The 143,372-nt window shown below is 40.9% G+C and overlaps 7 protein-coding genes and 1 long non-coding RNA gene across 17 annotated transcripts; 6 read left to right on the forward strand and 2 right to left on the reverse strand.

The window, feature by feature from the left end:
• Nucleotides 1–8,260: 8,260 nt before the first annotated feature.
• LOC129176551 (uncharacterized) lies at nucleotides 8,261–12,560 on the forward strand. The gene is made up of 3 exons (XR_008569472.1): nucleotides 8,261–8,467; nucleotides 11,068–11,164; nucleotides 12,346–12,560. It is a non-coding gene; the product is annotated as an uncharacterized LOC129176551 (long non-coding RNA).
• Nucleotides 11,058–57,135, reverse strand: aldh18a1 (aldehyde dehydrogenase 18 family, member A1). Of its 8 annotated transcripts, XM_054766678.1 has the most exons (20): nucleotides 57,107–57,135; nucleotides 56,812–56,946; nucleotides 56,598–56,706; nucleotides 55,405–55,556; nucleotides 51,368–51,517; nucleotides 51,182–51,286; nucleotides 50,962–51,120; nucleotides 46,622–46,712; nucleotides 46,169–46,293; nucleotides 42,259–42,403; nucleotides 42,108–42,181; nucleotides 41,886–41,985; nucleotides 41,586–41,806; nucleotides 40,208–40,345; nucleotides 39,240–39,435; nucleotides 39,062–39,183; nucleotides 38,790–38,976; nucleotides 37,143–37,238; nucleotides 36,849–37,064; nucleotides 11,058–11,515 (listed from the first exon to the last, which is right to left on the reverse strand). In XM_054766678.1, the coding sequence occupies exons 3-20, from the start codon at nucleotides 56,677–56,679 to the stop codon at nucleotides 11,496–11,498; spliced, it is 2,379 nt and encodes a 792-aa protein (XP_054622653.1). In that variant the 5' UTR covers nucleotides 56,680–56,706; nucleotides 56,812–56,946; nucleotides 57,107–57,135; the 3' UTR covers nucleotides 11,058–11,495. The 8 variants fall into 8 exon arrangements, with proteins under 8 accessions (XP_054622653.1, XP_054622652.1, XP_054622648.1 ...); XM_054766677.1 differs by lacking the exon at nucleotides 57,107–57,135 and having other exon boundaries at nucleotides 56,598–56,709; nucleotides 56,812–57,086; XM_054766673.1 differs by lacking the exons at nucleotides 56,812–56,946; nucleotides 57,107–57,135 and having other exon boundaries at nucleotides 50,968–51,120; nucleotides 56,598–56,798.
• crygmxl2 (crystallin, gamma MX, like 2) lies at nucleotides 25,782–27,858 on the forward strand. Its single transcript, XM_054766682.1, has 3 exons — nucleotides 25,782–25,936; nucleotides 26,820–27,062; nucleotides 27,543–27,858. The coding sequence occupies exons 1-3, from the start codon at nucleotides 25,928–25,930 to the stop codon at nucleotides 27,816–27,818; spliced, it is 528 nt and encodes a 175-aa protein (XP_054622657.1). The 5' UTR covers nucleotides 25,782–25,927; the 3' UTR covers nucleotides 27,819–27,858.
• crygmx (crystallin, gamma MX) lies at nucleotides 28,026–29,788 on the forward strand. The gene is made up of 3 exons (XM_054766681.1): nucleotides 28,026–28,150; nucleotides 28,926–29,168; nucleotides 29,281–29,788. Exons 1-3 carry the CDS (start codon nucleotides 28,142–28,144, stop codon nucleotides 29,554–29,556), a joined length of 528 nt encoding a protein of 175 aa, XP_054622656.1. The 5' UTR covers nucleotides 28,026–28,141; the 3' UTR covers nucleotides 29,557–29,788.
• Nucleotides 57,136–63,624: 6,489 nt separating the features above from the next.
• On the forward strand, nucleotides 63,625–65,735 carry LOC129177738 (phenylethanolamine N-methyltransferase). Its single transcript, XM_054769156.1, has 4 exons — nucleotides 63,625–63,796; nucleotides 64,662–64,872; nucleotides 64,951–65,410; nucleotides 65,486–65,735. Exons 1-3 carry the CDS (start codon nucleotides 63,625–63,627, stop codon nucleotides 65,387–65,389), a joined length of 822 nt encoding a protein of 273 aa, XP_054625131.1. The 3' UTR covers nucleotides 65,390–65,410; nucleotides 65,486–65,735.
• A 760-nt stretch (nucleotides 65,736–66,495) lies between these two features.
• LOC129177686 (protein phosphatase 1 regulatory subunit 1B-like) lies at nucleotides 66,496–76,590 on the reverse strand. Its single transcript, XM_054769061.1, has 5 exons — nucleotides 76,300–76,590; nucleotides 68,861–68,944; nucleotides 68,694–68,763; nucleotides 66,954–67,052; nucleotides 66,496–66,889 (listed from the first exon to the last, which is right to left on the reverse strand). Exons 1-5 carry the CDS (start codon nucleotides 76,432–76,434, stop codon nucleotides 66,786–66,788), a joined length of 492 nt encoding a protein of 163 aa, XP_054625036.1. The 5' UTR covers nucleotides 76,435–76,590; the 3' UTR covers nucleotides 66,496–66,785.
• Nucleotides 76,591–76,669: 79 nt separating this feature from the next.
• On the forward strand, nucleotides 76,670–86,410 carry LOC129177685 (neurogenic differentiation factor 2-like). 2 transcript variants are annotated; one of them, XM_054769059.1, is made up of 3 exons: nucleotides 76,670–76,794; nucleotides 82,900–83,269; nucleotides 84,959–86,410. In XM_054769059.1, exon 3 carries the CDS (start codon nucleotides 84,973–84,975, stop codon nucleotides 86,002–86,004), a length of 1,032 nt encoding a protein of 343 aa, XP_054625034.1. In that variant the 5' UTR covers nucleotides 76,670–76,794; nucleotides 82,900–83,269; nucleotides 84,959–84,972; the 3' UTR covers nucleotides 86,005–86,410. The 2 variants fall into 2 exon arrangements, with proteins under 2 accessions (XP_054625034.1, XP_054625035.1); XM_054769060.1 differs by lacking the exon at nucleotides 76,670–76,794 and having other exon boundaries at nucleotides 82,876–83,269.
• A 35,871-nt stretch (nucleotides 86,411–122,281) lies between these two features.
• med1 (mediator complex subunit 1) lies at nucleotides 122,282–142,569 on the forward strand. Of its 2 annotated transcripts, XM_054768257.1 has the most exons (16): nucleotides 122,282–122,439; nucleotides 123,192–123,298; nucleotides 124,396–124,474; nucleotides 125,171–125,225; nucleotides 125,781–125,913; nucleotides 125,980–126,008; nucleotides 129,742–129,813; nucleotides 129,890–129,964; nucleotides 130,042–130,205; nucleotides 130,282–130,393; nucleotides 131,056–131,180; nucleotides 131,307–131,434; nucleotides 131,560–131,761; nucleotides 131,851–131,946; nucleotides 132,029–132,134; nucleotides 137,333–142,569. In XM_054768257.1, exons 1-16 carry the CDS (start codon nucleotides 122,322–122,324, stop codon nucleotides 141,177–141,179), a joined length of 5,448 nt encoding a protein of 1,815 aa, XP_054624232.1. In that variant the 5' UTR covers nucleotides 122,282–122,321; the 3' UTR covers nucleotides 141,180–142,569. The 2 variants fall into 2 exon arrangements, with proteins under 2 accessions (XP_054624232.1, XP_054624233.1); XM_054768258.1 differs by lacking the exons at nucleotides 122,282–122,439; nucleotides 123,192–123,298; nucleotides 124,396–124,474 and having other exon boundaries at nucleotides 125,781–125,899.
• The last annotated feature ends 803 nt before the right edge of the window (nucleotides 142,570–143,372 follow it).

Raw genomic sequence — 143,372 nt, forward strand, 5'->3', positions numbered from 1 at the left:
ATGCTTTGTTGCTATGTGCCACATTTCTCCATCTCACGGAAAACATCAAGGGCGGCGGAACATTTGGCAGGTCACAGTTAGACTCGAGAAGAAAAGGAAATTAAACAGTTGTTTGTTTGTTTTTTTCCTCTCTCAGCTAATTTATGGGTTATTTGCGCATATTTGCGTGTGAGCGTGTGTGTGTGCGTGTGCGCGCTAGCCGTTCTCCGCAGCGCTTGTCTATTTGTTGTGTTCTCAGCTTTCTTGCCTCGCCAACTCTGCGGCTCTCAATTAGCGCCCGAGCCTCAGGGATCTAATTAACCGTTTCAATTAATTAATACATTTCCTAAAAATCCCAGTGCAAGCTATTCTGACATTTGCAAGCCACTCATAAGCTGCAATGATTAGTTTGTTAGCTTATCCCTTAGGTATAGAGCTGATGCAGGGGACAAAGCTGGACGGACCCCCGTGACCTTTTATCGAGTGTCCAATCAATAACGTAGCGAAGGTCTGCCTCTTTGAGCTTCTGAAGGCTGGTGGCAAAGCAAGATGGGAAGGAACCACACAGCAGGGGCCAGAAAGTGACCTCATGTCATTCACTCATGATTCTTTGAGTTAAGACGGGGATTGGAGTTGTCAGCACATTTGCTGATGAGGAAAAAGACCATAGCAGTGTCTTATCATTGCTATCATGTTTAACGTATGGTAAATTCCCGACGGGCCAGGTGGGCTTGTTTTAATTTGTCGCATTATCGCCAAACACTGACATTAACAGGGTGTACTTGTCAGCGGCAATGACGGCTCTGACTGCATCTTCGTGTTCATTAAACGCTCTCCAAAAAGCCTTCAAGCCCGCTCCATTAGCAGACGCCTCCGCAACAATAGACAATTTTTTTGACCATCAAATGCTCTCTAAAGCGCAAGAAGTGGACTTGAAAGACGAGCGCGTCTTGAAGTTTCCTTTGTGGTTTACTGTAAATTCCAACGAGGAGTCGGTCACTAAGTACGTTTCACTGCAGGGTACAGTCTTCCCTCGTTTAACGCGGTTAATTATTTTGAGACCCGACGGCGATAAGTGAATTTCTGTGAAAACCTTTTTATGACTTTCCAAAAATGTTTTTTTTTTACCATTATTAGAGCCCTGTAGACATGAAATAACACCACTGAAGTCACCTTTACACCACATTGTGCAACTCTTATACGCAGGCTAACAGATCACTGCAGGGACACGAGACGGCAGTCGCTTTGAGCATAGCATGCTATCAAACTAATTACTTAGCCTCCAATTTATTTATTTATAAATTTATAAATTAAGAAATGGTTTCAAATGGAGTGGGGAAGCATGACAAAGTAAGAATCCAAAAATCTACCACTTCCATATGGAATGGGAGAACTTTTTTCATTTTTCACTTTTTTTTTTTTTTTTTTTACTTTTTTTCACTCTTATCTTGTTGGACATGCCATGGCAGACATGCAGTGTTATGGTAACGTAATGTAAGGTAATGTCTCATCAATGTAACATTACTCTTGCTTAGTGACCACAATACTACATATGACTTGTCTTTCAATATTGTTTGACTAATAATTGGCCATAGTCAACCATGAGACAGTGATCATTTATTAAGTAATTCATTTTTGAAAAAACGCGATAGGGTGAGGGCGCAATGTTCAAACCAGAAAGTGGCAAGGGATGACTGTACTTGCGTTGCCTGCCTCTTAGTAGTTTCTGGTTGACCTGTTACACCAAAAAAAAAAAAAAAACAATCCGGACTTAACACCTGAATATAAGCTGCACCAACCAAATTTAAAGAGAAAAAAAATTGTACATATAAAGTAGTATAAAGTAGTATAAAGTATAAAGTTTACACAGAAAAACACACTATAAACCTTGCAATCCTTCTGCCACTCAATGTTCCCAGTGTCACTTGTCAAGACATTTTTTTCAGTTTAGCAGCTGCCGCAGTCCAAGCAGAAGCTGTAGTAATTCTACAGTCAATCAAACTTAGTTAAGATTTCTCAGATTAAAATGTCCACTTCAGAAATTCAGTACTTCCTGACTCAGCACTCTAAGCATCATGGGGACTGTAGTTCCTTTAGCCATAAATTAGCCGCATCATTGTTTAAGCCGCAGGGCTCAAAGTGCGTGAAAAAAGTAGCGGCGTATAGTCCGGAATTTACGGTTGTGTAAACGACTACCAGTGTTACACCTCTATGCAGTTTGTCTGTTGATACTTTACATTCATTATATGTTATTCTTGAAGTTTTATTGTTCCAAATTATACTGTGAGAAACCAAATTGTACCCCTTTGCAATTGTCACTGCAACAAAGTCTGACTGAGATTGCACTTCAGACTTGGCTTGGCTGACCCACGGCGCCTGGTTACAGCTGCCTAACATGGCCACAAGGGCAGAGCGAGACAAATTAGAGTCTGATGTTTTTTTTGTGCATAGAACACAGGTCTCAGTTTTATTTGGGTCATGTTCAAATCTGGTGTGTTCATGGCAGCACTTGATATCTCAACATGAACCAAAAATGGTGTCTCTCCCTTCAATTTTCATCGTTGGATTGTTTTTCTTTTTGATTCAGTATCGTTATTTTAGCTGACCTCTGTAGTGGAACCTCCTTGTTTTTTTGACTAATTGTTATGATAGATACAGTATACAGCATCATAAATAATTGAAAGATTACGCGTTCAATTAGGCCATGCTTTTCTAATCGCATATCTTCCAGTCGTCTTTACGCGTCCAAGTTTCTGCCAGACTAACCCAATAGTTTCTTCAGTTTGGTTTGCATTTGTTTGTTATATGCAAATTTGTGACAGATACTGAAATGACTGATCTATGCCATACAATTTTTTATATACCAAAAGGGCAGGACTAAGCACTACAGTCTGTTAATTGGTTGGACTTCTTGGTCTGCACTTGTCAAACATGGCCACAAGGGCGGAGCTGGACATACTGCAGTCTGATAACATTTGGAAAACAGCAAGAGAAAATTACAATGACAGGTCTTTTTTCTTCTTCTCCATGCTGCTCTTCTTTGATAAATGCATTGGTAGGCTACGATGAACAGTGATCAGCTCACGCCGGAAACAAACTAGCTCAAGTTTTACAATTCCAAACTGAACTGTAGCACTCGGGCCTCTCTGCGAGCTGCAAACTGTCACTCCGCATTAGCCGCTGCAACAAAGTCGGGCCAAGATCCCGCTTCTCTCACCGTGCCTTCAGGACTTCTTGGCTGACCCGTGCTGCCTGCAGCTGTCAAACATGGCTGCCCAGTGTGGCCTCACTCGTGAGAAGAAAGCAGCCTCCACAGAGGAGGAAATGTATTCTGGCAATCAAATAAAGCGAGCAGTGAGACATCAGCCGCCAAAGAGCCCGCCGAAGTCACATTAAACGCAGTGGTTGCTCATCACAGGCGGCACCGGAGTGCATCGATTTGTGGAAAAGAGACGAGGATGAGTCAAGAAGAGGGATCTGAAAGCGGGCCGACTCACAGAAAAACCACCACGGAGCGATCTCGTTTGTTCCCTGGCAACTTGGACCGAGACCTCGGTGACTCTGTGGCGCCCTCTAACAGCCCTCGCGGGATGGGGCTTTGATGCAAAGACAAGGAGGGTTGTTGTGCATCTTAATCTTCCATAAGGTGATCTTTGGATGGGGTGTTCATACAAGAAGAAGAAAAGACGAAGGTTTGCGTATTTGCAAGAGTGCTGGGAGCTAGAGTTCACTATGGGGGCGTAAGTGTGTCAAGAAGAGCCCCTCCTTCCACCACCACCCATCCGCAAGCCCGGGGCCTTTTTCCACAACACTAAAAAGCATAAACAGTCAATACCGAATGCAACTCGCAGAAGGAGCAAGAGAGGGATTTAGAAAAATAAAAAAAGAAACAAAAGTGTTACACAACACACGGCGAGATCACACAATTGGAGGCTGGGCTGTAGGAAGTGGAGCATCTCCTCTGCGTAGATGCTTCATTGGGGGTGTGAGTATGAAGGGGCAAGGTGGAAGGAGGGATGAGCATACCTGCCGCAAAGGCAGCGAGGTCAGATTAGGAAAAAAAAAAAAAAAAAGATGGAGATGTTAGGCCTAAACCAGCGCAGAAAAGTGCATATGGCGCTCAGGCTGCTGCCGCAAACACATGCTCGCCATGCTAATGAGCGCCAGCCCCGTCTCGCGTTTAAAAGGAGACTTTTAAGACTTCCGTTTCGAGATGTGAGGACTTGTTTATCCGTATTGTTCTCGTGAGTGTCTCTCCTCCGTCTCTCAAGTTCTTTCAAACGATATCTCTCTCGCAAACACTCGACACCTGGCTGGCTGGCTGACTTCAAGAGCGCCAACTCATTGGAGAAGTCTGCGCGCCGCTGTCTCCTTTTTAATCAGGCATTCAGCACCCGCCTCACATGTTCAAGCGTTCAGGGGGAGTCACTGCTCTAAAAGTGCGCGAAGAAGCCGGGTAGAGGAACAGGTGCAGGACGGTCGACGTTCTGTTTTTGTTTGTGTGCGATTAAAAGAGGTAGCTTGAGAACGCTACGGGAATTGGCTGCACCTCTACTCGTGGCGTTACGGTAGCTAGCTAAAATTCACATTTAGAGTCCACATGAAAGCAAATAGACGGGCTGTCGAACACATGCCAAAGCAACAGGAAGCGCTGTCACAAGTAACTGTTAGGTCACAGGTGTCAAACTCAAGGCCTGGGGGCCAGATTTGGCCCGCAATCTCGTTTTATGTAGGCCGCAAAAGCCTACAAATCATACACGTCAAAAAGATGTATTCTTTTTTTTCGTATTCTTTTTTTATATATATTTAAATATTCTTATTTATTTTTACTTTAAATAAATATTTATATTACACTAAATAAAAAATAATTTTTTTAAATCAAAAGGATGCTTTCTTGCTAAAAGTATTTGTTCTGTCAATTTACTGCATGCAATTTGAGTTTCTTCTTTTTTGTTGTCAAACCCCATTTAAATTGAATTATAAAAGAGTGTAAGGTTTTTCAATGTAAGTTTGTTGGTAAAACAATACAAAATGAAAATGGTAATAATCAAATGTGTAATAATATCATGAGGTGATTATACATTTATTTTGTTTCACAAGCGGAAAAGTGAAATATACCGGACGTACAAAAATGTATTTCCTATTAGAGTGGAGGCAAAAAAAATACATTTTTAAGACAATATCAATTACTCGAGTTTTTTTGCCATTCTTTGGTGATCCTGGATTGTAACCCCCGCCAAAAGCGGGGACCTACTGTACCAAAAATGGACAAAACGCAAAAAAAAAAGAAATGTATACATACAAAATAGAAATATACAAAAACATTTTCGTATGTAGTTTTCAGAGAAAATTGTTCAACAACATGGGTGGTGATATGCTGCCCCCTGTTGGTTGGGAGGGTGGTACAGTATATGCAGCACAGACTTCCAGACGGTACCTGTAAAGCTACAAAATGTGCCTTATTACGCGGGTATTCTTTTAGCACAATTAGTTTTCGGATACATTCAGTGAAATAATGACATGAAAAACAAACTATTTGAGAATTATTCCATCTGTGTTCCGTCACATTCTGTTTTTTCCTCCTTGAGAAAATGTTCTCCTGGCTGGTGCCCAAACAAAAGTTCCTTCCTCTGTCAGTACAGTTTCCCTTCCAGAGCAAGACTCCCATCTTTTAAACATTGGTAGGAAGGGAACAATATCTGTGAAAGTGTGAAATTTGACTCCCACCCAGTGGAATAGCGGCCCTCTTCCTTGTGTTGTCAAACAGAATGACTAAACACGCTCATTCACGCGCTCCCACGACAGCGGGACTTTATTAATTTATAACGTTATCGGTGCACGCACACCGCGTGATTGACAATGTGATAAATTTTATTTGAATACGGCTGACATGAATTATGTAACCAGTGGTGGCTTTGTTTCCTCCCTCCAGCTTGTGGATAACATGATGTAGAGTAGAAGACATTGAGAAGCTTTAACGCGGCAGAGAGCGATAATGCCCCACTGACAACTAAACACAGAGATACACTTCAGCGTTGCAGGGAGGCGGACACGCGATACAAAAGATACAAGATACAAAAATCGGGTCACCGCAAAAACTTTTGTCCACGACACTGTCATTTAAAATGCCATTTAAAAAATGACTGGGCTGTCAAAAGATTACAAATTTTAATAGGATTAATTATAGTTTTCAAATGAGTTAACCATAATTCATCACCATTGGCAGCTACTGTATGTCTGAAATATGACTAATTTTACTGTATTTTATTTAAAGAAACATAAATGACAGGACAGGATTATATGTACCGTGGTGTGAAAAAGTGTTTGCCCCTTTCTGATTCTTCATTTGTTTGCATGTTTGTCACACTTCAATGTTTCAGATCATCAAACAAATGTAAATATTAGTCAATGACAACACAACTGAACACAAAATGCAGTTTTTAAATGAAACTTTTTATTATGAAGGAAGAAAATATATCCAAACCTACATGGCCCTGTGTGAAAAAGTGATTGCCCCCTAAACCTATTAACTGGTTGGGCCACCCTTAGCAGCAACAACTGCAATCAAGTGTTTGTGATAACTTGCAATGAGTCTCTTACAGCGCTGTGGAGGAATTTTGGCCCACTTATCTTTGCAGAATTGTTGTAATTCAGCCACATTGGAGGGTTTTCCAGCATGAACCACCTTTTTAAGGTCATGCCACAGCATCTCAATAGGATTCAGGTCAGGACTTTGACTAGGCCACTCCAAAGTCTTCATTTTGTTTTTCTTCATCCATTCAGAGGTGGACTTGCTGGTGTGTTTTGGATCATTGTCCTGCTGCAGAACCCAAGTTGGTTTCAGTTTGAGGTCACAAACAGATGGCTGACATTCTCCTTCACGATTTTTTGGTAGACAGCAGAATTCATGCTTCCATTTATCACAGCAAGTCTTCCAGGTCCTGAAGCAGCAAAACAGCCCCAGACCTTCACACTACCACCACCATATTTTACTGTTGATATGATGTTCTTTTTCTTTTACACCAGATATAATGGAACACCTTCCATAAAGTTCAACTTTTGTCTCGTTAGACCAAAATATATTTTCCCAAAGGTCTTGGGGATCATCAAGATGTTTTCTGGGAAAATTGTGATGAGCCTTAATGTTGTTTTTGTTTAGCAGGTCATGCAGGTCATTTTTGCCCAGTGTCTTTTTTATGGTGGAGTCATGAACACTGACCTTAACTGACTGAACTTAACTGACCTCTTGGATGAATTGTCGCTGTGCTCTTGGGGTAATTTTGGTTGGCCGGCCACTCCTGGGAAGGTTCACCACTGTTCCATGTGTTCGTCATTTGTGGATAATGGCTCTCACTGTGGTTTGCTGGAATCCCGTGTGAGTCTATGTTATCTTATTTATGTCTAATGTGTCTCTGATTATATCTACTACATTGGGTAATACACAGGTAAATGTGACTACAGGACAGTTATTTAATGTGTTGAGGGCTCGAATAATGTTAAAACACGTATTTAGAAGATTGAAAACAGATTTTGTATGCCATAACTATGAAAATATTCCATTTATTAATATTGAATGCTTCTTCACATACTACGTAATATACTACATAGTAGTACTAGCACTAGTGTACTGCGAAATTCACTTATCGTGGTCGGTGAGGATAAGTGGCATAGATGGATGGATGGGTCTGGAACCAGTTAATCGCTATAAACGAGGGACGACTGTACATATATGGTGATGGAATTGCACTGCTGTTGATGTGTTCAGGTCAGAATAAAGTTAGAAAAGAGCGTCGGACATTGTGACTGTGGGGACGCGACACTGTGCCTCCTTCTGTCGTTATAACAGAGAGGCATGGCTTGTCATGACGCTTGTGTGTTAAAAAAATTATGGCATTAATGAACTAAATTACTGTTAATTCACTATATTTGACAGCCCGATTACAAAGATTGTTTTAAAAAAATCCAGTTAATTTATATATTAATATTAATAACTTTTAAATATATATTATATATGTTTTAATATGCTTTTTTATGTCAAAACCGTAGACAGGAGCAAACTACTACATAGGTCAGCAAAAGCAGCACTGCATTGTTGTATCTGATAGCTGGAGTAAAACAAATGTGCAAAACTGCTCCTACTTCCTGAAGGCAGTTATTTTACGGGAAAAAAAGATGTGAGTGGTCTTTCAACAAAAAAAAAGTCTGTCAAATGTCAAGCGGTTATCAAAGTGCAGACATGTTGTCTTTTCTCGCAGCAAAGGACTAACCTTTCAGTCACACAGTGGAAGTCATCCTTTCATCAGTGCAGCACTTCTTCCTTCCTCTCCGAGCCATGGAAGCGCCTCTTAAACAAAGACAATCCGACAATGACCTCCGCCAAGGCTAAATTGGATCAGCACCTTCTCAGGAACTCACCTCCTGCTGTGGATTGGATTTTGTCCATCCTGAGGATTCAGGCTCAGGAATAAAGAAAAATGCAGGAAAAAAAGTAGGAAACATATTTTGAAACATTTTTAAATAGTGATACAATCCCATGTCTAGCCAGGTAGATAGTAGGCTACATTGCTAGCTAGCTTTGCTCCTGCGCCGCTGGTCACTTTGCAACCTTATTATTCATTTACCGGTATCTATCTCAGTAGCTAGTTTGCCTTCCTATTTTACTATGTTGACTACACCACTGGTTAGTTTGTTAACTTTACTTTTTACTTTTATGCAAATGGCCCCCGGGCTGCACTTTGGACACCTCTGATCTATATCTTCTTATTGAGAGAGATTGTATCCTAGTTTGCTACTTTGCTTGCTAGCTTGCTAAGAGTAGTTTACCATGTTGCTGGTTAGTTTGCTGCCTTGCTATTTAAGCCATCTTGAGCTAGCTATCTTCTGCATGTCTAGCTAGCTGGAGTGCTTCCTTGTTTGCTATGTTGCTCACTGCAACTAAAATATTAACTAAATCGGTTTTGTTTATGGTAACAGTCCTATGTGGCCATAAATAGTATACATTTGTATATATGTATGTACACTGGTAACAAACCAGATAGCATACTTGAGCATCTTTTGGCTAGCATTTGTCAGCGTTGCGCATCATGTTGACATCCATGTAAGGGCCTTTTCGTCCTACTTCTGTAGTCACAGCATGCTCAGTGTATACACGTGTTACACTGTCTTGGAGCGTTGTTCAAGTCCCATCACAACAACACAGTAAAACGGGACAAGTGATGAGACTCGTAACATCGGCCTCAATTTTTGTTTTACAACTTTTGGCGCCTAGATGGTTATTTTTTGGAGTCCTCAGCGCAGGTAGGTTAAAGGTCAGTTTTAAAGGAAAACTGCAATTTTGGGGGGAATTTTGCCAATCATCCACAATCCTTGAGACATAAATACACGTCTTTCTCTTTTCTGTGCATTGTAAAGATAGACAGAACAGATAAAAAGAGGCAAAACCCACTATTAAAACACCTCCAAAAACCTCCAACAAGGTTTTATAGTTTTACTGTATATGTATGAGAGCTGTCAATTGATTAAAATATTTAATCATGATTAATCACATCTTGTACATAGTTAACACACAATTAATCACACTTAATAAATAAGAATGTAGATCTCTTTGTGGTAAACGTTTTGATACGCAACTATGATAGCTGCATCAAATTTTAGGTAAAGGGATATCAATTTTGGAAGGGTAATTATTTTAATAAAAAAAAAACATGCAGTTTTTCTATTTTTAATGCGAGCGGCGTTTTGTCTCACTTTGTTTTAAGGTCCGTGAATGCACCTTCTAACTATGTCCCACGCTGTACAGATAGACCACTACTGTATTTTTACCCTTTTTCTTTCACCTCATATTTGGTCCCAAATTCTGCACCTATGTGGGAATGCATAAAGATAAGTTTTGCTGACCTTATTGAGTGCTAATGTGCACATTTGTTGGGTACACAACCTCTTTGAAAACAAGTCCAGGCTCATACTGGTGAACGGTGGGTCTGTATTCATTTTGTTTCAAAAACAAAAATACAGCAGCTGTGGTGGCAGCTCCAATATGTGGCGTTACCTTTTTCGTAGTGGCATTGTGACGCATTGTGATGCATTGTGGGCGAGTGTGTGGTGAAGCTAGCCGCTAGCCGGCTAGTAGCTAACTGGTGTGGTGCGGCGAGATGTCACTACGCCAGTAACGTAGTTCTTCGGCGTAACAATGTTAATAATAATATTAATAATAATAACAATGTCGCTTTAGCTTGGTTGATATGCAGGTCACATTATGTAAATGGAACGTTTTTGGCGTTTTTTTCACAAGGCTTTATAGGCGGAATAGGTGCGTTCCATTACGTGCATTCTTAGCTACCTCTTTTTATATGTTTTTATAACTTTAGAAAGCACAGAAAAGAGAAAGACGTGTGTTCATGTCTCACATGAGGATTGCAGATGATGGGCGAAAAACATTTTTTTCTTTTTTTCTTTAAGAAAGTGTGTTACACAGAATAGTTGTTGTTTGCTGTTGTTGGCAAGCATATCTGCCTCAAAGTGAGGCTTTGCTTGCTTGCTTGTTGCTCCCGTTGGTGCAAATTAGTCAACATTTAATAATATAATATTTATTTGTATGTTTTATTTTAATAACTTTTAAAAATATTGAATTGTTATATTTATAATACAGACATAAAATACAATATAATTCCCTTTCATCATTATTTCAAATGATTTAATTCTGATTTAATTTTAACACATTATTGTATATTATTATCATTGCCATTCAAGTTGAAGTTACCAAATATGCTTCCGTGTCCTAGAAACCAAATAAAGCAAATACATACACTGAGAGCCATAACAATGGATTTATTATTTGGCATTTTGGCAGCGTGACGACAGGAAAACTGAGCATTCCTGTTCACCTTTAAACATAAATGCCATGTCATTTTGAGGGATTTTAACCGATAAGTACGTCCAGCAGCTGTTCTGCCGAGCTGCCTTTGGTGTCCCGTTGAGGTTCCAAACATAGCGACCTTAACATGAATCTCATTTATGTAGAAAAAGCGATAAAACAGCAGTTTAGCTTTGCTTATTTATGTGTGTTTTCTCTTCTCTGGCTTCCTCTAGCCTTTGTTGCATCTCTTCTCCACCAAGAAGACAGCCTGCCTGCCTGCAGAGCCCGGCATTGCTCTGGGACGGACCTGTCAATCACGTCTGACAACATGTACGTTAAAATTTCAAAGCGGCCTCAAAGGCTGAGCGTGACAGGCGAGCTTTTGAAAGTGGCTGTAGCGCTCGGCGGCGACAGCCAGAGGAGGCTGCGAAAAACAAACTACAAAACACAAAACAGCGTCGCGGGCAGGGAGGAGGAATCCAAAAAGTTTAAAAGCATTAAAAAAAAAAGAGCAAAAGAATGTGGGTCTTGATGATGGGAATTAGATTTCTCCCTTTGGTGTGTCATGGTTTTTTAATTCTGCTCCCACGAGTGGAGACGCTACTGCCGCTGCCGGGCTTCCAGTGGGGGAAGAAGTGGAGCTAATCCTTGGAGGCCTCGCTCACATCATCGCCAGCGCACCTTGAAGACGTAAAACAGGGATGTTAATTACATGCTTGATTCCATCGAGCGTTACCTTTGCAATCCTTCCCAGAAGTAATGCGTCAGTGCTTCTTGGCACTTTTAGAGGAATGCATTAAATGGAAGACGTGTGGCGTCAAATCCCAAAAATTGACAAGTCATTCTTGCTATAGAAGAGTGAGGCTACATTGATGCAACAGTGAAAAAACACTAGTGACTTTTTCGTGGAACCACAGGAAATGTGATCTTTTCCTGAATTGTTTCAACACGTGGTTAGAAAAACGATACAGACTGACACTGTCGATAGCTTACGACAGTTGATGGGAGTTGTACTTACAATGTGAAGGCTAGCATCTGAAGGCATGGACACTGTGCTAAACAAAAAATAGCCTCACATGAAATCCGATACATTTTCAGTATTTCCTACTTCGATCTCCCGTTGAACCAACAAATGGGAATTAGAAGAGCTTGATGTCAGAGTTATTATTAGTTATGTTAATTGACAACAGAGGAGGCTAGTTATTCTTGCTCTAGAAGTTTGAGGCTACGTTGATGCTTCAGTAAAAATCGCTGACTTTTTTCGTGGAACCACATGGAATGTTATCCCTGGGACACGTCAAATATTTTGTAGTCCGAAGCATACGATAGATTTCGACAATTTATTGGAGTTGTACTTGTGCTGGCTTATATTTTGGTTTATATCTTAGTTCCGCGTTTCATGTCTTTATTTTGTCACACTTCCTGTGTTGTTCTGTTCTGTTTTCTGTAGGCTTTACTTTCCTGATTACGGGCACTTGCCACTAATTTCATTTCCCCTTTATTTATTTCAGCCAGTGGCGTCATTCTTTGCTGGAGCACTGCATGTTTGTCAACGTCTCGTGCCCCCTGTGTGGGTTTGTGCTGTATCCTCGGAATAGAGTCCCTTTTTCTGCTCTGCAACCAGCATAATTAAAGACCGGCATCTCTGCATCTTGGGGTCATCACCACACCATACCATGGCAATGTGCAGGTAGATCCAATAAATGTCAGGTACTGTGCATTCCAACCTCAGTCTGAACCATCACATCGGAATTTGAGAGCATAACAACAACTTTTAACAACATTCCTCACATACAGCAGATCATCCAACCAGTGTTTGATTTTTGTTATTTTTGCTTAGGAAACTTGCAGCACAATCCTTTCCTCCAAAGTGTTTCAACATGTGCACCTAAATCTGATAAATGTCGGCTATTTTACAAAGATCAGAATTTTTAAGACTTCAGTCGATCAGTCGATGTTTTTCACGAAGCTTTACCGACAGAAATTTCTGCTTGCAAAATTAAGCTAGCATCACAATCCCGCTACTTTTGGCCACACCTCCTGGCAGACGTCTTTATTTACATTGCAGACACTCCTCGCAAAACACAGACATTTGAAAAAGTAGTACTCGTCGCATCTTACTCATTGCTAGCTCCAAGGTTTCCAACCTCAGCTGGCTTGATTGCATTGAGTTAGTGGCTTTCATGTCACTCGTCTACGAGTGTCGTTAAAAAAAAAGCACACCTTTTTTATTGCTAGCACAAAAACTTCCCGATCTACACCTCATAAGCTGCTGTAAACAAAAATTAAAGGGGCTAAAGTAACTTTTTGCACCTCTTGTTTTTATACCCAAAGCCACTTTTTTCAGTGTCATAAACATTAAGAAATTTGTTGCAGGTAACATATCTACCACACGCTTCTACGTCGTTGTTGCAGCGTGTCAGGGACACAAACTGCTCATACTATAAATAAATAAAGGTGACCTTTTTAAGAAGAAAATCAGATCTGTAAAAAAAACTGCATTAAAAAGGCATTATGACAATTTTCTTCACACAGGGTTAAGTGCTTCACAGTTTCAAATCATAATGGTAAGAAACGAACAATAGAAACACGGCAAATATAACGCTTAAGATAAGGTTTAACAGATTAAAAGTGTAGTTTAAATGCAGCCACAGACCACCGCTATCTTTTTTTTCATTTTTTTTTTAACCAACAACCGTCGTCTCTACGGCCCCGTCCAAAAACACACACACACACACACACACACACACACAGCGGCTTGAAGACGTTCCAAAGCCACAATTTGTGCACTTTATGTTTTGGTTTGAAAGTAGCAGCGTGTCGAGGGACCCGGGTCACGTCAGTCTGCGAGTGTTTTTTTGTTTGTTTTTTAAGTGCTCCCTCGCTAAAACGATAGCACACACACACACACACACACACAGCTCTTACGTGTTACAAATGTTTAGATGCAAGCAAACAAATGCGCATCCAAAGCTGGCTGCTGTATAAAGCAATAAAAAAAGTGTCTGTGGAAGCCGTTGCTTTGGCTTCTAGTGCCCTCTAGTGGATGGAATGATTTGATCGGCTCCTCTTAAAAGGAAGCGAGCAGAATAAACAAAGACAAAACATTTATGATTTTTAGCTTGGAGTGAACTATTTCCAAATAAGGACATCTAAAGAAAAAAGTACAAAACAAAGAAGCCACAAATTCAACAGGCCTATTTTCTTAACGGTTTACTGACTGTTTATTTGATTATTATTATTATTATACTGTATATTATTAATTGTGGTTATTATTTAATTTTTTCTCCCTCTGCTACTAGATATTTATTTTATTTTCTTTTATTTAAAAAACACTGTTTTTAAAGTTTATGAGTGTTTTGAAAGTTGCTAATAAATAAAGTGTTTTAATAATGATAATAAATCACAATAATAATGTTAATAAAGAATAAACACATGTTTACAGCTACATGTAAGTACATTAAATAAACATATTTATTGCAATAATAATATATTATTCTATATAATTTTTTAAAATCTATTATTTCAATCTAAATATAATAATAACAATGGCTGGCGACCAGTCCAGGGTGTACCCCGCCTCTCACCCGAAGTCAGCTGGATAGGCTCCAGCATGCCTACGACCCTAGTGAGGATAAGCGGCATAGAAAATAGATGGATGAATGGATAATAATAATAAAGAGAGCTCCACTTTAAATGTTCAGGAGTAAAATAAACTCACATTTCAAATCAAGCAAATAATACAAAAATATGAATTTACTTACAACATATTTTTCACGTTTCTACAATTTAAAAGAAATAAAAGGTCAAAACAAAGAAAAGTAATATTGTTCATGTCCAGGGTAAAAAGTTGAAATACAGTAAAAACATCATTTATGACCTTGAATTAATTCAATTGTTCTGTTTTTTTTTTCTTCTTCCCCTTTGAGCGAGCGAACAGCTGCTTCCACAGTCAGAAGCTCTTGGTTTCAAACAGGCCATCTCAACTGCTGCACACTCCCATTAGAACGCCTCCTAATGTGATCACTTGAACTAACTTAATGCACCGCTTTTATTTTATATGCAGCCTCTCAAAGGCGCCTGCTGTGCTGCGACGGAGTGCACAATTCACACTTTGCCTTTATTCTTGAAAGAACACTGCAAAGAGGGGTGAAATAAATATAAAATATAATATTGACTGTATATATATACTGTATGGTCCTATTGGGGTGGTATTCATTTAACAATATGTTATTTATTTTGGTTGTAGTTTGCCTATTTTACTACATGCTAGAGACAAAATATTACAAACAGCTCTCACTACTAGGACAGCCTCCAATAATAACCATATTGTTAAATTAATTCTAATTGATATTATCAATCAAAACTTAGCATCATTTATGTTTGTCAGGAATCGCTCAATTTTTGACTGAGCTTTTGTATTGATCTTGTAAGTCTGTAGAAGTGTTTCTCATGTTATGGTCAGTGATGGCATATTTACTTCTTTCAGGAAGAGTTACTTTTTTTTGCTGACCCTATATGGAAAAGAAATAGAAAACACTTACAGCTTCAGTTTACGTTTCCCATGTTGTGCATCATATAAGGCTTATATGATTTACTCTTTTTTTTGATACAAGATAATCATTTATAAGTATCCGAATCATACATTTTCAATTTACTAAGGCTCCTGTAACCTGTTTCCCTGTCTGATTACAAGTTTCAAACAAAAGAGATACACACACAAGATGTATACTGTCCATATCTTTTCCATATGGGTTGGAGCATTATTGTCACTGTTAGATAATCTTGTTAGATTGTGCTCCTCATTTTATGACCAGTGATTGCATATTTTGTGACATTATGAAGAGTTGTTCAATTTTGTATTGATCTTTTTTTATTGGCTCTAATTAGAAGTCTTCCTAATCAATCAAAACTGGATTTTGTTCTCATGGTCAAGAACTGGTACTTTTTCAATGGATGTTTTGCATTGGTTCTGGTTAGATTATTGAAGTGTTCCTCATGTTATGGCCTATTTACTTATTTATCTTTGTGTAGAATAACTCAATTTTTGTATTGGATTGTGCACGTGTTCCTTGAGTTAAGCTCTAAGAGCTTATATTTTCAGATGCAAAGGTCACGGCCTTTCAGCACCAAATGGTTAAGCTGGTTCGTTATCTTCTGCTTATATAATATATTTTCTTGGTAATTCCTATTTAGTACAGAGGCGTGTGTCATTAAGACGGTGTTGGTACCTGCTGGGACGGCAGCACACAGCTCCTCTAAATAAATTGCAAGTGGCCTCTGGCAATAAGAGGAGGCCCGCTTTCATGTCGCCCAGCTGCCAAGCTGCAAAAATGTGCAGGCAGTCAATCAAAGTGGGACAAAGCTTTGCAACAATGGCGCCCACTTTATTATTTATTTTTTAAATTGATGTATTTCGTTATCACAAGGTGTCTACTTGCCGGGGCAGAAGTGGGGGTGGTGGTGTAACATGATCAATAATTGATATGCAGTGCGAAAAAGCGCTGATTTGCCGCCTCTCCTCTGGTGCACTTGTCACTCGCTCTTGTCAGAACACATTTGCTTTGATGACAAATTTGAAGATGCGAACAAGGGCGTCACATGTGATTAGAGATGTGCCGAGCCCTGAAAGGCAAGTGGGGAGGGAGGCCCCCGACTTTGTTTGTTCCGGGGAGCTCTGGAGGACCGAGGGGCCAGGCTCGGAGGTGAGCTCACACTATTGTAAGCAGACAGATGAGAGAGGAGGGAAGTCTTGAACTTTTTTATTTTCTTTTTTTGTCATGTGTCAGTAAACAGCGTGACTTGTTTGAAAGGCACCTGGTTTACAGGGTGGAAAGTTGCTCTTTAAACCTTTCAAGCTTGGGGGCATAGAACACACCGCCGAAATGCGAGAGAACTAGACTAGAAGCGAGCGCTCCCCCTGGTGTGTCTACTGAGAGGCGCACCTGTCCCGCCTTTCAATGACTTCGGGTCACGGTGGAGCAGATAGCGTGTTACTCAAACGACGCTGAACTTCGACAAACTCAACTTTCAAAGAGATATGAAAAAGAGATATGAATATATATGAATATGTATTAAAGTATGATAATGTAAGAAACACAAACTATTATTTGTTTTGTTCACCAGGGAGGGAACCATTTGTGGTAACGCAAATGGGTGTTAACAATGAATTAGCGAAGAATAACATTGAAAATAATTGTAAAAAATTAGAAACTATACAAACAATATCTAATAATGTATTTTTACCATCCAATATTTTTTAGTAATTATTTAACAGTTAATACTAGTATTTATAATCATTTGTCGGTGTTTGAAATAGACTCTTAACTCCTCTAGTAAGGCAGTCCATTGAGGAATATTAAAATATATAATTATTATATATATTATTATACATAAATTGAGTTCCTTACCCGATCCGTTGTATAATTTCATTTCACATACTGAAATGCTGTAAGTTTTTAGCGTTGCTCGCGCGTATACGTGTTTTAAGTTTAGTTTTTCCCTGAGATCATATTTCTCCTACAAGTTGAATGACATTTTTGGGTAGCAGGTTATTGTTTGCTTTATGCATAATTTTAGTTATTTGAAAATTTATTAGATCAGCTAATTTTAGGGTTTGTGATTTGACACAGAAAGTTAGATATGGTAATACCAGAGAGCAGTAGAGAGTATGGAGTGATTTTTGGTCAAGGACAGATTTAGCTTTATTCAATATTGACGTATTTCTCACCACCGTATGTTGTATATTTTTAATGTGAGATGTCCATCTCATATTTTCATCTATTATGATCCCCAGAAATGTATATTCATTCACCCTTTCAAAGTCCACACCGTCAGTTTGTATTTGCGCGTGCGTATCCTTTCTGCTATAACCAAATAGCATTATTTTAGTTTTACTTACTGTATGTTACTGTATGGATAATCTATTTTTATCAAACCATCTTTTTAAGATAGTCATTTACTCTGTGACTTTTTTAGCTCTTCTGTGCTTTCCGCAGAACAAAAAGCAGTAGTGTCGTCTGCAAATGATACTAGCATTAAGTCTTTCGTCACTAGAGGTGTCATTAATATATAAGTTGAACTGTTTTGGTCCCGGTATTGACCCCTGGGGTACTCCGCACATAATATTTAAACTTGCAGATGTGTACTCTCCTAGCTTCACATATTGCTTCCTGTTTGCTAGGTAGCTTTTGACCCAATTCAAAGCTAACCCTCTGATTCCATACCTTTCTAATTTTGTAATTAGGATGTTACTATCAATTGTGTCGAAAGCTTTTGTCAAATTGAGGAAAAGGCTTCTTGAGACGTCATCTGTACTTCTGTGTAGAAGGTGTCGGACGTTTCGCTCCTCATCCGAAGAGCTTCGTCAGCAAACTAATAAGTGCTGGTAGCTTAGGCCTTAAATACAGTAAGAGTGGGCGGAATTGGTGTGCCAACACCCTCCTCCTATTGGTTCGTTACACTAAGCCTGGGCGGAGCAGTGGTATAATCCTATCCTGTTATTCACACCTACGATAAAAGGGAAGTGTCGCTCCCTGAATTGGGTATGAACGACTCTGATACTGGCTTGTTAGCATCTATTGTTCTGGCTCGGCCCTGCCTTCACCTCATTTGCAAGACTAAGAGCTGTGGGTTTTGGTCTCAGTAACCTGCTGAACACAGGGTCCAAATTAAACCTCAAACCACCATTCCGGTTCAATGATGGGTTCTGTTGTTTGACAAAAATAGCTTCCTTTACTCCTCTTTCAAACCATCTGTTTTCTTTGGCCAAAATCTTTACCTCGCTGTCCTGAATTCAGGGAGCGACACTTCCCTTTTATCGTAGGTGTGAATAACAGGATAGGATTATACCACTGCTCCGCCCAGGCTTAGTGTAACGAACCAATAGGAGGAGGGTGTTGGCACACCAATTCCGCCCACTCTTACTGTATTTAAGGCCTAAGCTACCAGCACTTATTAGTTTGCTGACGAAGCTCTTCGGATGAGGAGCGAAACGTCCGACACCTTCTACACAGAAGTACAGATGACGTCTCAAGAAGCCTTTTCCTCGATGGACAACTCCTGTACGACTGAGAGCCTACAGACGCTTTTGTCAAATTCATAAATACTGCATCTGCACACTTTCTGTGGTCTATAGCGTTGGTAATTTCCTCGGTAATTTCTATCAGTGCCATGGAGGTTTGAAATGTTAGCTCTGTATCCGTATTGGCTGTTCACGAGTAATTCATGCTTATTAATAAATTTGTCCAACCTGTTGTTGAATAGCTTTTTGATAATTTTCGCTAATTTGGGAAAATTGTGGTAATAAGGAAACTGACCAGTAGTTTGTAAATCAATCTCGTTGATGACCCTTTTTAATGTTTCTATTTCGATTCCATTACAATATTATATCCATCCATCCATTTTCTATGCCGCCTATCCTCACTAGGGTCGCAGGTATGCCGGAGCCTATCCCAGCTGACTTTGGGCGAGAGGCGGGGTACACCAGACAGCCAATGGCAGGGCACATATAGACAAACAATCATTCACACAATCATACCTATGGACAATTTAGAGCTAAATTGCATATTTTTGGAATGTGGGAGAAAACCGGAGTACCTGGAGAAAACCCACGCACACACGGGGAGAACATGCAAACGCCACACAGAAATGCCCAACAGAGACTCAAACCCAGGTCTTCCAGGCCATTTACAATATATAGATGCAAATGTGTAATGTATAGTAAGTTTTGTTTAGATCTGTCTATTATATATGAGCTATATCACTGGTGCATGAAAATATTTGCTTTTCCTCATTCCAAGAAATCGTTGACACGCTTGACTTGTTGACACAAAAGCAAAGAGAAGCACTATAACACATACAAAGTATGATAATACATGACAAAAAACAGCAACATAACCTTTTATCAGGCACAGAACCATTTTTGGTAATGTCAGTGGGGGGGAATACTATTCAAAATAATTAAAAATAACCCAAAATATTGTGTTTTTTAAATAATTAATATAATGTATAATGGTTTGCACCCTGCGATTGGCTGGCGACCAGTCCAGGGTGTGCCCCGCTTGTCGCCCGAAGTCAGCTGGGATAGGCTCCAGCATACCCCCGCGACCCTAAAGAGGAGAAGCGCCATAGAAAATGGATGGATGGATAATGGTTTGCTTCAATCACGTTATATAAAAAGAGTGGCATAGAGCGCTCAATAATGAATGTAAACACTGCTGAGATGTTTGCATTGTCATACATTTTCACGCTGATTTCATTTCTAAGAGGAGTTTTAATTACACTGCTAATTGTGTGTACATAGTAGGAGATTTACAGCAAACTTCCAAACTAAACTCCAAGGAGTTTTGCACCAAATCTGAGACGAAGAGCAAACGAGTTAGCATAATTGACAGCTGCATCCATTCGCTCGGTCCAAGCGCCTTCCTTCTGCTTCCAACACCATTTCCTCTTTTAATTAAAAAAAAGATGGAGCACATCAGACACATTGCGGCAAATCCGGGGCCTGGCACGGCCTCACAGTGGCGCCCCGCGTCTGGCAGTCCCGATAGAGCGCCGACGCTGGCAGGGACAAGAGAAGCGCAACGCCTGGAGATTTTTCCTGACAAAGAAGGCAGAGGATGATCTCTCCGTTAAAAAAAAAAAGAGGTCCTCATTTTGACTCGGAGGCTTACTTGGCGAGTATTTTTTTCCCGCACTTTTCCGCGCCAGATTAATCCGGTTCTTGGAGTGACAGCTTATTGTTTACACGACAGCGGTGTGGTGGTGGTGGTGGTGAGGCTGCCCTCCTATCTTGCACGACAACATTTTGGGGGTGAGACTTGTTCTATATGCCAGGGTCACAGAATGGGTTGTTTTAGACTAAAAAAAGTCATCTGGAATGTTATTTATGTGTGAATTGTATGTGAATGTTGCCTCCCAGCAAGAAGCCCACGGGTTAAATGCTGGATTTGGAAGTATGCATCCTCTCCCTTTGCTTGCTATGGTATTGGATACTCCAAATGGCCCGTACAAGAGATGAGTAGGGATTGTCATTTGTGTATGTTGACCACATTGGCACCAAGAGGCTTTGGTAGTGTAGTAGTTCTACGTAGTAGTAGACTTTCATGCAGCTAACGTCAATTCTCTTTCAGAATCACCCTGCGACTCATAGTTGAGGGTCTGGAGTCTGCTTAACTAGTGTGACATTATGGTAGCGCCACAATGGCACAGTTCTTACATCATTTCTCAACACAAACGATTCCTTCCATTCATTTTCTAGGCACCCTATCCTCATTAGGGTTATGGGTGAGTTGGAGCTTTTCCCAGCTGACTTCACTTATCGGTTCATTTTTGCATTCCCGTTGTCACATCAGCCCCTTTTATGCTGTGCGATTTATTTGCCTTTTTTCCAGGTCACTATTCCGTATAAACGTCCTGGACAAGGACGTGGTAGTATCAGAAGAATGCTGCAATGATTCAAGGATACAATGTCGTTGTGCAAAAACATAGTAGTAGCGGAGGTATCGCATTTTTGGCTGGGTTCTGTGTGAAAGGCATAGACAGACAAATGCTGGAAATTTTGCCAGCATTTGTGTATAATGCTGTATAAGTCACAATTCTCCATGGACCAACTGACGGGCAGCAGTGTGTCTATAGTACTACTCGACTTCTGACTTGCTTTCGGTACAGTGTGGTCCACTTTTTTGGAAGCCTTCACAACTTTTGACAATGGAAAAGCAAGAAAAGTTGTGTAATGAATTCCTGCGTTTTTTTTCCGGGTCATCATTCCATTCATCTTCTGAGGTAGTATCAGCGGAATGCTGTAATGATTCAGGGACGCGATGTCGCTCTGCAAATACGTGGTAGTTGTGGAGACATCGCAGTGTCGGCTGGGTTCTGTTTGAAAAGCATAGGCAGACAAATGCTGGATCAAATGCTGCCAATTTTGTGGGATCTCTTTCCTGTATAAGTCACGATTCTCCATGAACCAGTTGACGGGCAGCAGTGTGCCTATATATCTACCCAACTTCTGACTTGCTTTTGGTATAGTGCGGTTCACTTTTTTTAGAAGCCTTCACAGCTTTTGACAATGGAAACGCAAGAAAAGCTGTGTAACTGATCCCTGCGCTTTTTCCTGGATCACCGTTCCTTTTAAACATCCTGGAAAAGGAACATGTGGACTACCTTCTGAGGTACCATCAGAAGAATGCTGCAATGATTCAGGGACGCAATGTCGCTGTGTAAAATCACGATAGCAGTGGAGTCATGGCATTTTTGGCTGGGTTCTGTGTGAAAGGCATATGCAGACAAATGGTGGAATATGGCAATTTTGTGGAATCTCCTTCAGGTATGTTATTTTCCATGGATCAGTTGACAGGCAGCAATGTGTCTATAGCTCTGCCCGATTTCCTGACTTCTGACTTGTGGCTCACTTGTTTAGAAGTCTTCACAACACTTGTCAATGGAAACACAAGAACATTTCCGTAACGAATCCCTGTGCTTGACGAGTGGTCTGTCCAAGGTGCACATTGTCCTTTACCTCTTTCTTTGTGATCTCTAATAGTTTTGTCTTGGTCCAGTGGCTGAAGAGCACCATCATAATGTCATTCCCTCCAGGCTTTGGATGTTGGAATCCAATACCGACATCTATAGCTGCATGAGGGGCTGCATGAGCGCTGCCTGCACTGGGGAGCTGCGTTTGGTTGAGTGGAAACATGCATTCCAACATGTACTGTGACATTGTGAAGCACAGCATGATCCCCTCCTGTGGGAAACTGGGCCGTGGGACAATTTTCCGACAACCAAGATGTGAGCACTTCAATTGTTAGTGTCCAGTGTCAGCTGGAACACTTCTAAGTTGAGGTGCATACGCTGCATGCAATTGAACTGGTATTGAAATGAATAGTATACAGTATGTATGGAAAGATAGAGGAATTGTAGATTCTAATTAGCGACAGAAATGTGCTTTTTCCTTAAGAAGCCACACAGATGAAACAGTTGAAAGTTAGCTCACGCTGCCATTGCTATCTGTCTGTCTAAGTTTCTCTTCTCTCGGTGGGGTGCGCATCAATCAGCCATGTCCCCAACTGACAGTCCTTCTTCAGGCTAGTAGTGTCATCATCTCCCATGCGATTACACACATTCGCACAGCGAGATCCTCGGACACAATGGAGCCACCCCACACACACACACACACACACACACACACACACACACACACACACACACACACACACAAAACACCACCATCATCACCACCACCATGTTCCTTTCTCCTTTTTCCTTTCTTCCATCATTCTGAGATGAAGAGTGGAACGCTACGCAGCGGGTAGCCTCTTTTCTTCTCCTCCGAGGAAAGAAGCTTGGCAACGTGTTGTGTGTGATGTTACATTCCCTTCAGGGAGGGGCGGAGGGAAGCGCAACTAAAGATGAACATTGGAGAAGGTACGGGATGAGAGCCAGAAGTCCTGACTAATGAGCTCGGGTTAGCCAGCGTTCCTCAGGGATTTCTGTGGTGGATGATGATGACGGTGGCATTTTTGCACACATCGAACTTGTGTCGGAATGAAGCCTTCAAGATGAAAGAACCCATTATTTGTTTCTCATAGTTTGAGCACTTATTATTAAACTGTGGTATGAGTACCACTGGTGATAAAAATCACATGACAAATTAGACAATGCTGTCTTATAGCCCCACCCCCCGACAACCAAACACTGCAGATAGATTGTAGCCATGTGAGAACCACTGAATGTGTATAAAATAATTGTACAAATACAAATTCGTCAACCAAAGATTTGCCGGAGTTGAATTCAAATACAATTTTACTATGCTAAAATATGATTGGGCCTCCCTGAGATCCAGGTTCGAATCTCTGTTGGAACATCTCTTTGTGGAGTTTGTACTGTATATTCTCCCCATGCTTTCTCTGGTTACTCCGGCTTCCTCATACATAAAAAAACATGCATGTTAGGTTAATGGGAGACTCTAAATTCTTTTCTGGCTCATCTTACAAAAGATCATTGTAGAAATGTAGAAAAATTACATTGCCTCACGTGAAGCTAATTTAGGATACCATATTACTATACATACACACATCACTGGATTTAGAAACCCATGTATTTACATGTATCTACATTCAATGATAATCACAGTACAACACGAAAGACGGCAGGAAGTGGATCCGGATAGCAATAGGGAAAACCAAAGAGCTCTTGTTGTTTTGTTCTTATTGTTACATTTTTTTCTTTTTGTTTCAAAACAAGGCCGCACGGTGGTCTAGTGGTTAGCATGTTGGCCACACAGTCACAGTCTGGAGATCTGGAAGACCTTGTGTGGAGTTTGCATGTTCTCCCCGTGTGTGTGTGGGTTTTCTCCAGGTACTCCGGTTTCCTCCCACATTCCAAAAACATGCATGTTAGGTTAATTGGAGACTCTAAATTGTCCATAGGTATGAATGTGAGTGTGAATGGTTGTTTGTCTATATGTGCCCTGCCATTGGCTGGCCACCAGTCCAGGGTGTACCCCGCCTGTTGCCCAAAGTCAGCAGGGATAGGCTCCAGCATACCCCCGCGACCCTAGTGAGGATAAGCGGCATAGAAAATGCATGGGTTGGTTTTCTCTATCAACTTTTCTTACTTTTGAGCAAGGTTCTTTCATTCACTTCTCGACAAGTAAACAAACCATTTTTTAGCTCATTTTGAGTTATGTCACCGCGTTTGCTGTCACGTAACCGTAATAGCTTAAGTAATTACGCCCGCGAGCATGATTATATGCTATTATTGTATTTTCCATTCACTTGAATTGGTCACGGGTCCGTAAAGGGCCATCACTGGGTTCGTATCCGGACCGAGGTCCGCCATTTGGTGATGGCTGCTCTAAATTGTCTGTTGGTGTGAATGTGTGTGTCTGCGGGTGTGTGTGAATGCCCCTTTTAGAGGGAGCAAGAACCACCGTACTACAGTGAATATTTACCCCACAAAACAAAAACCATCCTGCATATGGTAATCTGCCTCAATCACCCTGCACATTATAATAAAGGCACATCAAATGATCTACTTATGTCACAGGAAAAGAGTGTCGCTTCGATCAAAAGGTGCAAACGCTTATCAGAGCTGTTCCCTTAGCACTTTGCAACAGAATGGGCTATTGTAGTTTGGCAAAACAACAACAACAAAAAGGGAGCACACAGAGAGAGGGGGCGCTCGCTCTTTATCCCCATGAAAGGCTAAAAGATGACCTTTCTGGCATCAAGCTATGGGGAGGGTGAGGGTGGGGCTTTGGGGGCACACAATACATGGCGGCATCAGCAGCTCACGGCTACGCTTACAAGGCAAAAGACTCCAAGTCCAAACATCTATCACTTTTGTACAAAGATGCCCCCAACCTTTGCTTTTATTCATGGACCAGCAGTGTGTGTGTACTTGTATAAAACAGTCGTGTCTGGCTTCGCAGCACCTCTGCAGGCGATGGAAGCAAACAGAAACAACACATCACTGTAGATTATATCAACAACACAAAGCTGACCGTAGTAGAAACGACACTTAACCCTAAAACTGTGACTACTGCTGAATCCAATTGTACTACACCCTTACTGTGCTGCTTGTGCTATTACTGTCCTGAGAAATACACCGCATACTGGCACTGTAAATAAACCCTAAAAGTATAAGGAATGACTTGAAATTTCTCACACAGCTCAAAATCATGACCAAATGTTTAAAAAAAATGACGACAAACTGTCAATGATTCAAAAATAGTACCTTTCACAACAAGCTATTGTACCCCTCATTTTAATGACACACTAAGTAAACATTTTCCAGAAATATAAATGTGAAAATCATGTCGTCGGCCCCCCGTACACTCGGTTTAACGCTTTGCTGTTAGGAGGCACCTAAAAGTCCCTTTGTCCCTTTTTTTTTTTTTTTGCCCGACAAGGTCAACACAAAATAGCACAAGCGGCACACACATTTACACGCTTCGTTCTATAGGTAAACTCTAGCAGAGAGGAGATAAGGTAGCATTGTGGGACAAAAAGGGGCCAGAGGTAAGTGGGAGGGTATAAAAGGAGCTGTAAAGTGTGTGTGCAGCTATGATGCGCTGACATCGATCAGACCATGGGGAAGGTATGAACTCACACACTTGGTTTTGGAATACTAGTGGTGCTTAGGGGCCATTTACTGGTTAGATTTGACTGGAAACCTGGTCTTTTGTTTACGTGTTAACATCAGTTTTGGATTTGAACAAGTGTCAAAGTGAATGTTTTTCAAACATAACGGTTGTTGATGTAAACACAGAAAACAACCATGGCAGACCACAGTACAGCACATTTGTGCCAAAAACACGTCTCAAGTATTTACTACACCTGTACCTTTTCTAGTCGCATTCCACACATTATGTCGTCTATGATGGTTATTTGTACTTTCAAATAGTTTTCGAAGCAATAACAACACCTTTTCAATCATCTTCACGGCATCGTTACATGAATCGTTTTGGTCTGCTATTAGCATGTTAACTGCATTTTGGAATGTGACCAACAATGGCTAACCGCGGTGCTGTTGTCGCATTTGTTCGCTTAACAAGCAAAATGCCTTTCCAACACTACCATTGTGTTTCGGGACATTACTGACACCATGTCGTGTATGAGACTGTTTTTGCCTGTTTGATGCCGGTCAAAACCTGATTTGTCCTCCTTTTCCATGTCGCTGTTCTGTATGAACTGCACAGATACGGAATGTTTGGTTGGCACTATCAGCTTGCCATAACATTGCCGAGAATGCCGAGACAGGTGTCTTAAATTTCACACTCATCATCCTGCATGTATTTTTTCATATAAGGGATGAAAACGCATGTTATATCCCGCCCATGTTCCAACCCACATCTATTGTTACAGCTCCTGTTAAGATACTCTTAGATTGTGACAGCTTATTCAAAGCAGAGCAGTGCCCCCTACAGCTCATTCAATGAACCGCAGCAGTCCTTAAGCGACACCTCCCTCTCTACTTCAAGATTATCTTCTACGAAGGCCGCAACTTCCAGGGCCGCCACTGGGAGTGCAGCAGTGACTGCATGGACACCTTCAGGCACTTCAGCTGCTGCAACTCCATCCGGGTGAGCGGCGGTCACTGGGTGGCATATGAGAAGGCCAACTACATGGGCTACCAGTACATCCTCAGCCCCGGAGAGTACCCCGACTACCGCACCTGGATGGGCTTCAACAACTGCATCCGCTCCTGCCAGATGTTCCCCCCCGTAAGTCAATCAAACAGACAGCTTGGACCGCTAGTCCCCCTGCGCGCACTCAGCTCACCTTGCACATCAAATGCGGCTTTTTCAAAATGGATGTCAATCACGGCCCCTTTTGATTCCATTTAGAGATCCTTTTGGCAGGTCATAGCATGAAAGGCTTTGCTGTGAGGCCCACAAGGAGAAGCAGTCAGCCTTTAAAAGGAATATCATACAGCCCCATAAGACTCAGTGCCTTCATTCTAATTCTGCTAATCACACGCTGAGGGCTTCTGGCACTTTTCAAGATGGGGGTGTAATAATAACAGTTAAAAAAAACCTAAACTTCTGTCATGCCCCGAAAGAGTTGTTGCTCATCTGTTGCTGCTTAAAGAAACCAAGCGCTCCCTTGAATTCAAAGCGGAAGATCATCTCAGGGCAAAGAGTTGACAAAAAGGGCTCGCAGGGGTTTAGCACAAAAGCATAATGATCATCTTCCCTTCCTAGTACCGAGGATCCTACAAGATGAGGATCTACAATCGGCCTGACATGGCGGGACAGGCTATGGAGTTCATGGACGACTGCCCCAACCTCTATGACCGCTTCCGCTCCCGCGACATCTACTCCTGCAACATCATGGAGGGTTACTGGATCTTCTACGAGCATCCCAACTATAGGGGGCGCCAGTACTTCCTGCGGCCGGGCGAGTACAGGGCCTGCGGCGACTGGGGCTGCCACGACCCTATGGTGGGCTCGCTCCGCAGGATGAGGACCCTCAATTAAACTGAAATATAACATTAAAGCCTCCATGTTTAAACAACAATGTGACTTGTTTGGGTTATTTTATCCGCCCCCAAAAAATAGCTGCTCTTGCAACATCATCAACGAGCTTTTCAGGCACATGTTGCAGGTCTTATTGTGGAAAATGCAGCGGTACGGTATTTCACGCAGCGTTTAGCAGAGACAAAGCAGCCTCATGGTCGTCGTTGGACAGTCCGCTGACACGACAAATCTTTGTTTGGCTCCGCTCTATAAAGCCAGCGAGGTCTATAAAGAGGCCTGATAGGACCCGGCATTGGTTCTGAGCTCAGCTAAACACAGTGACAATGAGCAAGGTAAGTGTGCAAAATAGACATTTTTCTAGTAACAGAACCTTGATACTGTTTTTATTGAGGTAAGCCAGGGGCTTATTGATCCATGTCTGCTTTAAAGTCTGGTTTGTTTGAAAAACACATGTATTTATGTATTTACGACTTATTGCATACAGAGACACTAAAACTGTCAAGGTATTGTTGTTGGTGTTGTGTTTGTAGCACCCAAAAAAGATGTTATCATTGGACATGGGAACTTCATATCAAAACATAGGTGTACTTTAATTATCTAACGTTTTGTTTACTCAATGCACAGGACTCGTCACAAGTTAGGGTTAGCTCGTTAGGCCAGTCCTCACCCTAACCCTCGACCTATCCTCAGCGCTGCTCACACTATCTCTAACTTTAACCCTACCCCTAACTCTTGCCCTGACCCTAGGCCGAAATATAGCCCTAACATTAGCCCTTAACCCTAGCTCTAACCCAAGTCCAAGCCTTGAACTTAACCCTAACCCAATCCTTAGCCTAACAGTATCCCTTATTTTAACCCTACCCTAAAGTCTTGCCGTGACTCTAGCCCTCCCGACTCTTGCCCTAGCCCAAGTCCTAATCCTAGCCCTAATTCTAGCCCCAAACATACCCCATAGCCCAAAAATTTGCCTGAGCCCCAACACTGACTCTAGCCCTTGCTCTAAGTGTAGCCTAAATGCCACCCATAGCCCTGACTCTAGCTCTAGCCTTAACCATGACTCTAGCCCCAAATCTATATAGCATCATGAGCCTTTTCCCCCGCACATAGATCATCTTCTACGAAGACCGCAACTTCCAGGGCCGTCACTTTGAGTGCAACAGTGACTGTCCAGAAATGCAGAACTACTTCAGCCGCTGCAACTCGATACGCGTGGAGAGTGGCTGCTGGGTGGCCTACGAGAAGCCCAACTACGGTGGCTATCAGTACATGCTGCACAAGGGTGACTACCCCGACTACCAGCGCTGGGCCGGCTTCAACGACTGCATCCGCTCCTGCCGTATGGTGCCACCTGTGAGTTTCAATGCCAGTCTGTGGAACTGTCAGCTTGGAATGGTTTAGCCCCCAAAGCCTCCAGTACATGTAACTTTTTTGGTGTGACCTAAAAACAAATACTGTCTTTTAGTACAACGGCAGCTACAGGATGAAGATCTTTGAGCGCTCTGATTTCGGTGGCCAGAATCTGGAGCTAATAGAAGACTGCCCAGATCTGAACGAGCGCTTCCACACCCGTGACATCTCCTCTGTCAACGTCATGGAGGGCTACTGGATTCTGCACGAGCACCCCAACTACAGGGGGCGCCAGTATTTCCTGCGCCCCGGCGAGTACCGCAGGCACAGCGAGTGGGGGAGCGCCAGTCCCACCATCGGCTCCCTGAGGCGCGTTACTGAGGTCAACTGATTCCTTTTTTTTTCTTTTTTTTTTTTTACCCCTATTGAGCGTTTACACCCTTCTGTTTCTAAAACCTGTGTTGTTTCACTGTAGTCTCAACACTGTTTGTTGTAATGCCAGTTTTGTGTTATCTGTAATGTTGTAATGTGCATTGTGACAACCCAAACCAGTTGCTAGGACGTCTCCAAGCAGAATGGCCCTACTGGAATCACACCAAATAATAAAACTTCAGAAAAGTGAACTTGCTTTTGATTACTCTTTTTCAAACTTGTGACAAACTCATGATGCCATATCACCCACAATATTTTTCAAACGATACCAATGATACTATCATGATACAACGATATGGGTCGAAAAATCACCTGCAATAGCACGATGCAATATCAGTATACAGTAGAATGTCCTATCCATAATCAACAACAAATTGCACATCTTCAAAAATGGAAGAGGGAGTTGTCCTATGTATTATTCACTGAAAATGTAAGGACATTTATGAAAAATTCCCTATCTACAGTAGGTTAATTAAAAAAACAAATAATGGACTTTCTTTTGACCCATTATTTTTGTTTTATCTGAAAACAGATAAAACAACGTTGGTTGTTTTTCTGGTATAAAGAAAAAATAATCATTTCCAATCCCTTTGTTTTGTCTTTATTTCTACTAATTTTGGCGGCCATATAAACTTTAAAGGCACTCCAAACTCCTTTTCTGATGAAAAATAAAAATAAAAATTTGGAGATCCATGTTTTCATCTGGCATATTTTGTGATAGTTTTTCATTTTATCTGAAAAACAAAGAAAATACATTTTTTGGTTGTTATTCTGATATAAAGAAAAAAAAATACTTTCGCCTTTATTTCTACTAATTTTGGTGGACATGTGAACTTTAATGGCACTCCAAACTCGAAAGTTTTCTGACGAATAAAAATAGAATTGTAGAAACATGATTTTCATCTGGCATATTTTGTGATATTTTTCATTTTATCTGAAAAACAAAGAAAATGTATTTTTTGGTTGTTTTTCTGATATAAAGAAAAAAACTCATTTGGTATCCATGTGAGGAAAAGGCTTCTTGAGACGTCATCTGTACTTCTGTGAAGAAGGTGTCGGACGTTTCGCTCCTCATCCGAAGAGCTTCGTCAGCGAACTAATAAGTGCTGGTAGCCTAGGCCTTAAATACAGTAAGAGTGGGCGGAATGGTGGGCTCCGAAAAACCTCCGAAAAACTCCAGAGGATCTTATGGCAACACAAAATTCCTACCTATTTCAAACCAGTTAATACCCTGAGACAAAAATTAGTGCATCCTAAAGACAAGGCTCCAAACCAGAAACAAAGCAATGTGGTCTATTCCATCCACTGTAAAGATGAGGAATGCAAAGAGCACTACATTAGGGAAACTAAGCAAATGCTCCAAAAAAGACTTTATCAACACCGCAGGGACAATTCTAGTGGTCCTCAATCAGCAGTACATCTACACCTTAAAGCAACCAATCACTCTTTTGAGGACAGCGAGGTAAAGATTTTGGCCAAAGAAAACAGATGGTTTGAAAGAGGAGTAAAGGAAGCTATTTTTGTCAAACAACAGAACCCATCATTGAATCGGAATGGTGGTTTGAGGTTTAATTTGGACCCTGTGTTCAGCAGGTTACTGAGACCAAAACCCACAGCTTTTAGTCTTGCAAATGAGGTGGAGCCAGGGCCGAGCCAGAACAATAGATGCTAACAAGCCAGTATCAGAGTCGTTCATACCCAACTCAGGGAGCGACACTTCCCTTTTATCTGAGGTGTTAACAGCAGGATAGGATTATACCACTACTCCGCCCAGGCTTAGTGTAAGGAACCAATAGTAGGAGGGTGTTGGCACACCAATTCCGAGGAGCGAAACGTCCGACACCTTCTTCACAGAAGTACAGATGACGTCTCAAGAAGCCTTTTCCTCGATGGACAACTCCTGTACGACTGAGAGCCTACACAGACGCATTGGTATCCCTGTGTTTTGTCTTTATTTCAATACTAATTTTGGTGGGCATGTGATCTTTGAAGGCACTCCAAACACCAAGTTTTTTATTTAAAAACAGAGAAATTTGTAGAAACATGTTTTTCATCTGGCATATGGTATTTTGTGATATTTTTCATCTTATCTGAAAAACAAAGAAAAGTCTTTTTTCTATCAGTTTTTCTATCAGGAATTCTTTCTATTTTGTGTTGATTCCTACTAATTTTCTTGGACTATGTCTAACCTCCACTTGTGGCTCACTTGTGGACTCTCTTCTCTGCTTGAGTCTTGTGGGAATTGTTGTCCACACATATGAAAAGGCAAAGCACTTGACTTGTACAACAAACGCTGGAAATCCTTTAATTGGACATTACTCAAGGCCAAAAGTCATATTTCTTGCTGCAGTTGATCTTAAGAGACTCTCAAATGCACTCCCCACTGGGCTGGATTTTTTTCTCCCCCCTCTCTCTCTTGAATCAATAATTAATAGTCAAACTTATTTATTCATGTGTCTCTTCGCCAATTACACAGTGCCTAATTAACAATTTCAATAATTGATATTTATTTCTGAAAGGATTCGCTATCTCGGGCTGATGCAAAATGCATGAGCAGGGATATGGACTGGGTTTTGTTTTGGGGTTTTTTGTGTTCTGAGAGAGCTTCCCACTCGGGGCTAATACCAGGCCACTTTGACTCGCGCTCTTTGAGCTGGCACGGGTCCTGTGATGTGGATCTAACGTGGGCATCTTTTATGAACCCAGAGCGCTTACTCTGCGCCATGTGATCTCCTAAAGATCCCTACTTGTACATCCTCAGATTGTCTCTATTGCTCTTTAATAGCAATACTACAAAGAATAAGCTTGATGAGCATTGCTTTGTGTGAGCGCAGCGTTAATCAAAAAAAATGAAAACACTTTTAATAATACCTTCAAATAAATGACAGCTCATAAATTAGTTTAGGATTTGATTTTTTTCTTTTAAATCATACGTTTTCAGATGAAAAGAAACACCAACACAAAATATGCCAGATGAAAAACAACAAGTATCTCCAAATGTGGAATTTGTTCATCAGAAAACCTCAGAGTTTAGAAATTAATCTCAAGTCAGAAATGATCAGTGCCTTCAAATATTCACCAAAACTACTAGAAATACACACAAAACAAACATTTCAAAAGTGTTTTTTGGTTTTTCCAATGAAAGACAAATATCTAAAAATATGTCAGATAAAAACATGTATCTTTCAATTTTTCCTCCAAAATGTCCGAATTTTTTACGTTTTTAATCAGAAAAACAACCCGTTTTTGGAATTTAATCTCAGGTCAGAAATGGTCCATGCCACCACTACAATTAGTGGGAATAAACATAAAACAAAAATTCTGGAAATGCCGTTTTTTTGAGGAGATTTTCAAACTAAACCTATCACAAAATGTGCTTGATAACAAACGTGTATCTCTAAATTTTATTTTTTAGGTATTTGTATTATTTATTTTTTTATGTTTCTATTATTTTTCATATTATTTATTTTTATTGTAAAAAAAGACTTTATTTTTATTCTTTTTTCCATTAAAAAATAGCACAAAATATCTGTACTATACCCAATGAAAAACATGTATCTCCCATTTTTGTGACGTTTTTTTTTTTTTTTCCAAAACAGACACAAAACAAAAAAAACCCCACTTAATTTCAGGTTTGTAATGGCCCATGCCTTCAAATACCCACCAAAAGTACTAGAAATGAACACCAAATATGCGATCCAATGAAATATATGTACGGTATTTCCAAATTTTGTGACTTTTTGCATTTAAAAAAAAACTAAACTCGACCCAATAATGGCCCAAGCCTTCACATGTCCACCAAAATAAGGAGAAAAACCCAGAAATTCATTCACCTCAAAATACTGTATTCACGGTGAGCTTTTTAAATGCATTTTAGTGTTTAACATCAGGTCAGAAAGGGTTCACGCCTTCAAAATGTCCACCAAAATTAGTACAAGTAAACTCTAAAAAAGAGCTGTGGAAACATGTCTCTGGAAGATGATTTCTCTGCTTCTTTGCTGTTCATTCCCAATTTAAATGAGGACCCATTCATGTTATTTTTTGGCGGTATAGATGATCTGCAGTCCACTGCTGTGGGACGGCATTCCACGACTCCAAGACTTGTTGTTTTGCTGCTCTTGCCAAAATGCACGTTCCTTGCAAATGGGGCATCATTTCAAAGGTAACAATGTAAAGTTTATTAGCACAAAGCCTTGCTACAAGAGAGAAATGGTTTCTCAACTTTTTGTATTATGTTTCACACAACAGGAAGTGCGCTCCACTTGATCCTGTCTGTTCTACCTCCAGTCTTTCAGATGGTTTCAAATGGAGAAGATCCCAGTTTTGTCTCCTGCTTCATCTGCGAACCCTTTGGACTTTGGTGATTGAAGGGTAAGTAGTGCGTTTTGGAGGATGAATTCTTTAGATGATAGGGCGGGGGAAAAAAGAGAAAAGAAAAAGAATGAGAACCCAAGAACATATTCCCATCATTAGTCTCAGTTCTTTTTCTTCTCCGTCTTTTCATTTGTGATGGCTGGATAATTAAACCTCTGTAGTATTGTCTTCCATCTTTCTTGCCCCACTTGCAGCAATGGAATATTCCCCTATGGGCAACTACTTAAAAAGACCCTTTTTCAGACATCTCTTTTTTAGATCACTGCCACTTTTTTTCCACCCTTCGCCCGTTAATTTGTGTTCCTTGTGAAAGCAGAGCCAGCACAGACATGAACATACATGTCGAAATCCACCCCAAAAAAGAATGAAAGGACTGCATGGAAAATTATCCAAATATTCTTTTTTAACATTCTTGTTTAAATCCAACAGTATTATTTTTGAAGGAGCCACAGCAGTCGTTACATGTTCACTGATGGGAGCTGAGAGGCTTCATTTAAAAAAAAAAAAAGGCATCTTGTTCTTCTGCCCTCCAGCTCCAAGGAGGCAACTCGTCAATTACTCTGACACAAAAAGCTCTGGGCGTTAGAGAGCAGGAAGAAAACTTGCAACAACTCCCGCCCCATGAAAGTAGTAAATAACATCTCTGGCTGCTTTATTGCATTCATGAGAACTAAATGTGTATGTTTCTTAATGGATTTATCATACCACTCTAAACAGGTTCCACAACAGGAAAGCCTAAATAAGGAGGATACATTTTACGGCATATAGAAAAGAAATCATTATGATAAATGAATTAGTGATGTAGAACTATAACATGTAGAGAGTGGTAATTAAGAATGTTGATGGCACCCTTAGCAGCAACAACTGCAATCAAGTGTTTGTGATAACTTGCAATGAGTCTCTTACAGCGCTGGGGAGGAATTTTGTCCCACTCATCTTTGCAGAATTGTTGTAATTCAGCCACATTGGAGGGTTTTCCAGCATGAAGCACCTTTTTAAGGTCATGTCACAGCATCTCAATAGGATTCAGGTCAGGACTTTGACTAGGACACTACAAAGTCTTCATTTTGTTTTTCTTCATCCATTCAGAGGTGGACTTGCTGGTGTGTTTTGGATCATTGTCCTGCTGCAGAACCCAAGTTGGTTTCAGCTTGAGGTCACAAACAGATGGCCAGACATTCTCCTTCAGGATTTTTTGGGAGACAGCAGAACTCAAGGTTCCATTTATCACAGCATGTCTTCCAGGTCCTGAAGCAGCAAACAGCCCCAGACCATCACACTACCACCACCATATTTTACTGTTGGTGTGATGTTACTTGTTTTCAGTGTATTTTCCAGCATAAAATGTAGCAAATTGTACATCTGAATTAAAAGTTACGAAATGAGTGATGATAATATCCGCTTCATGTTTTTCTTTATGTTCCTGTTTATTTACACTCACACACACGCATTATAAAGTCATTTTTGTAACGTTCGGAGTGTCCCTGAGTGCATCTTGCGTTCTTGTAATGAGAACGAGGTAGTGTTGTTCCCAGGATGAACGGACTACAGACGTGTGTGAATTGGAAATGTATACAGTATATGGTGTTGGAATTGTACTGCTGCATGGCGTGCTTGCTCTGGTGCGCATGTGTTAATTAGTCAGGGTGTCAAATTTGTAATCAGATTAATCACAGTTTTCAAATGAATTAATCATGATTAATCACCATGTCACACTGTGTTACCTTATCATATTACCTTATCATTTTCCTATGTATTTTGAACTAGCAAAGAGTACATTCGGAATTCAGGAAGTGAACAAATGTATTGCAATTGATATGAAACGAATGGGGGGTAGGATTAAATAAGCTTTGCTTTTTCCTACTCCTTTTGGACATGTGGAACTGTGAATTGTACTATGTGATGAATTCCAATGTAACTTGTATGCATGTTCAAATAAATTAAACCATGTCTGAAATATGCCCATTTTTACTGTATTTTATTGAAAGAAAGGTAAATGACGGTGCAGGATTATAATTATTTGTATGTATTAACAGCGGCAAATTAACTTAAAATTTAAATCAAAGTAAGAGATGGCACACATGTCTGAAAATCTATTTACATTTAAATCAGACTTAAACTGTTATTATGAGCAATTGAATGAATTTTCTGAGATTTCCAAGCACACATAAATGCGGCAAATTGTACTTCCGCATTAAGAATTACAAAGTGAGTAATAAGAATATCCACTTATTGATTTTCTTTGCATTTCGGTTGAGACCACACATACACGCATAATGCAGATGTCGTTGTGATGTTCGGAGTGTCCATGAATGCATCTCACTGTCTTTCCAGTGACAATGAGGAAGTGTTGTTGCAATGACGAATGGACTCGAGACGTGTTTGTTTGGAGTTGGAGATACAGATATGATGCTCGAATTGCACGGCTGTTGATGTGTTCAGGTCAGAATAAAGTTCTAAAAGAGCGCTAGACACTGTGTGACTCTGTGGGGAGCTACACTGTGCCATGATGCATATGCGTTAATTACGCTAAAAAGTTGAACGGAATTAATGAAATATATTAGTTACCGCTGTTAATGTGCTATTTTTGACAGCCCTATTAATTACACAAAAAATTTGACAACCAAAAAAATGACATAAATTTGTTACTGCTGTTAATGCATTATTTTTGACAGCCCTAATAATTATATATATATATATATATATATATATATATATATATATATATATATATCAAAGTACATTATGGACATATTCAAAGTGATAGTTAAATTAAAAGTAACCTCCTGAGAATGCTTCCTCCATAACCCACTGAGGGAATGTGATATATGTGATCATCATTTTTAAGGCACAAACTCTGTAAACTTTATCACTCACAACAGTTTGCTGTTGTCGTGATGGCAGAGGGTGACTGCTGCTCTGCTGCCTGACCAGGGCCGAGGTTATCGTAGAGGTCCTTCATGGTGCCTCGCTCTGCGAAGTTGGTCGCCACGTGGCCGTCCCCTCTCAGGAGCCACTTGGTAGTGAGCAGCCCCTCCAGGCCTACAGGACCACGGACATGGACGCGTGCTGTGCTAATGCCTACCTCTGCTCCTGCACACAAACAGAGTAAAAAAAAACTCAAAACATAGAAAGGAAGCACAAGACTGTGACATGGAGTCCAACACTCACCCAGTCCAAAGCAGTAGCCGTCGGCAAAACGGGAGCTGGCGTTCCAGAAGACGCAGGCGCTATCCAGCTGGTGCAGGAAGCGCTCAGCTGTGTCCTCTGAGACAAATGTGAGCACGTTTTAAAACTTGTATGTTTTTGTGGCCACAAGCACTGAAACATACAACCAGGATGAAGACTTTCCAAAACTTTCTTTGCAGCATTTGCAGTAAATCTGTTTTTTGGCTTGTTTTGACATCAATTACCGCATTGACCCGAATATAAGACAACCTTGTATATAAGACCAACTCTTTTTTTTAAGACCTGTTTTTAGAACAATATTGTTTGACAGGTGTTTGATGACTCATTGATGACTCATTATCTTAAAATTAGCATCATAACTCCAGCTCCTCAACCTTTGAGACACGTGTGACAGGAAGAGAAGCTCTGACTAGCTTGGAGTGTTTATAATTGCAATTTTTTTCCGATTGATGAATGGAAAACATTTTCAGGAGAATACTAAAATATTCAATAGCCGCCGCCCTCATTGTGACGAACATTAGAAGTTAGTTTGCAAAAACCACCAACAACTACTGTAAGTGAAATGAAAACAGGGTGTAAGATAAATAAATATTGACAACTTTCAAAAAAGAAAGTGCTCAAAAACATTCAGTAGTTTACAGAACTGGGACATATACTGCAGTCCAGTCAGGCTATAGCTTATACTTCACAGATACACACACACGCACACAAACAATCTTACACACACTTCATCACACTTTTCTTGGTTTGGTGACTTCAACGACGTGGAAATACGACATTGTGGGTCCGTCAACATGCAACTTTTATTTAGTCATTTTTGACAAACAAATGCTAATAAATCATTAACAAATAATAATAATAACGCTACTAAATTCCCTCATAACCTTTTAATGCCATCTCATTGAGAGCTGTGTGCGCTCGCTCCCTTCCGCCTTTGTCACATTGACAAAAGCCCCCAAATAGCTGTCCTCGGCTATGCCTGCCGGTAACTAGCAGTTTGTAACCCAAATTTTAGCTCACAGTTCAAAGCAAAAAATCAGCCGAGAGACGGCTGGCATCTAAAAGTATGCCAAGCTACCACTGTATAAATGACAAGAAAAATATACCTAAAGTGTTCCAGTACCTTCTCACATCTCTCTAGCATTTGAGAGTCGAAAGGGAAGTTCCATGAACTCGTTATTAACGCGTGAACTTTGACAGCCCTAGTAATTACATACAGTAAATACTGTCACTTCCCAAATGTGAAAACTCATGAAAAATATCAAGCGATTTTGAATGATTTGGAGCACAATGATTTGCGCTTTTTGACCACAGCCAATTTATTAACAAGTATATTACCACACAAGGCTGCAATTGCCACAGCAGCAACAAAACCAATGTTGTAATAGCAGTAAGGAGTAAACTGCGCAGCCAGCATTAATGCAGCGGATGAATTCATTGTAAACAACATTACAGCAGGTGTAACACGCATGAGTTTCACACCAACAGCTGAAGAGCAACATTTTAAAGCGCTTGCAGATGAAAGTTAAAAAACTGCAACTAGCCTCAACCCTGGTGAGACTCAGACTTAGCGGTGCTAGTAATGGATATTTAAGTGTGTTACATTCAGGCAGTTTTCACACTACCTACCGTTTTCTGTGATGATGACGTCCGTGTGGGAGGTGCCATACTTGTGTATGTGCTCCACAGCTTCCTGCATGTCGTCCACCACCTCCATGCAGCACTCCAGGTCGCCATACTCGGTGTGCATGGACTGGGCCTTGGACGGGCTGAACGTAAGGTAGGAGGCCAACTCTGGGCCGGCGTTGATCTTCACCTAGCAACACACGATAATGAGACAACCACTTCATAGTGGTGTTTTCTTGAGGATATTTGTGTATATGTGTGTGTGTGTGCAGTACTCTCTCAGTGTGCAATGTGTCAATTATCTGGCCAAAAAGCGGCGTCCTGAGGATGTCACGGTGGATCAGGAGCGTTTCCATGGCGTTGCACGCAGCCGGATAGTCGCATTTGGAATCTCGGACTGGAACAAATGAAATTTGAGGCGGGGGTACACTCTAATAATGCACATTATCTTACCAATCTTGATGACTTTGTCCATGCTTGCTTCTGCATCCACGTAGACGTGGCAAATGCCGTCAGGGTGTCCCAGCACTGGGATGCCCTTGGCAGCCCGCTGGATTTCTCGGACTAGCCTGGAGGATCCGTGGGGGATGATCAAGTCGACCACTTTGTCCAGGCGGCAGAGATCCTCCACCTGCTCACGAGAGCTCACCTGGTATATACATATGTAATCAATATAATTAATAAATATATCCATATTATATATACTGTACATATATAAATGATACATTATATAATTGTTCCTAGGGATGTCCGATATTGGCTTTTTTGCTAATAACCGATATGCCGATATTGTTCAACTCTCAATTTCCAATTCCGCTGTCAGTGGGGTTCTGTATCGTCTGCCTGACGGCAGCAGAGTGAAGGAGTGGTGCAAGGGGTGTGTGGCATCCTCAGTGATGAGAGTGGCTTTTCTCAGCACTGATCGCCTATTGTAGGAATATAAATCGATGCATCAATGTAGTGAATGAATCGTTACACCCCATATATATATATATATATATATATATAATATGTATGTACTGTATACTGTGTATGGTTTTTCGGCACTTTATGCTCTATAGCTGATGTAATGTGAATATAGCCATCTGAGAAGAACAAATACATTGTTTTTGGTGCCTAACTGTTTCCCAAGTGTATTAGTGCGTGTGTGAATGTATAAACGAGAGGCATTAACTTAAATTTCTTTGTAGAACGGTGCTTTATGAAAGTAAGTACATTTATTTGTATTCAATTAAAGCGCAGCCTTGCCACATCCAATATGGCAGCAACAGTGCTCCATGCGACATCTACGTATATGGTTTTTTGATAACACACTGACCGATATTATCAGATATCCTTAATAGTTACTATTAATGTTACGCCATGAAGTGAGCTTTTCATGTATTTTTCATGTAAGGTAATGCATAATGCGTAAGCATTACCAGCTGCACGGCCTCTCTGACTACGTGCATGGAGAGGGCTTCCTGGATGAGCTGGTGGAGGACACGGGTGGTGTTGGTCACCTCCTTGCCACCCTTCAGCAGCAGTGCATTCCCGCTGGCTATGGCCAACGCTGACACCTGTGGGAGAAACACATCATATTTCTTCCACTACTGTATTTGGAGCAGCTACAAGCAACAGTTTTTTTTTTTTTTTTTCCATTTCAACCTGTAAACTGCATTTCAGCATTGGCATTTCAGCCAATCCAAAGCTTGAAGAAACTCATTTCTGGAAAAGGCACGATAGGCCTAACAAAACAAAGGAAGGGGAGAATAGTACATAATAGTAACAAAAACAAACGAAAAACTCACCTCTGAGTTCACTTCTGAGTTAAGGCCCAAACCTGCTAAAAATGTCGGCTGACGACCTGTACATCTTACAGCATTGGTTCTTTGATGATTTTCGTGCACCAGTCATATTGCGTGCCGGCTTTCATGTCAATTGGAAGCACTTGCTCATATGCTAACACAGTGATCCCTCGCTACATTGTAGTAGTAGTAGTAGTAGTTCACCTTTCGCTGTTTTGCAGATTTTTGTCAGTGCAATTTTGCTTTTTTTTTTTTTTTACAGCGTATGAACAGGCAATGTGTTGTGAGAGTTGAAGACGGGCAATTTTTTTGCAATTTCAGACTCAAATTGTATTTTTTTAAAGTACAGTGTTCCCTCGTTTATCGCAGGGGATAGGTTCCCAAAATAGCCCGCAATAAGTGAAAGTAGCCAACTTCATTTTTTTACAGTTATTATATATTTTTTAAAACCCCTCACCATACACTTTATACACTTTTCTCAGACAGGCATTAACATTTTCTCACATTTCTCTCGTGTTTAAACACAAAAAATTTAAAAAATTTAAAAACAAAAATTGTTAAACCTTCATTTACAACTTCTCACAATGCAATTCTCTTAAAGGGCCAGGCTCGGCCTGTAACAGTGTTCATACGCTGTAAAAAAAAAAAAGGAGCAACTTTTGGCCCTAATATAGCTCCATAACATTCAGGGTTCACTTTTAGTGTCAATCGAGTGAATTCGCTAGAAGGAGTTTGTTCAAGTACGACTGCTACAAATGACCCAAATCTGCAAATCATAACGGCTGACTAATGGTGTGTTTTACAGCATAGGTTCCTTGTTGATTGTCATGATGAACACGCATGCCAGATTTCGTGTCAATCGGACAAACCGGAGGCGTGTGCAAATATTTTATAACTCTCCAGGGGGCGCTATTGAGCAGAGCAGGTTTGGGGGCCCAGAAACCCTAAAATATGCAAACTTGCCAGTATTAAGGATGATTTGATGTTATGTGGAGACGTTGTCTTCCGGTACCTGTGGCAGACAGTCAGGCCTAGCCTCAAAGATGACCAGAAGAACCCCGATGGGCACGGAGATCTGCTCCAGCTCCAGCTTGTGAGCCAGCCTGGTCCTGCGCAGCACCCGGCCCACGCTGTCCAGGGCAGCGGCCGCTATCTGCCGCAGCCCCACGGTCAGGCTGTTGAGCTTGGACGGCGACAGTCTAAGACGCTTCAGCATGGCGGGCGGAAGTTGGCCTGCGGAGAGGAAAAGATGGAGGTTTCGAGTCATCAGAGGAAGTGCTGTTATAGCCTCATGTTTGTGCACCTGTGCTACCTGCATTGACGGCCAGGTCCAAGTCCAACTTGTTGGCAGAGAGGATCTCTTCTTTCCTTTCAGTCATAAGGTCTGCAAGGTGGGAGATTATCTCGCTCCTCTGCAAGCATTCAAATAATAATACAATAACAGGCAGGCTGAAAGTGCATTCTTCCACAAGTGGTCAGTGTTGATGCATACATGATAAGGTTGACTTGAGAAGGGAATAAAATGGATTCATACCTGCTTCGAGTGCAGGGATGCCAGCTTTCTTCCCATCTTTCGGGCAATTTCTGTCTGCTGCTCAACAGTTGGACCTTAACAAAAGTCACAGAGGCTACAGTTTGTTTTACCCGATCAGTCTGGAGCCATCTAGAAGTCCGGGTGCACTCACCAGCCGGTTTGGTCTCAGAGAAGAACGTGCCCACTTTCTTCCCGTCCACAATGTCGGTGATGACGTGGCCTGTGACTTTGGGATGGGTGCCGTTGGCGATGACCACGGAGGTGCCACCTTGTAACGCCCAGATGGACGATGTGACCTGCAGAGGAGCACGCAAATAAGACAGAATGTTACCCGACGATCCTAAACTTTCAGACTACTATGTTTGAAAAATGAGGGTGGTGTAATAATCCTGTAAGTGTCAGTAGTACACTAAAATTTCCCCAGAAAGCTACTTTTTCACTGTAGCTCTGTCTGCTGGATCTGGTCTGTCAGTGTCCCCACTTGGCCCCATTGTAAGTAAACTGTAATCGCATAAAGTGGAAAAAAAAACAAATTACAAAAAAACAAAACCATTACAAAACCATTACAAAACCTATTTAAAACACCTGTATACAACTACAGTCAAACTTGTCTATAGCGGCCACTAGAGGGAGTCTGCAAAAGTGGCCGCTACAGACAGGTGGCCTCTATAGACAGGTTGGCATCCAGTTTGAATGTTGACCAGTAGAAGGAAAAAAAGGGGGAAAAAATAATAATAATGTTGACCAGTAGAGGGCACTGCGGACTGCGGGTAAACGTTGTACAGCACTACTAGGCTTGTTATTATCATGGTTCATGGTTTTAATTCATCCTGAACATGCATATGAGTCAAACAGTAGCACATCACATAGTACAATTCACAATTTTGCATGACCAAAAAGGAGTAGGAAGAAGCAAAGCTTATTTAATCCTACCCCTCATCAGTTTCACATCAGTTGCAATACATTTATTCACCTCTTGTTCTTCCAAGTGTACTTTGTAGGTCTACATGACAATGTAGTGCAATCATAGCCAAGGTTTTTACTTACTAAAAGGAAGCTAGAGACTTAATAATAACTGATAGAATATATCCACGACCCACAGAACAAAGCTGTGCTAGTAATGTCTTACGCTTGTTTTTTATATTTTACTTTTTATACGGCAGAGTGTCATTACAGCTTTAGTTCATCAGGAAGTGACGGGAAGTGACGGTGGGTGTCCCGAGCAGGAGAGCTAGGCTCAGTGCTAGCTGTGAGTTTGGAGAGAGTTGGGAAGTGTGTTTATGTTGGCGTGGATGTAAAGTCCTGCAGTGTTCTCCGCTGTTAATAAAGCCATTAAAGTGCATCGGCGACGTGAGTCTCTCCTTCCCCACAACAAGCGGCATTACAGTATGACACACATTGTGTACATTGTCTCACACCAGGAAATAAACGGTGTCACTTGTTACAGGCATTGCCTGGACAGCTATGTAGTGGGGCTTGTTTAACCTTTGCCTTGTGGGCAAGCAGGAAGGAGAGACAATGCTGAGAGATGTGTGTGTGTTCTGAGCTGCTGTGTGGTGGCCGCGTTCAATAAATAAAGTGCAAATGCTCTTAAAGTTACATGTTTGACCAGGAAATAGCAAGCTCAAAAGAAGACGGCTTTTTTATGTGGAACAACTGACAGTTTGTGTGGATCTTTTGAATGATTGTGACTGAGCTAGGACTCAGTAATTAAAGTCTACACACGACGGCTTCATTGATTGAAAAATGAAACTTTTTCGTGCATGAAGCTTCTACTTGAGTCGGTAATTTGGCCGCTATATGCGGTCAGATATTGACCAAGAGAGACAAAATGGGTGGCCGCTGGCCGCGTTGGACAGGTGACTGCTATACACAGGGTCTATAACATGTAAATTTTCTGCGAGGGATTTTTCAGTGGCTGCTATAGGCAGGTGGCCGTTCTATAAAGGCGGCCGCTAAGACAGGTTTGACTGTATATGCAAAACTATATACAAAAATAATGCCTGTGGGGAGACTTATTTGTTGTCATTGGTGGTAATTTAAATTGGGGATTGCTTTACATTTGAACCAATGTGAGCTCTTCCATTTTAAGAGTTCATAGTAATAACTAGTTTTCATATAATTTAATATAATTATATTGAATGTGATTTTTTTTTTTAATTTGGATTTTTTTTTTTGGTGCCCCATGGAGGCCACTGCACCCTTAGCATCTGCCTACATTGGCCAGCCAAGTGTGCTCTGATACCATCGATTACGACTCTAGACTGGGCTTCGGACAGACTGAAGGTCAAGTCGGAGGCAAACTGAGGGTTAAAAATAGTATAACCGGATCTACACCACAATTAAATGGTTTCTTACTAAGCCCGTGCACCACACTTCTTCAAAGTTGAGCAGTTTTGTAACTGGCCAACAAACAGCAACAAAACTCAACCCCTAAACATATGCTTTTAATGCTTGGCAGAGGCAACAAACAAACCTAAGTAAATATTTCTGGAACTGTCTCCATTATATTATCTTGCTTATTGAAGCCTTTTTGTAGCTCAATACTGAGGGGGTATACGGCAAAAGTGGCTGAACAAACCCAGGCTTTGAGCTCAAGATGTAACTCGACAAAACCTAACATCCGCAATCAGACTTAATTGGCCCCGCAACAGTGGTTATCAACTTACTTTGTGAAGTCCGGTTTTTGGATTTGTGCTAAGTGCGCGTTCACAGGAAAGGGGCGTTTGATGTCATATTGTACTCCCGATGAAAAGTGAAGCAATCCCAGCCAGTGTATTTTACAAAAAATTAGCAAGTAATTATTATGGAGCGTTATGAGGAGTTCCCAAAAGATTACGACTGATTATGACTAAAAGCAACACTGTCACCGCCAATACAGCGAGGGAGAACTGCTGGCATGGATGGATGGATACCCTGCTTGTCTTTTCATTTAGCAACGCTCAACATTGCACAACTTTGACATTTTAAAACGTATCTATTTAAAACATCCATCCATCCATTTTCTATGCCGCTTCTCCTCATTAGGGTTGTGGGGGTATGCTGGAGACTATCCGAGCTGACTGCGGGCGAGAGGCGGGGTAAACCCTGGACTGGTGGTCAGCCAATGGCAGGGCACATATAGACAAACAACCATTCACACTCACATTCATACCTATGGACAATTTAGAGTCTCCAATTAACCTAACATGCATGTTTTTGGAATGTGGGAGGAAACTGGAGTACCCGGAGAAAAACTCATGCACGCACGGGGAGAACATGCAAACACAGAGATGCTCAGAGGAGATTCAAACCTAGGTCTGAACCCACCCTGACTGTGTGGCTGACTGTGTGGCTGTGTGCTAACCACTCAGCCACCCTGCGGCCAGTAACAACTTCCGTTTTTGATTCAATAAGTTCATAAAATATTTCAATCTGCTGTATCTCGTTGTGACCATTAGAAGGCAGTGTTGTGCGTGTAATGCGTTTTGTGGCGACTTTAAAATTTTTTTTCCTTTTTATAATAAAACAAGTGTTTTAATGCAGTTGACTGATGCCTCAGAGTGTTTATTCCTCCAGCAAATCTGTAATATAGGAAGACTAACAGGATCAGTACTCACGCAAGAGCTCCTATGACATTTACATCTGCTAACATTAATTATTATAATTATTTCATATTGCATTTTATTTCTGGTGCTCGCGTGAGCATATCTAGTGTATTGCCTTGGCTGAAAATCTATCCCACTTATAGATGGATAATATCATCAGGGAATGCTATTTAAAAAAAGTGATTTTTCCATGTCCCATGGAAAAATAAATGGTGACACCATCTCCGAATTAGTTAAACAGTGAAACAGTGGTACTTTCATAGCTGATTTTAAGCCGAAAGCCTGGACATAACCTGGTCCCGACCATGAGCTTAGTCTAAGTTCCAATGGTGATACAGCTGCTTTAAAAGAGAGCTACCTTCGCTGAACACAACACAGCTCGCTAACTCACTAAACTCACTTCGCAGAATACGCCCTGATGGTAGAAGACACAAAGAAAATAAACAACATTGATTTGAACACATTTCAACATACTTTGGCTTCCATGCCGCCGATCCCAACTCTGGACTTCGTACCGTAGGTGATGGACTGCTGGTCTCCGGGATAGAAGGTGTCAATGAGCTTGGCATCATCTGTTCCGGGGGGGCTGTTGTACAGTCCTGAGACATCAACAAGGTCTTATACAACTTATTTGTTTGGCTAAAAAGCAAATTACTAAACATTTGGTGTAAAAGGGGGATTCGATTCTTGGAAGTGAGCTTTTAGTTAAGCCTGAATGGTTAACTGATGTAAGCAAACACACTGCTTGTGTCAAGTCCATCAGCAACCATTTGAGACCCAAAGGCAGAAGGCCCATGTTTGTCTCTCTACAATGGGTCAGTTGACCCTGAGAGGCGTCAATCCCAGTTGGTCACGAGCGAGGCAGATGGTGTCGTTAGCCCAACAGCTGACCCCAACGGCTGGTGCTGTTGTCGTAGCGACACATACCTTCCACGTCAGACAGCACGATGAGCAGGTGGGCCTTCATCTCTACAGCGAGACGCGCCGCCAGGCTATCATTGTCCTTAATGCTGATCACCTGTGGGGAGCATTAAAAAACTGCTGGAAAACAGGCATACGTCACAAACATATTCATTTATATTATATACTACAGTCCTTCCTCGCTACATCACGGTTCACCTTTTGTGGCATCGCTATTTCACAGATTTTTTTTTGTCCAATTTTGTCCAATTTTTTTGTCAAATTTTTTTTTTTACAGCATATGAACGCGCATTGTGTTCTGTGTCCTGATTGGCTAAGGGAGAACCCGCGCATTGTGTTCTGTGTGCTGATTGGCCAAGGGACTGTAAACCATTGTCAATCAAACTCCTCTGTGCCTTGTCTCATGTTATGTTCGATCACTAGCCAACAGCAAGCAGTGTGACTATGAACTCTGTATGTTTGCAAGTTTTCTCCCCAACAAAACCCACAATGTCGACAAAATATTCTGCACCAACAAAGACACCTGCGGTTGCACCCAAAAGACAGAGGAAGATGTGAACCATTGCACAAAAAGTTGGACTTCTGGAAATGCAAAAGAAAGGTAGAGGTTACATGGCTGTAGGGCATGATATATGAATCTTCGGTTCGTTACATAAAGTAGGAGGAAAATAGCGTAAGGACGAAAGCATACGTTTTAACAAGGATGCAAAAACTCTACAGCCGAACAGCACCAGGACGAAGAGGCACGGTCAGAGCAACTGTGAAATACACGTGAGTCACTATTAACAATTTCTTATGTGTCCAACCTTGTAGGTTGATTATTAGTATTCAAACGAACGTTTGAATTTTGAGAGAGAAATATGAAAAAAGAGAGAAATGTGGGAAGATGTTAATGCCTGTCTGAAAAAAGTGTACAGTATAAAGTGTATGGTGAGGGGTTTTATAACCTTAAAATATATACACTTATAATAATTGTAAAAAAATAAAGCTGAAAACCTATTCACCTATTGCGGATTATTTTTACATCCTAACCCCCATGATAAACAAGGTACCACTGTATACTAGTTATACTGTAGAGATACACCTGCACAATCTATTAAGTCCAATATACAGCACTCTTCTGTACTTCATCAAGTATCATCAATTTGGTTTATGCATTACTGAAGAAAATGACGGAAAAATTCCTATGTTATATTGTGTATATATATATATATATACACACTGCTCACAAAAATGAAAGGAGCACTTTAAAGAAACACATTAGATACATCAGATCTCAATATGAAGTTGGATATCTATACAAATAACGACAGGGCAGTGTCTTAGGAACAAAAGGATGCCAAGTCTTTTAATGGAAATAAAAGTTTTCAGCCTACAGAGGGCTCAATTGTGTAGACACCATAAAATCAGAGTGAAATGAAGATGTGGCAGGCTAGTCCATTTTTTCCAAAACTTAATTTCTGCAACTCAAAATGCGTCGCGGCATGCTCCTAATAAGACGACGGATGGTGTCTTGTGGCATTTCCTCCCAGATCTGTGTGAGGGCATCCCTGAGCTGTTGTACAGTCTGAGGAGCAATCTGGCGGCGCCTAATGAACCAAAACATAATGTCCCAGAGGTGTTCTATTGGGTTTAAGTCAGGGGATCGTGAAGGCCATTCAATTGTTTCAATTCCTTCATCCTACAGGTACTGCCTGCATACTCTTTGCCAAGTGAGGTCGGGCATTGTCGTGCATTAGGAGGAAACCAGGACCTACTGCACCAGCGTAGGGTCTGACAACGGGTTCAAGGATTTCATCTCGATACCTTATGGCAGTCAGAGCACCATTTCCTAGACAATAGAGGTCTGTGCGTCCCTTCATGGATATGCCTCCCCAGACCACCACTGACCCACCACCAAACCTGTCATGTTGAACGATGTTGCAGGCAGCATAACGTTCTCCTTGTCTTCTCCATACTCTTTCACGTCTATCACAGGTGCTCAGGGTGAACTTGCTCTCGTCTGTGAAAAGTACAGGGCACCAGTGGCGGACTTGCCAATTCTGGTGTTCTTGAGCAAATGCCAGTCGAGCTCCACGGTGCTGGGCAGTGAGCACAGGGCCCACTACAGGATGTCAGGCCCTCAGGCCACCTTCATGAAGTCTGTTCCTGATTGTTTGGGTAGAGACATTCACACCAGTGGCCCTCTGGAGGTCATTCTGTAGGGCACGAGCAGTGCTCAGCCTGTTCCGCCTTTCACAAACGAGCAGGTATCGGTCCTGCTGAGGGGTTGAGGACCTTCTACGACCCTGTCCAGCTCTCCAAGAATAACCACCAGTCTCCTGGAATGTCCTCCATGTTCTGGAGATTGTGCTGGGAGACACATTAAACCTTCTTGCTGCATCACGTGTGGATGTGCCAACCTGGAGAAGTTGGACAACCTGTGCAATTTCTGTAGGGTTAAGAAATCGCCTCATACTGCCTCATACTAGAGATAATTACGCAAGCCAAAATCAGCACGAGTGGAAAACCAGCCAAAAAAGATCAAGAGGGAGAAACTTGAAATAACCTCCACATGTAAAACCAGTCCTGTTTTGAGGGTTTTCTAATTGTTGCCACTGTAGTGCACCTGTTGTTAATTCCATGAACACCAATACAGCTGAAATTGATTAACGAGGCTCTCAGCTGCTTAACCAACCAGAAAATTATCAGACAGGTTTAATTCAATTCATGCCAGGCCCAATAAAAAAAGTGTTCCTTTAATTTTTGTGAGCAGTATATATATATAGTATATCTATATATATTTTTTTATATATATATTTCTTTTATTTTTTTTTTAAAATGAAAATCTGTTTTTTTTGTGTAACTGCAGTGGTGTGAATAAGTGTTTGGCCTCTTCATGATTTCCTATTTTTTTGCATTTATCTCCACTTAAATGTTTCAGACAATGAAACAAATTATATCAATGACAACACAACTGAACACAAAATACAGTTTTTAAATGAAACTTTTTATGATTTAAGGAGAAAAAAAACCCAAACCTACATGGCCCTGTGTCAAAAAGTTAAAAGTTAACTTAGCTGAGATTAATCAGACCGGAAAAGGTTATGAAGCCATTTTTAAAGCTTTGGGACTCCAATGAACCACAATGATAGCCATTATCGACAAATGGCAAAACCATGGAACAGTGGTGAACCTTCCCAGGAGTGTCCTGCCAACCAAAATTACCCCAAGAGCACAGCAACGATTCATCTAAGAGGTCACAAAAGACCCCACAACAACATCCCAAGAACTGCAAGCCTCACTTGCCTCAGTTAAGGTCAGTGTTCATGACTCCACCATAAGAAAGACACTGGGCAAAAACATCCTGCATGGTAGAGTTCCAAGACAAAAACCAATGCCGAACAAAAAGAACATTAAGCCTCGTCTCAATTTTACCAGAAAGCATCTTGATGATCTCCAAGACCTTTGGGAAAATACCCTGTGGTCTGACAAGACATCTGGCCTAAAAGTAATGCCGCATTTCAGAAAAAGAACATCATACCAAGAGTAAAATATGGTGGTGGTAGTGTGATGGTCTGGGGCTGTTTTGCTGCTTGACTTGCTGTGATAAATGGAACCATGAATTCTGATTTCTACCAAAAAATCCTGAAGGAGAATGTCCGGCCATCTGTTGGTGACCTCAAGTTGAAACCAACTTGGGTTCTGCAGCAGGACAATGATCCAAAACACACCAGCAAGTCCACCTCTGAATGGCTGGAGAAAAACAAAAGGAAGACTTTGGAGTGGCCAAGACGAAGTCTTGACCTGAATCCTATTGAGATGCTGTGGCATGACCTTAAAAAGCTGCGTCATACTCGAAAACCCTCCAATGTGGCTGAATTACAACAATTCTGCAAAGACGAGTTGGCCAAACTTCCTCCACAGCGCTGTAAGAGACTCATTGAAAGTTATCGCAGTAACGCTTTAATGCAGTTGTTGCTGCTAAGGGCCCAACCAGTTATTAGGTTTAGTTCATCACTTTTTTACACAGGACCATGTAGGTTTGGATTTTTTTTCTTTCTCAATAATAAAGAGTTTCATTTCAAAACTGCATTTTGTGTTCAGTTGTGTTGTCATTGACTGATATTTAAATTTGTCTGATGATCCAAAACATTTAAGTGTGACAAACAAAGAAATAAGGAAGTGACAAACACTTTTTCAGACCACTGTATTTTTTGGTATAATCCAGTTGCAGCACCATACTACTATTTAACACGTTTTGGCAGACCAATCATTCATTCATTCATCCATTTACCACTTACACACACCTTTTCCACCATGACAGCTTAAGCCTCGCCCACCACCCTTAACCTATTTTTACCCACATTTACCCCCTGCAGGTCACTGTTGGGCTCCGGCGGAGGAACCACAGCGTCGTTGGTGTTGATGATGGGCACGATGTTCATGCCCAGTAGCTCCTGGAGGGTGCTGTTGAGGTTCTTCCTCTTCTGGTCATCGCAGAAGTCCAGGTTGGTGACCAGAACCTGGGAAGTGAAAAAGCAACCAATGATAAAAAGGGTTTCAGAGAAATAGATGTTGACGTACCTGTGCGATGCAGGTGCTATATTGGGTGAACATGGCCTCATACAGGGCCATCAATCCACTCTGGCCGGCTGCTGCACAGGCTCGGGCCTCCAGCACCGGTAACGACTGCAGCAACAACGTAGAAAATCCTCATATCAAGACAATTTGTACTGCTTTATTGTGCTAAATGAAGTTGCTGCTAATGACCATGTCTTTGAGCTGACTGTGGACCGAGTGCAGGGCCTGACGGACACTCTGAGACAGCAGGATTTCGTGCCGTAGACGCTGCTTACCGAAGGCCACCGCTCCACTGGTAACTATCACCATTTCACGGCCCTGGTTCTGCAGCACGGCCACCTGGGCGACACGGAACACAGGGGTCAGTCGAAACTGTTCGTTTTTTCCTTGCCTCTGTTGCCAAAGTTCTGGCTCATGTGGTCACCCCATGGGGTAAATGTGGCGTCCCCTATGGGTTTTGCTCAAAATGTTTTGGAAGACATGCTAGCATCCATGTAATACAGATATCCTCAAAGTTGTATAATCATTTGACAAATGATCAATTAGTTGCTAAGACCCAAAGACGTTTATGTTGATGGCAGCCATGTTTTTCGACCAATCTTGCTAAGATTTTTCACACTTGTTCGTCAGTTCCCTGAAGGTGTATAGCAATTTTTGTGGTGATTTGGCTAAACACTGTAAAGTTACAGTGGGTAGTTTTGGAGAAGCATTGAGCTTTAATAACAGCGCCACCATGTGGTGTTTGTAGGCATGGGCCGGTATGTGATTCTAGTACGATAACCTTGGACAAAAATATCGGGGTTTCACGGTATTACAATTACAGCTCTAAAATGTGGTATTTTGAAAGAGATTTATTGAAAAGAGAAAAAAAGCCATATCAACAGTCATTTTTAAACCATATAATACAACACAATAATTAAAAGAATAAATAAGAAAAAATAACTCAATTCTTTCAAAATATATAAGAAATAAATAGAATGCAATTGTCAATGCACTCTACTGTGGCGAGTCCTGCAACTCAAATTTTGTTTCTACGGGATGAGAAAAAGTGGAGGTCCAGCACAGCCACTATGTGGAAATACTTTGTTAAGTAATGTGTTATTCCTCGCAGTCAGAACTGGGCTTCGATGTGTTGCCAAAGTCGTTATCCGCCTTGTTAGTACCAGTACAGCCGCGCTGTTGTCTTCATTGTGGGTCGACATATTATAGTGATTTCCAGTGTATAAGACGCACTGATGCTTCAGCCGCACATGTCGACGCCATAAAATGGCATAAAATGGCATATTGTGGCGCACACAAGTCCGTGAGGACCAGGCAACTCTTTATTTGACAGGAGCCAATCAAGAGCTGTGAATAAACTCACGACAAGCTTGTCAATCCACTGGAAATCGCAGGAGGTCATTACTCAATATAACAGTCTGACTCACGGTGTCATCTTAGATAGAAGGCTAAAATCATCGCACAGCAACTTAACACTCAAAAGGTAGCTAGGAAATATACGTACCAATATAAGTACCAATACGAGTTTAAAAAAAACTGTTAATGTTTTCCCATAATGTATTTCGTCTGAGCAAAGCATTTCACTGGAGGACAAGCAGCATACAAAATGGATGGAAGGCTGCCGAGGCGCTGCAATGTCGCCTCCGTCCACAAGAGGGAGCCAGAAGAGCCCAGAGCCCAGAGGGAGGCTGACATCATTGCAGCGCCCCAGCGGGCACCAATGTAATGCTTTGCTTGGATTAAATGCATTATGGGAAAACATTAAAATATTTTTTTTAACTTGTATTACTACATGTCTTGTATGTTTCTAGCTATCTTTTGAGTTTTAAGTTGCTCTGTGATGAGTTTAGCGTTCTTTGTAAGATTACACGATGCGTTAGACTGTTATATTCAGTAATGACCTCCTGCGATTTTCAGTGGGTTGACAAGTTTGTCGTGAGTTCACTGATAGCTCGTGATTGGCTCCTGCCAATGAAAGAGCTCCGTTTCCTCACTGACTCGCGATCGGCACAGTATTTAAACGAGTAGTAGCAGTTCTGAAGTAAAGGAGATGTCATGAGATGAGAACATAGTCATAAGTTAGCTGCATGCTGTACAAGCCGCAGGGTTCAAAGTTTAAGAAAAAAGTAGCTGCTTATACAACGGAAATTACGGTACTTACATTGGTCACCAAATGTGGAGATGTGATTGAGAAGAAGACAGGAGTGGCAGATAAGCGGTATAAAGCATTTATTTTCCACTGAACAAGCCACAACCACTTATGTCTCAGTTGCTAACAACAATCACATGACCTGGAAATGGAAAAGTGCAACCTGACACGGTAAAATAATAACGTAACATTATGAGTTATTTTTTATTATTTATGTTGTGACCTTCTTGAGCCACTTGATTGCATTTATTAGCATTTTGTTTTGTTTTTTTATGAGAAAATATTTATTGTGTTGTGACTTGAGTTGCAGGATTAGCCACAGTGCACAGCAATGAGAACTGCATTTTAATTATTATTTATTAAACCACTTCATTAAGGAAATGGGGAGAACATTTGAGAACACAGCCAGTCTCATCTTTTTGTTTTTTGCCATTTTTAAAGCTTTGGCATTCCAGCAAACCACAGTGAGAGCCATTATCCACACATGGCGAAAACATGGAACAGTGGTGAACCTTCCCAGGAGTGGCAAGCCAACGAAAATTACCTGAAGAGCGCAGCGATGACTCATCCAAGAGGTCACAAAAGACACCCCAACACCATCCCATTACATCTGGCGTAAAAGTAACGCCGCATTTCAGAAAAAGGACATCATACCAACAGTAAAATACAGGACCTGGAAGACTTCCTGTGATAAATGGAGCCATTAATTCTGCTGTCTACAAAAAAATCCTGAAGGAGGATGTCCAGCCATCTCAAGCTGAAACCAAATTGTGTTCTGCAGCAGGACAATGATGCAAAACACACCAGCAAGTCCACCTCTGAAAAACACTGAAGAAAAACAAAATGAAGACTTTGTAATGGCCTAGGCAAAGTCCTGACATGAATCCTATTGAGATGCTGTGGCATGACCTTAAAAATGTGGTTCATGCTGGAAAACCTCCCAATGTGGCTGAATTACTAGTTATTAGGTTTAGGGTGCAATCACTTTTTCACACAGGGCCATGTACTGTAGGTTTGGATTTTTTTCTCCCTTAATAATAAAATCCTTATTCAAAACTGCATTTTTTTGTTGTTTGATGATCTGAAACATTTAAGTGTGACAAACATGCAAAAGAAATCAGAAGGATGTCAAACACTTTTTCACACCACTCTGTTTATCATGTTATATTTCCTGGTTTTAAAATGACTGTTTGGACTTAACTTTTTACTCTTTTCAATAAAGATATTTCAAAATAACACATTTTAGAGCTGTAATTACAATACGGTGAAGAATACCGTCAGAATCTCATACCAGCCCATGCTCGTCACTACATAAATATATTTTTATATTCAGCGGTTGTTCCCTATCGCTGTGCCCGGAATGCTGCATCATGGTGAAGGGAGCTCGCACGGGAAGTGCCGCTCTGACCATCGGTTGCTTATAATAAGGACCGCACAACCACTACTAAACATGTCGAAACAGCGACGAAAATCTTTGGAAACTCCTCTGTTATGAAGCGTGAATGGAAGGTAGCAGGATTCGCTTAGTTTAGCTGTGCAGCTGTGTGTTTTGCTGCTTTAATGTAAGGACCATTTTACAATGACCACTGACAAAAAAATGTTTTAAAAAAGTCATATATTCTAACTCACACCACAAACTGACCTATAACCATGCCAAATGTCCTACACTAAAAGTGTTTTGCACGCCCGTTTTTTCAAATTTTATCTTTTATTGGATGGACTTTTATTGGATTAGGGACCTGACTCACAGAGGTTTGTTACAAGAGTCAAATAATATTGTTGGTCATGCTGTGTAATAAAAAAGTAAATTCAGCAAAACTTTGGTTGCATTATTTTTAATGCTTTGAAGAGCTATTTTCATAACCATATGCAATCCCACAAATTCATGTTTGTAACAAAAACTTATTATTATTGAAAAAACAAACAAACAAACAAACAAACAAAAACGATCGGTACCGGATCAGATAGGATCGAATCTGCAAGACTATAAAACAAATCGGATCAGATCGGAAGGCAAAAAATGTGGTTCGGGACATCCCTTGCCTATACATCATAGTTTTTATTATTTGCCCGCTACCTGTTCCACAATGGATGCCAGCCTCCCCAGCGCCAGGCCGCACTCATCACCGCGGGTAACCACAGCACTGCCCAGCTTGACCACGATCCTTTTTGCGTGCCGCAGCTCACTGCGGTGGGCATAGGGAATGCCATGGGGCCTCCCCTGTGGTTCTGTGTGCATAGGGAACACTGGGAATGTCATTTTTTTATTTAGTGTTTGCAAGTGTATACACAAGCAATATTTGTCAGGGATTTTTTTTCTCACGATTGACTGAGTTGTGAACCCAGCGACTGACCCCCACCTTTTATCTGTAACCAGGGTTACAGCAGGTCAATCTGCAACATCAGCAGGGAATGCACAAAAAGCTTCTGCTGACATCACACAACCCTCAAGCGCAATGAGGCGGACAAGCGGAAACTAGAGTACACGTACAGAGTACTATATTCCCATACTTTAAGTTTTAATACTGGATGCAGTTCCTCAAAAAAATGCATGTGGAATTATTTTTTGATCAACTGTATCTGACCAGCTAGCTGTCATTATTATGATTGAATGCTAAGCTGAATGCTTTGTGACCCCTGAAGACCACCGTACTTAATGCAACATAGTGCAAGCTACATAGTACCTCAAGGTTTTGACACAGAGAATTGAGAGAATTAAAAAATAAATACATAAATTACTAATAATCATAATAATGCTAACATAGAGCTGATTCTCACTGGTGGTTCGTGGGTTTCACCTAATGGTACTCAACACCACATTTTTCAAAAATGTAATTATACTAGAGACATATATACATATGAAACTATTGTTCATATACAAAATGTTTTCAACTAAAAATTGAATTAAAATTGTTGAAATAATATGAATTAAATCAAGCCAATTAACTGCAAGTACAAGACACAAGTTCCAAGCTAAAAACTAGAAAAAAGTAGCAAAACAAATACTGTGGTGTAAACTGGTTAGTGTCGTAGTATCAAGATGCTACATTACTATTAATTTATCATTACAGGTGTTTATTAGGGTGTTATTAGGGTGTTTATTTTTTAGTAAATAAACACCCCTGTCAACTATATAACAAACTACGCTAAGTAAATGTAAAAAAATAAATGCGTGTAAAAGCAGGCAAATCTCCATTTCATGTACATACTGTATATGAATGTGTGTACATATTTATTTCCATAAAGACGTTGTAGTGTAGCCTTACTTGCCTTGTGATAGAGTCCTGGTGGTCTTCCAGGAATGTTTTGGGGCTTTCAGTTGGATCCGTGAACACAGCCTCCGGAGCAACATGCTCACTTTCAGGTATATGAGTTCTGACTTCTTTGCATAAAGAATAGTGGCAGTGAGAGCATCCACTTTATAGTGATGATGTGCAGCCATGATAGCCATACAGCATGCTGCAAGGTGTGTGTTCTTACTTACACTGCAGACGACGACCCAGTTTGTCTTGTTTTTACCGCGCTTCTCAGATAAAAATATGAAGTTTTCCTAGCTGGAGGCTGAGGTTGGGCTCTCCCTTCTCCTCCTCTCTCTCCACCCGTCCTCCTCCTCCTCCTCCTACATTATAGCGATAAAAGTGACACTGTAGATTACAACAGTTTCAGAACTTCCGCCTCGTTAGTCACTTTTTTCATCTCCTGAGTGTCAAACTACGACTTTATATTTGTCAAATGTTTCTGTCCACCCAGTAAAAGTGCTGTGTTTTACCCTGCTGTACCGGTAAAGACGATAGGGTATGGCGTCACAACGATCTGAGTGACCGGAAGTAAAAAGGTATGTTTGATTTCAAAATAAAAACTTACCAAGCAGCAGCTGTTTAAAAAAATATAATTTGATTGACACAGTCAGAGAGATATTAATTTATTTTGTGTAGCTATGGTTTCTCAAATCATTCTTCCATTGGTTTAATTATGTTAAACCTTTCTTTATCATGGAAAATTTAAGTATAAACATCAACATATCTACTGCAATTGTTTTTTTCCCAGTCTTCCATTTCTTTTTTTTTTACAGTAAAGCAATTTACTACTACTGTACAATAATATTGATATTTAATATCAATAATTAAGTGATTGGTTTATTTACACAATACAGTATATATACAGAAATTGTAATGGATAATTAATAATTATTATGCATGTTAGGTTAATTGGAGACTCTAAATTGTCCATAGGTATGAATGTGAGTGTGAATGATTGTTTGTCTGTATGTGCCCTGCCATTGGCTGGCCACCAGTCCAGGGTGTGCCACGCCTGTCGCCTGAAGTCAGCTGGGATAGGCTCCAGCATACCCCCGCGACTCCAATGAGGAGAAGTAGCATAGAAAATGGATGGATGGATGGATAATCTTACTACTAGTATGATATTTTGCCACTCTAAGACAATGCAAATATTGGAAACATCTCTCAGTGTGGGAGTAACACTTGTTACATTAACTTTTTGTCAAGGTTCCTTACTAAGATGCACTAATAGATGTAAAAGCACACAATATCCTAGTTTCTTAGAAGCCTACTATCTAATTCACAGATGTTTATTTGATATTTATGTTCAAGTACAGGTGTAATAGTGTCATGTTTTATGTTTATATTTCTTGCACAATCTCCCTCTTAAGATGGAGGACACTGATGCTTGTTTTTCTTTCTTGCGCATCTTATATTTTCACTCTTTGGTGCAAAAAAGAGCACAAAACCTCCCGACTGAGTTAAGGTTTTCTCCAGCTGTACTTTCCTGCTGTGACCAAAGTAAAAGCATAGCCCAGAGCAGAGTTGACTACTGACACTGGACACCATGGGCCCTCAGGACCAGACATAACTAAATTGGCTCGGGCCTGAATGCACGTTATTCTATTATTTCAGCCCTGTTTTATCTGTAGTACACTCTTTTCCATGTTTATCTGTGCCTCTTTGTTGCTCCACGTCTTTTATCTGTGTGCATCTGACCCATACCGTACACTAATAAACTCGCTGAGTGTGTTTAGCGTTTGTTTATGCAGCTCATGTAATCAACAACTTCTTATACCCTGAAAGGTAAAGGATAATTGCATCTACAGTCAACCATGGTGATGGTAGCGTTATGGTCTGTGGCTGCAAGAGTGCTGCTGGTATTGGGGAGCAGTTACCAAACTCCGACATGTACTATGACATTCTGAAGCATGACTTCACAATGAACATTTTCCCTGCCAACCGTGGCACTGGTTTTGTGATTTGAATTTTGAGTATCTGTGCTTTGTGATTTCATTTTGGACTCTGATTATTATTCTATTTTTTTTGTATGTATTTTTACTTCCTTATGAGGACACTTTTATTATTGAAACTTGTTTGTTACACATCATCTTACACTGTGTCTCCTCTGCATTTGGGATCCTACAGCGGCTCATGCTGTTCTTGACAGTATGTGGTCAACATATGTTTCCTACATGTTTCGTGTAACTTTTAAAATTGTAATCTATAACATAGATAGATAGATAACTATAATTTAAAAGTATGAAACATGTATGAAAAGTGAAGCAATTCCAGCCAGTGCATTTTACAAAAAAAATGAGTACTTAATTATTACGGAGCGTTATGAGGAGTTCCCAAAAGATTATGGCTGCTAAAGCAACCCTGTCACTGCCCGTTTTCCACTGTTGCAATGGGGACCATATCTTAGCAATGTGATAGGACACCCCTTTATAATAGCACACCACTTTGCTTTTCCTTTTATGAGGAACGCAACAGGAGCGCTCGGCTTCACACATTCCTCGTATTAGAGTTTGTGCCAATTTTTATGGTGAAAAAGGTGAAAAAGATTTGTTATGCTCTGAATTCGAAGTACCTTCACGTTACTGAGGTACCGCTTATTCAAGCTGACTAATTCTTCCACCGCAGACGCTGTCGCTTCAAATAGATCCACCAGGCTTCTGCGCCGCCCCTCCTTCCTCGTCCAGCATGCAGGAATGGGAGAGATACAACGTAAATCCAGCCTATATTGATATCAACAATATGGTTGGTTTTGATATTGTGCTTAAAGTAAATATCGATATTTTAAAAATATTGATATATCGCCCAGCCCTACCCCGTAGTTTTCATATGATTTTTATGATATTCATCTTATTATCTTGTATGAAAAAAATGCAAAAATGGCCCCTTTCCAGAGTAAATGATCCATCCATTTCTTTTTCTATACTGCTTATCCTCATTAGGGTCGTGGGGGTATGCTGGAGCCTATCCCAGCTGACTTTGGGCGAGAGGCGGGGTACACCCTGGACTGGTCGCCAGCCAATCAATCAGAGTAAATCATATAAGCCTTATATGATGCACAATATATGAAACATAAACTGAAGGTGACTGAAAGTTTTTTTCTATTTCTTCTCCATATGTGTAGAGACAACAACAACAGCAACAACAATTGCAACAACAAAGGCAACAACAGAAACCAACAACAGGACTACATCAGCAAATGTCTAGTACATGATAAAATAACAAAATAATATCAACAGCCACAGTGATAATATTGTATTGAGAAAGTTATATCATTATCAGTGGTAATAGTAATAATGAAAATATTGACCATAATAAGATAATAAGATTGACTATGGGGGTATACTACAAAAGTGGCTCAACAAAACTAGACTTTGTCCTCAGGATGCAGCTCAACAAAACCAGAAACAGAATTAAACAGTACTGGAACCGTGGTTATCAACTTACTTTGTCGAGTCCGGTTCTCGGTTTTGTGCTCAGTGCCTATCCCAGCTGACTTCGGGCAAGAGCCAGGGTACACCCTGGATTAAAATGCAGGGCACATATAGACAAACAAGCATTCACACTCACATTCATACCTATGGACAATTTAGAGTCTCCAATTAACCTAACATGCATGTTTTTGGAATGTGGGAGGAAACCGGAGTACCCGGAGAAAACCCACACACACACGGGGAGAACATGCAAACTCCACAAAGGCTCATGCTCTGCTTCACAAAGTCACAGTACATGTTGGAATTTCCCCTCAATGACCCACAGCTCCCCAGTGCCGGCAGCACTTGTGCAGCCCCCGACCATTGCACTACTGTCGTGCTTGACTGTAGGCTCGCTACTCGCTTGTGTTGTCAGCTATTTCTGTGTTGAGACATTATCGGTGGGTAGTAAATCTATACCGCTATACAAGGTGGAAACTCAGTACTATAAAGTGTACTTACTTATGCAGTTTATGGTCTGTCCAGCATTGTACCTGAAATGTACTTTGTATGCACCAGACTTCAAAACAAAACAAGTGTGTGTCACATGTATTGTTTGGAAGTCTTCTGCTGCTCCCTTCATCTCACACTTTACAGAGGTTAAAGGTGATATGTTAGGCTTTTGTCAAGGCCAGCTGACAAAACACAGAGTTTGCGCCACTGATTGGATTAATTTGCCGTCTATTCCCAGCGTAAGCAGCAGCTGAACCGCTGTGGAAAGTTGCCATGTTGTCATCAAACTACAAACTACTCTCCCAGGGGGATCCACTGACACATCGCTCTTTGCTTTTCCGACATCCATCATTTTGTAGTCTCCAAGGAGTATTGGGAAACCTGCCACATTATGGTGGTAAAATTATGAAAACGCCAACGACCGACAAATGGAGCCAAACAAGTGACACTTTTGGAAACATTAACACTGGGAAGTATCCATATTTTCAAATTAAAAGCAAAGAACAGACTGGTTAAAGCTATTTTGTGGTGTAACCTACTGACAAAAACACATTTATATTTGTTTTGCCAGCGGATGTATTAACATTGAACACTGATGTTATGGCATCCCAAAACAAAACAAGTAAATTGCGCTTTTGTTTTTTTAACTTGATGATGTGATGTGAATATTGCAATCAGAATACAAACAGTTTAGTGTAGTTTAGTTTATTTTGAAAATGCTTAACAGAGTTACAATAACAAAGGGACGCTTTGCCCGGAAAGGAGTAGAAAGAAGCAGAGCTTGTTTAATCCTACTTCTTCTCCGCAGTATGAATAATGCAAACAGTTCAATCACAACAGCAAACAGCAAACACTAATCAAATGTTTCTACCCAGGAACCTTGTTGACATCTTCATCGTGGTCTTTGTTTCCAACACAAGACTGTCCGGACTCATGTTGACGCTAAACACTCCCTCCTGTACATGCTCTACTGGCTGGGAGTTCTTCTGATGGACCTTTGTGGTGGAGTGCACCGCGGATTCTGGTAACCTCTGACTGAGGAAGCGTTGAAGTAGGCGTCTGGCTTGTAAAAATTTCTCTGAGCGCTCCGCCTCGGTCGGTATGAGCCTGGAAGACAACACAAGTATTGGGATTAGTATCCCTTGACCCAAAAAGCAGGAGTTGGTTTCTAACCTTTGCGGGCAACACACACTGAGACTGTGCCAGTGAGCTGAGTATCTCTGTCCGCTCTGCCAGTCCTCCTCCATCACGCTGCAGTCCAGTGCCGCACCGCCAAAACTGCTCATGCTTGCTGCCCCTGTCAAGAACCATGTTTGCCTGTCTTATATATCTCTATAAATCCACATAATCAAAAACCCATCTGCCTTCACAATGATGGTAATGCACAATTTTGCTGCCTTTCTAAGCAATGAAAAAGTGACACAAGTGAGAACGTCTTACTTGTCTTCTGCGTCAGTGGGTCCGGCTTGTCAGAATGTGATGGTATGAAAATTGGCCAGCGAGGGTGGACAAGAGGATTAGTGCCCATGTTTACATAGTTGTGTGTCTGCAGTTATTTTGGTGACATGCTGCTGGTGTGAGATGCAACCAAGCCACAGCGAGGCACACTGCTCTCCCCAATATGTTCACACTTTAAACGCCTCCCGAGGTGTACAGCAAGCATTTTTATGACAGTATATTTTATCAAGGGACAATACTATACAGTACAAACTTAGATATACTTTAGAGTAGTCAGTGTACAGCCTGTAGAGCAATAAAAAAAGCTGGCCTTGCAAAAGTCCAACCTAACATTCGTGATAAATAGGGCTTGTCCTACTAAAAGAGTTTGGACATCTATGATCCAGAAGAATTGCAGCATTTTTATCACAGTGTACCTTCTCAAGGGACAATACTATAGAAAATATTGAATACAGTGTAGATAAGTAAGTGTACAGCTTATATAACAGTATATACAGTAGCTTTACTATCCACTGAAAATGAGTCAACACACAGACATTATTCTATAAATAGCTGGCAACACAAGTGAGTAGCAGGATAACTGTGGTTGTGGCTGCACAAGTGCTGCTAGCACCAGGGAGCTGGGGTTCATTGAGGGGAATCATGAATTCTAACATCTATTGTGACCTTGTGAAGCAGAGCATGACCCCCTGCCCAGGAAATTTGGGCTTCACAGCAGTTTTCCAACTTGATAAGGAGCCCAAACACACCTCCAAGATCATTAAGTACCTTGCTGAGGAAGATGGAGTGGCCAGGTATGTCTCCTCCAGACCTAAACCCAACTGAGCACCTGTGGGGCATCCTCATGTGGAAGGAAGGAAGATGGACGAGTGCAAGCTCATCATGGACGCGTGGAAGAGCTTTCTAGTAACAACCTCTGCAGCTCTGGTGAATTCCATGCCCAAGAGGATGAAGTCAGTGCTTGATAACACTAAATATTCACAAGCACACAGTTTGGACATGTTCACTGCAGCTCATTATGTTCACAATGTCGCAGTAGATTTTGGAATTCATGCTTTCCTTCAATGAGCCACTGCTCACCAGTGTCGGAAGCACTCATCCACCCCAGACCATGACAATCCAGACAATTCTCTTGCCACTCACTTGTGCTGCCAGCTATTTAAGTGGATAATAAATCTATTCTGCTGTAAACTGACTACTAAGTATATCCAAGTTGACTTTTACAGTACTGTGCCTTGAGAAGATTCATTTTTAAAAAATGCTTGCTGAAATGAAAGTGCGGCTTCTCAAGTGCTGTGTAGACAAGCCAGTGGTCTTTGGGAAGGACGTTTCTGTGTGGGCAGGCAAAGGCAAACCTGTATGGATCATGAAGATAGAGGCCTGCAGAAAGGTTGCTTCAAGACCTGAACAGCAATGAGGAGTCCATTAGCGTTGCTGAAAGCCCTCTAATCTGATGGCATCAGCGCTTGAGGGCAGAGAAAGAAAGCACAAACAAACGCTATCAGGACACCATAGCCCAGAAAAGCACAGAGGCACACCCACAGATATGACTATATAACGAGGCTTCAAAGGGAAAGTGATGCACCTGGAAGCTCAGAGGCAAACTGAAGAGGGACAATGGAAGACAAGGCTACAGAAAACGGAGTGGCAGCCATGGCCGCCTGCTACCAGCGCTTTGATCCAGTGGCATACCTGCAGTACAATTACACTCCACCACGGGCTGACTTTGACAGGAAGGACAGCATTGTGCCATGGAAACTGGCATGCTTGCATCGAGCCTTCACGGAAGGTAAGCAGGACCAGACAAGACAGACAAATACCTAGATATGTGGGTCATACTGCAACCAGAACCAGTGATTTCCAAAATGAACATACACAGAATTATGGCCAAAATCACGTATCTTTGACAACACTGTTGGCAGTAATGCTGTAGCATAGTAATGTAAAAAAAAATATTTGAGAGGGGACAGACAGAAAACAGCATTGATAATACCTGCTGAGACCTGATAGGAAAACCTGTGGCTAGACAGAAAAAGAAGAGAGAGCAAAATGACAAAAAGCTGCTTGTGCTTGGTTTTGCTTTATTTAAGAGGGGACGGACAAACAGTAGACAACAAAAAGCGCTAACAAAAGACAACAGCAACATCACCTGTGAGTGCTCGGTTTAGATTCATTTACGAGTGGACACACAGATAGATATGAGTAAAGAAAAGCAACAACAATTTTGAGCTTTGACACAGGTGATGTGGCTGTGGTTGAAGAGGGGACAGACAGAGATCTGTAATTGGCTGGTTTCACAGAGACTGGACAAAATAAATATTACGATAATTAGCAAATGTTTGATTTAGTTAAAAAACGGATACAAAAGTTGGCCTGTTAAGATTAGCATATTAAAATTTGGTAGTTAAAGGTCATACCTTAGTGCAAAACACTAAAGATATGTCCACATAACATTTTCTATGAATTTTGGTCTTTCAAAAATGTAAATTCTTTATTTAAACCCAAATACTGTATACAGATTTGCAACAACATACCGTTCAAAACATCATGCAGGATGCTTTTTCCAGGCAGGACATTCTTCAGGGTCAACAGTGGCTTAAACATTAAGGCAGTTAAGGTGCTGAGGATGCATAATCCCCATTTTTGTGTTCAAGGTGACGTGAGCGGCAAGCTGCTGGTGGACATCGGATCTGGTCCCACCCTGTATCAGGTCCTGAGTGGCTGCGAGGTCTTTAACGAGGTGGTCCTCACAGACTTCCTGGAGGTCAACCGCAAGGAGCTGAGGCGCTGGCTACATGGCGAGGAAGGCTGCAGCCTGGACTGGACTCCATACCTGCAGCATGTGTGCAAGCTGGAGGGCCGACGGTATTTAATGTCCCACCTCTTTTATTCTATTTTATTTATGTGATAAAATGTATTTATTACCACTGATTGATGTCTCAGGCCCTCAGCATGGGCAGAGAAGGCCGCCAAGCTCCGCCAGGTGATCACAGACATCCTCCCCGTCGACGTGCATTGTCCTCAGCCTCTGGACCCTCATGTTCTCCCCCCCGCGGGGGCCGACTGCCTGGTGTCCTGCTTCTGCCTGGAGAGCGTGAGCCCCGACCTGGCTGCCTTCACCAAGGCCCTGGGCCACATTCAGAAGCTGCTCCGGCCCGGCGGCCATCTCCTGCTCATCGGCGCCCTGGGGGAGAGCTTCTATTTTGGGGGACCCGGGGTGAAGATCCCCGTGGTCCCGCTGGATGAAGCGGAGGTGTGCGCCAGTCTGAAGGAGAGCGGTTACACCCTTATCAGGTTGGAGGTGTACACGCTGCCTCAGGACATGAGAGTGGGGGTGGATGATGTCACTGGGGTATTTTTTGCGAAGGCAAGGAAGGACTAAACAGCGGACGTGTGTGTAAAAGTAAAAACACTCTCAGAAGGTGACATTTTACTTAAATATATGTGCTTTTTAAAATTCATTTACATGCCTTTTCAGATGATCGACAAGGACGTGAGACGCCAGCTGGTGTTTGAATGTGATTACACAGCACCCCCTGCAGTCCAAACGACGCCATTACAGCGCACCCAGTCGATCACAGATGACTCTTTAAAAACAAATCCTAATATAATTTTTATTTAGTCCAGAGTACATTAAATGTATAATTAATGGATGATAAAAATATGAATAACATCACAGTACATTAAAATTAACAATAAATGTTATGATACAGTATTTTAAAAATCGATAGTATATTGTGTGTCAAAGTGCTTCTTAATTTTTTTTCACTGAAGTACCCCATGTGGAATTTTTTTTTCAGGCATGTGCAATTTTTAATTTTTTTTTACATTGTATCTTGCTTAGTTACAATAAACCTACTATTACATTTCTGTACTATTCATATCTGTGTAAGGGGGTCAACTTACAAAATCAGCAGGGAATATATATTTTTTTTTATTTATTTAAATTTCAAGTACCCCTAGGGGTACTTGTACCTCCAATTAAAACCACTGATGTAACATATTATTATAGTGTCAAAATATTTTCCCACTAGCGCTGCGATTTGAAGGTTACTTTATATGATTTTCTTCACCTTTATTACATGCTAAAGCCAATGTCATGTAGGTCAAAAACATGCTATCCATTTAAATATTTTCAAAAGACAAAAACTTCATCTCAGCTTTGTGTTATAATTCTGATGTGAGGACGTGCTTAGATTTAGTATTCAAATATGCCAATAAAAAAACAAGCTTCGGGCCACAAATGGCCCCCAGGGCCGCACTTTGGACGACCATGCTCTATTAAAGTACCTTTTCGGAAGAAAGGCACCATACATTTTTTGTCTTCACCTCTACATTTCCAATAAAGGTTAATGTGATACTGATGTTACAAACCTTAAAGTGAGTTCACATGTGACCTGTCAGACCTAATACTTTGGGCTCTTTATTTAATAATATACTGTATGAATTCAATAAATCTTGAAATAAAGATACTATTGGAAACTTGCATTATACAAACATCACCCTGTATGGTGGTTTTATTAGCAATCAACAGAAAGCATATACATATAATTACAGAATAGAGAGAGACAATAATTACATACAATATACTGTACACACATTAAAAGCATTACATTCACCATCATTTACAATACATACACTGTAGTGCACTTTGTTGATTATAGTACTGCTGGCCCTTGTCATTTGGGATGTAGGCATCCCCAATGTACGCAAACACACATATGTACACGACATTTACAACCATGCACACACGCAAACGACCACACTTAGATGTTCTGTCATTCTCCTTCGTCTCTCGCGTTGGCGTCCTCCATCTTTCCCTGATGCCAGCTGACACTGGCTGAACTCAAAGGCTCCGAAGTCTTGTTTTTTATTGTCAGATCTGCAAAGAAATACCATATTTGATGAAGTAATTAGGAAAAATGTGACAAATGTATTTTCTGTACCGCTGTCTGCACCATCCTCCTCTCCAGAAGGTGGGTCATCCTGGTCCACTGAGGTCATGTCTATGGAGGACAGATGCGCTTGGGCCATTCTCTGCACAGCTAAAGTGCAAACAAAATGTATGTAACATCTTCCACAAACTCCTGTTATGGACAAAAGTGTTGAGACACACCTCTTAATTGATAAATTTGTCAGCATAGGCTAAACCTCTCAGTTCTCCTTATTACATGTTTTTGTCCAGTTCCTGTAGGTCAGGAAAGTCCAAAGTCCAGCCCCGGGGCTATTTGTGGCCCATAGCAATGCATTACAACACATCAGAAGTATCCGTTAAATCAAATGTCCAATGTCCACATACTGAAAAATGAAAGGATGCAAGGGCCACTTTGATATTTTGTAGATATGCTACAAAGTTATACATTTCAAGAAAAAAACTGCATCTCAGCTTTGTGATATAAGTGAATCTTTGGTTGGAGGAGATTATTTTCCAACTATTTTAACTATCTTCTTAAATAATCTTTGTAAATTTTCATCTAGTAGTATTTTGACTTTATTTTCATAATGTTACCGTAATTTCCGGTGTATAAGCCGCTACTTTCTTCTCAAACTTTGCACCCTGTGGCTTATACATCGTGGCAGCTAATATGTGGCCATGTTCTAATCTCGTGACATCGCCTATACTTCAGAACTACTACAAATCGTTTAAATATGTATTTCGGAAAACACTAACACTATGACTAAGATAGCCCATCATGACAGCAAAGAAAGGTCAGGATACAACCAAAAAATGCAGAGAAGACACCTTTCTCGATGTTTGCTAACCCTGTCGCTCCAGTTGAGTGGAGCTAGGTATGCATGCACACGCTACAGTTTACAGTGAACAACAACAAGCACAATTTAATCAAATCAATCAAAATCAAATGTAAAAAATTGTTGGATTTGGATTATTCAATAAACACCATAAATATACCGCCAGGATTGCCAAGCCTGTTATGTTGAATGAAAACAAAAAAAAGAGGGGACGTATTGGAATTTCTGTAGCAATTGCGTTGTTGACACATACTGTACCTGCATCTGGGGGGCTCCACGCACTATGATAACTCAAAGGCGGACCATGGCATCCCTGGTCCCATTGTACTGTGGGTCTTATGGAGTCAAGAGTGATAACTCCAGCAGAAATAGTGTGTAATATGCAGCAAGTGATCCCCAAGTGACCTCACATATGCTATACATCAATAAATAGAAATACAGGTACAATAAAGCATACAAAACCAAACATAAAATGCGGTGTTGTTCTCTTGGAGATGAATAAAATTACTATTTATCCATCTAACACTGACCGCCGAAAAGTAAGCGCCAGGATGAAGACGCAGTCTTCTTCTTCCTTTTGTTTAAGGCGGGTTGCAACCAACGTTTAAGTGCACACCGCCACCTATTGTACCGGAATGTAGATGCGGTCTGCGGTTTAATATGAGTTTGTGTATGTCAGTATGACCAATGTGTGTGACGCTGCAGGTCCATGTTGCAGCTGTGTGTCTATCCCATAATCCAGGATGATCCAGAACAGACTCACAGCTGTCTCTGCTTCTAATCTCACACACACACATATACACACACTTAATATGCATTTTTGGACACACTGACAGATGTAGACCAAATGCCAGTTTTGTACGTACAGGTCTCCTAAATTGTTACACAAGTACAACACAAATGTGGAGCAGGCAGACACTCCAGAGCACACTAACCTTTGAGTGAGGGCGGCTGGTACGTGTTGACCATTTTGGCTTTGAGGGCACCGTTTTCTCCCAGAACCCACTGCAGCACACATAAGCATTAATTACTTTATTCACTTGGTGGGAAACTGCTCTACTTGCTCACTATTAATGAAGGTTAAAAAAAAAAAAAAGTTCACCTGATGAGACCCGCCGTCCTCTTCCGGCGATGGATGGTCCGTCAGTCTGAAGAGGGTGGCAGGCGTCGGCCTCCGACGTCGAATCTAAACAGAGAGGCATTACAGATCAAGGGGGGAACATATTGGTGCATATCTGGATAAAGGGGCAGATCCAGTATTTTGCATTTGGCCTAATATGAGGCATGGTCCCTTTTTGGATAGTTTACTTTGTGTTTTTCTTTGAAGATTTTGGTCATATCATGCCTCTTTATTAGGTTCTTTCAAGCTGCCCCGCTCCTCTGCTTTTCCACCAATCAGCTCTCTCCTTCCCTCACCACGTCTCCTGTTCAAGTGTACCTTGTCTTGTCATATAATGTGGTGAGTCTTTTTACCTGGGGTACCTTTTTTTGCATCTACTACACCAGACACTGCGACAGAAGCTACCTCAATTTTGGTTCTAGTCTAAATAAGAGTGTAGCTTTAACTCTGTTAATATTGCATTTTTTCCACGTTTTGCCAAAATTTCTCTGTGAGAGATGCATTTGTCTCATTGAAAAGACATCCAGACTTATGCAGAAGGTGGGTATTTACAGGATCTCCAAAAACCTCACATTTCAGCAACCTTTTAATGATAGCCTATCAACAGTGACAACAGTGTAGAAAATAGATTTGGACATACTTTAGAGTAGTCTGTGCACAGCTTGTATAGCACTATAGATTTACTATCCACTGGAATAATGGAAAATAACTCAACACACAGCCATAACTGTTTGGTGAGTAGGAAGATAATTGCATCTACAGGCAAACTTGGTGTTCGGTAGTGTCATGGTCTGGGGCTGCACGAATCCTGCCAGCTCACAGAAGCTGTGGTTCATTGATGAGAAACATGAATTCCAACATCCATCCATCCATCCATCCATCCATCCATCCATCCGCTTACTAGGGTCGCGGGTATGCTAGAGCTGGTCACCAGCCAATGGCAGGGCACATATAGACAAACAAGCATTCCCACTCACATTCATACCTATGGACAATTTAGAGTCTCCAATTAACCTAACATGCATGTTTTTGGAATGTGGGAGGAAACCGGAGTACCTGGAGAAAACCCACACACGCATGGGGAGAACATGCACTGCACACTCCACACGCAGATTCAAACCCAGATCTTCCCAATCTCCTGACTGTGTGGCCAACATGCTAACCACTAGGCCACCGTGCGGCACTGAATTCCAACATTTACTGTGACATTGTGAAGATTGATGCCCTCGGTAGTGGTACCATCATGGTCTGGAGCTGCGCAAGTGCGGCCATCAATTGGGGGGGCTGTGGTTTATTGACGGGAAACATGAATTCCAACATGTACTGTGACATTGTGAAGATTCGCTTCCTTGTTGGTGGTAGCAGAGCCGCGGCCTGGGGCTGCACGAGTGCTGTCCGCACTATGGAGCTGTGTGTCTTTGGGGAAACATGAATTCCAGCATATACTGTGACATTGTGAAGATTAGTACTTGGTAGTGGTACGGTCATGGCCTGGGACTCCACAAGTATGGCCAGCATTGGGGAGCTGCGGTTTATTGAGGGAAACATGAATTCCAACATGTACTGTGAAACGGTGAAGCGCAGCATGATCCCCTCCCAGTTTTTCCAACATGATAAGGAGTCCAAACACAACTCCAAGATGATCAAGTACCTTGCTGAAGAAGCTGAAAGTGATGGAGAGGCCAAGTATGTCTCCTCCACATCTGAACCCAATTGCATCTTCAAGCGGAAGGAAGGAAGTTGGAGGAGTGCAAGGTGTCCATCTTCACCAGTGTTGACATCATGGTAATTGTAATAGTTTAATTTATTTTGAATATGTATGCAGTTTACATTGAATCATGCATGACAATCATGCAGCTCTGGTGAATTCCATGCCCAAGAGGTTTAAGGCAGTCCTAGATTTCAGTGCTAGTCGCACACTAAGTATCAACACTTTGGATGCAGTTTGGACATGTTCACTGTGAGGTCAGGCTTCAAAATATCACAGTACATGTTGGAATTCATGATTCCCCTCAATGGACCGCAGCTCCCTGGTGCCGGCAGCACTCGTGCAGGCCAGGACGCTACCACCACCATGCTTTACTGCTCCAGTGTTCCCTCGTTTATCGCGGGGGATAGGTTCCCAAAATAGCCCGCACTAAGTGAAATCCGCAAAGTAGCCAACTTAATTTTTATATGTTTTAAGGCTGAAAAACCCCTCACCATACGCTTTATACACTTTACTCAGACAGGCATTAACATTTTCTCACATTTCTCTCTTGTTTAAACACTCTCAGTTTAAACCTTCATTTTAATTTTAATGCTCAACCTACGAGGTTCAATACAAGAAATTGTTAAGTGACTCACGCGTATTTCACAGTTCATCTGACCGTGCCTCTTTGTGCTGCTGCCGCTCCGCTGTAGCGTTTTTGTGTCCTTGTTGAAACATATTGTTGCTGTCGTCCTATTTTTCTCGCCCTCCTCCTCCAACCGAAGATTTATTTATTCCATAATGACGACAGCCGCGTAAAGTCTATATTCCTTCAGCATGTCCAGAAGTCCAACTTTTGTGCGATGGTTAGCATCTTCCTCTGCCTTTTGAGTGCTTTTGTCGGGGAGAAAACGTACAAACAGAGTTCAGGCTCTCTGCAAGCTGTTTGCTACCAATCAAACAACAGGAAACACGGCAGTTCGACACGAAGGAGATGGTCTACTCCCAATAAGGACAGAGAACACAATGGGCGGGTTCTCCATTAGCCAATAAGGATGCAGAACACACTGTAAAAATAAAAAAGGTGTACTAAAATTGCACAAATTGCACAAACAGCAAGTCTGCAAAAGGTGAACCATGATGAGGCAAGGGAACACTGTATTTAGATGAGGCTAAATGCTTGCTAAAATGTGAGGGAGGGCTGTTCTCATGTTTACAATGGCTATCCCGCCTTATTGAAATAACTGCTTAAGTTGTTGTTACTGTACTGCTACTGTCATGAATACATAACACTGGTGGAAAGTATCGATTCAAGGCCGTGGGCTGACAACAAGCACGAACTCCACACGAGCAGCGTTATGAAATTGACCTTCATGCACTCTTGTGCAAAGGAGAGTGAGTAAGACACCATTGAGAGTTATGCAACAAAGTAAATGTACTTCTCAACCAGCCCGTGAAAAATGACTTTTTTTTACACAATGCCAAAATGTGGAATAGGAAATGTATAAGCCAACTTGCGTGACAGTTGGCTTATTTCTCTCTTTATGTCTTAGTTCCGGTTTTCATGCCCTTATTTTTCCACGCTTCCTGTTTTGTTCCGCCTAGTTTTCTGCTGCCTTTATTTTCTCAAATATGCACACCTGGCGCTAATTTCCATTATTTAGTTCAGTCGGTGGCGTCTTTCCTATGTTGGAGCATTGCATTTGTTTCAGGCTTGCATGTATGTTTATATTCCCTGCATGTGAATGTCACGTGCCTTCTGCAAGTTTCCTTTTTCTGCTCAGCTTTTGATTATAATTAAAGACTTTTTACCTCCACTGGGTTCCCATCTCTGCATCTTGGGGTCACGACAATACCAGAACATGACAGTAAATGTTCCTGTTTGAGCTTTTCCCTCATTGTATTAGTGACCTAAATAGGAAATAGCAGGAAATATGCAGTCGATGGATCTATTATGTAACATTATGGAAATAATGGGCGCTATAGGAGGGCATCCGAGTGACAAGTGTGGGCTTGAAATGTGGGCGGTATGTCGTTTCTATGCTTCTGCTGCCCTCGCATGTTGGATTTGTACTTATTAAGCATGCAGAGTTAAAATGAAGAAAGATTGAGTAGATTTCTGTTTTCTATGTTAGTGATGTATTTGTGCTGGAATAAGAGCTGCCAAATCCTCCCAGGAAAGAAACAAGCAATCTTGCCATCATGCGTCTGGCCTCCACTGAGATTATCTGGAAGCATCATTAAGATTTAGTGTGTGTGTGGGGTTTTTTTTAAATGACTAAAAGGGAAGGTGCCAGTTGACCAGTCCGCAGAAACTGATTGAATTTACATAACTCCTTCCAAGATGACCTCTATTTTACCTCATATCTGAGCATAATCTCATTTTTTAATATTACTAACAGCGCTTTATGCATCGTGACTGCTCCTCCGCTTCATTTTGTGTCTCATCGCTTTTAAAAGATGCACAAAACTGCAGCTTAATCCCGGCGCTGTCCATACCCTGCTGCCAACGCTTAAAAAAACGAGTTCTGCAAAGTCCTGCTACTCATGTTATGTAACTGTGTCAGTTGAGTTGAGTGGGAAAGGGCTAAAAAGGGTAAAAAGTTGGGCGATGACTCTTTGATAATAACCTGAATAGAGGTTTAGTCAAAGTTCAGCAAGCTTAAGTGCAGTTTAATGCACACTAATGGGATATAGTGCAATACTGTTAGTAAATGTACAATTATTAAACCGTAAGTGTGGGAGCAATACATTTCAAGTGCAAAAATGAGTCAAAAATTAATGTACAGTGGTGTACAAAGTATGTGTACAAAGTGTTTGCCCCTGTTTCAGATCATCACAAAACACAGTTTATAAATGAAACTTTTTATAATTAAGGGAGTAAACACCCCCCCCCCCCCATTAAAACATAACTTAAGTGAGATCAATTGAGGTAAAGGTTTGGGACTCCAGCAAACCACAGTGAGAGCCATTATCCACAAATGGGAGTGTCCTGCCAACCAAAATTACACCAAGAGCACAGCGATGACTCATCCAAGAGGTCACAAAAGACCCCACAACAACATTTAAAGAACTGCAGGCCTCACTTGCCTCAGTTAAGGTCAGTGTTTATGACTGCACCACAAGATACACACTGGCCAAAAACGGCCGGCATGGCAGAGTTCCATGACAAAAACCACTGCTGGACTAACATAAAATTAAACATCGTGATGATCCGCAAGACCTTTGGGAAAATACTCCATGGTCTGATGAGACAAAATTTTACGTTTTTGGAAGTTGTGTGTCCCATTACATCTGCTGTAAAAATAACGCCGCATTTCAGAAAAAGAACATCATGCCAATAATTAAAATATGGTGGTGGTAGTGTGATGGTCTGGGGCTGTTTTGATGCTTCAGACCTGCTGTGATAAATGGAACCATGAATTTTGCTGTCTACCAAAAAATCCTGAAGGAGAATGTCTGGCCATCTGCTGGTGACCTCAAGCTGAAACCAACTTGGGTTCTGCAGCAGGACAATGATCCAAAACACACCAGCAAGTCCACCTCTGAATGGCTGAAGAAAAAAAAATTAAAGACTTTGGAGTGTCCTAGTCAAAGTCCTGACCTGAATCCTATCGAGATGCTGTGGCATAACCTTAAAAAACCTCCAATGTGGCTGAATTACAACAATTCTGCAAAGATGAGTAGGCCAAAATTCCTCCCCAGCGCTGTAAGAGACTCATTGCAAGTTATCACAAATGCTTGATTGCAGTTGTTGCTGCTAAGGGTGGCCCAACTAGTTATTAGGCTTAGGGGGCAATCACTTTTTCACACAGGGCCATGTAGGTTTGGATTTTTTTTCTCCCCCTAATAATAAAAAGCTTCATTTAAAAATATTCTATGAAATGTGACAGGGATGAGTTTATTTTTAAAAATTATTTAGAAAATCCCAAATCTGTTGCAAGGTGTATAGAATAGGAAGTTAGGAATTTCTCTTGGAGATAAATAAAGTGTCTATTTACACTCTTTACTCTCAGGGCCGATTTGGTCCCATTGACTCCCATTATCCATCCATCTTCTATGCCACTTATCCACACTAGGGTCGCGGGTAAGCTGGAGCCTATGCCAGCTGACTTTGGGACGTATAGACAATTAACCATCAATTAACCTAACATGCATGTTTTTGGAATGTGGGAGGAAACCGGAGTACCCGAAGCAAACCCACACACGGTGAGAACATGTAAACTCCACACAGAGATGCCCAACGGAGATTCAAACCCAGATTTCCCGATCTCCTGACTGTGTGGCCAACATGCCACCACTAGGCCACCGTGCGGCCTGCAACTCCTATTATAAACACATAGTTTTTTGTTATTTTTTTTCCCACTGAAAAAAATCAGTTTTTAGGACAAAAACGGTATAAAAACCTAAAATATATATGTTCATCTGTAAAGTGAAAAAAAGAGTGAAAAATACTTTTTATATATTTTTCATATATGTTTACAAAAGGGACTGTTTTGCGGCCTAAGGCTAAAAAGTGTACTGTAATTTAATTTTAAGGGACCTTAAGGGGTTATACTAATTGCTTTTTCAGTTTATGAAAACACACATTTAGGTTTACTAAGACTTTACTTCTAGTAGCCTCCTTCTAACAGATGCTGGGTTGCACTGAAGTTTACAGTTTTGCCGTAAATTTTAGAGAGAAAGTACTGACAGCTCCCTAACACTGTCAAATAGGGGATCTTTGACATACTTTTGCAGAATGCCCTGAAAAAGAGCAGAGTGCTACTGTCATAGAGGATCTTTGACTTGCATTTTGCAGTAGGGCCTTAAAAACAGCACAGCCCTTCTGTCATAGAGAGGATTTTTGACCAGTGTTTTTTAAGTAGATTCCTACAAAAAAAGAACACTCCTGTTGTGAAGAGGATCTTTTAGCAAGCGGTTTTGCAGCATGTCTTTGAGGACAGAGCACTTCTGCCTTATAGAGCACGGGTCACCAACCACTGGGGTGGGGGGACTTTCAGGCGCAATGATAAAGAACTCTTTAAAAATTTCTAAAAAATTTACATAACATTTTATGTAAATGCATATCAATTTTGGAAATATGGCCCATTATTGTATGATAAAAAATAATATACAGTTAGAAATCCCACAGTTTTTGCATGTTTACGTTGTTTTGTTTCATTGTGTTTCCGCAAGCAGTGATCCATCCCACTTTTGACAGTCTTTGAACGCACCATAGTTGTGTGAGTTTTGCAGTATGTTTGCAGTACGTTTGCAGTAACCTTTGGACCAGCATTTTTGCACAGAGCGGCCCTGTTGTATACAGGATCTTTTGTAGTAGGTCCTTAAACGCAGCAATGTACTCCTGTCATGTAAAGGATTTTGACTTATGTGTTTTGCAGGAGGTCCTTAAAAAAAGTAAAGTGCTCCTGTTATACAGAGGATCTTTGACTAGCGTTTTGCAGTATATATGAAATCAAGAAAGCCATAGAGAGGATCTTTGACCATTTTTTTTTTTGCGAGAGGTTCTTTAAAAAATGCAGTGTGCTCCTGTCATATAAGGATATTTGACTAGTATGAACACATTGTTTCTGTTTTAATGTATGACTTTATGACTCAGCTTTCTGAAAATGTGGCCCCCAGAACAAATAAGTTGAATAGCCCTGGTTTATAGGGTGTCCATTTCACATGCACACACACACAAACACGCACACACTGACCTACTAACAACAAAATGCATAATTCTCACCAGTTCCACCTGTCGTGGGTCCAGCTGTGTTGGTACTGCTGAAGGCACTGAGAACTGGATCTTCCTTTTCGCATCATCATTCATGTCTGAATCTCGCTCCACTGTGTCAGTCACTGCAGGCAGAACTGGCTCCATGGCAACGCTCAACCTTCAAGTCCAGTCTGTGACTACCCGAACTGTAACACCCCAATATAAAAATCCCTCACAGGACTGTCAGTCCCACTCACACTCCCGCATCCAGTCTTTCACGGTCGTGTTGAGGATTATGATGCTCTCAGTTGTTGCCGGAAATATCGCGATATACGCTCACAAATTAGATGCAGCAGCTGCGTTGACATGGTTGTCTTTGGGACCCAGGGGGAAACTGTGTACAGCTGTGGCGGAATCTCAGTAAGCTCTTGTGGTCGGCAGGACCCTGGGGGAATCTTCATAAAGGGGTGTCTTCACCTGTCTTCAGGCTTCACAATGAAAAGTAAACACAATAAGAATGAACAGGTAAGAGTTTGTCTGTTTGATATATAATTATATTCGAATTCACACTTCTCCTTAATCGCCCTAATAAAACTACAGAGGCTTTGTGATTTAATGTGTGTGATGTAACAATACCAATGGTGGCTCCAACGACTTATGGTGAGTACCAAGGACACTAGACTTAAAATAGGACTGCTGAATTAGCCGCAAATGACTGGAACACAGGCAAAGACTGGAGCACAGTGTAGTGGATGGAGTGTATGGAGCAGAAAGTCCGCCATGATGGTGAGCAAGAGAGGTGGGCGGGGCTAGGCGGACAATAGTGTACAATGTATTCACTAGCTTTGAGTTTAGGATAAAATAAAGTTAAACCCTGTACGTACACGTTGATAAAATGGATGAATGTTATTTACTGAACACAATGAATTCATAAAAACCCGAGCAGCAGTATAAAAGAAACTTTAGCTTCATTTTTCCTTCCTTACATTGTTACCAATGCATAAAAATCAACATACAAAATAATAATGAATCATAATATTTGTAAATAATTAAATAAAACTAAATAAAAACTATGTTTCCTTCCTAACAGTGTTACCAGCAACATTGTTATTACTATATATTATTCAGTACGTATATAATTAAATAATAATAATCTAACAAAATAAACTGCAACCGTGGGTAGGACCACACATGGCATCAATCATTAACATTCCACTAATCCATTAATTACCATTCCAGTAAGTTGATTTTTGCAAAATGTGGTTATTTTTTCATGACCATAAGGAACAATAGAAATTTGATTTGAAAGTGCTTATATGGTGTGGATATTTAAATGGAGGTATTTACACAATGCAACATTTATTTCAGTAATGGCATTGTTAATACATTTGATATCCTATAATCTAAATCATCATCACTGACTTGTCATGAATTCAACTAATCACCCTGAGAAGCAAATTAGCTTAAGATACTGTATATTGTGTGGGTCCCACACAATATACACTCTAAGTCTTGTCCAATGTCCCGTTTATTGACTACAGCCAGTGTTATAAATCTACAACACTGACACATACCTGTCTTTGTTTTTGGGGAACTTCAAAAATGGCAAATTTGGTCTTTTGGACCGTCTATTGGAGCAATTAAGGGCTGAGCAGTGTGCCAGGGACATGTTTATAATGAAACGTTTCAGATTCTGCTCGCCATAACAGGGCATAACACGGAAGTGAATGTCGACAGTCAACCTGTTTTAACGATAGTGTCCTTTTTAACTCTCTTGGGTACTATAGTTATGGTATAGTACAGACCTGATAAAAATCTTAAGACCAGTTGAAAAATTGCTAGAATTTGCATTTTGCACATTTGGATCTTAATGAGGTTTTAAGTAGATCTACAATATGCAAAAGCAAGAAAGGGGAGTGCGACAAAAAACATTTGGAACTTGTAATTTAAACAAAACAAAAAAAAGGTGAAATAGGTTGTTTATCAGCTGATCAAAAGTTTAAGACCACAGGCTTTAAAAGCCAAAATCTGCTCAAAATGTTCATTTTTTGTCAGGCATTCACACTGTCATGCCCTCCTGATGGCTAAAGCTAAGAAGCTTTCTCTTTTTCAACGTGGTCGGATTGTGGAGCTGCATAAGTAAGGCCTCTCGCAGCGTGCCATTGCTGCTGAGGTTGGGAGCAGTAAATCAGTCATTCTACATTTTTTGAAAGATCCTGAGCATTATGGAACAAAAAAGTCAAGTGGTAGACCCCAAAAAAATCACACCTATGCTGACGGAGGATCCGATTGGCTGTCCATCAAGACACAGGGCGGTCTTTGACCCAAATTAAGGCCCTTACTGGTGCCGACTGCAGCGCAATAACCACCAGACGGCATCTGCTGGAAAAGGGTTTCAAACAAAATTCAAAGACCTTGTCTCCTTCAACACCACAAAACTGCCCGTTTAGACTTTGCCAGGGAGCATCAAACATGGGACATTGAAAGGTGGAAAAACGTTTTATTCTCTGATGAGAAAAATGTAACCTTGACGGTCCAGATGGCTTCCAACGTTACTGGCATGACAAGGAGATCCCACCTGAGATGTTTTCTACCCGGCACAGTGGAGAGGGGTCCATCACGATCTGGGGTGCTTTTTCATTCAGTGGAACACTGGATCTTCAGGTGGTGCAGGGTCGTCAAACGGCAGCTGCTTACGTGCAGATGTTGCAGCGGGCATCCCTCATGACTGAAGGCCCTCGTCTGTGTGGTAACAGCTGGGTTTTTCAACAGGACAACGCTGCAGTTCACAATGCTCGCTTGACCAAGGACTTCTTCAGGGAGAATAACATCACTCTTTTGGACCATCCTGCATGTTCCCCTCATTTAAGTCCCATGGAGAACATTTGGGGATGGATGGCAAGGGAAGTTTATAAAAATGGCCATCAGTTCCAGACAGTTGATGCCCTTGGTGAAGCCATCTTCACCACTTGGAGCAATGTTCCCACTAGCCTCCTGGAAACACTCGCATCAAGCATGCATAAATGAATTTTGAAGTTATTAACAAGAACAGTGGAGCTACTCATTACTGAGTCCATTTTTCCAAACCAGAACATTTTTTGTTCTGTTTTGGAGAGTTTTTTGTTATTTTTTGAGCGATGGTCTTAAACTTTTGATCAGCTGATAAACAGCCTATTTCAGTTTAATTGTTGTTTTCAATAAATTACTTTTTCAAAGTGCTTTATGTCTTACTCCCCCTTCTTGTTTTATATATATTGTAGCTCTACTTAAAACCTCATTAAGAACCAAATGTGCAAAATGCAATTTTTTAACTGGTCTCAAGATTTTCATCAGCAGTGTACCTGGGAAACTGTTTTACTCTCTACTGGTGTGCTTTTTACGTCCAGTTATCTTTCGATAACAATGTACTTAACAAGACAGACGACTCAAAAGCAACGCGTTTCATTGTAAAACTTCAGATTTTCTTCAAAATCGAGCTAGCTTGCTGACCTTCAATCCTCGGAGTCGTTTCCGGGTCGTATTACACGTTTTGCACGCCATTTTTGCTTCCCTTCACTGTTACTCAACATAGAAAATGTCTGCTATTGTTAAAGTATTACATAAACCACATATCAGAATAAAGAAATCCAATATGAATGGCGTGTCAACTGAGAACAGAATAGAATAAAATAGAATAAAAAGTTAATATTACTTGACGGGAAACACATATCAATCCACCACCAGAGGTCGCCGTTTTACACCCTGTCAGGACAGGTTATATTTAAGCTGCACTAATGTTCTAACACCACTAGATGTCACCCACCACTAAATCATATACTGTATAAACCAGGGGTCTTCAATTAAAATTGAGTCATGTCCGTTTATGCATGTTTTTTGCACAGCGAATGTCCGGAAGGACCTCTAAATCTTCTTATGTTTCAATATTGTTTGATTAAATGTATTAGCCTTATTTTTATCTATTGGCTGTACTGTCAGTACTTTATTGCAGGGGTCACCAACGCGGTGGCCACGGGCACCAGGGAGCTCCCCACGAACAAATGAGGCACCCGCAAGCCTGCTTTTCATTCAGGTTTTCTGTTAATAATGTGAGAACACTAGAAAGATATGCAGAAAGTTGTTCTGACCTCAGGCTACTTTATTAGGTACACGCGTGAGTGCCAATGCAAAAGCTGCAAAAAAAAAAATTCTGCCTTTGCAGAGGTAACAAAAATTATTCCTTTACATGGCTGTAATAAAAATTCTGCCTTTACCCAAAATGTGTAATTTTGAATGACACAGTCAGAGAGGTGTTAATGTAACGTAACGTAATGTAATAATGTAATAATGTAATGTAATATATACTGTAGTTGTTATTGTGTGTAATTCTGCAGTGGCATATAGAATGTGTGCAATGGCCGCATATTTGTATTAATTTACGCAATGTAAACATCAACCTGTCCTTTGTGTAAACGATTCCTTCTGTGTCTATTTGGCATCCCTCTTGTCTTGTCTCTGCAATCTGTGCCCGTGCCACTTTAGGCCTCAGCCAGCTCACCCAAAGGCAGCCATGCCAGGCTTGGCAAGTTCCAAAGCATAAAAGGGCACGCCGCTTTAGCTCGGTTCAATTGACTCGTTTAGGCAATTGCACCCTGACATCCCAGCTTTATGATGGCCGCCTTATTGTGTGTATTTCCTGTTCCTGTCTTGGGAACTTGTGATGACTTCTGTGGGGATTGTTTCTGAATAACATTGCAATAATTTCTAATTTAAACGGTGTATTCATCATCTTAAAATCTCATTTGCACTGTCAGAGAAGTACGAACACAACAAATATAATTATATTATATAATTATAATAAGGTGTGTGTGGAGTAATATTTTGGTTACCTTACTTTGCTGCTAAAGGTGGCAAAATATTAGAAACACCTCTCAGTATGATGCAGTGCAGTACTACACGCTTAAGGATCTATACTGTATTACGCTACAGTACACTACACTACTATATGGCACTGTACTACAATGTACTACACTATTGTATTATACCACTGAACTTTATTGTACTATACTACAGTATACTACCAGTACAATGCTATACTATGCTATCCTATAGTATCCTATTCTACACTACACGATTCTATACTTTAGTTGGCTTTACTAACCTATTATATAATACATGTATTGTAACACTAAATTGCACTCTTCTATACTATACTGTACTACATTATGTGTACTACACTATTATTATACTACCGTGCTATACTGCACTGTACTATCATATGCTACACTATGTTATATTATGCCACTAAACTGTACTGTGCTGTACTGTACTATACTGTACTACAGTATACTAACTATGCTATGCTATGCTACTAGTATTCCACACTATACTATTCTGTACTTTAGTTGGCTATACTAAACAATTATATAACACTATAACACTAAACTGTACTGTCTATACTATACTGTACTACACTACTATACTACACTACATTATTCCACTGTGCTATGCTCTACTGCACTGGACAGTGCTATACTGTACTGTACTGTACTAACAGTTCAATGCTATACTATACTATCTTATCCTACAGTATTCTTTACTTTAGTTGGCCATACTAAACTATTACAGTATATACTACAGTGACACTACATTGTACTGTCTTGTACTATACTGTACTACACTACGCGTACTACACTGCTATACTGTACTATACCATATGGGGATACTACTATGCTATGCTGTACTGCACTGTACTACAGTATACAAACAGTACAATGCTATGCTGCTATTTTGTCCTATCCTATCCTACACTATACTATTATTTTGTTTGGCTATACTAAACTGTACAAAATACCTTTTTGTTGGTATGAGGCATTGTGAGTGCGGCGCTGACGCGCTGTGAGCGAGTGTGTGGTGAAGCTAGTCACTAGCCGGCTAGTAGCTAGCTGGTGTGATGTGACAAGGTGTCAATACGCCAGTAGCGAAGTTCGATCGGCGCGTCAATGTTAATAATAGTAATAGTAACAATGTCATAGCCTGGTTAATGTACACTGCATATTATATGTAAATGGAGCCTTGTTGCCGCTTTCTAGACTTTTTTCAGAGGGCTATATAGGCTTAATATGTGTTTCCCATTGCATGCAGTAATGAGCTGTCTCTTTTTACCTGTTTTTATGTCTTTAGAACGCAAAAACAAAAAGAGAAAGACTTATGTCTTCCTGTCTAACATAAAGATTGTGGATGATGAGTAAAGTTTCAAAAAAAAGTGCAGTTTTCCTTTAAACTACGATACTGTGATATTGTAGGAATAAAAATTAGCTACATTTGTACAAATACAAATCAAATTCTGCCATCACAGAGGTCTCTTAATAACCACAATATTAGACAGCTGTCAAATATGATGCAGTAGAGTTCTATATAACACTGCAATAGTTTTCCATAGTACTGTACGGATTGCATCACCCTCTCATTTGCGTGCTTTAAACTTGATGACCATGGGATTATGCTTGTGTGTTAGGATTATTTCTAATAAGAACTCTAACCCTTCTCTATGAGACCCACCCCATTTCATTTTGTTGGACTCTTATAACAGAAGCAGTCCATTTTTCTTGTGTGTGCTTGTCATTTACCGCTTACTTCATTTTTCTCTTTCAGCTCCTGGTGACAGATGGCGAGTTCTTCTCTCCCCCACCGCCACCACCACCACCACCCCACCCACCCCAGGGGGAAAGCCAGTCTCTGTGAATGCGGCCGCATGTCAATCACCGGCTCTCATGTGATGGCTCTTGCCAATGACGTGCCAGCCATATGGGCCTGGCATCACAGTCTGCGATGCAACTCACCCGTGCAGTCCTCCCTCCACGCGTCTGGGGCTGCAGACAGAGGCAGGGTGGCCGCAGAGGAGGAGGAGGAGGGAAGAGGAGAGGGAGGAAGGTAGGTGAGAGCGGAACACACACACAGCAAATCCGCCTTGCAGAACGCATCGCCGCCGCACCCGGAGAGAGATGGTGTAAACAAACCTGAGGTAGGCTTCCAAATCTCATCCAAGTTTCTTTGTTGCAATGCCACCATCAGCGAGATGTTATCTGTTTCTCTCTGCTCAACACGTCACTCCTCTTTTGACCTCTTCATCTCTACTCTTCATTACTCCACATTTTGTTGTTGTCATTCATGGACGCATGCACATTGCATGGAAAAAGCAAGATGTATCCATTCAATACAGAAAAAAAGAGAGCGCATGTGTGTGTGTGTATAACACCACGACCGTGGGGGCTGAACTCTCCTCAGGGATACATGCAGGATAATTGACAAAATATATGCTGGCATTAATTACTTTATGCTTATAATATTAGGTGGGGGGCGGGGGGGTGCACACTGGAGAGCATCTCTTTGGAGAGCTGTTTTTATATTAATTTAATTTCAATGAAATGATGTCAGTTGATTTGTTTGCTAAGTACAAGCCAAGCCTCATTCCCTGCTTTTAAAGCACAAAAATAACCTTGAGGTCTTCATGATTATTATTTAAAAGCCATCTTCTAAAACAGGGGTGTCCATGCTTTCAAAAAAATAAAAAATAAAAGAAGATGCAGGGAGCTAGTTTGACATATGTATTTTTTTCATTTTGTAAAAAGGCTTAAAAAACATTAAACCATTAGTCTTTAGTATAAAAATTTCTTTACATTGAGCCCCTTTGCTTTATTTTCCCCAATTTTTCTGTTTCATTTTGTTTCTACAGTGTGCCATGGGCCAATAACAAATGAGCCGCAAATGGCCCCCGGTCCTCACTTTGGACACTGCTGCTGTAAATTGTATGAATTTCCTCTCATCTCATTTTTGGCTTCTTTTCTGTATCATTTGGTCCATTTATGTGGCTGTGGGCGACAGACTAATCTATTGGACGGCACCCTAAACATCCACCAAGAGGGACCTGCCGAAGCGTGCCGGCGACGCTCCAGCACGCGTACAGAAGCAAAGCAGACCGTTCGAGCATTTAAATTGAAATTCTTTAAATTATGTTGGATATATCATGGATACATTCAGGATTGGATACATCTAACCAGCCAAAACATTAGGCACACCTGCATGCACAGTCTAAGGGAGTGTCCAAACGTCTTCCACAGATGAGATTTTTCCATTAGATAATATATATTAGATCATTTTTCATTAGAAAAATGTTTTTAAAAAGTGTAAAAATAAGACAATATGCTAATAAATGTTGTATTTTATTTAAAAAAAAATATATATATATATGTATATATATTATAAAAACATCTGCCTGCATGTCAGCATTGTATTATTAGTATCAAGAATCCACTTTTTCTCATTACAGTATGCCTTTTTTATCTTTTTCCCCCCATTTATGCTTTTTTTGGCAATTGTATGTACTGAATGTGCCACTGGCCAATAAGAAATGAGCTGCAGGCCGCAATAGGCCCCTGGGCCACACTTTGGACACCCCTGGTCTAACCAGTTGTTTCAGAAATACCACCTTTCTGAAAGTTAATAATGCTACATGACCAAAATATTAGAAGCACGTCTGTATGACGCAAACTACAATCATAATAATAAATGTCCATCAAAACTGAGCATTATTGTCTTTTAAAAGGCAGATTTTTGGATACAAATCATCAACCATCATCATCATCATCATTTTTCCAGACATTTCAAAGGTCAAAGTGAGTGAATAGCCTGCATGGCCCGCCTCTCTTTGCAGGTGAACGCAGAACAATGTTGAGTCGTCTGTTCAGTGAGGTTCTGCCGGACGTTCAGAGGCTCGCGGCGGACTGGACCGAGGACAAGGACAGAGTGGACTGCAAGGTCAAGGTGGAGTCTGGCCACCTGGCAGGGGAGGACGAGATGGACGAGCCACGGGGGGACAGCAGTCGAGCCGAGTCCGAGATGGCAGGCGACGACGAGGAGGAGGACGAGGAGGAGGAGGAGGAGGAGGATGTTGAGGAAGAAGAGGGTGAGAACGGGGAGGAGGGGGGCGGGGAAAAGCCCAAGAAGCGTGGCCCAAAGAAGCGCAAGATGAGCCCGGCCCGAGTGGAGCGCTCCCGCGTGCGCAGAATCAAGGCGAATGCTCGGGAGCGCACGCGCATGCACGACCTGAACTCTGCTCTGGACAACCTCCGCAAGGTGGTCCCTTGCTACTCAAAGACCCAAAAACTGTCCAAAATCGAGACCCTTCGCCTGGCCAAGAACTACATCCTGGCCCTGGGGGAGATCCTCCGCAACGGGAAGCGCCCTGATGTTGTGAGCTACGTGCAGATGCTGTGCAAAGGCCTGTCCCAGCCCACCACCAACCTGGTGGCCGGGTGCCTGCAGCTGAACACCCGCAACTTCCTCACCGAGCCGGACTCTGCTCGCTTCCACATGCCGGGATCCCCGTTCTCCGTGCACCCCTACTCCTCTTACCGGTGCCGCCTTTCCAGCCCCAGCTACCAAGCCACCGGCACCAACCTGCGGGCACACTCGTACGGTACTGGCTACGAAGCAGCGTACCCCCCCGGAGCAACGTCCCCGGACTACATCAGCCCGGACTACGAGGGCCAGCATAGCCCTGCAGGCCCAGGCTGCATGGCAGGGAAGCAACAGGAGTGCGACACGGAGCGGAACTATCACTACTCCATGCATTACTCCGGACTCAGCAGTTCGAGATCCGGTCGAAGTTTAACCTTTGGTCCTTCGGGAACGCGGGAGAACATTCCCCCCTTCCAGGAGGGCCCCTATGAGGACCTGGGCGCCTTTTTCCACAACTAATGACAATCCTCTATGAACTTCATTCAATATGGACACACGTATCTCCTCCTCTAATCTGATTACTGCTCCTATACTGTTGTGCATTTCTTCATTGTGCAGTATTGTGTGTGCAAAATAATGACAACACGTGTAATATGCCTAAATACACAAATAAAACACAAAGATGTTTTATAATTGTCTGATATGATCTAGCAGTGCACTCATTCTCCTTTTAGCATTGAGGAAATGTACCAATAAACTAAAATGGTCCTCATCAATATCTGCATTATTTTAATCTATTTGATTTAGCCAACCAGCAAAATATTTCTTAGCAATTTATAAAGAAATATAAACGTTATGAGATATTAAAACTGTGTCAAAATGATCATTGTCATTGTGTAAAATAATTTATGAATTTAACAAAAAGTAAAATAACTAATTGTGTTTTGAGGGTAATTAAAATTATTTTAGATCTTATTTTTAAGAGGTTTGAGTCTAAAAATTCACTTTAGAATAAATCCTTGAATTATTGCAGTGTTGGCCAGGTAAAAAAATTTTATTTAAATGATTTTATTACTGTTGAACGTGTTTATTATTTTTTCAAATATATATTTTTCATTTTGCCAGGTAAGTCATTTGTAATCTGTGTAAAAATGCATTTATTATTACATTTAATATGCCTTAATTGTGGGTTATGCATACAGTATTTTCTTTTGAAGATAGGAATATTGGCGTGTTTTAATACACAAGCAACACATCCAGGCCTCTCACTTTTTGTACATTTTAACCCCCCCATTCCTTCAAAAATATAATAGAATCACACGATAAACCGGTACAGTACACGTATAAGTTGTTTTATCGATAATGCATATTGTTGCACACTTTTTTTCCACTCTTGCATGTCAAAATTAAAATGAGTTCTAATCATATTCGTCATTGTGAGACCAGATGACATTAGTGGTGATATCTCCGATCAATAACAGTGGGAGCATGCAGACACCGTGTTGGACCACTGCCTGTGTTCCCATATGTTACTGTGGTGGTCTGCAGGGTCCACAATGTCCCATAGAAACATATAACACAGCGACATGGACATTTGCAACATGTTTTACAATTGATGAGATGTTCACATTTTAGCTCCAAAGGGCAACCTTAAGATAAAATTTGAATTTTGACAAGAAAAAAATAGATTTGCCGTTTTTCCACATGAACTATGCCTCACCGAAACGTATAAGACTCCTATATGGACATTCTGAACATGTGTTAAAATTGATTTCATGTTTAAGTTTGAAGTTAAAAAAGTCCATCTGGACTTAAAAAAAAGCCATTACATTTGAATTTAACAGAAAAACGAGCTGGATTCCAGTTTATCCACATTACATTACATCTGTAATAGTGCAAAATGAGTGCAATCAATGCATATTACTAAGAAAGCCCAGATTGGTTATAAAAAACACACACTAAAACATTTGTACAGTTTGCATGGTGGATTTTTGTACCAAAACCAAATGTAACCATTTTTAAGATTCCGAATAGAAGTAAATTAGACGTGCAGAACATTTACATTGGAAACATAAACTGACGTGCTAATGTGAGATGGGATACTTCAAACAGAGAAAAATACCTAATAAAGCATCAATAATTATTTTGAATTGATTTTTTTTCTAGTAAACCACCATAAATGCATAACGCTCTATACATTCCAAAACGTGCGCGTTGAGTGTATTTATTCATTTTACATTGTTGAAAGGGAGCATTTACTTGTAAAATAAAAACAATACAATAAAATACAAAATATGGAGTACATTAATCCACATGATTAATTAATTGCTTTATTTGGGAACGAATAAATCGTGAAAAACCACCACAAACTGTCGTATTGCTAATTTTAGCTACAAGAGCGAATTTTCGTCAAGGCCCATACAGGTTTCTTAAAAAAAAAAAGGGTAGACTACCACAAGTATTAGAAACACCATGCTGCAACGAAGAGGTGGCGAGCATGCATGCACGTCCACGCTGCCAGCTGCGCCAGGCGGCCCCTGCCAAGAGTGGCCCTTGTGGGAGGGCCCCAGTATTTCTTCGCTAATTCCACCAGCATCTGTTCATTACTTTGCACCCTGCTTGCACGGTGCAACGAAGGAGGCTGCATGTCTTAAAAAAAATACCACATACAGGAGGCTTTTAAAAGGCCCATTCTTATTTGTAATATTACACGCTATTTGTTATGTCATGTCATTAATGCTGATTGATTAATGAGTAATGTTTTTTATTTTTTAATGTGACTCTTGAAGCCTTCATTTCATTGCAAAAGTGGGGGCTTTCATTTATTTGTTAGTGGAGCATTAAGGCAGATTCACTTTTAGTCTATTTTGTTGAAATGAATGTGTCTTAAATGGAGTGCTATGCAGGATGCAATTAATGAAGCCAAAAAACACTTTTTAAAAAGCAGGCCTCCGTTCTCCATCTGGATGACTTTACGGTTAATAAACGTGTGTTTGTTTAATTGTGGAAAATAATGTTTACTAATATTTTAACATTGACTGAGTTGTTCACACACGTAGCATTGTGCAAACGTGCTGCATTATGCAACTTTTTAAAGATGTCCTAAACAAAGTTACCATTACCACAGAGTAAAATAAGTGACAAAGGCAAAATATGGGGGTTATTTGCCCCACAAGAGGCCCCAAAAGCAAAGCATCATAAACTCTGCCCTAATGTGATAATTTACATTGTTGGGGTGCAGAGTTGACGATAACACTTGCACAGTTCCACAAGTGCGTATCAGAAATTCTGCCTTTTAAGCTGTATCTCTTGCCATGAATTACACCAAATTTGACTGGCATTTTTCACCATTTAACTATATGCTGGTGTTAAAATGTGCATATATATTCTTAAATGTGTGTGTGTGTGTGTGTGTGTGTGTGTGCTACTGATACTACTGATACTGATACTACTGATACTACTACTACTGATACTTATTCTGTGCTGCTACTGTCCACTTTGCTGCTGAAAAACTTCAATTTCCACATTGTGTGACTAAGAAAGGCTAATTATTATTATTCTGTTTCTAATATTCTGTCTTGTAGCCAGAATATTAGAAACACCTCTCAATGTGATGCCATGCACCACCACATCACTACTGTCTACAATAATAACCAATCAAAATAGTGCAGTCATTATTTTCCTTATTTTTTCAATACAATCTTGCATTGGCTCTCATTAGATCAGTGTGCAAGTGTCCCTAATGAAGTGGCCCAGGAGGTGAGCGTGTGCATTGCAGTGGTGAGATTTGTTACTGCACAGATGGTGTGTGTGTGTGTGTGTGTTTAAAAATGTATTTATCTTTCAGGGAGGGTGAAGGAGAGGCGAAGAGGAGGAGGATGCCGCCATGGCACGGTCATGTGGGCAACAGTAATTGGCATCCATATTGAGGGGTTTTTGTGGTGCTGCAGGGTGGGCAAACCCCCAGCTGGACCTGTCACATGGTATTCCGTCCAACTCATTGACTTCTTCTCAACTTTTCTGGACATTTTTTGTTCTCTTCTTCGTCGTCTTCCTCTTCATCCCACACTCTTACTTCCTTAAAAAAAAGAAAATCACACAAACTACACTTTCCCCAGTCCTGACGCGTCACCTTTTCTCTTCAGCTCCTCTCCCCCCGCCTTGGCTGGTCACTTCTGGCTAACACATTCAACTTTTGCAAGAACATCACACCCTCGCCTGGCTACTATTTGTGCGATTGGCGGGTCACCTTCAGGCAACACACACACTCAGAACTCTCACTACACACATCTCATCCACTCGGTTCTACTTGAAAATGTACATGTCATGGACAAAAGTACTGGCAGGCATCTCTTAAAGGTCACCTAATATGCAGAAGTGACTTTGTAATGATGGCCTGTGGATGAGCCTGTGGATGAGCACCAAAAATAATTTATCTCACTTTTGAGGGAAGAGGTGCTCAAATGTTTGCGCTTCCAAAAAGGAAAAACTTCCTTTGACACAGACATGATGCCACCACTTGGTAAAAAAAAAAAACAACACAAAAAAACAGGCCTCGCTACACATCTTAAAACAAATCTCTGCCAACTATCAGTCAGTCAGCTACAGACGTGGGAGTTGTAAGTTTTTCATTGTCTTCAGTGAATAGGCTAACCTAGCAAGAAGTTGCTGCTAAGTGTATTGAGTGTAATGTTAGCACTCTAGCTCACATGCTAGTGTTGCTAAGGTCAGAGAGAGACTTGCATAAACACAGCTCATTAGCATTAAAGCTACAGACACACAAAGCGGCGAGTACCCACTCCGGCTCACCAAAGGCATCCTTAAACTGTCTAATTTCCAGCTTCAAGGCTAGATGGAACCAGCACAGTATGGACGCAACTTTTTCTTCAACTTGCCAAAAAAATAAATCTCAAGAACGTTCCCGTACGGGCAGGGCCTTAGAGATCAACCGAAATTTAGGAAAATTATCCCTCCAAGTCCAAATATACAGTCGTCCCTCGCCACATCGCTCTTCAAATTTCACGGCTTCACTATATATATATATATATATATATATATATATATATATATATATATATATATATATATATATATATATATATATAATATATACTATATATATAAAATATATGTATTAATAAATCATTGCTATTTGGTGGTTGACTACAGTCTGTTATTGGTAAAAAGAAATATGCATATTTAAGCAAATGTTATGTATTTTTGGCCTAAATTAAGCATTTTTAAGCATAAAAATGGTTATGAATGAACTAAAATACAAATATAAGGCATTCAGAAAACGCATTGAAAGACACATTGGAATACTCTATGCAGCATTGACACTGGTCACTAGGTGTCAGTAATCAAAAAGTTACATTGATGAGACAATAGCCACAGCAAGCACATCCAGAAACCGGAAGAAAAAATGATGTGAGTCTATATTGTGTCTCATTTTCTCTGTCTGCTATATCGGGTAATAGGAGTGTAAAGATGACTATAGGGATGTTATTTCATGTCTGGAGTACTCTAATAATGTTAAAAAACATATTTATAACATCATAAACAGGTTTTCAGCGACATTGTTATTGTTGTTAACATTGTTACGCCGAAGAACTACATTAGTGGTGTAGTGACACCTTACCGCATCACACTAGCTCGCTACTAGCCAGCTAGCGACTAGATTTACCACATAGTCGCCTGCAGTGGATCTGGGCTGCGCTCACAACGCCTCAGGCCACTACTGAAAAGTAACGCTACATATTAGAGCTGCCACCAAGTTAACGCTACATGTAGGCGTTCGGTTCTATGTTGCTATGTGAAATCAATACGTCCAGGAAGGAAGTTAAAAATAGTGTAAGTATTACATGTTATCATGAATGTACCTGTTACTACATGGTCACAGCATGGATATAAAACCATAAAACCTAGTTGGAGGCTTTTGGAGGTGTTTTAATAGCAGGCTTTCTAGGTGGGATAGGTGTGTCCCATTAGTGTATTAATTACCTTCCTCTTTTTAGCTGTTTTTATATCTTTAGAACACACAGAAAAGCGAAAAACATGTGTGTTCATGTCTTACATAAGGATTGTGGATGATGGGCAAAATTCCCAAAAAGTGCAGTTTTCCTTTAAAAGAAGTGTCGAAGAAGACTGCATGACTGACGTAAGGGCTCAGTCCGTCCATGCTGTTGTTCTATGGAGTAAATGCAATGCACAGAGTGAACTCTCTTCCTGCCTCTTTGGAGGCAAGAGACGAGGAAAACCGATGCGTGAGCACATGGCAATTTATTCAGGCCAGCTAAATTATCAAGTTCATTTTCATTTATTGTATGATTAATTAATTAATTTGTTTTTGTCTCAAGTGTAGTGCCCAGGAGACATTTTTTTTCTTGACGAGAAATCACATTTTAATCTCACGAGACCTTGTGATACGAGATCTTGTGGAACCCCTAGTTATAGCAGTAGCATTTTAGTATCTTTTTCTTATTATTATTATTGGCCGGTGACTTGTTTAATGCTATTTTTAGAATATGCCAGGGGCCAATTACATACAAGCTCTGGGCCACAAATGACCCCTGGGTTGCATTTTCGACACCCCCTTCTTATGTGATGTCCCGATGTTTTTGTCCACATTTAACACTGACTTCAGGTTCAACTGTAGACCCTTCAGAAATAGAAATCCAAAGTAGGAACATTCCAAAGGTATTTTCATGAAATATTACTATAAAACCATCTATGAAAGGCAGTATGTCTGGTCCTTATGTTCATGCCTTCACTGCTTTGAGACGTGAGCATTGTGGGGCTTGTCAAAGACTAATGAACATCTGTCACTGAATTCACACACAGGCATGGTGTCACACAGATGCTCCCAACACACACACACAGACGTGCCTCTTTAATTGCTGTACCTCCACTCTCAAGCTACCACCCACAGGTTTGTGTGGCTCTGACCTCCAAAGTGCACGTTTGACCTTGTGTGGAATTCACCTGGTGGGCGCAGTCTGCTGCTGTAAGTGATGCTCGTTGCCTTTTTCAAGTGTGTAGTATGTATTGCTGCTGTTATAGAGTAATGAGACACAACAGACACAACATTAGGTACACCTGTGCCATCTCATAGCGTCCAAAACTAGAAATATTTATACAAATCTGCCATTATAAACTTATATACTATACATTATAAACCATAATGTCCATTTAAAGCTTTTAATTCAGCAATATGTCAGGCCCATGATAACCAAAATATCAGAAAGACCTCAGTATGATACAATTCTTCCCCACTACTAAGATGATATATTGTTACATAATATCAAAATCTTACAAAGTGAGCCTCTCCTCAGGGAGAATAATTGAAAAACTGGCTTCCAGGAGCATATTTGTACACACTTACTGTAGTACTATTTGCCTTTAACACAACTGATGTCATTTTAGTAGGTTTGAAAAAGATGTTTTTATTTTTCTCAAGCCGCTGCGCCTACTCTGAAGTCTTCTCGCCCGCCTTAAACTTTAAAAACCCTTGATCTAAATGATAATACTAAAAATATAGTCTAAAAATTGCATCTTTGAGTATCTAGAAAAGCACTACACATATGTGATTTATTATTTTTACTATTAGGAGAACACACTAGCAATGTGCGGATCGATACTGAAATATCGCTCATTTCGATACCAGCCCTTCATGCTCTAAAGTCGATTCTGAGATCAAAATAGTGATTCTTTTGATGCTTCAGACATATGATTTTGTCCTTTATTTTTTCTGATGTTGTATATTAGCTTGGCTATGTTGCAGCCATCACCAAATGGCGGACCTCGGTCCGGATACGGACCCAGTGATGGCTCTTTACAAACCCATGACCAATTAAAGTGAATGGGAAATACAATAACATATAATTACGCTTGCGGACCGAACACAGCGGCAGTTTGAGGGCGTAATTACTTTAAGTATTACGGTTAACGTGACAGCAAACGCGGTGATGTCACTCAAAAAGAAATTGCTTACTGCTGTGAACTATCAATCCATCCATTTTCTATGCCGCTAATCTTCAAATGACAACGATGGTTTGCTCAAAAGTAGGAAGTTGATTGAGAAAAACGAACATTTAAAAGTGACAGGACGGACCAATATGTGTTAATTCTTCCAGAATCCAGTGCCAAGTCGAAGTGTGTCATATGCTCTGAAACTGTAGAGCCCATTATGAAAAATCTACGAGAGTCATAGCACATTAATTTACAGCACAGCAACGTGCAAATGAGTCTTCACTAAAGATTTGTATGGATATTGGAACAAAACAGCATCTTTCGCTGATGGGAGAGTGGTGGGGGAGTTTTGGGGGAGTGCTTCTGCTGCACAGATTGTACTCAAAGGTAAACAACGTACTATTGCAGCTTTTCTGTCAAAGAGACGCTCATTAAATTATTATTTAATATGATTTTTCAAATAAACCGGTGCAGTTTTATTTAACTTAAAAATAAGCCTCTTGTGTTAATTCATTCTTTGTACATTCAAAGAATGAATTTTTTATGTGAAATTTGGATCTTTTTTCTTTTAAATGTGATTTAGGCCAAAATAAGTGTGTTGTAGGGCGCTGGTTCTCAATTACTTTCTTTCATACCCCCCCAAAAAAATTTGAAGTACTATTGAGAAACTGATAACATCTAGTTATTTATCTGTACTGTACAGACTGAACCCGAAAACTGAAACCAGCACAATGCAACAAAATGGAGAGCAGTGAAGCATACAAGCATATTCAAATTGCATGCTGAGTACAACAAATTCAGACATGTTGGCAGGTTTTCACTAATATTGAAAGTTCTCCCTGCCCCACGACCCCCTGACAGTCCATGCGACCCACTAGGGGGGCGCAACCCACTATTTGAGAATCACTGGTTGTAGGGTGATGTGCATTACCTTTGATATTCGTATGAGCTACTCTGTTTGACGCAATTTAAGACAAAATGAGGTCCTTCGGACCTTCGCTGAGAAAAAAATTGCGTTAACGGACCTTACTCAATTTTAATTGAAGACCCCTGCTATATTGTAAATCATCCCACTACCTCAGTATACTTCAGGGTTTAATATAAATCAATGAATGACTCTCATGTCTTGTATTTTTTTTTGCTGTGATTTGAAATACTGTACACTATTTTTTTAAATTTAACAAACACATTAGGTGAATTTGCACATAGTATCAGATTGGTATGGCCGATACCAGCCTGAATTTGACCAAGTATTGGATTGGAAATGAAATCAGTGATATCGCACACCACTAGCGCACACACTGCCGCAATCTTTACTTTCGTAAACACACGAAAATGCGAGTGATGTCGTGCTTTTGTGCAGGCACATCACTTTCCAGACGCATTTCGTTCACATTAACAAGTCACATTTGTTCGGTAATGTGAACGACCACATAAAAAAATCAAATGTAAACAAGAAATCCGAATCGGGCATCATACCCTGCAGTGTGAACGTAGCCCGTGACAGTATGAACCAGCCAACGATAATCCCACTGGAGAAATCTCGTGGAAACATTTTTTTTGGAATGGGCCGCTCAGTACGAGCGTATGCAGCGTGACCATGCGGCACCTGGAAGGCCCAGATCGCTCTGATATGTAGACTTACGGTACAATTAGATTCAGGAATGATATTTTGCTCATCTAGAACAGTACGATTCCATTCAAGAACTGTTTGGCTCACCTGGAACAATATTTGTTTAAAGAACAGTATTTTACTTATCTAGAATGATACGATTTGATTCGAGGACAATATTTGGCTCATCTACAATTTTATAATTACATTCAAGAATGATATTTTCCTCAGCGACAATGTCAAGTTCCTTTGGACCTAAGACTTCTTGAGTTTTATTTCACATGTCAATTATTTACAGGAGTACAGGTTAGGCTGATAACCACTGGTCTCTCCAGTCTTCTTACAAGTGATTGTAAGAAATTACAATCATTTGAATGGTCGTGACAATGATATTTGAATAGTCTTCCTCCCTCAATTGTTTACTTTGTACGACTACCTAGTTTCATATAATGTGTGTCAAGGTTATGTCACATGGCCATTAAACAAGTCATCATAATTTCCGTCATCATTTCAAGATTCAAGATTCAAGAGTTTTATTGTCATATGCACAGTAAAACTGGTAGTTCTGCAATGCAATGAAATTCTATCAAAAAAAAGAAAGAAAAACACAAGAAAATGAATAAGAAAATCAGAAACATAAATACCAATAAATTAAGCAACAACAACAGGAGAGACATTAATACCAATAAATAAATCAATAAATAAATAAATAATAAAGTGCTATGACTATGTGAGTGCTTCGTTGAGAAGCCTGATGGCCTGTGGGTAAAAGCTGTTTGCCAGCCTTGTGGTCCTGGACTTCAAACTCCTGTAGCGTCTGCCTGACGGTAGGAGTGTGAATAATGAGTGTTGTGGATGTGTGCTGTCCTTGATGAGGTTGTGTGTTCTGCGTAGGACTCTAGATTTATAAATGTCTTGCAGTGAGGGGAGGGCTGCCCCAACAATGTTCTGTGAGGTCTTGATCACCCGCTGGAGTGCCTTCCTATCACGTGTTGTACAGTTACCATACCAAACAGTGATGGAGGCGGTAAGGACACTTTCCATAGTGCATCTGTAGAAGCAACTCAGGATTGTGGTGGACATGCCAAATTTCCTCAGTCTCCTCAGGAAGTACAGTCTCCTTTGGGACTTCTTCAGAATTTGCTGGGTGTTGTGAGACCAGGTGAGGTCCTCGCTGATGTGTGTGCCAAGGAACTTGAAGGTTTTCACCCTCTCCACCTCAGTCTCATCAATAAACAGGGGTTTATGCGGCTCCTTTTCCCTTGTTCTTGGGTCGATGATCATCTCTTTAGTCTTATCTGTATTGAGAAGGAGATTGTTATCACGACACCAAGCTATGAGGTCCGCCACCTCTCTTCTGTATGATGTTTCAACACCACCAGTGATCAGGCCGATGACTGTAGTGTCATACGCGAATTTAATGATGCTGGTGTTGTTCTGGGAGGCCACACAATCGTAGGTGAAGAACGTGTAGAGGAGCGGACTCAGCACACACCCCTGTGGGGTCCCAGTGCTCACAATTCTTGAGCTGGATGTGCGATTGTGGACTCTGACTGACTGGGGCCTGCCTGTTAGAAAGTTAAACACCCAGTTACAGAGGGAGGGTGACAGGCCAAGTGTGAGGAGCTTATTTGTGAGTTTGTGGGGGCTGACTGTGTTAAAAGCAGAGCTATAGTCTATAAATAGCATTCTGACATATGTGTCCTGGCCCTGTAGGTGAGAAAGGGCTGTGTGGATGGCAGTGTTGACTGCATCATCAGTGGACAGTGATTTTCCATAGTAGGGTTTAATATCGCTATTGTTGGATATATAGATATTTTGTATTTTGTAAATGATACCCCTGATACACAACCCTATTTTGGAGTGATGTTGGCTCCCAGTATGCATTGTGGCACTTGGTTTGTTAAAAGTTGCTGAAGTTACGTTTTTCGAGTTGTTTATTATTCCCCATGGTAGTAGTTACCCTATATGCATTTACTTACCTGTTACATGTTGTCATTTTTTGTGTGTGTTTGTAGTGTGTGTTTGTGTGATTGTAGGTAGTGTTCTGTCTAGTGACCCCCCTGATCATTTCTCCATGTGACATACTCACTCTTAGTTCACTGGTGGCTTATGCTTGCACCCTATGAGTATCATTGTAGTATTTTTTAGACACAAGCATGTCCTTATTTTGTGCCAGGAACACCAACCTGTCAACTGCATCAGGCGTAGCAACTGTCTGACTTCCTTGTACATTTGTGGTAGAGCTTGTCGTGCTAAATAATTGTGACTTGAGAAGCGCGCTGGACATCGTGAGTCCATTGTTTTCAGCAGGTTTTTAAGTCCGTTTTTCAACTGTTGCAAAGGGGACCATATCTTGCATATCTAGCAATGTGATCGGACACTGCTTTGTATTGTGGCAAGAGTTGTGCAGCCAGCACGCAGCTTCACACATTCCTCGTACTGGAGTTTGTGCCAAGTTTTGAGATGGTGAAAAATATTTTTTTATGCTGAATTCGAAGCACCTCCAAATTACTGAGCTAAGACGGAGTATTAGGGCCACATTTTGACTAATTCTTCCACCACAGGCGCTGTTGCTTCGACTGAGCTACTGGGCTTCTGCTCCACCCCTCAACGGGCCAAGAGCACACACAGTGGCAAGAGATGAGGCAGATACAGCACAGTCTATATCGATATGAACAAAATGGTTGTTTTTGATATCGTGCTTATAGTAAAAATAAATATCGCCCAGTCCTATTGCCCATTTACAGTATCTTTCTGTTCATAAAATACAGTAAAAATAGGCATATTTCACACATAGTTGCAAGTGGTGATTAATCATGAATAATTAATTTGAATAAAATTTGTAATAATTTGACAGCCCTAGCTATTATTATTGTGCCTGTTGTGAGATAATTTAAACCTGCAATAAAAGCCATTTGTTCAAGTCTGGCTCTTCGGTGGTGGTCTCACCGAATAATTACTGACACCTAGTGACCAATGTAGAATACTACATTCACAAGTTGGTGGTCTTCATGGCTTATACTGTATTTGTATTTTAGTTCAGTTAACTATTTTTCTGTTTTAAAGTGCTTAATTTGGGCAAAAAAATAATAATTTGCTTAAAAATGCATATTTTCTGATTAATAATTGGCCATAGTCAACCACAAAACAGCTATTATTTATTAATAATAAAAAAAAAACACAATTAGAGTGACTATTGACTCATCTAGATTGATACTATTTTTTTATTCAAGGACAATATTTGGCTCATCTAGAAATTTATCATGAGATTCAAGAACGATATTTGCCTCATCTTCAACATTTTGATTTGAGTACCTTATTTGGCTCATCAAGAACGATAGGATTTAATTCAAGGACGCGTAGTTACCGGTAGCATTCATACATTATCATGGCTAATAATTCTGCTGTGTAAATGTTAGCATCTTTCCCACTGTTCCTCGCCATCTCACATTTCTTCACCCGCTTTTTAATTCGCCTTTTTATTTTTTATGCACCTCTCACTTTTCCTCAGGGCCTCTGAAGGCTGCAGAGAACGAGTAAACAGAATAGAGTGGCTCTCTCAGCGGCGTATTGACAATGCCCGTCTTCCTAGATTAAAAGAGATTATCAGAAGAGGAGCGGAGAAGATAGGAGCTCTCACTTCTCCGCGTGGGAGTTAGGGAGGCAGCAAAGGAGGGGGTGTCTTCCATTGAATTAGGTGGGGGAGACTTGAGGGTCGCATCGAGACATGCTGGTATCCAACATATGCTCATGCATATGCGCTCATGAATGAATTTATGCATATAGGAACATAAACACTCCACCAATTATGAACTTATGGACCCCTCCAATGAATGTGACATGAGGATTGACTCATGTAAGAGTCATCACTTGTCACTTTTAACTGCCAGTGTTTGGAATAGGTCTAAAAGTGCTTACAAGATTGATGCACATTGGGGAGTTCTTAGGCGTGATTGATGGAGTCGGCTCAAAACAAACTGAACGCCTAATGTTGTTTGTTACAAGGCAAGAAATTGTTGTAGGTGAATTAATTGTCGTCTTGTTTTTGTTATAGGAAGATGCATGCCCTGGACACTTCATTAGGTACACCGGCAGCATCCACTAGGATCCAGTAAGTATCAAAATGTCTGCCTTTCCAAAGGATGCACTGCTAAATAGAGTAACTTGCAGTGCAAATGACAGACACTCCGTTGAGTAGAAACCTCTATCTTCTATCATCTGCTATCTCAACAACACAGGAAATAACGCAAAGTGAATTAATCAAACTGTGACCACAGTAAAATGTTTATTCACACTACAGGACATCGGTTCTAAATAACATTCTAACATCCAAACCATAATTCGCTCCAGTTTTCCTATGTTTTGCTTTTTGGCTGGCAAAAGTTTTCATGACATTTTGCCTCTGTTTTTGGAAACTAACTGTGTTTTTGTACAATATTGCAGATAACAAACTTGCCCGTGCATTTTATATTGAATGTGACTGCTAAATAACCCACCATGAGGCCAAAGAAATTTGCGAGTGCCACTAATTTGATAAAGGAGGTGAGAAAACACTATTAAATTTGATCTCACCAGGAAGTACAAGAAGTTTATAATTATTTATGGATTGTTTTTTGTGCAGGTAAAACTATAAGTACCTACTTGATATCAAATGTATTTTTGTTAATATTTCTGGGTGTCTGGATTACAGTGGTACCTGTGGTACAGTCGGCCCAGTTAGCACGTTAACATCCAAAATTTTTGTGAAAATGTTGCCTTGGCTTGCGTTCGCACGCTTGTTTAGCAAAATATCGTCCAGTTTGTTTATGACGCCATCTTGGATCACACGCCAAAGGCAAAATCTTGTTATACTTGCATGTAATTGCGCAATGCATTGTGGGCCGTGGGCACCATTTTAGAGCAACAGTGTTTGTTTATATCAGTTTTGCTGTGCTAGCGAGAGATACACAACATAACAAAATACATGGACCACATAAAAGAAAAAGGCAATGGACCGTACCGAGACAAGGGTGCAAAACCTCCAAATTTTACGGCTCGAAGATCGTCGTCATTTCAGAGGTATGGCTCAGAGGTGGCTCCGTAATCGGCGGCGGTGTACACAGTGCATCGAGGGTGACACTCAGTATTTCTGCCTCTCTCATTTTACAGCCGGAACACTCATTTCTGGTTCCAACAACAAATCATAAGCATTCAACTTACTGTAGTATGTTTGCGACAGGGAATCAAACATAACACACGTATCCTTGCTGGTGCACTTCTGCGACGTTGTTTTTTTTTCTTCTATATTAAACGAACATTGATATTTAGTTGGATATATTTTTTACATTTTTGCAAATTGTGGTTGCAGCAGAATAATGTGTTTATTTTGTGTTATTTTGTTAACTGATGGTTTTAATAAAAGTGATAGATAAAAGTGATGTTAATAAATGTTCAGCTGTCAATACATTTGTCATTAGTACTTATTTTTGCATCATTTTCTGCATGTAAAACTATAATTATTGTCTATAAAATTTGTTTAGTGTTAACATTTTTGGGTCGCTGGAACAAATTAATTGGATTTTCATTATTTTCTACTGGAAAATTTGCTTTGGTTAGAGTCCATTTTGGTTACCACTGTAATTGGAATTTCTTTTTTCTATGTGAAAAATTGCATCTGTTTTGGTTTTTGACAGACCTTTTGGAATGGATTGATGACGAAAACCAAAGAACCACGGTATAAAAAAAGACTTCTTTAATAAAATTACAATAAAGTAAAACTACTTTTCTGAATTGTACTAAGTGATACTTATTTGTTATGTTGCAGTAGAAGTTCCATTTCTGGTTCTATAGTTATCATCCCACTTCTCATCTTTGCCATCCCTTGGCACCTTTCTTTGGTGGCAACTGCAAAATAAATGTTAAAAAAACCCAACAATTTAGTCAAAGAAAAGGCAAAACACTAGTTAAAACTAGTTAATCCTCTCACTTGTGATAGATTGATTACTTTTGGGTGATATTTGTATTGAAAACTTTGGTTGTGAACTTCACGTATTTCTTCTGAATTTTTATTTTAATTTTTTTAAATTGCAATTTCTTTAATTGCAAAACTCCTACATCAGCACCTCTACCCAGATCTGCGCCTTAGTGTTGTAACTCTGCAAAGTCACAAAGAAAAGGTGATGAAAAAATAACATCCTTGGCAGAGGTTCTCAGCATGCTGACATTTCTGACTGTCAATCAAAGCTGAGTGGGTTTTTTTGCAATGCAGCTCTTGTATTGGATCCCATTGGATTATGCAGGTGTGCCTAATGTAAAGGCCTCCTGACGTTTTAATTTGTGCACTGTTGACTAAGAGAGAAAGTGTAAGGGAATGGACGGCAAACATCAGAGCGCATGAGGAAGTGCATCAACAGGATGAATAAATCAACTCTTTCCCACTGAATTAATCTCTCTCAAGTTGATATTCTATTACAGCTTGGACATCTCCATGGTAACTGGAATTCCGCCGGTGTTCCCAAGTGGATTGGAAGTGTGGCATGTGCAGACTAACAGTGTGACAGGTTGCGTTCACTCCCACTGATATGATTATATACCGTCTACGAGGTGCAACTGCAAAAGTGTGTGACGTTCATTTTAGCGCTGCACAAAAACAAGTGACGGTCCATCGTCCCAACGCATTGAGCTGGAATTTGACGCCATGGATGTACTTCCCTCCATTCCAGTTGCCAGACATGGCAGAGTTGCCAGAGTGAGAATGCCAGAGGGAAGGAAGCGCCACATGGCATGTTGATGGTGGGGCCAGCTGGAGGGCTTGGGGCGGGGGTTATATTTGTATATATATTTGCGTGTTGAAATTAGGTTTTTTTTGTCTGTTCAGTAGGCAGCACCATATATACCAACTGGGCTAGTGAGTTTATTGGGTGGTGTGTGCAAATGTGTGTTTGTGTGTGTGTCCAAAAGGCTAAATGCATAAAATGCGAGCAACATACTAACTACGTCGCAATTTAGGGGCTGCATACTTCAAAGGCTACATTTGTCGAACTAATTCCCTTCAAAAGTTTGCTGTTTTTTTCTTCCAATATATCAATTATTTTCCAATTTTTGTATCATGACTCCAACCGTAATGGTGAACAATTTGATTTGATTTAAGAAGGGTATTTGACTCACTGAAAGCAATACAATTAGACTGGAGGTCAATCTTTGACTCTTTACAACAATTTGATTTGAGGACGACATTTAGCTCATCGAGAACAGTGGTCTACAACCTTTTTGGACCCACGGCCCGGCTCGTGTTCCCACAAATCTCTGCAGACCGGGGGGGGGTGTTGGTGTGGGTCGTATAGCGATGTAATTTATCTCATTTAGTATGTATTGTGTAAAACTAAGACAGAAACAACAGCAAATTGTGGTTGATCTAGAACACTAGATATTAGTCTCATCATTTGACTCTTCTACAATGGTTCCATTTAAGAACGGTCTTATTATCATCAAAAACGAAACGATTTGATTCAAGCACAATGTTTGTCTCATCTAGAATTATACGATTTGATACCAAAACAATTTTTGGACTCATATTTAGCCGTGTGATTCAATTCAGAGTCGATACATGGCTCATCTGGAACAATACAATTTGATTTAAGGATGATCTGAGGATCATACAGAACGATACAGTTGATTCTAGTATGACATTTAATTAATCTAGAACATTACAATTCAGTTTCGCAACAATATGTTCCCATCTACATTGGTACCGTTCGATTTATGGACAATATTTGGCTTATCTACTGTTCAATGGACCGTTTTTGGCTGATCTAGAATGGTATGATTTGATTCAAGAACAATCTTAGGATCATCGAAAACGACATGATTTGATTCGGGCACAATGTTTTTCTCATCTAGAATTATATGTTTCAATTCCAAAACAATGTTTTGACTCATTTTGAACAATCTGATTTGATTCAGCATCGATATATGGCTCATCTGGAACGATACGATTCAATTTAAGAATGATTGTCCAGAACGATACAGTTGATTCAAGTGTTACATTTAGCTCATCTAGAACATTAAGATTCACTTCAGGAAGGATAGTTTCCCATCTACAATGGTATTGTTGGATTTAAGGACAACATTTCACTCTTCTAAAATGGTTCGAATAAAAAATAATTTAATTTAAGTACAATATTTGTCTCATCTAGAATTATACGATGTGATTACAAAACTATTTTTAACTCATCTTGAACTGTGTGATGTGATTCAGTGTCGATGGTTAATCGGGAAAGATACGATTAGATTTAAGAATGATCTTAGCCTTGTCCAGAATGATACAATTGATTCGAGGATGATATATTTAGCTCATATAGAACATTACAAATCAGTTCAAGAAAGAGATTTTCCCATCTACATTACCGTTTGATTTAAGGACTATATTTGGCTCATCTAGAATGGTACGATTTGATTCAATAACGATCTTAGGATCATTTAGAACAATAACATTTGACTCAAGAACTATATTGGGCTCATCCCGAACAGTGCGAGTCGATTCAAAAATGTTATTTAACTCATCTCAATCGAAACGATTCGATTCGATTCAAGGATGATGTGTGCATAGGTGTTAGTGGGCAGAAGGAGCGCAGGATGGGGATGGGTGGTAAGAGTGCTGGATAGTAAGTTTTCAGTCTTGGCTTAGCACACATAATAACACATTCATTGAGTGATTACATTTCCTTCACACATGTTCATTTGGCTGCAGGCTGATTAATGTGACGTGACCATGACAATTTGTTGTTCATCACAACAACTGGGTTAAAAGTAATTTCCAGCATTGACGCACTTTTATTCCCACTAGCTTGAGTGCAGGTGTGTGTGTCTCTGAGTGTGTGTGTGTGTGTGTGTGTGTTTGTGTGTGTGTGAGATGATGTTGAGAGATGTTGATGTTGTGGCTGTCTGTCTTCACACATGCAAGCACACATAGAGGTATGCACATATAAACACACTCATCATCATCGTCATCCCCGCTGGCACTATGGGGGGTACTTTTCCCCCCATCCCACTTTCTTTTATCTGCCCCCACTTGCCCCCCTAACTCCCCTAAGCCCCCCGCCCCCCTCACTTCCACCCATGGCAGCCGATGTCTTTCGCAGCGTGGCGCACCATCTGTTGTGTTGCCCCCCCTTCCACTTCTCACAAACACACACATCTTACAACCTTACTATACCCTTCTTTACCAAAATCAACTCAGCCTTTATAGTTTATGCAAGAAAATGTGCATTTTACACATTTATTAGTGGCCCATACAGTGTTAGCCTGTTTTATTTCTTACCTAGACTGTAGCCCCTTTCACACAGCCTGTAAAAAAAAAGTAGTATCGGCTTGTTTCACACGGAAACTCCACAAAATAGGATCATGCATTTATCTGCCCGTGCCTTTTACACAGAATCCAGCAAATTGTGACGTTACAGTCCTATCAGAAGCCCCTTTCAGACAGATGTCGCAAAGTCGATCAAAGTCGATCAGGCATTTACTGTATGTACTTGTGCCTTTTACACAGAACCTAGTAAAGTGGCAGTTGTCTGCCTCCGTGGTGATCATAAGCCTCTTTCACATCAGAGCTGTAACACAATGGATCGGGCATTTATCTGCCTGTGCCTTTTACACAGAATCCAGCAAATCGTGACGTTTACGTGTCCAAGAATATCAGAAGCCTATTTCACACAAAGATGCCGCTAACTCATTGTATGAGAGTTGTAACACAGTATCTCAGACGTGTATCCACCTGTGCCTTTTAAACAGAACCCAGCAAAGCGGCAGTTTTCCGCCTTTGTGGGTATCATATGCCTCTTTCACACAGATATCCCACAAAAAAGCAGCAATCTGGGCTGTTACACAGCTGATCTGGCATTTATCCTCCTGTGCCTTTTACACAGAATCCAGCAAAGTGTGAAGTTTCAGACTGTAGCGGTATCATAATCCTATTTCATGCAGAGATGCCGCAAAATTGTTGGCTCAGATCTGTGACAAAGTGGATGCCTCATTTGTCTGCCTGTTTCTTTTGCACAGAACTTAGCAAAGTGGGATATTGCAAATGTGTACACTTTCACTCAGCAACACTGCATCCTGCCATAAAATACTGCAAGGAGATGTGCCTGTCTGTGTCGGTTCCTTAAATACCGAACAGCAAAATGGAAAGAGGGTGGGGAAAAGCTCGCTTTGAAAGGGGCTGAAGCGGTAACAGAGGCAGGATGCCTGTGCATAAACTGGCTGGAGGTTGCCAGAAAGTAGCTCAGAGAACATTCTGTAGATGAGAAAGAAAGCGGGAGATGGGAAGTGGCAGCAAGGTACGCAGCAACAGAGCAGCTGTCCACCTAATTCCTCCTGAACAGAGTGCTTGTGCTCTGATTAAGAAGGCGATCTGGCCTTTAATTTCCTCATGACACCAGCTAATGCTTCATGTGTGTCTCAATTGCCTTTCCCAGCTCTTCCAGTACCCCGCCTGAGCAGACCAGCGAGACATGAAAAACACCAGACCCGTAATGGGAAATTTTGCTCATAACTAAAACGGTAAAGTGACTCAAAAATAAGCATTATGAAATTGCTGAATGAAACAGTTACTGTAAGAGTTAAATGAAGCAATCTCTAATGAGACACATGATTCGCATCCTTGTTTATTCTTGTATCATCCACTACACGTTGGAAGGAATATATAAACATAAGATTTCATAACACCAGTGAATTCCCAAGACAGAATCACAAGGATCAAGAATGCTAGTCTGCTCATTTGAAATGATATACAGTAATTAGAGTCAAGAATGATATTTGGCTAATCTATATGATTATATTCATATTCATTATACATATATATATATATATATATATATATATATATATATATATATATATAAAATATATATGTGTATATATATATATATATATATATATATATATATATATATATATATATATATATATATATATATAGTCAAACTTGTCTATAGCAGCCACTAGAGGGAGTCTGCAAAAGTGGCCACTATAGACAGGTGGCCTTTATAGACAGGTTGGCGTCCAGTTTGAATGTTGACCAGTAGAGGAAAAACAAAGGGGGAAAAAAAATAATAACAATGTTGACCAGTAGAGGGCACTGCGGACTGCGGATAAAAGTTGTACAGCACTACTAGGCTTGTTATTATCATGGTTCATGGTTTTAATCCTGAACATGCATGAGTCAAACAGTAGCACATCACATAGAACAATTCACAATTTTGCATGTCCAAAAAGGAGTAGGAAGAAGCAAAGCTTATTTAATCCTACCCCTCATCAGTTTCACATCAGTTGCAATACATTTATTCACCTCTTGTTCTTCCAAGTGTACTTTGTAGGTCTACATGACAATGTAGTGCAATCATAGCCAAGGTTTTTACTTACTAAAAGGAAGCTAGAGGCTTAATAATAACTGATAGAATATATCCACCACCCACAGAACAAAGCTGTGCTAGTAATGTCTTACGCTTGTTTTTTATATTTTACTTTTTATACGGCAAAGTGTCATTACAGCTTTAGTTCATCAGGAATCGACGGGAAGTGACAGTGGGCGTCCCGAGCAGGAGAGATAGGCTCAGTGCTAGCTGTGAGTTTGGAGAGAGTTGGGAAGTGTGTTTATGTTGGCGTGGATGTAAAGTCCTGCAGTGTTCTCCGCTGTTAATAAAGCCATTAAAGTGCATCGGTGACATGAGTCTCTCCTTCCCCACAACAAGCGGCATTACAGTATTGACACACATTGTGTACATTGTCTCACACCAGGAAATAAACGGTGTCACTTGTTACAGGCATTGCCTGGACAGCTATGTAGTGGGGCTTGTTTAACCTTTGCCCTGTGGGCAAGCAGGAAGGAGAGACGATGCTGAGAGATGTGTGTGTGTTCTGAGCTGCTGTCTGGTGGCCGCGTTCAGTAAATAAAGTTGGCAGAAGCAACAGGAGAAGTTTCCTTCTTTGCTTCGGAGCTGAATAACACTGACAAGTTAACAGACTGGTAGCGAACAGAAAAGAAGACGGCTTTGTTTGTGTCGAATACAGAAGATGAGGACTTTGATGGATTTGTGGATGAGGATTGATGAAAAATAACGTGAGTACATTCTAAAATACTTCAAGTACAACCGAGCTCAGTTTCGCTCCCGCTGCCGCATGCATGCTAGCGTATGTTTTTTTTTTTTAATTGTAGCGTCGCTGGGAGCACGTCCTGTTCCCAGCCTACTTTGCGGTAAGGTTTTGGTGCAAATGCTCTTAAAGTTACATGTTTGACCAGGAAATAGCAAGCTCAAAAGAAGACGGCTTTTTTATGTGGAACAACTGACAGTTTGTGTGGATCTTGTGAATGATTGTGACTGAGCTAGGACTCAGTAATTAAAGTCTACACACGACGGCTTCATTGATTGAAAAACAAAACTTTTTCGTGCATGAAGCTTCTACTTGAGTTGGTAATTTGGCCGTTATATGCAGTCAGATATTGACCAAGGGAGACAAAATGGGTGGCCGCTGGCCGCGTTGGACAGGTGACTGCTATACACAGGGTCTATAACATGTAAATTTGCTGCAGGGGATTTTTCACTGGCTGCTATAGGCAGGTGGCCGTTCTATAAAGGTGGCCGACAGGTTTGACTGTATATATATATATATATATATATATATATATATATATATATATATATATATATATATATACACACAATATGATCAGATTCCAAAAGTTATTTAGTTTAGTTATATTTAATTTTAGTTTAATTATATGATTCAAGAACAAAATGTGTCTAATCTAGACATTAATTTCAATGGCAATATTTGTCTAATCTATAACAATACAATACGATTTGACACGATACAATATTTTAATTTTTTGAATGGTACAATTTTATTCGAGAATGATATTTGGCTCCTTTAGAATGATACTTTTCAGTTCAAGGGCGATGTTTGTCTCATTTACAACAGAACAATTCGATTCAAGGACGTTTTTTGACTCATCTAAAATGATACAATTTGATTCAAGAACAATTTTAGGATTAGCAAAAAATGATACGTTTGATTCAAGAGCTATATTTGGCCCTTCTACAACAGTTTGATTCAAATCTAGAATGGTACAATTTAATTCAAGAACGCTCTTAGGATAATCAAAAACGATACAATTCAATTCAAGAACAATATTTGACTCTTCTGCAATGGTTTCATTGAAAGACCATATTTGCAAAAATGATGCGTTATAAGAACTATATGGCCTGTCTGCAACTGTTTGATTAAAATCTAGAATGGTACGACTGGATTCAAGAACAATCTAAGGATTATCAAAAATCATATTAGATCCAATAACTATATTTGACTCTTCTACAACAGTATGATTCAAATCTAGAATGGTATGATTCAATTCAAGGATCATATTTGGCTCATCTAAAATGAAACTACAGTATTTGTCTCAAGATCAATTTGATATTAGAATGATGAAAAAAGATACGATTTGATTCAAGAAAGATACTTGGCTCTTCTACAACGGTTTGATTTAAATCTAGAATAGTACAATTTTAATTCAAGAACGCTCTTAGGATAATCAAAAACGATACTATTCAATCAAGAACAATATCTGGCTCTTCTAAAACGGTTTGATTGAACGACCATATTTGCAAAAATGATACATTCAATTCAAGAACTATGTGGCCCGCCAACAACGGGTTAATTCACATCTACAATGGTCTGATTTGATTCAAGAACAATCTTAGGATTGGATGCAACAAGTTTGCAACTCATTGCACTTAGATGTAGAAATTAGTTGTAAGGGCAGCGATAGTGGAGGTTTTGTTAATCTGTTAACTGTAGCAAACGGCACACGAGAGTTGTTCCTACAGTTGGTAATGATTTCAGAAAAATAACTCTCCCTTGTTCTACGGTTTGGTTGAAAACACATAGCTTTTCTTTGTAAACTTATAATGACCCAGGAGCTTTGACTTGTGCTATTTCCGTTCGGCTCTCCGAAAAGTGATCAGATAAAGCAACATCCATAACATTTACATTTGAAATAGCAACACCCTTAGTAATGCCCAAATCAAGAGTGTGCCCTCTTTTGCGGGTTGTCTCAGTCACATGCTGAGGTAGACCAAACATTTCAAGGACAGCAGTTCTTTAGCATGCCTGTCATTAGCTACATGCACATGCACAGTCCCCTGTAATGACCAACCTGAACGTAATTCAGTAAAATCGTCAATTAAACAAATCTGTGGTGGTTTGTAAATGGTAATATAAAGTATGGAAGTATGTCTCAACACCATTTTGAATGACACATACTCAAAAGAAGAAAAAAGCCTAAATGACCATTTTTGGGTGAGTATATTGTCCCTAAATTTGGCACAAACACCCCCACTCCTCTGGTTTTGTCGTGTTTCAGATATAAAGTTGAAATGAGGAGGACTAGACTCAATCAGGACCGCATTAGCTGTGTAGTTGTTGAGCCATGTCTCAGTTAAAAACATAAAATCAAGATTGTAAAAGCGAAATAAAATTATTAATTAAAAATGATTTGTTACTTAATGATCTGACATTGAGTACATCATGTTTAAGATTAGCTACAGTTGAACTGGGTGCTGTGTTCTTGCAAGGGATGTGGATTACATTGCTTAGATCAGACAGTGTAACTGCCAATAACCAATTGATGTGGTTTGACAGTAGGTATTGTTTTAGGCGAAAACACTCCCTCCCTGAGCCTCTGGTTGATATGAGGTTTAGCAACACAGAGGCCCCTAGTGTCCAAGACAACAGCATTTATGCTGTTGGGAATAACAGCTGTGGGCACTGATGATAGAGGCCGAGCTGGGGGAGCTTTGGTTGGTGGAGTGGGCTGAGGAGGGAGAGGGGCCTGTTTCTTTTTTGAGGATAGAATCTTTGATCTTGCCATGTCTGGAGTGAGGGGAACCATTTTAATACCTGATTTCACTAAGCTTTCAAGTCGGTCAGGAAATCTCATAGGTGATGGTGGAGACAGGAACAGTAGTGAAGTCTCTCCGGAGGGTGTAGATGCAGCAGGTGGGTCCCAGGCCTGTGGTGAAGGTGAGGGAGGAGCTGCTGTATCTGAAATATGATTCCTGGATTCTGGAGAAGCGGCTGTGATTGCTGTGGCTGAATCCTTTGCTGGGTCGTTGGGCGGCGAGGCAGGAGCTTTTCTCTTGCTCTTCTTCTCATCTCTCGGTGGCAGCACAGCATCTGGTCCAGGCCCACTGTGATGCCTCAAAGCGTGGAGGAGGTTATCTGTAGGGATATAAATCTCTGTGTGGTAGACGATTCCATTCAAATCTAGATACACAGGTAACTATACGATTCAAAAACGATATTTTTAAAAACAGAACGATTCAATACAATTCGATGCAGTGTACAAATGATACGATTCCATTCGATTTAATTCTTCGGTTAATGTTTGTTGTTGAAGACATTAATTTTACATTATAAAATAAAGATGCCAATTATATACAAGTGGCATTCTTACAGTATTTTCAAATGTGTAAAAGAGCACATCATATCCCCAAGCATGCTGTAAGGCACTGGTAAAAAATAAAGTCAACAGAATAACATCCATCCATTTTCTATGCCGCTTCTCCTCATTAGGGTCACGGGGGTATGCTGGAGCCTATCCCAGCTGACTTCAGGGAGAGGCGGGGTACACCCTGGACTGGTCGCCAGCCAATGGCAGGGCACATATAGACAAACAAGCATTCACACTTACATTCATACCTATGGACAATTTAGAGTCTCCAATTAACCTAACATGCATGTTTTTGGAATGTGGGAGGAAACCGGAGTGCCCGGAGAAAAGCCACGCACACACGGGGAGAAACATGCAAACTCCACACAGAGATACAGAATAACATGTCAAATGTATATTTTGACAAAAAAAGGCTTGCTGAATGAATTAATCTTTTTCTTTGATGGGATCTATATTATACATTATATTTTATCTATCCGTCTATCTATCGATCTATCGATCTATCGATCTATCTATGTAAAATATAGCAATGAAAAAACACACGTCTTAACCTTCAGTCCAACTGATAATACAAAATAAATAAAAAGTGCAAAGCCTTTTACATAATCTCTTCCAAGCACAGACAAGTAAATAGAAGTATTTGTCACATGGGTGCAATGAAAATGCTGTTTTAGCTTAGAAAAGTGAACAATCCCATACTCAAAATGTCATAACAATGGTAATAGTACAACATTTCAGACTGAGCATAGTGTGTTCGACACTCCAGAGGCAACATTACAAAGTAATCAACTTACAAAGCAGAAAAGTTACCATACTCGCCTCTGTTGGTCTGGTTGGTCAAGTTTGCACCTTGAAATTAATCCAAAAACGTTCCAAACGTCGGCGGGATTAGACCGTCGTGAGACAGGTTAGTTTAGCTAGCTGGCCGGTGCGCTCATAGCTCGTTCCTAGTCGGGGATCGCTGTGTGCTTCGCACTGGTACTGTAGATAGCTAGCGAGCCGATGGTGAGCATTCTCGTCTTCAGCCATGCCAAGTTATGGAGCATGCGCAACAGTCCTCTCGCGTTGTTTATAAGACACTAGCAACCGATTGCCTTTCTCGCGATACCGAGTGCATGTCTCCACAATCGATGAATCTAAAGATTTATGGCTGATTATTATCAATACACGAGGTTTCCTCCTGGCATCGAAATCGTTCCCTGCTCAAACCGGATATCCGGTCGCATCAGTTTATTGTTCACATCCCTAGTTATCTGTCAGTCGTCTCTCACTCCACCTCTGTTCAGGTGTGTGCCTTTTCCTTTAAACAGATCCGCTCTTTGCCAGAAGACATTGAAATTCGGTGAGTCCTCGATACTCACAGACTTCGGACAGCCAAGTATTCAACAGAAGCAACCTGCTGAATTTGTTCATCCTCCTGTCGATGTTTGGGAGAGGTCCACTGATAAACATTGGTATTGCCACTTTATCAAATAGTTCATTAAAGTCTTTTTTTGACGATTCAGACTGTTGTTTTCTGACATCCACTACACCCACAGGAGCAATCAGATGTTTCACCCCTTGGTGTTTTGCCAGTTCCTCAGGTATCAGTTTTGTGATGTCAGAGACAGTGGCACTTGGATAGCTGGAAGTAGCTATTCTGTTTATGTTTATGTTAGATATGGCTCCGTCTTCTGCACCAGAGTATCTTTGATCTCGACACTTGGCACAGGTTTTCTGTCTGTCTGCTGCTTTGTGCTGCTAGTTTTCGCTCTGCTTTTTTAACTACAGTCACATTTGGCTCTGACAGTGGTAAAAATCTGTATGTTAGCATTATTTCAGGCTCTCTTACATCTCCATATATACCTGTACCAACATTTTGACTTGGCTTCGGCTTATCACCATGTCTATTATAAGTGTCTTTACAGAGTCTTGGAAAAGACACGGTATCGTTTAGGTTGTATGAAACGTTTTTTTCAAATGATACTATTCATTTCAAGTTCTATAAATTGATACAGTAACTTTCTTTTTGTTAGTTTTTTATTTTTAAGAAATACTAAGCTTGTCACAGTGTGAAACATGCTGTGTACTTGTTAAAATAGTGTGATAAACTTCACAGCCCAGTCCCAGCATTGTAGAATACCCTTACAGTGTACAGCCGGGTCCGCCAACCTGTCGATCGTGAGCTACTTTTCGATCTTTGGGACTTTGCCAGTCGATCGCAAGAACATTTTGAAAAAAAAATATTATCATATCAGTGCCCTCACCTCTTGGAGAGCGACCAACAGACATGCATTTGTCCATTGAACACGCCCGTCCACTACACTGAGGCAACAAGCCAAGTAGGTGTGGTTTGCTCATGAAGCCGACGTCACAAGGCCAACCCTGACCAAGAGCCACAAAAGTAGGGGTGTCCCACCAATCCCAATAGTTTGTCAAAGTACATGTTTATAGTGAACATACAGTAGTTGTTATTATCCCCCCAAAAGTAGTAATTATTCTGTGTATGTGTTATTTCCCTGCTGAGTGTTAAGTTGCTATGTGATGGTTATTGCGTTATTTTTTTTATGACACCGTGAGTCAGACTGTTGTTTAGTAATGACCTCCTGCCATTTCTGATGTTTTGCCAGGCTTACTATGAGTTCTGTTTTGGCTACTGCTCGCCCAAATAACAAGTAACTTCCTTTAAGTCGGGGTGTCCAAACTTTTTCCACTGAGGGCTGGATACTGAAAAGTCAAAGGATGCGGGGGCCACTTTTACATTTTTACATTTTAAACTAACCCATGTAGATATGAGAAGACATTTTTTATATATACAAATAAAAAACAGCCTGCATTTCAGCTTTGTGTTATTAGTGACAAAGCGTATTATTACTTTGATTACATTACACTTTTTTGCTTGTTTCCTTTTTTCTTTTTTTTTTTTTTTACTTTTTACAAATATTTTAACTTTCTTCTCTTTGGATTTTATTATTGTAATATTATAACCTTTACTCAACCTAATTTCCCTGAAATTGCAAATTTATTCTCTGTTTTGTTTCTCATATTGCAATTTTTTTTCTTAAATTTTTCAACTTTGTTATTTTTTTCTAATTTTATTGTCATAAAATTATTGTTCTTTTTCCTTTTGGACTGTTTTTTTTTTTTTTTTTAGTTTTCCTGTTTTCTTGTATTTTTAGAATGTGCCAAGGGCCAATAATAAAAAAAACAAAAACATCTGTGGCCTAATGGCCACCGGGCCGCACTTTGGACACCCCTGCTTTAAGCAAACTGAAGTACCTATGACAATCTCTTATTATATTTATGTTATTTTTTAAACCACTTATGGCATATGATAGCTCAGGCTCGTGACAGCTTTCGTTTCGTTCGTGGCGTTTTCGTTCGTGGCGTTTGTTGACGGGGTGTTTGTTAGTCACTTGATTGTAACGTGATACCGGATTGAATACTTGATGCGACCCAGTCTCACCCAGTCTTTACCTCCACTGGCCCCCAGTTGAGTTGAGTTTGCTTTACACACAGGCAGCCTCTGTTACGGCACTGATACACTTTCTGATACACGAGGCCGATTAACATGCTTCCTTTGTTGCTCTTTCTAAGTAACACTCACGGTGCGGGGTTCATGTTAGCACAGACGCCACAAATAAAGCCATGGTAAACACAATGTGTGTGTGCACCGTTCGGGCCGCCATGTGGAGTGTGTGTGCGTGTGTGTGTGTGTTAGGTGGCGTTGCTAGGAGTGCCAGGTTGCGTGCAGACATCGGGCCACACATGCACAGTTAGACATGGCAGCCTGGCTGGCGGTGGAGAAGAAAGGAGTGGAGCAATGCCAAGAAGACCCCCACACTCTCCCTCTCCCCCATGAGAGATGAGGCGGAGGAAATGATCATGTGTCCTCCATCGGAAGGGACACACATGATATAGGCCAGGGGTGCTTTAAAGTGAGGGAGTGGAGTGGAGTGGAGTGGAGGAATCTGTCTTGAGCCCACCTCACTTCCACTTTTCTTCCCCTTATTTTGTTTTTTAGACTATTTTGCACTCGTTCAAATCCGGCCCCCCCGCCCCTCCCGCCTGTGTCTTTAAACGTGGTGTCGTGTGAACAGCCTATGCAAATTAGATGGTTATTACCCCACTGCTCATCAAGCCGCGCAGAGGAGGACATTAATAGGCTGATGAATATGCATGCGGATTTGTTAATTAACTTAATTATTCTGCTGAAAATGCATTCGTCTTCCAAGGACATCTTCCCCAGGATTTCAACCTGCTCCACTCATTAGTCATGCGATGTTTCATGCAGGAGGGAGGCAGACAGTGGGAGGGAGGAGCGAGATGGAAAGGGAAAAGTGAACAATTGAGCTTGGATGTATCTTCACAACAGGATGCACTCCAACTGCTCATGAAGGCATCCTGTTCCCCCCCAAATACTGCATTATTCCTTAAAAAACTCCAACCATCCTTGTGTTGTGTGTGTGCGTGTGTGCTGCCTTTCTACCTCACTGCATTCTAGTTCTCCCTAATTGCATATTAAAACCCTTTTAAATGAACTTTTTGTGCCAACTTTCTAACACATTAATTAATTGTTTTAGCCAATTAAGTGCTGCCGTGCAAATGAGCCTCATCACAAATGGTCCTACCGGGCCCCAACCCCTCCCATCTCTCTCGCTCTTTTCGCTCGCAGCTTCTTCTCTTCCCAGCTGCCCTTACACTTCAAGGCACACAGCGCCAGGGAAGCAGAAAGTGTGACCCCGCCCCACACCCCCATATACACACTAATAATGTTGCACTGTTTTCTGGACCGTGTCCAGCCTCAAGGCTCACCGGGCTCAAACTTGTAGGAGAGGTGAAACTCAATTGTTGTTTTTATGCTTCATTTCTCCCCCGCGTCATGATGTATGGAATGCACCTATACAGAAAAAGTCACCAGTATAGTTGTTGTTTTGCTATAATGAACATATATAACCATGGAATGTCACTTAGTTGTGTTTGTGTGTCCATCTGTTTGTTAGCTGGCAGGTTACATCTTGCTTCGTGGAGCATCACAAACAGACAGGCGGTGCCATTATGATTCTGGATGGGGTAGACGGTTCTGTGGCTCATCCGTCCATTGTGACTCAAACGGTGACTGAATTCCATATGATTTGATTCCAGAATATTCGGATAATCTAGAACAGGGGTCTCAAACTCGTGCCTTGTGGACCATTTGCGGTCTGGAAAGTCACATTGTGTCGCCCGTGACTTGACATTAAAGACTACTGTAAATGCGGCCCGCAGGGTCTAAGTTAAGCCAATGATACTGATAGGGTGCAGGGGGGTGGGGGGCAGGGGGTCACTAGACAGAACAACATGTAACAGGTAAGTAAATACACATAGGGTAACTACCACTATGGGGAATCGTAAACAACTCTAAAGACGTAACTTCAGCAACTTTTTACAAACCAAGTGCCACAATGCATACCGGGAGCCAACATCACTCCCAAATAGGGTTGTGACAAAATATTTATATATCCAACTATAGAATCCAATCCAACAGAAGGTTGGATGGGTGTCACAGAAGAAGAACATAAACAAACGGCGACAAATTGTGACGTTAAATGGAAAGCTATGCCAGCATAGCTAAAATCAAAAGTGTGGACTCACTTTGGCTTTTATAGCGTGGACGAGACAACGCTCAATAAGGACTTTGCAGTATAGAAGAACTGTCTGACGAAAATACGACAAAGGGGCAGCACGACAGGCATGAACAGCCACCTCGTTTGTTGTAATGCCCGTGGAGAAAACTGTGCCTATTAAGAAAATTTTTTACTTTTCTACTCAAATGCTAAATGTTTTGTTGTTCAATCACGAGACCTGTTTTTAGTTTACGTTTTACGTTGTATTGCTGTTCAACGTTATCCAGTTATTCTCTGTCTCTTTCTGGTGAACATCGTACGTCACTAATATGCTAAATATTTCTTTTTGTTATGCTTCTACTTTATAGCATTGGTCTACTTGAGATACATGAGATGTTGTGTTTTCTGAGGTAGTTTAAAAACCTAAACCAAAATCCTGTTTACAGTTGTGTTGCACTAAAACAGTCTCACTCTTTTTGCAGTATTGCTGCTTGCATTCCAGTTGAAATATGCTGCAAAAATTCCACCCATTTTCTATACCACTTATCCTCATTGGGTCCGGGTTAAGCTGGAGCCTATCCCAGATGAATACAGCAAAATATACACTATGAAATGTTTATTTTATTTATTTATTTGGTTCACCCTATCACCGTATCGAGATATCGTTATTGTGAGCCATGTATCGTGTATTGTTTTGAGGTACCATGAGATTCCCAGCCCAACTCCCAATACTTGATGACTCCAGACTCGACCTTGAGCAGCGCCCCGGTAAACTGAGTTTGAGACCCCTGATCTAGAATGAGTCAATTCACGGACAATATTTGGCTCATTGATAACAAAACACTTGAATTCAAGGACAATATTGGACTCATCTACAACGATTCGATTGAGGAATGATATTTGGCTCATCTAAAACACTGTGATTAGTTTCATAAACAATATTAGGCTCACCTACAATGATTTGATTTAAGAATATTGGCCCATCTAAAAAACACTGCAATTTGTTGCATGAGCTATTGTACTACTGTATGTTAGGCTCATCTAGAATGATTTGATTCATGAATGATATTTGGCTCATCTAAAATAGTGTTTTGCTTCAAGAGCAATATTTGGCTCATCTGGAATGATATGACGCAAGAATATTACGTCTAAAAGCTAATCAATCGATTGAATTGATAATAGGAAATGAAGCATCAGATTTAAGCACGGCAGGCTTTATATGGATGTATGTTGTTTTAGCGCTTTTAATGATAAGGAGTTAAACGTTACGGTCTGCCTGTCGGTGACGTCATTGTCTTCCGGGTATGTGGTGGTCACAATGTGGTGGTGCTTCTCCTTCTTTTGGTCCGTTCATTCATTTCATTCGGTATTCATATTTAACTCATCTGTCCTTATTTGAAACACCTTTTAAGTGGCATTTATGGGGACAATATACAAAGTAAGGACGTTTTATATGCCTCTAGATGGTAGTTTATGGTCCAGTAGCAATGAGTTTTAGTCAAAACACATATGTAGTCTGTTACAACTACAATCCCTGTATTTTAGCAATGCAAAACACTGTGCGTGCACGCTCGGTTAGAAGAGTACGTGGGGACGTCCTTAAAAATAAAATTTTTTTCACATGGTATCGAGTGTATTTCCATTTGTATACAGAAAAGTTAAGTCCAACTTTAAGCCTTTCAAACTCATGGATCGGAGATTCAGGACAAGATAAAAGGTATGTAGGATATAAATTCACTTTAATATCTATCTGCAGATGAAATTTCATTCAAATCTGATGGAACGAAACGCCCATCAGTGTTATATGCACATCAGCATATGTTAACTTTGCCCCGGAATTACTGTGTACATACGATTAGTGGTGTGGTGTGGAAACAAACACAGTGTGCTGCTGCAGAATTTATGACACCTGATTTTCTTCCCTGGACTTTTTGACTATCCAAAAAATGTAAACTACTATGCTACTCCGTTGACTTTTAAAACAAATGTCACAGCCTAAGTTATGATATATTTTGTAGTACGGTTGTACTTGCCAAGGTCAAGGGTCAATCACAGCTTTTGTCGTGACTCAATGTTAAAGCAATGGCAACCAAAGGCACTATTTTCCACTATGAAATTTGCTTTACCTTCTTTAATACTTGGGGTAGAAAAGTGAATGAGGTATCAAATTAAGGTTCAAGTCATGTTTTATCAGACAGAATTAATCACAGACCTGATTTTACTTATTTCTAATTTTTTTTAACATTCCTAACGTCGGTATATGTGCGTCAGTATATTCTTGCTAGTTGCTGCACCGTTCTTTCAAATGGCTGCTCTAATCAGGACAATTATTAGCCCAAAAAAGACGCTGCTTCCATTGGTCCGTACAGGTGAGAAAGTTTCAACACCTAATTGAAGATACCATACCACATTCATTTGCTGAGGAATTTGCATAATGTCCCTCACCTTTGGGTGCAGAGTGCAGGTGTGGATTGCACTATTTAAAGTAAATAATTCATCATAGTAAGCTATACCACCCTCTGTTCATCCTGATTTTGTATCGCATTTTTAACTAATTTGTTGTACTCACTGATAATTTATTCTGAAGTATGTCAGTTGATTTGAAGTTACTGAATTGCTTCGGATTGTATCGTTCTAAATTAACCAATATCGTCCTTGAATCGTATCGGAAACCATGAATCGTAATGCAGATCAAATTGTTATTAAAACGAATCGTTACACCCCTAATATTGGCCCATCTAAAACACTGCAATTTGCAATTTCATTAGCTACTGTATATTAGGCTCATATACAACAATTTGATTCAAGAACAATATTGGGCTCATTTAGTATAATTCAATTAATTAATGATATTTGGCTCATCTAGAATTATTTGATACAATAATAACATTTGGGTCATCTAAAACACTGCAATTTGTTTAATGAACTACTGTATATTAAGCTAATCTAGAATAGTTTATTCGTATTCTTGAATCAAACTATTCTAGATGAGCCTAGCGCATTGTCTATAGCGGCCACTAGAGTCTGCAAAAGTGGCCGCTATAGACAGGTGGCCTCTATAGACAGGTTGGCATCCAGTTTGAATTTGACCAGTAGAGGGAAAAAAAAGAAAAAAAGGGGGGGGGGGATAATAATGTTGACCAGTAGAGGGCACTGTGGGACTGCAGATAAAAGTTGTACAGCACTACTAGGCTTGTTATTATCCACGACCCACAGAACAAAGCTGTGCTAGTAATGTCTTACGCTTGTTTTTAATATTTTACTTTTTATACGGCAGAGTGTCATTACAGCTTTAGTTCATCAGGAAGTGACGGGAAGTGACGGTGGGCGTCCCGAGCAGGAGAGCTAGGCTCAGTGCTAGCTGTGAGTTTGGAGAGAGTTGGGAAGTGTGTTTATGTTGGCGTGGATGTAAAGTCCTGCAGTGTTCTCCGCTGTTAATAAAGCCATTAAAGTGCATCGGCGACGTGAGTCTCTCCTTCCCCACAACAAGCGGCATTACAGTATTGACACACATTGTGCACATTGTCTCACACCAGGAAATAAACGGTGTCACTTGTTACAGGCATTGGCTGGACAGCTATGTAGTGGGGCTTGTTTAACCTTTGCCTTGTGGGCAAGCAGGAAGGAGAGACGATGCTGAGAGATGTGTGTGTGTTCTGAGCTGCTGTCTGGTGGCCGCGTTCAAGAAATAAAGTTGGCAGAAGCAACAGGAGAAGTTTCCTTCTTTGCTTCAGAGCTGAATAACACTGAAAAGTTAACAGACTAGTAGTGAACGGAAAAGAAGACGGCTTTGTTTGTGTCGAATACAGAAGATGGATTTGTGGATGAGGATTGATGAAAAATAACGTGAGTACATTCTAAAATACTTCAATTAAGTACAACCGAACTCAGTTTTGCTCCCGCTGCCGCATGCATGCTAGCGTATGTTTTTTTTTTTTATTGTAGCGTCGCTGGGAGCACGTCCTGTTCCCAGTCTACTTTGCGGTAATGTTTTGGTGCAAATGCTCTTAAAGTTACATGTTTGACCAGGAAATAGCAATCTCAAAAGAAGACGGCTTTTTTATGTGGAACAACTGACAGTTTGTGTGGATCTTGTGAATGATTGTGACTGAGCTAGGACTCATTAATTAAAGTCTACACACGACGGCTTCATTGATTGAAAAACAAAACTTTTTTGTGCATGAAGCTTCTACTTGAGTCGGTAATTTGGCTGCTATATCCGGTCAGATATTGACCAAGGGAGACAAAATGGGTGGCCGCTGGCCGCGTTGGACAGGTGACTGCTATACACAGGGTCTATAGCATGTAAATTTGCTGCGGGAGATTTTTCAGTGGCCGCTATAGGCAGGTGGTCGTTCTATAAAGGTGGCCGCTAAGACAGGTTTGACTGTATTTGGCTCATCTAAAACTTTGCAATTTGTTTCATGAACGATATTAGGTTAATCTAGAATGATTTGATTCAAGAATATTTAGTTCATCTATAACAGTGATTTGTTTCAAGAGCAATATTAGACTCATCTGGAATGATTTGATTCAAGAACAATATTTGACTTGTCTAGTAGGTACGATTCAGTTTGATTCAAGGATTACATCTGACCCATTTCGAAAGATTTGATTCAAGATTGTATTTGGTTCATTTGATTAAAGAATATTTGGCTCTTCTAGAATGATTCAAGAAAAATATTTAGCTTATCTAGAACTGTAGCTGCACTTTTATCCAGATCCTCACCAAAAACTACTACAATTGATTATTGTTATTGTTATGATTTTTATTACGACAGATTTGTGTGTTAAGTGTATTAAGTAAAATTCGTGTAATGTATGTAATTAGTGTCATAAACTCGTTAAAATGAACTTTTAATCTGAAAAGTATCCACTATCTGGAAAATGTTTTTTTTTCCTAGAGGGTATTTTATGTTATTTGTTACATATTTAATAATGATGCTTACTGTGGTTGCCCTACTGTTCATATGATATAATATTTCTGTAATAAATAAACACATCTTTCAGTACAATATTATGCATTGTTGTAAAAAGTCAAACTGATACATATTGTATGTGTATACAGTATGTGAACATACGTCCATCCTTTTTAGGAATACATGCATACAAACCCAGGTCAAAACATAACATACTTTCAGAAGAGCAGTTGAACTTTCGTAAAATGAAATCTAACAAACTGCACAGTACTGGAGCTTGGTCATGGTACTGTTTAAATCCACTGTCAGGATTAGCAAGGGCTTAGCCGCTGTGCCAGTCTCAGTCCCTGTGCCACCACTGCCACCACCTTCCCTTGGCGTGTGCATGGTCCCGCCGCACCAATTGGCATGATAAGGTGAACTAGCCTCTGATTGATGGGCACTGTTTCAGCCCACGACAGTACTTCCCCAAAGGCCCATGCATCCTTTTCCCTTTTCTCCGACTGCTGTTTTGGCACCGGTATCCACCTCATCTTCCAGCATAAAGCTCTGGTGAGGCACATCAATTACAAAGAGCCGCTGCTTCTCTTACCCCCCTACCGCCACCAACATCATGCTAGTCTGTCTGCAGCCATCTCATGAGTATGCAAATAAGTGTGTTTTTTATCATGTTCCCAAATTGATGCACATGCACAAATGCCCACATGTATGCACACACACACACACACTTGCACACATACATATATAATAGCGCGCTCGCTCTTGGGCAGGTCATAATGGTTGGTGGGAAAATCCTCCCCAGAGAGTGCTCACTGGCACAGGCTCAGCTGTTCACAGGGCTCAGGTGTGTGTTTGTATTTCCTCTCATCGAGTTGCTTAATTACCTATCGGAGATTTAAAAAAAAAAAAAGTACACATCGTTAAAAGACAGCATACACCGCGGTTTTGGAGTTTGGTGTTTTATTTTTAATTTTGAGTGAACCACAGTCATAACAGTGATTGCTACAGTACAGCAATCGTGCGCCATCTGGTGTGTCAACGGGGTATTACAACGGAAAATTCGGTACTTATTAATTCAAATAAATTTTAATGGTATGGAAATATCTGTTAGATTTTAAACGCGCACACCGATATAATCGTGTTGTATATTCCACACTAAGTTTATAAGAAACAAAACAAAAATCACAGCAATGGGCTTTCCTCATTGTATCAGCATTAAGGTAGACTACGGAAGCCGCATTGCACGGGGAGGAAGCGCTAGCACAATGGCGGCGGGGCCTGGTGTAGCTATGCAGGACAGTCCCTCAACAGAACTTTCTCTCTCGATCCCCCAAGGTACGACCCAGTCTCACTCGGACCGGGTCAAAACCGAAGAGGTGACGGGTAAGCATGAGTCTCGGTGTTTTTTTCTCCGCCGTGTCAGCTCGATTAGTTTAGGCAATGGGGCAAGCGCTAGTTGGCTAACAATAAGTTAGCCAACAATGTAGCCTTTGTGAACGATCTTATTTTACGTTAATACAGTTACAATTTATTATGCCGTTCAAGTAGGGTTATTCTCAAAAGCACCGTCTAATGTGACTTCGTTTTAGAAGTAACAGTAATAAACGTGTAAACTGATGTGTAGCAGCTCGGAGTCAGTGACTTACACAACCCTGCACTCAAGTGGCAGCAAAATGTGGGAAAAAAAATTCAGTTGTTCATGTTTTTAATGCATAATTAATGCTTTTAAATTAAGATGTTATTGTAGGTAGTTTTCATGACAATTGGGTTTGGAGACATACGGGTGCATTTATTTGTGACTTCTGCCTCATTTAAATCCAGAATAAACTTTTTGGAACATTGATTGTAATCTGCACTTAAAATGCACCTATTACAATGATTATATGTTATGTACTTTTGGTCCTTATGTTTTTGTTTTGGTTCAAATCCCAAATCTTTTTATGTGTGTAATGTATAGTGCCCAATACTCAAAAGCAGACAGTACCTGTCGTCTATTAGAGATAAGGTGTTTATCAAGGAGGAGATTCTTTTACTTGAAAATGTATTATTGTATGATCCACCCCACCATCCATTTTCTATACCATGACCTTTGACACTGACAACATATTAAACATGAAGTTTATTTGTTTTTTCAGAAGCTGAAAAGCAGAGTCGCATGGCTGCCTTGTTGGAGAGGCTTCATTCCAAACATAATGGTGCCCGCCCGTGGCAGGAGACCTCTAAAGTTGTACGTCAGGCAATGGTAAGACACCACAGTAGCACAAGGTGGTGCAAGTGTCATCTGTAATTGTAAATAGGCCTGTCACGATAATACATTTTGCTGGACGATAGTTGTCCTACAAATTATTGCCCATTATCAAAATTATTGACAACATTTTTTGAGACCAGTTTTTTCATTAATTATATGGCATAATAATGCCATATAATAATTATAATAATTATATCAACAGCAATATTTAACATTGTAATTGGAATGTCAAGAGCTTTTAAATAAAATAAATTAAACAACCAAATAAATTAAACAAAAAAAGACAAAAAAAACCCCAATGAAATTAAAATGGACTAAAAAAAAATTCCACTTACACACACCACAGTAAAAACAAAGTAAAACAATAAAAGAAAATCGCACTTGAATAAATAATGAACATTGGCTATTGTTCCTGAACAAGAAGGCTTAACATTTAGTGAACAATGCTGTGAATGTGCACCATTTTGTGCTGTTTTGTGTATACTTACTTTGCCCACCAAAAGCTTCAGTAAGCGTTGACTGTTGGGACGAAGGCTGTGCTGCACCTTGAGCGGTATTTATTTATTTATTTTTCCCAGTTGGGAAAACTGGACAGGATGGTTGTGTTTGAGGTGCTCATGCAAGTTGCTTCCCCTTCATCGTCACTACATTCCAACAAATGCCACATATTAGTTTGTCAGTGTTCATGCGCTCACTTCGTTCATTCTGTTTAAAACCAAAATATTCTCACACTGGGGCTGTGGCATTTTCCTTAGAAACCATTACTTTTCTGCCTTCATTCATGTTAGCTATGCTTGCTCACGAGGCTAACTTGCTGCTAGCACTCTGTGTACACTAACTAGTAGCCCCACCTTCACGTACTGTGACAAAGAGGCTGAAGAGCTAACGGGAGGGTTTACTCTCTTGTCACCCAGCCTGTGCGGTGAAGAGGGGCGAGAAAAACAAACACGTATGCATGCACATGTCAATTTATCGAGGCCGGCAAAATTATTGACTTGGTTTTTATTTATCGTTCCATTTATCGATTATTGTGACAGGCTTAATTGTAAACAATGCAATAAACACTGAATGTTTTTTGTCCTGTTTCATAGGAAAAACGCGGTATGATGAACGCTGCTGGCCACCAGCTACTGCTCACCTGTTTGGAGACCCTGCAGAGGGCACTGAAAGGTTAGGATAACAATTTTAAAGTGGGGTTGTTAAGAGATTCATGTCTCTTTCTCATTAGATTACCATAAATGCTCCACAACACACGCATATTTAATTAACCAGCGAGTCTCATATAGTTGCCAGTGTGTGGGCTACAAAAGCAAATAACTGCCAGGGTTTCTAATTAACGCCAGGTCAAAAAATATTAGCTGTGGCTGTAGGCAACCTCCTATTTTAAAATTTTTCCTGTTTTTAAACTTCATAAGATGCAGTAGCTGCATTTGAAGTGTCATTAGTGGTCAGCATCCAGCAGCTTTATTTACATTTGCATGTGCTTTAAAATGTTGCTACTCAGCTGTTGGTGTAAAAATCATGTGTGTTACACTTGTTGTACTGTTTGAACAATGAACCCAACAGCGCTACTAAAACCGGTTGAGCAGTTTGCTCATTACCGCTATTACAACATTGGTTCTGTTTCTGCTCTGTTAATAAATGATCATGAGGTCAAAGAGGGATACCGTTGAGTTTTCTACTTCCTCATGCACTCCAGTTTCTCTTGGAGATTAACAATGCATCTGTCTGAGTATCTGTTCAGAGCATTTACTGTTATGTACAATGTTGGTTTATATTATGGTAATGCATTATGTGCTTTTGCATACTTCCATTTTTTTGCCAGTGAGACTCCAAAATAAAAGGATTTTCTCTTTTGTTTTTCAGTCTCATCTTTGCCCTCCATGACGGATCGTCTAGAGTCCATAGCGAGACAAAACATGTGAGCATTGTCTCCTTTTTTTGCAGACTGTCTCTTTTTCTGTTGACACAATATCCTGTTTAAAATTTAAACCGTCACAGTATATAAATGACAATTCCTCATAGTGTCAGGTTCCACCTTCATTTGTTTTGTACACCTGTCTCCTCCTCGTTTGCTTTCTGTTACAGACCCCCCTGGTCCTGGCTGTAGGAAGAGCTACTGAACGCACCTGGGGTTAATTACCTTTCCTTCTACTTATGCTGACTACTGACAGTTGGAGAACGCCAGATTATTCCTCCTTGCACCTAGCGTCTCTTGTGTTGTGACATAGTGACAATTTATCTCCTTTTGCTCCTTTTTGTAGATGCGTTCAGTAGCCACCACTCCAGCCAGACCTGTTGTATTTTTTCAGTTCCATGGTGCCCCCTTTTCTGCACCATCGCCTTTTGTTATTTACTTACTTAATAAATAAAATTAACTCAATTTATCTGCTTCTCGCCTCTGCATCTATGGTCCCGACCTTTACAAGCCCGTGACACATAGTGATTTTTTTCATTATTATGTTTTTCTGTGCAGGCTGGGCTCCCACCTGAGCCCATCCGGAACCGAGTGCTACATCACGTCAGATATGTTTTACGTGGAGGTGCAGCTCGACAGCGGTGGTCAGCTTGTGGATGTCAAAGTGGCTCATCAGGGTGAAAACCCCACGGTCAGCCCATTGTGTTACAAAATGTCACATATTTCATGGATGCTGATGTAAATGTCTTTGTTATAGAGCTGCCCCGAGTTGATTCAACATCTAAGGTAAGCAGTCGTATTTGAATATATTGTATTGCACCTTATGCATATTTGTATTCTCGGACTTTACCGGTTTTCATTTGCGATGCTGTTTTATTTTTGCTTTTATTTTATATGAGCTGTCCAGTCGTCCCTCACCATATTTGTGCTTCGAATTTTTGTTGCTTCCCCTGTCACGATTTTTCTAAATATATTCATGAATAATAATTGATAGCTGACAATTATCGTATTTTTGTGACCATAAGGCGCATAGTATTAAAAGGCGCAGTCTCAGTTATGGGTGTTATTTCTATATTTAACACACACATAAGGCGCACCGTATTATTGGGTGCAGGCATGGTAAAACATACGCCAGCTTAAAACATACACTAGCATGCATGCACGCTAAAACATACGCTAGCATGCATGCTAGCAAAGGCAGTGGGGGCAAAACTGAGTTTGGTTGTACTTTATTGAAGTATTTAACAATGTACTCACGTTATTTTTGATCAATCCTCATCCACAAATCCATCAAAGTCCTCATCTTCTGTATCCCAAATGAACAGCGGGGCAAGTTCTCCATCAAACACGCCAGGTTCCCTCTCGTCATTGTCAGTCAGTCTCGTTGCCGTGCGACTCCTCAGAAATAATGCCGGCTTTTGTGAAAGCTCGAACAACATTGCAAGCAGACACGTTGGCCCAAACATCCACAATCCATTCACAAATTGTGGCGTAACTTGACCGGTGCTGCCTCCCAGTCTTAGTGAAGCTGTGTTCGACATCTGTCATCCATCACTCCCACGCCGCTCGCAACTTCACTTTGAACGCCCTGTTTACACTGATGTCAAGCCTACCGGAATGAGGGCAAGCTCCGAGTTCACTTGCTGCACTTGGTTTTTCACAGCGGCTGTGAGATGGGCGCGCATGGAGTCACAGATCAACACGGACACATGGAAAAAAACATCCGGTCTCTTGAAGTACACCTCATTCAGTCTCTCAGCCGTTTTCTTCTTGTCCTTCCAGCCCTTATGATTGGTCTTAACTGTGACTCCTGCTGGAAACTTTTCTTTAGGCAGCGTCTTCCTGTTAAAAATCACCACAGGTGGCAGTTTCTGTCCATTACCATGGCAACCAAGCACAACAGTAAAAGCCGACTTCTCGTGCTCTGTTGTGTGTATCGCTACCGTGCTGGTCCCCTTTTTCTCTACAGTGTGGTTCACCGGGATGTCGAAAGTAAGCGGCACCTCGTTCATGTTGGTGATGTGGCTGGGCCTGAATGTTTTTGTTGGCAATTTTGTTACTGCAGTAGGAGCGGAAGATGGCCAGCTTTCCAGGTAATCCGCCGGAAGTTGCTGTGCCACGGTAGTCCTTGTCCAGAAGGATAGATGGCGCCGTTTCATAAAATAAACGTATATAACTACTGGGGGCATACCTTTAGCGTCCTCTTTCACGTCTGCATTATGTCCTCAGTCATGTCCGCCTTTCCTCTATATAAGCAGCGTGTCGGCAGGAAATGCTCCCAGTCAGTGAAGCGGAGCGCTCATCAAAGTTACACAACAACATTTACAGATTTTGGAACTCTGTGCACACATATGGCGTGCCGCATTATAAGCTGCCCTCTCCATTTTGGAGAAAATTTAAGACTTTGAAGTGCGCCTTATGGTTGTGAAAATACGGTAGTCAAAAATATGCATATTTAAACAAATTTTACATATTTTTAGCCTAAATTAAGCATTTGTGAGCATAAAAATGACTACATTAATTTAAATAAAAATATGTGGCATTCAGAAAAAGCATTCAAAGACACATGTTGATATGTAGTGTTCTGCACTGATCACTAGGTCTCAGTAATGTTGCATTGCACTGATGAGACAATAGCCACCACAGGAAGTACGATACAGAAACCGTAAGTAAAAAAAGAACAACAAGAAGGAACTTGTCACGTCTTGGCATTGTGGTGTTGTGGCGCGACCCCAGGATGCGAGAGATTAGACCCGAGTGCAGGTAAAATGTTTGTTTGTTAATGATTGCCGGTTAGCGGCAGGGATGCATAAAAGAGCTTACACTGACATTAACAATCAATGCTCCGACAAGGCATAATGCGCGCACCTGGACTAAACGGAAGAGAAACTGAAATTAGTAAACAGAAAGGCAAAGCAGGCAAAACACAGGACGGAGCAAAAAAAAAAAAAAAAGAAGTAAACACAAAATAAGAGTGTACAACCCAGAACTAAGGCATCAAAAGGGAACATAAACACACTGTCACACAGGTTAGATCACAGAACTCTCCCAATGGTAACGTGTTGGTCTACAGTGGTGTAACAAAGTGTTTGTCCCATTCCTGATTTTTTTAATGTTTTTGCATGTTTGTTACACTTATATGTTTCAGGCCATGAAACTAATTTAAATATTAGTCAATGACAACACAACTGAACAATACAGTTAGAAATACAGTTTTTAAATGAAACTTTATTATTAAGGGAGAAAAAAAATACCAGCCTACATGACCCTAAGTGAAAAAGTGATTGTCCCCCCGTTTAAAACATAACTGAGATTGAGAAAAGGTTATAAAACCATTTTCTAAAGCTAAAAGACTCCAGCGAACCACAATGAGAGCCATTATTCTCAAATGGTGAAAACATGGAACAGCGGTGAACCTTCCCAGGAGTGACCAGCCAACCAAAATTACCCCAAGAGCACAGCAATGACTCATCCAAGAGGTCACAAAAAAGGCCACAACATCCAAACAACTGCAGGCCTCACTTGCCTCAGTTAAGGTCAGTGTTTATGACTTCACCATAAGAAAGACACTGGGCAAAAACGACCTGGATGGCAGAGGTCAAAGATGAAAACCACTGCCGAAGAAGAAGAACATTAATGCTCATCTCAATTTTCCCAGAAAACGTCTTAATGATTCCCAAGACCTTGGGGAAAATACTCGGTTTTGTGTGTAACGAGGCAAATGTTTAACTTTTTGGAAGGTGTGTCCCATAACATCTGGCATAAAAGTAATGCCACATTTCAGAAAAAGAACATCATACCAAGAGTAAAATATGGTGGTGGTAGTGTGATGGTCTGGGGCTGTTTTGCTGCTTCAGGACCTGGAAGACTTGGTGCGATAAATGGAACCTTGAATTCTGCTGTCTTCCAAAGAGTCCTGAAGGAGAATGTCTGGCTATCTGTTCGTGACCTCAAGCTGAAACCTACTTGGGTTCTGCAGCAGGACAATGATCTGAAACACACCAGCAAGTCCACCTCTGAACGGCTGAAGAAAAACAAAATGAAGACTTTGGAGTGGCCCAGTCAAAGTCATGTCCTGAATCCTAATGAGATGCTGTGGCATGACCTTTTTAAAAAGGCGGTTCATGCTGCAAAACCCTCCAATGTGGCTGAATTACAACAATTCTGCAAAGATGAGTTGGCCAGAATTCCTCCACAGCGCTGTGAGAGGCTCATTGAAAGTTATCGCAAATGCTTGATTGCAGTTGTTGTAAAGGTGGCTATGGGGTGTTATTTAATTTTTAGAGGGCTCTAATGACGTTACACGTATTTCGACGGTTGTGCTCTATGATAATATTCCATTTATAAATAAGGAATTGTACTTCACGGAAATTCTCTTATCACTGAATTCTCTGATCTACTGTAGAACCGATTTAATCGCGATAAACAAGGGATTACTGTATTACTTTTCACAGATTCAAGTATCTGATTAACCTTTTTTTTCATTTTTCATGTATTCATTCTGTGTCTTATAATAAAGGGAGAAGAACTTTGAGGAGTTTTCCAAGCATCTTAAGGGACTTGTTGACTTATACAAACTTCCTGGAGACAAGTAAGTTCAAACAGATAAAATTTTTTGCATCAATGTGTTGGAAATTATCTGCGACTGAAAGTTTTTTGTCTTGCAGTAAATTAAAAACCAAGATGTATATCGCACTGCAGTCTCTCGAGCTCGATCTCACCAAGATGATGCACATGTTCCGGTGTGTTAATGGCACATCTGACCTAATATTACTCTTATGACCTGTTATAGTAAAAATGTGTTTTTTACTCTTTTTAGGTTGGCAACCAATGCTAATACAGTGGAGACAATTCTACATGGCAGTGTGGGCCTGCTGACGGCCAGGAGTGGTGGTCATCTTGTTTCTCTTCAGTGTTACGTCTCCCCGTATGACATTTTCGAGGAGGGAATGGGCGTCCACCTTAACCTGACAGACGCCAATGGTGAGCACACAGAGAAAATGATATATATCTTCCACTTTGGTGCTTTTGTTTGTTCTTCAAAACTAACTCTCCTCAGTGCCACGCTCACTGGGCGTCAGCGTCTCCGTCACCATAGAGGGGACCGCCAACACCTGCAAACTTCCCATTACACCACTCATCACTGGCTCACACCCGGTGGACAGTAAAGGGTGAGTCTGAAGTAGCTTACTTTCTACCTTTTGCATGTCTCGTAGATTATTTTATTCTTTAATTTTATGGAGTAATCATTCACTGTATAATGCTAAATGTTTCTTCACAATGTTGATCACATAGAATTTTTCTACTCTGCCAGTATGTATTCTGTGTGCTACTTTTGTGCCTGGTCTTGTGCAAAATGAAATACAAAAACACATTTGGTGTTTTCCAGTTTTATTACAGCTAATTGTAGCAATATAGAAAAGTCTCAAGATGACGCCCTCATCTAATTTGCATAATTGGCCATGACGTATGTGCATGTCATTTTTATGGACCCTGTGGGAGACAAAAGATGAGCAAAAAACATGAAAAGTAAAACTAATATCTGAGTCTCAAAGTGTCTAATAATACCAGAAAAAGTGGCTACATTTGTCGCTTTTTTGAAAACGGATTCAAAAGGGGGCTGAATACTCACTAAATATAGTGACAAGTTGGCAATCTCTGGCAGCCCAGGTGTCATGAGGTGTGTTAAGAAGCGCGTTACAATGCCATCTACTGTACGGAGTTGGAACGACAAGCAACACTCACAGGCAGTCCCAGTATAATGTGTTTGTGAGCAAGGGCAAACAGGTAGCGCCAAATCTATTTAATACATGCACTATGCTTTTTGTTTCAGAACACCTTCCTTTTCCACAGTGACAAACTCCAATTGTGTGGACCTGCCTGCTTGTTTTTTCCTCAAGATGAACCACTCCATGCCTTTCTCCCTGTCCTTCATTCAAAGACTGGGCAATGCTACAGGTGAACTTCATCTGAAATTTTTACAGTGAATGTGTAGCTGTTTATCCTGGGCAAAAAAACCCACATTAAACCGCTCTTCTGTGTGTTTCTGAAAGAAACAACTCGCTTCCTGTGTGTGTTTCCCAGGTATTCCTATATTTGAGAGCACCCCCAGTTTGTCTACCCTCTACCAGCTAATAGTCCAGAGCCAGCTACAGCCGACGGAGGAGGGTGGTACCACACTGCCGCCCTCACACAACATGCATTTCTACTCAGTAAGCAGCCTCAGAACTGTATTTACTGTACCCCATTGGGATGGAGTGGGATGTGTTGTAGATGCCTCTAACCATGCCTAACAAGGTTATTCACGGATTAGTAAAAAGCCTCTCTGTTCTTACAGGTGTTGCCAGACCAGCAGCACTGTTATTTCCTGAACGGTGACGCCCCCGTGCAGGATGGTCATTCTCTCCAAGGCGCCTTAGTGACAAAGATCCCCTTTCGCCACCCAGCTCAGGTGCCCCTCTTGCTGGACATCATCCGGCACCAGGCAGCCTACAACACTCTGATTGGCAGCTGTGTGAAGCGGACTTCCATCAAAGAAGGTCTAGGCCTCTTGTCCACAGGCTTACTGGATTTGATCAACCAACAACATTGATTTGTTGATTTTTGAATGTTTTAAATGTGCTTTTAGACAACATAGGCCTGCTGCAGTTTGAGGTGTGTCCTCTGACAGACTCCACTTTCAGCGTCTCTTTTCAACATCCTGTCAATGAATCATTAGTCTGTGGTAAGAACTTACTACACATCACAAAAATTAACGTATGAGCACACCATGTTGATTTTGTGTATCAATCAATGTCCCCCCACAGTCGTAATGGATGTGATAGACTCCAGACAGGTGTCCTGCAAACTATATAAAGGACTGTCAGACGCTCTGATCTGTACTGATGAATTCATTACCAAGGTGGTCCAGAGGTAAGGACATTTACTCTGTCGACACGAGAACATTTTCAGGTACAAACGGCAAGCATTTTATTGTTTCAGCTTGTCATCCACACAGCAACAGCATTCTGGGTGCCCTGAAATGATATTGTTTGAAAATGGCATCCTTTGTTTGGAAAATCTGATGACGCCATCTTGTCAGTGCCGTCAGGCAAACCGCTATTTTCTGAAAACAGACTGCACCACCCCGTTGGGGGTCATATGACCAGAAGTGAGCGGCGGTGTAGTGCTGGCGAACATTCAACATGATATCTGAATATTTTGACTGGCATGACGCCCACTCACCATTCCCTTTATGGTCTACGTAATCCCTCGCAATATCGCGGTTCGATTACCGTTCCCTCGCTATATCGCGTTTTTCCAAAAATTAATTCATTAATAAAATATCATTGTTTCATGGTTGAATACGGCCTATTATTAGTTAAACAAATCCATACTGTATTTAAGAAAATACTTATTCTTGAATGTAGTACCGTATTCTACATTGACAGAGACAGGGACTAGATTCTTCACAAAGGTTCCCTAGGGCAGGAGTCCCCAACCACCAGGCCGGGGCCCAGTACCGGTCCGTGGGCCGAACTGGGCCGAGGAAGCCTTTCAGGCGCAATGATAAAAAAAATTACACACAAAAAAAATACATTTGTAAATAACTAATTAAAATTTTAAGTAATATAAATTTTGGAAATATGGGCCATTATTTTATTAAAAAAATAATATAGTTTGAAGTTTTTGCATGTTTATGTTGTTTGCTGCGAGTGTCCACTTTGTTTGACAGTCCTTGAACGCACCATTGTACGTGCGCCAGCCTTCTCCCACTCTGCACAGATTGTCATATATACTGTATTTTTATCGGGGGTTTTTCACTTCATATTTGCTGCCAAATGCTGATACTCTGTGGGAATGCATAAAGGTAAAGTTTGATGACGTTATCGAGTGCTAATGGGTGTATGTGTTCAAGTTAATTCATGCTAGTACACTGCCTGTTACCCCACACATCAAGCAGAGGCCTTATAATCTTCTCTCTGAAAAATAAACTCCAAGCTTATAATGGTGAATAGTGGGTCCGTATTCACCTTGTGCTTTTAATTTGATGTTGTTCCTGTCTTAGTTTTACACAATACATACTAAATGAGATAAATTACATCGCTATATGACCCCCACCACCACCCCGGTCCGGGGAGATTTGTGGGAACATGAGCCGGGCCGTGGGTCCAAAAAGGTTGTGGACCACTGCCCTAGGGAACACATTTACTGTGATGCTACTCATGCAGGAGGTTTATTTGCGTCTTACATGGCTTACTTTTATTCTATCTACTATATTAGGTAATATGAGTGTAAAGCCATTTAAAGCTGCAAGGACGCACACTGTCCAGGAAAATTTGCAAAATTATTTTCTCTGATAATATCTACTAAAGATGACTAGAGTGTTATTTCATATCTTGAGGGCTCTAATGATGTTAAAAAAACATATTTAGAAGATTGAACAAGTTTTCTATGTCATAACTATGAAAATATTAGATTTATTAATATTGAATCCCACTTCGCGGAAATTCACTTGTTGCGGTTGGGTCTCAAACCAATTAACTGCCATAAACGAGTGATTAGTGTATACTCTAAAGCAGCCATCACCAAATGGCGGACCTTGGTCCGGATGCGGACCCAGTGATGGCCTTTTCACAGACCTTTGACCTATTAAAATTAATGGAAAATATAATAATAACATATAATCATGCTCGTAGACCAATCACAGTGTCAGTTTGCAGGAGTAATTAGTTCAGTTATTACATTGTGTGACAGCAAATGCGGTGGGGTCACTCAAAATGAGCCAAAGAAATTCTTTACTTGATGAGAAGTGAATGAGAAAACCATGGTTTGTTCAAAAGAAAGAAAAGTTGTTACAGAAATCATTTAAAAGTGAATGGACAGACCAATATATGTTTATTTTTCCAGAATTCAGTGGCAAACTGCTCTGTCGCATGTGCTCTGAAACTGTAGCACTGGTCAAAAGTGCAAATGTGATGTGACATTACCTGACAAAACACAGATCATTTGAGGGCAAGTATCCACCGAAGTCTGATGTGCGAGTGTGGAAAATAACGTAGCTCAGAGCCCAGTATGAAGAAGTTACGAGAGTCACAACACGTTCATTTACAGCACAGCAACGTGCAAATGAGTGTTCACTAAGAAATGTATGAATATTGGAGCAAAACAAAAAATCTTTCACTGATGGGAGAGTTGTGAAGGAGTGCTTCTGCTGCAGAGACCTTACTCAAAGGTAAACTAAAAGAGAAATTGTGTGACAAAATCAGGCAAATCCCAATGTCAACTACAACAATAACAAGAAAATCTGAAACTTAATATCTACTTTTGCAGCTTTTCTTTTAAAGTAGACACGTCTTAAATAGTTATATTATTTTTTCAGAGAAACTGGTGCAGTTTTCATTAACTTAAAAAAAAAAAGCCTCTTGTGTTCATTTCATTGTTTGTACAGTCAAACCTTTTATTTTACTTATACGAAATGTGTTCCAGTTTGCTTTTAAACGCAATTTAGGTGCCAAGATAATTGTGTTGTATTGAAACAAGAGGGTGATGTTCGGGGTTTCATTATTACATTTTATATTCATATGAGCTCTTCTGTTCGATTCACGTTAAAGGAGAACTGCACTTTTTGGGGGGATTTTGCCCATTATCCGCAATCCTTATATGAGACATGGACACGTATGTCTTTCTCTTTTCTGTGCGTTCTAAAGATATAAAAACAGCTAAAAAGACTCTGCTAGGAATGCACATAATGGCAAACACTTATACCGCCTATAAAACCTTTTGGGGGGGAAAAAACCCGGCAACAACGCTCCATTTACATATGATGTGCATATTAACCAAGCTACAGCAACACTATTATTATTATTATTATTATTATGATTCTTATTTTAACATTGTTACGCCAATCGAACGTTCCTGGTGTATTAACAACTTGCCACGCCACCTCGGCTGGCTACTAGCCAGGTAGCGACAAGCTTCACCACACACTCGCTTGCAAGGTTCAGACCACAACCAAAAAGGTAAGACTACATATCGAAGCTGCCGACACTGCTGCTTTGTTTTCATTTTTGAATTTGGAACAGCTGACGCTAGGTGTAGACGTTCGTTTCTATGTTGCTATGTGAAATTAATGTACCCAGGAAAGAATATCCGGTAATGCTTAAAAGGACCAAATACTGTAGAGCATGTGCTGTATATAAATCCATAAAACTGTGTTGGAGGTTTTGGTGTTTTAATAGAGGTCTTGGTGTGTCCCATTACGTGGTGTGTCTCTTTGTCTGTTTTTATATCTTTAGAATAGAGTCTCACATAAGGATTGTGGATGATGGGTAAAAGTCCAAAAAAAGTGCAGTTTTCCTTTAAGGCCAAATGAAGTTTGCTGTGGAAAAAACTGCATTAATGAAACTTACTCAATTTTAAATTGAAGACCCCTGCTCTAAAGTGATGGGCAGAAGTAATTCCACTTTGTTATAAGTCTAGACGAGCCACAACGGATCCTGTGCGCATGCGTTCGTTCTTCTATTTTGGTGTCATGTGGTTCTGTCTACAGTATATTGTTTTCACCCAGTTGTTTCCGTTTGGATGTGACTATTTAACTATCTGACAATGTATGCAATTTTTTTTTTCAATGCGCAAAAAAAACCAAAAAACAGTGGCATCCACATTTGGTCGAACACAGACTCACAGCTGAAGTTAAAATTAAATCAGTGAAAAGCATAAGGCAAATAGTGCTAGAACATACAATACATTACATCTTGACTCAACACTAAGGCTGAATCCCAATTCTACCCCTTGCCCCATACCCCTAGGTTTTGTGCATTCACGAGAATCAAGTGTTGTCCTAATTCTCGTTAAATCAAGGGGTAAGGGGTAAGTGCTAGGGGTGTACAGCCGTAGAAAACAAATGTGGTCGGCGACCAGAAATGAAATGAACGGGTAGGCGGAGTCTACTCGGATACAACACTCCAGCAGCAGAGCGGTGTCCGAAAAAAGCATATAAATGTAAGTAATTAAGCATAATTATTTATTTTCACAGTGACGTCACTCATGTTTTATTAAATATTCAATCATTTGCTATTCCACGTAAATATTAGCAATGTTTTGCATTGTTGGTTGTCGCTAGTTGTAACTTGCTTGCTAACACCCATATCTAACTTCTATGCATCTACTGCATTTCATTAATGATTAGACAGTGATTTAATAGCAACCACATTAGCATGTTAATTGTAAGTTGTATTTTAAAATCATCTGTTACATCACACAGCACTCCAAGACTATCACAAAAGCAGCAATCCCAGTATGGAAAAGTCAAAAGCAACAAAATGCCATTCTGGACTTTCTTCCAAAAGAATGTGAGGGAGAACATCAACGACAGAAGAGGGAGGCCAAAACAGGGAGGTTTTTAAACATAGAAATAATGCTTGATAAAGTTCATACATTTGTTGATGTTCATAATGTTTGTTATAGTATTTCTATTTCAAATGTATATTTGATACATTTTGTATTCTTACAAATGTTACAGTGCTGGTTGTAAGCTGTTACTTATTAGTTGTTTTTTTTGCAATAAATGTCAGAGTTTGTAAAAATGTGTACGGTACATTTATTTATTTAAAAAAAAAAGTGTTCTGAGGTAGGCTATATAACATTGAAATAATGTACAAATGTATGCACCTTACGATATGGTATTTTATTATCAATCTACAGCATGCCACAGCCAGCAAGTGGTGAAGGGTGATGATGTAATGAGAAGCAAGTGGTGTCCCATTTATTAATGGCTTCTTCCCCTTGGCCCTAGGTTTTAAGGGGTAGGGGAACAGGGAAGATAAACGGGAAGGGCTCAGGGGTAGAATTGGGATTCAGCCTTAGAGATGAGACCCAAATGCACACAGGAAGGTCCGAAATTAAAAGTCCTTTGTCCACAAAAAGCTGCTCAAAGAGTCCTATCAAGCCAACGGGAATGAGAACAAAAACACAGTAGAAATCTAACAAAATAAAAGCAGTAACAGCGTCAAACAGAACTGAACAGAGTCATCTCAGACGATCATGGAGTCTTTTCTACCTAAAATGTTGTATCTGCATGCTCTAGTTGGTGTACTAGCAAACATTTGACACTGTTTCATCTGTTTTAGATGTATGTCCATCCCTGTAACGATGCGGGCCATCCGGAGGAAAGCTGAGACCATCCAGGCAGACACTCCGGCACTCTCTTTGATAGCACAGACCGTGGAGACCATGGTGAAGAATAACCCACCACCATCCGGCAGTCCCACCTACAACATGGCAAGCGGGGATGTAGCAAACCCCATGGGACTGTTGGGACTCACAGGCGGTAGCACACCCACTGGACCCCCTGCTGGGTCCAGTTTTGCTGGTCCAATGACGTCTCTCTTGGGGATGTCTCGCAATGAAAGACAAGGCCAAGGAGCGGAGTGTCAACCTCAAGGCGGGATGACCGGGCAGCAACAGTTGCAACAGCAGCCACAAGGTCAAGGCCATTCGGATGACTACAGCAAAGTCACGCAGAATCCAATCCTGACGAGTCTTCTCCAGATAACGGGAAGTGTCGGTTCTAGTCCCAGCTCCCAGAACACACCCCAGCCCCACCAGACTCCGCCTCCGACGTCGTCACCTGCCAGCAACACCAAGAATCATCCCATGCTGATGAACTTGTTGAAGGACAACCCCTCGCAGGATTTTGCTGCGCTGTATGGCTCCAGTCCATTAGAGAGGCAGAATTCGTCATCTGGGTCACCTCGTACTGACAGCATGGGGGGGGCTTGCCCTGGAGGTGGCACAAAAGGCAAGAAGAAGCGTCCTCGAGTGGGAGAAAAGGGTGGCGTGATGCCTGGGACTACCGGTACAGGGGGAACAGGAGGCGCTTTAGGCATGAAGCCTCAACAGGGGTCCTCCATTTCACAGCACCATCAACACCACGCTGTCACACATGAGGACGACTTCCACCGCGAGCTGCTTTCTATGGACGTCGACGCATCCCAAAACTCCATCTTTGACGTCAACCTGGCGGCCGACGGCTTGGACACGCCCCACAGCATCACTCCAGCTCCAAGCCAATGTGGAACACCGCCCTCTGGGCCCAGCATGCCTTATCCGCAGTCTCATGTCCAGCCTCAGCAACAGCTACCGCCGGGCGCTGTACCGCCCCGCATGGTGCGCCTCTCTAGCTCTGATAGCATTGGACCGGATATTACAGAGATTTTGTCCGATTTGCCAGAACAAACCGGCAAAGCCAGCAGTGGAAGCCATAGTCAGCATCCCATGGGTGGGGGTGTGGATGACGGGGGCCCACTGGGAACACCGATTCGTGACTCTTCTAGTTCAGGGCAGGGCAGTGCTGTGTTTGACTCAGTTGACATCTTCAACACAAACAGCAACGAGAATCCTTTTACAGATGCTGCTGACTTGATTGCTGAGGCGGCTGCCACCCCCACCAGTGACTCCTCCTCCACTAACTTCTTCACTGATGCTGCAGACTTCAACCCTGACCTGCTGAGCTCAGGCCATGGCTGCTTTGAGGACAGCTCACCCAGTGCTGATGGAGACATGGACCTGGTCAAGGGCTTTGGTGGGAGTAGTCAGCAGAATACGCCATCGGGTACACCTCAGAATCCCACACCGCATGGGCAGAACACCCCGGAACCTTCACTCAAAGACCCTTTTGATATGGGGATGTTTTTTGTAGGCAACAGCGGCTCTGGTAAACCTCTTCTGGGACAAGCACCTGATTTGGGAGACGCTCATGTAGGAGGCTCCCAGAGCCCCCTTATGATGGGCTTGGGACCGGCATGCGCTGATTTTAAAAGTACAGAGTCCAAAGTCAAACAGCAGAGCCTCATGCGCCAAAAGGATGAGAATGGAGGAAGCGGGAGTAGCAACTGTGGAATGGGAAGTATATCAACTGAGGGCAAACAGGTCAAACGTAGCAGGACTCCATCCAATGAGGGCAAGTCCAAAGATAAGCCCCCTAAGCGTAAAAAGCTGGACCCAGATGGGAAGTCGCCTTCTCACAGCTCAGGTGGACGGCCGTACACTCCTCCCAGTGGAAGTTCTGGCTCTGGTGGCAGCCTAAGCGGGGGAGGTTCCAAATCTCCGGGGAGTTCTGGATGCTCGCAAACTCCACCTGGCGGTGCCACACCACCCATCCCCAAAATTACAATTCAACTTCCAAAAGGGACAATAACTGGTGGGAAAACCTCCCATAGCAGCTACACGTCCAGCAGCTCAACCTCAGGCGGCACAGGAGGAGGAGGTGGGTCAAGCAGCAGCAAAAGCCACCATTCCCATTCTTCTTCCGGGAAGATAAAGTCCAAGGAAGGCTCCATGACGCAAGGCAATAGCTCCAAGTCAACAAGCTCATCAGGGATTAGTGCAGTACCATCCCAGTCTAAAGGTTCCTCTCAGGGAATGGGGGTTGGCAAACCGGGATCTTCCCCAATCACAAAACATGGGCTCTCTGGTGCAGCAAGTAGTGGAGGTGGAATTGGGAGTGGTAACAAGATAAAAACTCAGGGTGGTAAGCCACCTGGGTCTCTTATGAATCCCAGCATAAAGCCCAACATCTCCCCATCTCACTCCCGCTCCAGTAGCTCTGGGGAGAAGTTGTCTTCCCCCATGAAGATCCAACAGTCCCAAGTGCCCGGGACACCGCCTTCCTCGAAGGCCAAATCACCAATGGGTTCCGGAGGAGGCAGCTCTGGAGGGTCCAAGTCCTCTTCCAGCGGAGGTATGAGCTCCCAGAAGCCAATGACCTCCTCAGCTTCCACATCTTCTTCCTCATCATCGTCAAACTCGTCCTCGTCGTCGTCATCTGCTTCCATGGGCTTCTCCGGAGGCTCCCAGTCTCAGTACGGGGGCGGGGGAATTGGAGGCGGTGGGGGGGGAGGAGGAGGGAGCGGAAGTGGGGGAAGTGGTGGAGGTGGGAGTGGCGGAGGGGCAAGCAGCAGCGGCAGCTGTTCAGGCCAGAACAACGCAAACAACCCAAACGCCAAGGGAAAGTCTCCAAGTCGAAACAAGAAGCCGTCTCTCACAGCTGTCATTGACAAACTGAAGAGTGTGGGCAGTGGAGGCGTGGGAGAGGATGGTTGCGAAGTCGGACCACCTGGGGGTGGAACTGGTTTTGGTCCCCCGGCCAGCAGTGCTCCCGGAAACATCCCCAGCATCGGCCCTTCTAACATGGGTTCCTCCAAGCATGGCACATCCTCGCAAAGTGGCGACTACAAGCGGGAAAAATCGGATAAAGAAGGGAAAGCGAAAGTGTCTGTTTCAGGGGGGACCAGTGGGGATAAAAAGATGATGGACCCCAAAACAGGTGGGGTGAGCGGGACTGGCCTGGCCAAGATCATAATCAGCAAACCCGATGGCGGTTCGCCCAGCATCAAGGCCAAAGTCACCCTGCAGAAAGGAGGCGAAGGCCCCGGCGACTCCTTGCGACCGCAGATCTCTAGCCTCAAAGCGTCCCCCCTTTTCAGCGGCTCAACTCCCAAACACGACCGATCCTCGCCCAGCCACAGCCGCTCGCCGGGACACACCCCGCTCAACCATGACAGTGAGAGTGAGTCAGGCAGCAGCTCTGTGGCCGAGAAGTCCCACCAGAACAGCCCCAGCTCCGACGATGACCAGACGGTGCGACCGCTCCCCACCCAGGACTACATGAGCTCCATGCCGCTCAGCTCAGGGGAGAAACACAAGAAACACAAAAAGGAGAAGAAGAAGCAGAAGGAGAAGGAACGGGAGAGAGAGCGAGATCGGGAACGGGACAAAGAGAAGAAGAAGTCGTCCATGTCAGTGGGGGTGTCCTCGCATCCGATGAAGGCGGACACCTGGTCCCGGTCGCCCATCTCAGCCTCGGAGTCCTCTTTGTCCATACTAGGCTCGGAGCGGGCGTCCCGATCCAGTCCCATGTACATTAGAAACGAAGATGATGACCTCATGGACTCAGCTCTCACTGGAAACCTTTAAAGTGTTTTTTTTGTAAGATCTTTTATTTGTATGACATGCATTTTATCCTCATAGAAACCCTTATTTATGTTCGCAATTTATAACTCACCATTGGACTGTTTTAAACTAATGCCCAATTGTTTGCATTGGGATGGCAAGTATTAATTCATTATAGGATAACGGTGTATTTTCAGGGCTGTAAAAATCTGTCAATGTAAAAAAAAAAAAAAAAAAAAGTGGTATAATTTGAAATGTAAAACCCGGATGGCACTGTGTTCAGGTGTTTTGATGACATTGTAGATTTTGATACAGTCGTGGGTGGATGAGAATACATACATGCTTTGGAAATGTTATTTTAATATGTGAATTAAAAATTTTAGGACGGAGAATTTACATGTAATTATTTTTCATCTGTTCACAGAGCAGTAAAATGAAAGAGTAGAAATAAGTCGTATGGTGTACAAGCGGTGAAAGCTGGTAGTAAAAGCACCTTCCAGAACAACGCAATCCGTCGTCTTTTATGGCTATTCCACAAAAGTACACTAGAGGGCAGCAGTGTCAAAAAGCTTCCGTGTTAATAATTGCAGTACAGTTATTTCATGATATGATTCTGTACAAGAGACAGTTTAAAGCAATTAAATGCATTTTCACACAGGTATTCATAGACCTTAAGTCCTAACGTTGTTGATTACAAACTTGGGCCACAATATCCAAAACCTTTTTTTTATGTAGAAGAGTTGAGATGTTAATTCAGCCTTCTGCAAAAGCACTAGTCAAAGATTTTATGTATGACAGGAGTTCTCCTCTGTTTTTCAGCACCTGCTACAAGTCCTAACGTTGTGGATTACAAACTTGGGGCCACAATATCCAAAACCTTTTTTTATGTAGAAGAGTTGAGATGTTAATTCAGCCTTCTGCAAAAGCACCAGTCAAATATCCTCTATGTGACAGGAGTGTTCTGTTGCTAAGCACCAACTGCAAATACTATAAAGATCTTCTGTATGACCTGAGCACTACTGTTTTTAACTAAAAAAAACTAAACTTGTCAACTCTTGCTCGATTCTCTGTAAGAGCTCTGCTGATTTTAGGAATCTGCTACAAAAAAAGTGTCAAAATGCCATGAACATAAGCTCGACAGGAAAAAGCTCCCCTTTGTGCCATGCTTTGATCACAGATGACAACACTAGACTAGTGAAGGCGTCGGCTGACCTGGTGACACATGACCTCATCTGGCCTAAACTGTGCTGAGTGTGCAAAAGTGGCAGTAATGAATCGACTCTTCATAACAGCAAATTATTACACTCACTCAGCTAAAGTGTTAGGAAGAAGTACGTCGTCAATTCTGCCATTGGTTTTTCTTTCCCTGACATTTTCCAGCACAAAGGCCCCCCCGGGAGGTCATCTAAGCTTATGGTATGGCATGTGCAGTGATAACAACCCTGCAAGAGGCCGCTTGAATATCATCAGATGTTTTTTTCCTTAATGCATTTTAAAATATATTGAAATACAATGTCATTCTTTAGCATATGCAGATGGTATTAAATGTGGTGATTGCCATGAATGAATGGAAATATGGATACACAATATAAACATTGTAATCCATGCAGAAAAATGTAGGCCACGAATGCAAAAGCCTTCAAAGTGATGAATAATAGAGAGAGGGGAAAAAATAAGTCTGTAGCACATTCTCATGTTACATCATAAAAGAGATTTGTCTCCTATCAGGAATTAGTCGCTTTGACCCACATACAGTGGTGTGAAAAAGTGTTTGCCCCCTACCTGATTTCTTATTTTTTTGCATGTTTGTCACATGTAAATGTTTCAGATCATCAAACAGATTTAAATATTAGTCAGTGACCACACAACTGAACACAGAATGCAGTTTTTAAATGAAACCTTTTATTATTAAGGGAGAAAAAAATCCGAACAATACAATAATCCAAACCTATATGGCCCTGTGTGAAAAACTAAACCTAAAAACCTAACAACGGGTCGGGCCACCCTTAGCAGCAACAACTGCAATCAAGTGTTTGTGATAACTTGCAATGAGTCTCTTACAGCGCTGTGGAGGAATTTTGGCACACTCATCTTTACAGAATTGTTGTAATTCAGCCACAATGGAGGGTTTTCCAGCTGACGCACCGTTTTAAGGTCATGCCACAGCATCTCAATAGGATTCAGGTCAGGACTTTGACTAGGCTACTCCAAAGTCTT

The sequence above is a fragment of the Dunckerocampus dactyliophorus genome, chromosome 2 (assembly GCF_027744805.1).
Source record: "Dunckerocampus dactyliophorus isolate RoL2022-P2 chromosome 2, RoL_Ddac_1.1, whole genome shotgun sequence".
In the NCBI taxonomy this organism is placed as follows: domain Eukaryota; kingdom Metazoa; phylum Chordata; class Actinopteri; order Syngnathiformes; family Syngnathidae; genus Dunckerocampus; species Dunckerocampus dactyliophorus.

Bases quoted from the DNA above. Each gene is read 5' to 3' on its own strand.
- crygmxl2 (XM_054766682.1), top strand. The intron at 27,063-27,542 runs GTAAGTCAATCA...TTCCCTTCCTAG, and splicing joins CCTGCCAGATGTTCCCCCCC to TACCGAGGATCCTACAAGAT.
- crygmx (XM_054766681.1), top strand. The intron at 29,169-29,280 runs GTGAGTTTCAAT...ACTGTCTTTTAG, and splicing joins CCTGCCGTATGGTGCCACCT to TACAACGGCAGCTACAGGAT.
- aldh18a1 (XM_054766672.1), bottom strand. From the start codon at position 56,778: ATGGCTATCATGGCTGCACATCATCACTATAAAGTGGATGCTCTCACT. The intron at 51,518-55,404 runs GTAGCGGGCAAA...CGTGTCGCCCAG, and splicing joins TGGCATCCATTGTGGAACAG to GTGGCCGTGCTGCAGAACCA. The intron at 41,986-42,107 runs GTATGAATCCAT...GAATGCTTGCAG, and splicing joins CATCCCTGCACTCGAAGCAG to AGGAGCGAGATAATCTCCCA.
- LOC129177738 (XM_054769156.1), top strand. From the start codon at position 63,625: ATGGAAGACAAGGCTACAGAAAACGGAGTGGCAGCCATGGCCGCCTGC. The intron at 63,797-64,661 runs GTAAGCAGGACC...TTTGTGTTCAAG, and splicing joins GCATCGAGCCTTCACGGAAG to GTGACGTGAGCGGCAAGCTG. The intron at 64,873-64,950 runs GTATTTAATGTC...TTGATGTCTCAG, and splicing joins TGCAAGCTGGAGGGCCGACG to GCCCTCAGCATGGGCAGAGA.
- LOC129177686 (XM_054769061.1), bottom strand. From the start codon at position 76,434: ATGGAGCCAGTTCTGCCTGCAGTGACTGACACAGTGGAGCGAGATTCA. The intron at 67,053-68,693 runs GTTAGTGTGCTC...TTTGCACTTTAG, and splicing joins CCAGCCGCCCTCACTCAAAG to CTGTGCAGAGAATGGCCCAA. The intron at 66,890-66,953 runs GTACAGAAAATA...ATTTCTTTGCAG, and splicing joins GGAGGATGGTGCAGACAGCG to ATCTGACAATAAAAAACAAG.
- LOC129177685 (XM_054769059.1), top strand. From the start codon at position 84,973: ATGTTGAGTCGTCTGTTCAGTGAGGTTCTGCCGGACGTTCAGAGGCTC.
- med1 (XM_054768257.1), top strand. From the start codon at position 122,322: ATGGCGGCGGGGCCTGGTGTAGCTATGCAGGACAGTCCCTCAACAGAA. The intron at 124,475-125,170 runs GTTAGGATAACA...TTTGTTTTTCAG, and splicing joins CCTGCAGAGGGCACTGAAAG to TCTCATCTTTGCCCTCCATG. The intron at 131,762-131,850 runs GTCTAGGCCTCT...ATGTGCTTTTAG, and splicing joins GCGGACTTCCATCAAAGAAG to ACAACATAGGCCTGCTGCAG.